At 34.3% G+C, this 144,179-nt stretch overlaps 2 protein-coding genes across 2 annotated transcripts; both read left to right on the top strand.

Annotated features, from left to right (window-relative positions):
* The first annotated feature begins 29,500 nt into the window (after positions 1-29,500).
* Positions 29,501-118,644, top strand: LOC106141651 (protein qui-1). The gene is made up of 31 exons (XM_060945169.1): positions 29,501-29,692; positions 69,957-70,116; positions 71,167-71,246; positions 77,932-78,054; positions 79,796-79,965; positions 81,662-81,816; positions 82,815-82,980; positions 83,427-83,586; positions 83,994-84,738; positions 85,012-85,155; positions 87,006-87,206; positions 87,766-87,944; positions 91,859-92,005; positions 93,507-93,625; positions 98,114-98,292; positions 100,043-100,166; positions 101,051-101,162; positions 101,605-101,883; positions 104,617-104,788; positions 105,638-105,756; positions 106,054-106,314; positions 106,680-106,850; positions 107,255-107,449; positions 107,823-108,021; positions 110,294-110,431; positions 111,098-111,184; positions 113,039-113,183; positions 113,410-113,482; positions 113,865-113,969; positions 114,255-114,333; positions 115,430-118,644. The coding sequence occupies exons 2-31, from the start codon at positions 70,005-70,007 to the stop codon at positions 115,444-115,446; spliced, it is 4,956 nt and encodes a 1,651-aa protein (XP_060801152.1). The 5' UTR covers positions 29,501-29,692; positions 69,957-70,004; the 3' UTR covers positions 115,447-118,644.
* Positions 118,645-119,638: 994 nt separating this feature from the next.
* Positions 119,639-120,930, top strand: LOC132901939 (uncharacterized). Its single transcript, XM_060945257.1, has one exon. The coding sequence runs from the start codon at positions 119,833-119,835 to the stop codon at positions 120,727-120,729; it is 897 nt and encodes a 298-aa protein (XP_060801240.1). The 5' UTR covers positions 119,639-119,832; the 3' UTR covers positions 120,730-120,930.
* Positions 120,931-144,179: the final 23,249 nt, after the last annotated feature.

Below are 144,179 nucleotides of genomic sequence, written 5' to 3'. Positions count from 1 at the left end.
CTGTGTGACGATGAGAAATGATGTGGCGTGAACGGATCCAGCTGTCCTCCATTACCCCCATTTCTTAATGGTTACAGTATTTATTAAGACCTGAGAGAATTGGTGGTCAGGCGATTTATAAAGCTTTAAAAAGGACGTGTGCCGTGTGGTTTCCGGCACCATTAGAAAAGAAAGAATAGGACCACTGCATCTCTTTCCCATAGATATCGTAAAAGGCGATAAGGGATAGGCTTATAAACTTGGGATTCTTCTTTTAGGCGACAGACTAGCAACCTGTCACTATTTGAATCTCAATTCTATTATTAAGCCAAACAGCTCATCGTGGCCTATTAGTCTTTTTAAGACTGTTGGCCCTGTTTACCCAAGGGATATGGACGTGATTATACATATGTATGTATGTTAAAAAGACGTATTCGTTTCTATTTAACAGCAAGTCATACATACATAAAATCACATCTATATCCCTGGTGGGATAGACAGAGCTAACAGTTTTGTAAAGACTTATAGGCCACGTTTAGCTGATTGCCTTAATGATAGAATTGAGATTGAAACAGCAAGTCAACCTAACTAAATTCTCTGCAAAGCCTCTATTATCGCGTCATAGAAATTCACGCATGGTGACTTGATAGGCTGTTGACTGTACCAATGAGTATTTTTTTAGTGATGTATTATATAGTTAATAGCTGGTGAATTAACTGTTATTATTAAGGATAAAATTGAGGAAACCTGCACATTGAGGAACTGGACGCGTAGTGTAAGTAACCGTGATATTGGTAGTGAGTTGTTTCCTTTTTTAAAATCTTCTTTTAAAATATGTCTTTTATTTTAAGAACTAAAATTAAATACGTGTACATTCAACTTAACTTAAATACATTCACTTTAAACCTGCTAAATAGTCGTTTTTTTCTTTTTTAATTTTGTTTTTTAATTAATTTTTCAAACTCCGCCAATCACATTAAGTGTAGAGGCGCCATTTGCTATATTTATTATAGAAATTCACCTTGAATGACGCACCTGCTAAATGATTGATGGCCAATCAAAACGATTTGAACCGTTTGTTTTCGGGAGGGAGGTGAAACTCGATCAATGATTTTTTGTCGTGATTCCTATTTGTTATATTTCACTGCGTTTTTTTTTTATTTTTCTCAGGCTTTTATGTCGTTGTGTCTGAGTTCGATCCCTGGCTACGGACAGTTTTATTTTAGCATTTAATAATATTCTTTGTGGAATTCATTATGGTTCTTGTGAAGTCCACCGTGCACAGCTCTGACAATCAGGTACTTTTTATAATACTGTCTACCACTCCGGGGAAAAAACGTGATTTTATGTTTGTATGAATAAATGCGATAGTTTGTAATATCTGGTTGTTCCTTTGTTACTACTTTAGGTAAAATCTCTCAAAGAAAAGTTGCTAGGTAGAATATAATCTGGAATGACATAATAATCCTTTTTATTCTGAAATTCCCACGGAAGTGAAGTCCCGGGGGCAACTAGTACTAAAATATACAAGCATTTTCACGTCTCTTTTACCGGAGAGGCAAATATTACATCTTTCGCTTTGCAATAATCACTGCATACTTACTACTTTTTCTTCATTCATATTCATCAATTTCAGACATTTAGCCAGTATTTAAATGTATAACTTTCATACAAATGTAAGTACCAGTATCTGTGGGATAATAATTAAAATCTTTACTCACCAAATCAATTTTAACTGCACAATCAATTTAAACATCAATCGTACTCAGCATTACTGAGTCTTCTAAAAAGTTTTCAATAAGTACCTACTCTCACTTAATGCAGATTATATAATCTAATCAGAATATATAAAAAACACGTGTTAAAGCTAATTTCTCTTTGAACAAGGGCTAAAGGGCCCATAAAATATACAGTCGTTTCGAGGCGCGCATTATTTTTGTACAATGTTGACTGAGCCAACACTGGCATCATCTTGGAAAACGCCGAAATGTTATTTTATGGGTTCCAAGGATAAGTACGCTGGTTTATGCTTTCATACGGAATATAAGGATTATGTAAAAGGTCATCTTTTAGAGGTAACTTACATACATACATATAATCACGTGTTATCCCTTGCGGAGTAGAGGTAAGTTAATGTAAAAATGTTACATAACTTATCACTATATGACATATCGCCTGTAAGGCTGAGATTCAACCACTTTTTTCATATTCAGAAATTTTGACCCGTTTATCTTGTACATCATTCGTATTAAAATTCTTGGAAATATATTATTGTGTTGTATTTTTTTGTTGGTATTTCGTTCGCGGACATAAGGTATAGGGTCTAAATAAGATTACCTGTCTAAAATCTTAAAGAAAAGAGTAGTCTTGGTGAGTGCTGTAGTAGTCCAAAGGCGAAGGACCGGGGTGCGCGTGCGCACTTATCCTCCGGGCTCCGGGCTGTGAAGAGAGACGCAGGGAAGATCGCAGCGGCACGACGTCACAACTGAGTAACTGAAGATTATTTATAAACAATAAATAGATTAATCTAGCCAAGCCAATAAAAACCACAATTTTATACCCTGACCTGATCGGGCATCGGACTCAGGACCTTAGGTCATGTAAAAAACATATTTGTCCTACGGGGTATTAACCTTAAAACGGTGTCTGATATCGAAGTCCATTTGTTTGTCTGGCTGGACATATCTTTTATACAATCTGGGAATAGGGGCACGTGTTACTGAAAATAAAGCAGAAATTATTTTTAATTTTAAAAAGAAATATAAAAAACAATACCATTTATAAAATATATTTAGTTAGTAGCTAAATTTATAGTCATAGGTAAACAAAACTCGTTCAACAATATGTTTTCTGCGAAATAAATATTTAAATAATATTTTATTAAGTTGTTATATAAACAACGTTGTTTAAATTAAATAAATGTTAAATAATGTTGATAATATCAATAGAACACCAGTCTTTTTATATACTAATCAGCGCATTGCTTGGTTTTATGAGTATCATATTCTTTTCAGCGGCGGCAATCAGCCGCATATTTTCGTCAGCTTATAAATGAAATCAATCTGATCTTTCGTCTTGGCCTATTCAAATTAAGTTTAACAATCTCAGCTTCAATGAAACGAAATTTGCCAATAATTAGTCTATAGGTCTCACTTATGGTTTCAAACTTTCGTTTAAAAGCATTCTATGATGAAAATCAAATATAATTTCAATCAAAGCTCATCCAATCACAACGTCGGAAGAGATAATCTGAATTTCACAGGAAGTAATTAATGTTTATTGAATAAACAATCTGTACATGCGGATTTTGGGTATAAAGCAGTTATATGATAATAGGTTACAAGCAATATTCTTATTACCTATTATCATATTACTACTACACCACAGGCTTAACTCGTGATAGGTAAAATTTGTGTACATAAAGCCTTTTGTACTTTACAAATTGTTTATGTTACAATAAAGAATAAGTAAATAATTATTGCACTATTATATGAATAAACTGTTATAATATTTAATTTTCTGCAGATGGTAAATAACGGGATAAAAATATTTTACCCGGTGCCTTTCATTTCAAACTAAAGGCTACTCGTAGTAGAGTCACGAACTAGAACGCTTAATAAATGAAAAAAATATTAAAATAATTTTAACAGAAAAACTAAAAGAGCTCGTTTTGTTTAACTCAGTTGACAAAATATAATAGAAATTCTTTACCTACAGATTATAAAACTGAAAACGCGGGTGAATCAGTCTCCAGCTCTATTCAGTTCCAATTTGTGTTCAACAAATAATGAGGTAGAATGTAGATACGTACCCCGGTAATGAGGGCATCGGGAACCACCCTCGCCCTACTTTCCTTGCATTTATGACTTCATTCTGGGTTCCTGTGGGAGGGGAAAATAATCGTTTGAGGTTAATCCGCCGTAGGCTGTTTTTAAAAAAAAAACGCCTTTTCGTAAAGATCTATTTTATGAAATGGCAAATTATAGCAAAAATAAGTTCATTAAGGATTTATTTATGCTATTGTAAAAGTTTAAAGTAAATACTTGCTACCTTACTTCTAGGGCCGAGCTTGAAATTCATTTGTAATTAGGTGACGGGATCAGATTGAGACATACAGCTAAACGTGGCCTTTCAATCTTTTTGAGACTGCTAGCTCTGTCTAGCTCGTAAGAAATAAAGACGTTATAATAATTATGTGTGTATGAACGGAACAAGACAAATTCCTTGGTTTGAAACCAGTTATTTAGTTTAGTTTAGTTGGCAACCACAGATGAACTATGAAGTATATTGGGTTTTTGTAAAAACCTTAGAAATATATAATAAATAAGGTGTAAGTCTTTTTATGTAGCGGTCTTTAACGTTTTTAACTGTTTGTGAACGTAGTTCGGGCTAATGAACAGAACAATACTGTAATCCCCTGTGTTCGCTATAGTTCGGCTAATGTCTAACCTTTTTGTGTCAACTTTTAAGTACTTTATTGTTACATAACCCGGCCACGACTCGTGTAATGTGGAAAGTTTCTACAGTTAAATGGAGAATCCATGTCGTTGTTCTGGGTAGCTCATATTACAGTGTTGTTTTAGGGTTCTGAACCTGTAACAGGTAGAAGAAACATTACTTTGAAAATTAACACGAATTTCGATTGATTTTACGGAGCCAAAATGCCAGAATTAGGTCAATGTAATGTACATATAATTTTTAGTTTTAAATATGCACTATAAATGCTGAAAGCATAGTCTATGGGTCAAACGAAGTAGCATTATCTACAATTTGATAAAGTTTCAGTAATACTTAACACAACTTGCAGAACCTGAAGAAAGATACAATAAAATTTCTGGTAGACCTAAGGGCGACCTGATATGTAGTTATATTACTTTTAGAATTTTCTGCTATTTCACAATTCTTTTAGCATTAATTAAATCTGTGCCATAAACCTGTTTTTAAAACATAATGTTTAAATTCAATGTGGTTCCCGGCACCAATAGAACAAAGAATAGGACCATTTTGATATCTCTCCCATAGATGTCGTAAAAGGCGACTAAGGGTTAGACTTGTAAACTTGGGATTCTTTTTTGGTGATGAGCTAGCAACCTGTCACTATTTAAATCTCAATTATATCATTAAAGCAAACAACAGCTCAACGTGGCCTATCAACTTTAAGACTATGGGCTCAATCAACCCCGCAAGGGATAAAAACGTGATTATAGATATAATACATTTAATGCAAAAATATTTGAGCGCAGTTTAATAATAATTGTAGCTAATGAAACGAATACCATTAATATTAGGGACATGCTTTTTCATAAGAGAATTCCCTACACTTTCCCCACACCAAATCCTTTCAACCTGCCATCATCTATTCTGATCCTCGAAGCTTTTTATAGATAGCTATACTCTACTGCGATTAAGGTGAATTACTTGCCATTGATGTAAATTAAATTGCTGGCTATAAAAATACACGGGCCTTAAGTGGTTGTACAAAATAAAGAAAGTACAGTGTGTTTTAATAAAATACTATACGCAGGTACATGATTATTTAAAATGAATAAATGAGGAGACTAGCATTAAGTAATTGCTAAACCTATTATTATATGGCTCTTGGTTATTGATTATCAAGGTTTCCGTGAAATTGAGACAATTATAAAAAACATTGTTAGTATCAGCTTAAAAGTTATTAACATACATACATACATATAATCACGTCACGTCAATCACTGATGGGCCACGTTCAGCTATTTGGCTTTAAGATAGAATTGAGATTCAAATAGTGACAGGTTGCTAGCCCATCACCTAAAAGTTAAGCCTAAGTTTATAAGCCCACCCCTAAAATTATTAACTTTTACAAGAAATCATGAGTCAAAATGTACACAGATTTTAACACGTATTTCGGGCTTCCTACGCTAGCTACGCCAGCTATGAAGCCGCATTTTCATTATTTTTCACGTTCACGTCATTAAACCTTGACTTGATGAATATTTAAAACCTCCGAAGTTATGCTGTACAACAAGAAAATAATCATAAACATCAATTCATAATGATTTTTATTCTTTAGACCCACGCTTTCCACAGAAAGTTTGTAAGAAAAAGCGCTATACCTGCACTCTATCAACACCGACTTTTGGCTCTAAACATAATAGAAGCCTTTAAAAGCCATCCACGTGTTAGCGACCGCGATAATGGCAGCGCGGACTGCCTTTGTGACGCTATACGGAAAGTTTTTGCTAACTATAGCAGATACTTTTGGGTATGATAATGGAGAATGTTATATTTACATTTGTAATATATAGGAGCTATCCCTCTTTCATCTGTCAGTGATGACCTACGGTGCTGGGACGTGGTCTCTAACTGTAAAATAAACAGGGGCTCTTAAATAGGCTTAGGGCCAATCGATGAGCTATGAATAGAGCTATACGTAGTTAATAGGAATGAGGAAATTCGTAGACGAACGAAAGTAATCGACTTAGCAGCTCAGGTCAGCGAAATGAACTGGCAATGGGCAGGCCACATTTGTCGAAGGGCTGGTTACCGTAAAATCATCGGTTAGCAATTAAACTAATATAGGTTAGTAGCTCAGAAAAGATACTGCCGGATTTCAATCTGCGCATCATTTATTTATGCGACTACCTTAATCGTTTGAGCATCAACCCTGATTTACAGTAAAAAAAAATGTAACCGGAAATACAATAGAAAAGGTTTGTATACGGCTATCATTATTCCTTCTATCAAAATACCAAAAGATTGCTTCACATCCCATTACCCTGACCTTTGGTCACGTGTCCTTATTACTATGCCATGCCTGTTCGAGATGACCCTAAGCGTTATCCTTCAGTAGATGGGGTCATTTAGGACGCGATGTAATGGGGTTTCACATATGATGATAAGATATAGCATTTACAAGGTGATCTTAATAGACAAACATTTTTCTCGTATTAGTTTGTTTTGCTCTGTCTACCCTGCAAGGGATATAGACGTGATTATATGGCTGGCAATTTATTTTTTGTGACACACAAATTGTACCAGTAGACTCAAACCAGTGCAAACCTCTGTCCTAGTTATATATATGGGGTGAGTTGAAAAGTATTATTTACAGAGCAAGTCCACTGAATTCTGCTTGAAACTATCTGGCCCAGATTCATCATAGACTTTCAGTGAATAGAGCAGGCATTAAAAATAGTTTAGTGCCTACAAGAATATATATAAATATTATCTCAGTCTCAGTCGAATTCTCGCCATTTCGAAACCTGGGGTGCGCCTATCCAGTACGTGTTATGGATAAGTTTCTTATGAATATTTTTCTACATCCTTATAATATCGATAGTACTTAACTGATGTACATAACTCAATACTGTATTTGAACAAGCAGATCACGCCTTTTTTATTGGCCTTAATGGGTCACCAACGTTTCCAATCTTGTGGCATTGAGATATATAGATAAGTGTTTGTGTAGTGTGTTTCGATAATAGACAAATATCATACATACATACATACATACATATAATCACGTCTATATCCCTTGCGGGGTAGACAGAGCCAACAGTCCTGAGCGGACTGATAGGCCACGTTCTGCTATTTGGCTTTAAGATAGAATTGAGATTCGAATAGTGACAAGTTGCTAGCCTATCGCCTAAAAAAAGAATCTCAAGTTTGTAAGCCTATCCCTTAGTCGCCTTTTACGACATCCATGGGAAAGAGATGGAGTGGTCCTATTCTTTTTTGTATTGGTGCCGGGAACCACACGGCACCTATACAAAAAAATATCACAAATATCATGTCTATTTCATATCTATATCTGTGAGATGCACAAATTAGCTTGCATCTATTTTGCTTTGAAGCAAGCAAATTTAGGTTAGTCAGTCGACATCGCTAATTGATATTCAGGTTGTCTGTGTTTTGGTTATTTTCAAAGATTCAAAATGTTTCTCACAATATCTCACTCACTACTCTCTGAATCTCACTTCCATCATTTAACCCATTCAGTTGAACCTGATCTTCGAAACTTATAACCACTATCTTTATCCCTTATGCCCCGCTACGTATTAGGGATAAAGATGTAACATGAGTATATTTTCTCGAATACTTGAAAATTACTCCGTTTCTTTTTAGACGTCAAAAGTGCCGGGGATAACAACAAAGATCAGAAGGGAGTGATTTATATTGTCATCCTTGGCACTTTGAAATATGACCACTTCTTCTAAATATAAAGTAGAGGTGACTACAAAAATAAAGATAATGAAAATTTGCGTAAAGCCGAAGCTACAGGACACAAGAAGTTGAACCTTGGCATGTGTGCTCCTTGGGATGTGTACAAGGGCACTAAGAAAGGAAGTCCTGTTATTCCCACGGTAACAGGATGTAACGAGATTTTTGTTTATTTGGAACCACAGGCATATCCTACACATATACAATGTATCAAGTCAATATATGACTAGGTAGACAGTGGAAATGAGTGACAACTTTAGAAATGAATACCCAGTTTATAACACTTATTAGGCGTATTCTAGTATTTATAAAACGGAGTGTACTCGTTTAATTTGGTTTTCCAAACAAGCTGACAGGCGCGGCCAGCGCTAACAGGATTTCCGCCGGCTGGCTACGGACGCAAAACGTTATTTATAAAAGTTAAATTTCCCAGTTAGCCCTGCTATAGCGTGTAGCCCGCTTTATCTGTCGTCGCTCGTGCGTGATCTGCCTAAAGGCTTTTTGAATTTCATTTTTTGTAAAATCTTTCTTCCGGCCTTCGCTTCCCTTTAGTATCATATTTTACTGCCTATTAATTAAACTGTTGAATAAATACTTGTAAGTTTGTGAGTACGAAGTAATTATTACTTCATGGTACATATGAAGGTAAGTAAATTGTAAATGTATGCTGCACTCATCCGTTCAGCAGATTTACCATGAAAAAGTAACAAGCAGTAAATGAGCATTTTTTTTATAAACATAAAAAAGATATAGTTTCAATGATAGTAATGAGTAAAAATCAAGTTACCGTGATTTTAAAGGCCCGAATTGGACCCGTATATATCCGGTTTTAATTTGAAAATGGCGGCCGACTGACGACTGTCCTTAAACTCAAGTAGAGCATTAACTAAGCCAATCATTTAATAACTGTCTTATCTTATTCTCAAAATATACTTATTTTTCGAATTTAATCCGATTTCCGGTATCTTTTTATGTAGCTGCTGTCTTGACGATGGGGTCAGGGAGGCAGTGCGAAAAGATTTAATTAAACAGTATGTGTTCTGTTACTAGAATTTACTGCGAGCGCGTTAAATACATTATTCAGCAAAAGTTAGGACTTTCTGAATACAGAGTGCAGTTCACCTTTGTGACAGAAAATTTCCATTTAAATGACATGATACAACTACGATTAACTTGAAAACATTTTATTCCCAAACACTCACAATAAAGGTTAGGCTTACAAACTTGGGTTCCATTTTTGGCGATGGGCTAGCAACCTGTCACTATTTGAATCTCAATTCTATCATTAAACCAAATAGCTGAACGTGGCCATTCAGTCTTTTCAAGACTATTGGCTCTGTCTACCCCGTAAAGGATATAGACGTGACCATATGTATGTATTCCCAATAAAAAACGTTGTAGGTAAAGTTAAAAGTGATTAAATAATTACGCTACAGCTTAATTTACTATAAAGTATATAAGTCTTGAACTTGCTTCGTAACTCATTCTGTGTAATCTGTCCCACGTATATTTATTTATATATAACTTTTTTTTTATTTAGATCTTTATCTTATAGTCCTTGTTGCGGTTCTGAAGATGATCACGCTTCTATAGACTGGGCAAATTAGGTTTTCACATGAAACGATGACAGTTTGACCTCTGCAACCTTGCAGGGAACCGTTTACTCATCACCATGATTTGAACCTTTGTGTGCGTTGGGGCTTTTTTAGTCGGGCTCACGTCTTCTCTTTACAATACGATTTACTATTCTAAACGGTACCTACTTTTCCAATAAGTGGCATCAACTACCTAATTTGTAGCAAATAATATTTTTAATTTCAGATTGAAAAGTTGATCAGATTCATGAACTAAGTGAAATTTTTTTTTCGGTGAAAGCCCGACCTCAATAAACATCTACGACCCACACTAGAAGAGACCTTTGTCCGTTAAAAAAGTTCAGTATCTAACAATAGAGACTTATTATATTTCTTATTCAACCTGGCTCTTTGATTCTTAATTCCATTGAGCATGGCCTTCTAGTCTTTTTGAGATTGTTGGAGCTATAGAGATAGATGTGTTTTACAAATAAATCGTACAAGCGAGATTCCCCTTTAGTCTACGAGGTACGTCGTCATTATAAGATTAGCTGAATTTGACGTCGGAGCAAAGGAAAACCTCGCGACTTGCAAAACAATGTTGAAACTTTTGTAATTAACAACTCTGCACTGCATGTAGTTTAAATTCAATCCTTACTGTATTTTCAGTAGACATGTGCCAATCATGTTCAGGATCGGATTGAACCTGGAACGGTTCATCGGAACTGTGGAACTAGTTCCGTTATCATGTTCGCGGAACTATCTAGTTCCGCTAAAATTTTCAATGCAGGGCGCGTTACTTACCCACGAACTGGATATGGAACTACGACGAAGACGACGACAGTCGTCGTCGTATTTCCATATGTTTTGAATAGATAACACACATGACTTGACACGACATAATATTACCATAGCCATAGCACCTATGTAATGTACTTCACATCAATTGATTTACCTTCATACTTGGCAGGCTTAGGACTGACAACCAAAAGTAAATTATTTTACAATCTACAAATGAGTGTTTGGAGTCAATTGTTACTTTAAATAACATTGAATAGTTACATAAGTATCTAAGAATATTACGAAATTAATGAAGTGTGTGATTACTATTTTTATTTTTTTCGTTCGTGGAGTTTCGCGAGTCACGTCACACACACACAGCGGCTACGGCGCGGCAGCGCGGTGGCGGCACGGCGGCGCCCTCATATTTGGTCGCGGATATGTTAGGAACTGTGGACCGACTAAGCCAATCAGTTTGGATTGGACCGATATCGTTCCACCTCCGGACATAGTTCCGAGAACTATTACGGTCCGGAACGACACATGTCTAATTTTCAGTACAAGTACAATTTCATGTTAATAAAAGCTTATAGTAAAAACACTGTACTTTGTTTGAAACTATTTGACTATATACTTACCAAGTTGTATTTTCTTAACTGTATTGTTTTATATTGACTGACTGACATTTCAATGCACAAGTCAAACCGCTGTGTCTGGAGATTTCATATGTATATCTTAAATTTACATGTTTTGTGATTCATTAAAAGTTTTAAATAAATAAACATATAAATGAAGGTAGGTTCTAAAATAGTATAGGGCTGCACTAACAGAGGATTTTCTTATGTTCTCGGCAAAACGGACGGGCCCCGGCATAAACTTATATTCGATAATAATTAAATACTTATAGTTTTTAAAAAGAAGAGCGTGAAAATATTTCATTACGGTTAGCATTGCTGGCGGCCATACGCTTTGGTAGACCGTCAACCAAAATATTAGTGTTATTTGAGAAAACGCTTTTATGACAGAAACAAAAAAGGCTATTGACATTCACATTAAATTAAAGGTACTGTAAGTAGGTGACATAAATTCATGCACATTTGAAAACACGCCTGTAAGTATTTGAATTATTCATTATTACTAGGCAGCGAACGGCATTTCCATCTCTTTACGGAAGCGAAGTGACAATTTTATCTCCATATTTTCCCACCTCGTATATAGAATGGAGTTTTTAACCTTTTATGGCGTGTAAATGACAAAAATTACCGTGTAATTGTATCTGGGTGTCGACGTCGAAATGACATTTTCTATTTTACGGGTGCCTATTTAATTTCCGTCGACGCCATTTTTTGATTGAAAATTTCCCGTGAGCCGGTCGCGCAAAATGTTATGTAATATGTTGCATTATGTTATCTACCTATTCATAATTTATTACTTGTTTCATGAGAATTATTGGTACATGGTCTATCTATCTCTCTCTAATAGCATTTATAATAAGATTCCTTATTACCTATGAAAACCACGTTCAAATCTATTAAGTAGTTTCGAAGTTGTCCAACAGGCAAAAAGTTCAAAAACTGTTTTTTTTTTGGTTTCTGTTATGTACTCTTACTCACCACTCTTTCTTACTGTCTTTTTATTTGTATTCGACATAATATATCACAATAAAAGTGAATCCAACATGTGAAAAGAGTTATCATGTGCCTCCAGGGGCGGAAGGCGAACTAGTGCGCTTCCAATCTCATCGGCAGCTTAGACCTTCCAATAAATTTCTAATCTTCTTTAGCCCTTTTTCAATAACCGCTCAATGACGCGGAAAGGCCGGACGTGAGATTTCCTGCAAAGATGGGTGCACGTATTCGTATTCGAGAGAAAACTTTTCAAGGTGGAAACTCATACAACTTTATGATAATTAATTATTTATTGTAATCAATACGTCGTGAAAATAAAGTTGCGTTTAGTCATTTTTGCTGTTCAGTAAAATTTGATTAAGGTTTTAAAACATTGAGAACGCAATTCCGGGCATGAAAGTGTGATTAAAATTTAGATATAATAATCCCCTTACATTTCTCCTTGATTTGGGAAAATATGAAGTAAATGTTTAAATAATATGTACCATAATAGTCTTTTTTTTTTTGTGTTTTTTTTTTATACGGGACAAATGACACATATTGAGTTAGCCTCGAAGTAAGTTCGAGACTTGTGTTACGAGATACTAACTCAACGATACTATATTTTATAATAAATACTTAGATAGATAAACATCCAAGACCCAGACCAATCAGAGACCTATAATTTCTATAGAACCATATAAATATTTTTATGGATAGTTCATTGCACTTTTAATGCAATGATTTCATTTATAACTTTCCTGCAAGGTTTTTCGTATTTTCGTGATATGTTATGATCATTTGGGCGTTAGTCCCGGTTGCATCCTCAATTCTTGAAAAGGTGCCCGGGATCCCCCTGGAACCGATCCGTTCTAAAAGTGGGTAGGTTAAGTGTAAGTGTATGTAACCGATTTCTGTTCGTCCTCAGGTCAGCCGAATCTAATTTAGTCCGTACAGTGACTATTTTATATTATTTCAGACTTTAATAAAATACCTACTCGTAATTTCCTTTTTTATGCCTAAAAATCTGCAGAAAAATCTTCTTATCATCTCGACTACCATCGGAGTTCAGGGTTCGCCCATTTTGTAGAACAATGTAAGTAAAATAACTTTACCTTTATTTTCAATAACTAAATTGTCGACAGTAACGGCACTGTGCCCGAAGACAAAGGGGACATTGGCTGTTATTTCATACTCAAATCCCACAGATTGCGGTCGGCTGTTACGTCGTAATAGTGATCTCGGCCGAAGCCCGCAAATGCATTTTCGATGTCCACGTTATAGAAGTTTCCTCTATTGCAAACAAAACTTGATGCTAAAAAGTTGAGGTGAAGACTTGAAATGTGAAAATATTAATGGCTATCGAAAGTTATTTTTGTAATTAGATACGTGACAGTTTTTATATATAAATATACATATACAACCTATAACTATAACCTAGAACCGTAAAGTTAATTATTTTTGTACCGAATTATTAAGTAATGAGATTAATTTCTAGATATTAAAAATATCGTTTTTTAAGGTAAATTACTTGTATGTATGTATGAAATACATTTATTGTATTTGTATTTTTTATACTATTTCGTAATATTGTGGATAAACGCCCTGTAATTATAGTAAAACATAATCGCAATCTTTCGTCAATTTAAACGTTTCAGTACCCAAACAAACAGAAAATAGGGTAAGTGTAGGCGCGGTCCTTTGCCGTAGTAAACGATGGATGGACGGACAAACAAATGATGATGGAACGCCTTAGGAAACCGCCCACGCAGCCGATATATCAAAGTGAGGCGTAAAATATTGTGACATGTCTGTTTGATAATAATTCCATGAAGTCTGTATACAATTTAAATCGTATCTGAGAAGGTACGTACAATTACTAAGCGCAAACGTTGAACATGCATACAACGTTTAGGCCAATAAACTTAAGATTCCTCTTCGAGGCGACCTGCTAACAACCTGTCTTAATTCTTATCTAAACGTCTCAAGAATCTCCGAGAATGTAGACTATGTCTACTCCGTAAGGAATAAAGACGTGATTATATGTATTTAAATAATCAAATGCGTATTTTTTATTCATTTTGTTTTACATAGGGTCTGTGCTGACGAGGGATTTTCCTAACTTTGTAAACATGTGCGCACTCCCTAGTGATAAGGGTCAGTTGGCAGATTCTAATCTCTCAAATATTTTGGTCCTGTCAGTATGCAATGTGCCCAATCAATGTTATAGGTATGAATATTTAATTCGCAAGAATTTTAAAATAAACATCCCGGTTTTATGTATAAAATGTTTGAAGTAATGGTTAAAGTATTCATAAACATACGCAATCAAAAGGGTTCCAATGTTTCAAAATTATAGAGTAGACAAATTTTATTTGTAGATGGCAGTACCATTGTTCTCTCTCTTATCCAAATTATTACAAACATTATTGAGAATGGTAACCGAACAACTTAGGTGAGAAAGTACCTGCACTTTTCTGGCAACTAAATGTTCAGTCATAATCTAAAGTGGGTAATGTTAGCAACATTACGGAGGTCAGACGGGGAAAAACGAGTAAAAATTAAAATTTTCTCGATTCTATTAGTATACGTATACCGTTTGCGGGATTAAAAACTTCGTCCAGATCAAGTAAGCAACGGAATTCCAAAGAGATAAGTTCAACGATAGGAATTTTTAATTTTGTACCATTCGACCCAATGGAACAATTAGGAAATAACTTATATCCACTCTCATTAATATTCGCCATGCAAATCAACTTCGCGCGGAATTCGAATGGTATCTCGATCAATTATGGAATTTAAAATTCTAACGAGTTTCTAAAGAAGAAAATAATATAAGTAGGCGTTTTTTATTGGGTCAGCATTTGACCCACTCGTGGAGAGAGTCCTGTATACTAAGATACAAGGTGTGGTTAGGCCCTCACAATCATAACAGTAATATTTATAAAAAGTAATATTTATGGTTAAAATGGTAAAATAGTTTGTATTTCAGGAAATAAATATCAAAATGCCAAATGATCAGAATATAAAACACGTTTAAGTTAACTTTTATTGTGTAAATATTAAGATTAACTAGTACAAAATTATCAAAATTCAGGATCCGTTTTTCACAAACGGAATAAAAACTCACTTTCACCGGTACCCACTGTGGGTCTGGATCGCCTGATAAAATACTCATTGCAATGGCTGTTTGTGTATAAATCCTTAATGGAGTTCAGGCTCCAAAGAAAATTAAGTAAATCAAACACCTGGATGATGTTCATCAGCTATTCTGTTGTGTATTTCTGTTCTGATTACCTTTACGTCATCTTCCAATTCATATCATTCATTATGCCAAGAGGCTTCTAGGACAAACAGCGCTTGTTTTAGATCACCGAATTTCCCTGAGGCACCATAATTTCTCTTGGACACGGTACTGCTTCTCTGTCATAATGTAGATATCAATGCAGAGACTAAACTTTTAGTAGCACTCGGCCATATTTTGAGCTACACAAGGAACAAGTGATGCAGAAGAAAAGGACTCTAAATAAAAATATACACATTAGATATTGTAAACAAAATAGTTTTCAATAGTTGTTTTTTTTTCTTTTGAGTGAATTATCTTAGAGGTTTTGTTAATTCATACACCATTACTTGTGATTTGAATTCCATTATACATGTTGAATGGCTGCTGCGATTTTAGTAACGTAATGTTTGTTTAATTTACAGTTGATTCTTTCGAATCTATTTAAATAAAAAAATCTGTACAAAATTTCGTACACTTGTTCACGATACTTTACCTCTTTTCTATTTATACTCTTTACTCGAGTCTACTATGTCAGGTAATTCTGAGCCAAACTGTCTCTACCAGGTAATTGCTTCTTCGGAATGTATATAGTGCGCCGAAACTCCAAAGTTTACCCCAATTCAAATTAATTTTAAGATGACAGTTTTAGTAGATCAAAAGAAGATAATATTTTTAAAGTTTCTTTTTATAAGTACAAAAAAATAATTACAATTTATAATACCGAAGCCAATACGATCTCTTCGTATTCTAGGCATTCGTTCATTAGGCTTTTATTCTAAAGTGAGATGGAAGCACCCATTGTGATTTGTCCCTTGATGCACCAATGAAAAGTCCTCCACAGCTGTCAAAATATTGCCAGGAAATGATTACTAAAGTAATTGCAATAAAATTTATTAAAAGTTTTTATAAGTCGAGATTATTCTTCTTCTTCTTTCGTGCGCTTGTCCCGATAACATATTCACCTCTCTGGAGAGGAGCCCTGGGTATGCTTATGGCCATGGATCTTAAATTGGGAAAATCAAATTTTACAAGAAGTGACTTCTGTTTGACCTCCACAACCTGTGCAGATCAATGTGCCTATTTGTTTATCGCCTTTTGTGACATCTATTTGAAAGATACAAATTTAAGTGCTAAGAACCGCACGATATAAACTGAGATATTATTATTCTACTATTCTACTGATAAAAACCGTCACTTTTGAATAGAACCGTCACAAAGATCCTTAAGTCCTTACAAACATCGCATTTATAATATTCGTAGGAAGAAGGGCGACATGTGCGCCCCAGAGAGACAAAGCGAAAATGTTTGCACACTCAATTTCGTTCTGCACCTGTCTTCACTTAACTTTGTTTGATACTAGACGCTTCGTTGTTTGTGAAAGATGTTTATTTTCGTTTTCATTTCAACTTCGAATTTACTTAGACTTGTTTCGGGAACGTTTGAAAGAATTTTTAAAAAGTTATAAAAATTATTTAAAATTAACGTATTTATTTAATATTAATTACAAAAGTTATATTGTAATATTTAAATGGGACGTCTTTCGGAGGTCCACGACAAGAACAATCTTAATGAAATGCAACAATGCATTCAGGCTCTATGGAAGTCGCCAAAAGTGCTGACATGCACTAAATTAGTTATAGATACTTTGTATTTAGGGATTTACATAAGCGACTCTAGTAAGTTTTAAGTAAGTTTTAAGTCTCTGCCTCTCTGCTAAATTAAGATATTGTCGTGCAATCTCCCTCGATTGCACGACAATATCTTAATTTTCTTTGTGCTGTCATTAAATATTCAACCATAGTTACATACGTACTTAAAATACATACATAAAATCATGCCTCTTTCCCGGAGGGGCAGGCAGAGACTTACTTAAAACCATGTCTTTATTCCTTACTAGGTAGACAGACCCAAAAGTCTGCAAAAGACTGAAAAACCACGATTTTTTCTAAGGCTTTTCTCTTCTTTTAATGATAACATTGAGATTAAAATAATGACAGCTTCCTAGCCCATCGCCTTAAACAAAAATCCTTTTATACTTAGTTGAATTGACTTTTACAATCTGCACTGGAAGAGACTATATTTTCTCGCATGGAAGCTTAAAAGTAGCTTATTTCATCGTCCATTGTTCTCAAACAAAATTTACAACTACAAAAACTTTCGCGTCTAAATATTTAGTACGGATGTACATTCACAAGTCCACTACACAGATTTCAAAGCGCTCCAACAACATGACGATGCTAAGAGGATTATCAGAGAAAATTGAATCACAATATTGTGAGATAATACAATTTGGTTAACGCCGTTCTAGGCTTTTATGTTCCCATCTCTTGATCATCGACAAGCACAATATATTCCATGCGAGATTATGCTGATGAAAGATTTCATACATACATATGATCACGTCCCCATCCCCTACGGGGTAGACAGAGCAAACAGTCCTGAAAAGACTGACAAGCCACGTTCAGCTGTTCGGCTTAATGATAGAATTGAGGTTCAAATAGTGACGGGTTGCTAGCCCATCGCCTAAAAGAAGGATCCCAAGTTTATAAGCCTATCCCTTAGTCGCCTTTTACGACATCCATGGGAACGAGATGAAGTGGTCCTATTTTTTTTTATTGGTGCCGGGAACCATACGACACATTCACGGCACAAGATTTCATTACATTTTTTTTTGATAATAATTGTCCTTACGATAGATACATACATATAATCACGTCTATATCGCTTGCGGGGTAGACAGAGAAATGATGGAATTGTGTTTCAAACAGTGACAAGTTGCAAGCCCATCGCCTACAAGAGGAATCCCAAGTTTTACGAATCCATGGAAAAGATATGGAGTGATTCTATTTTAGAGTACCTGAACCACACGGCACATATCTGGTAACCTTGGTTTAAAAAAAAAGCGAGCGGCGTAGCCATTTCAGAATCGGCCACAGAGAATTAGAACATTTCACGATTTGACCACGTTATTTCAACCCACTGGAAATATAAGGTAAGCGGTTTTTTGTGTAGTTTCCGGTTTTTATTGAGATTGACTCGGGTAAGGCAGTTAACTTGTTCAGCATTATTTTTATTTCCATTTGTATTACATTTTTTGCAAAGTTCAAGGAGAGTGGTATATATAAAAAGTTTTATGTATTATATAACTACATGTACACTAGAGTTTTTCTATAAACTCTATGTCCACGTAAAATACCACGTCCAAATACCCGTCCGCGCGGAAATTTTAGAAATCCACATTTAGTGCACCCATATGTGGAATGGAATCTACATGCCAAATTTCAAGGCCCGTTTTAGATTGTGCGTTGATATGATGGTCGGAGTCTTGTTGGATATGAAAAATTGTTAATATACAGGGTGACTTTTAATTCAACTGCATAAATTTAACTGTTAAGTGTACTCATCTAAAGGATATTTAAAAACGTTAATAGAAAAATATCAGTTCATATTAAAAAATAAAAGTATCAAAATCCACAATCCTAAATACGTCATATCACCCCGGCCGGCGGAAAAGCGTCGCGTATGATTCAGAGGTCAACGACACAATTCATTCAGCTGAGCGATCTCGACAACTCTGTACTCTACTTGATCTTGATACTAGAAAAATAATTTATTTTTCAGACATTTATTTACATGTTTAGTTTTAATTTCTTTTTGTAGAATTGGTCTTTAATAAAGCATGTTAAGTAGTTTTTGAGGGTTTTTAAATGTGAAAATGATGACGTTTAATTTAAATAAAAATAGGCTCAAACGGCTCAGAAGCATGAGTATAGTCTATGTTTAAAAGGATGCAGTTGTTTTAATTGTCACCCTGTATACCTGCGGTATGCCTTTGACCATGGATCCTGGATTGGGTGAGTCACGTTTTTACACGAAGCGACTTCCATCTGACCTCGGCAACCTTTGCAGGGCAACCTAACCCGTATTGGACCGATCATGGTTACACAGATTTATAAATTGTAATTGTAAGATTAGTTAAAGCACCTATCATAAACATTTCACAACGTCCAATGTTTATATCTGTGATCGCATGTATTTATAATAAATAATAAATATCGGGACAAATTACACAGATTGAGTTAGCCTCGAAGTAAGTTCGAGACTTGTGTTACGAGATACCAACTCAACGATACTATATTTTATAATAAATACTTATATAGATAAACATCCAAAACCCAGGCCAATCAGTAAAAGCTCGTTTCTCATCATGCCCTGGCCGGGATTCGAACCCGGGATCTCCGGTGTTACAGACAAGCGTACTACCGCTGCGCCACAGGGGCCGTCAATGTGTTGGTAAATGGCAAGCATGTAATGAATGTATTGAAACCTAATGGATCTACCGACCTGAGCTAGAATTACAATCAGTGAGTACAGTAGGATAGTAGTTAGCCTAATGTACTGGATATAATGTTTCAGGGGCATTTAGTTCAAGTGATTCTAAGTTGTAGTGGTCGGCGCTGAGGGTTATTGTATATTTAGGTATAAAAATATTTTGCCATTTGCAATGGTCATTAAAGTTTTTTTTTTATATAATTTCCATTTTTCTTCGCATGTTTATAAAAACGTTATAAGTTTTATATAAACTTGCAAAAATAATTTTTTTAATTGATTTCTAAAATGTATTTTCCTATAATTTTTTTCACATTTCCATTTCAATACATATTATTCTAAAACTGACAATAAACATTAATATACATACATGACAAAAATACTGAAAAATGTACACTTTTTGTTAAAACTTTCCACAAGATAGGTTAGGATTAGGACATGTTTGAACAACTTAGACCTACACACTCCAACATTGTATCGTGCAGTCTGGGGTTTCTTCTTGAGGATACAATTGCAACTAGTACTAGATAATAAGTAAATAAAAATACCCATACAAAAGCGAACAAAAGTGAGGTGTGATTGTTAAATATAGAGGGTAGTTGCGAAGCCCGCTGGAGACAAAGGCTCCATAGGCTGGGTCGTATTGATCTCGGAACGGCTTAGCTCACAATAGCCTCCAGCATAATGGAGGTGTGGTTTAGTCATGATTTTAGCTTTTGTACCTTCGATCGATGTGGAAAATGAAAAATATGAATCGCAACAATGCTACACGTGCCGGTTTTTGCATGTCATTTTCGTGTAATCGTTTATTTCTCACTAATGTTTTAAGCGAAAGTATGGTAATGTAATTTCTTTTCATGCGATAACAGCTGAACCGATTTATATTAGATTGTGGCAAATGAGATACTGTTTAACATGGGAATTTCAAAAAATGTTTAATACCATTTATTATATTTACCCATTACTATACCAGAATTATGTTCTATGACTTGTTCTAGATAGAGGCTAATTGTTTTCTTGAAGACTTTCCTTTTATTGAAGTTTCTACCATTAAATTCTAGTTTTGGCTTTACTACTCTACTCCGGTTTTATTTGCTTCTGCAGACTGGCATTTATTAGATAGATTCATAACTACAAAAATAGTTTAATTTATTTAACTACTGCTCTCAAGAGACTAAATTAAAACTGGACTCTGTAATTGAACTGAAAACAGAAAAAGTGAATGATGAATGTTCTGTACATCAAAAATCTTACCTTGAAATATGATATTTAAAGCTTTATTAAACATCTTGGATTTACTATTCATGTAACTCAATAACTAATAGAAAATCTAATACGTTTTGGAAAGAAGACCCAAATCTCTGTTCTAAGTGCCGTGATAGATCGTTATTGAATTTGATTCTGACCTTTTCAAACCGTAACACACGATCCAAATGGAATAAACTGCCATACGAAATGAGACCCAAGCCGCAGTGAGCGGGCTGAGTTGAAAGAGGCTGCTCCATATACATTCAGTCAGAAAAGTATCGGGAATGGATTATTTATTTATGGTTCCAAATTCAAATTTTTGTTTTTTTTGTTGTTGTTAGATTGGCACAACTGTTTGTCCATTTTGGCGCGGAGTTTGAGTTGCATCTGTTGTTTACATTAAATACAGTGCTATTTTTAGTTATATCATATCTAGTGTGTATTGCTAATTTCATAATGGATAAAAACATCGAACAAAGAGTTTGTCTTAAATTTTGCATTGCCAATGGAATATCGTGTTCGGAGTCACTGAAAATGTTACAGAAGGCTTACGGTGAATCGACTTTATCAAAAACTCGTGCTTATGAGTGGTACAAAGCGTTCAAAAGCGGTCGAGATGTGATGGAAGATTTGCCTCGCTCTGGTAGGCCATCAACGTCTGCAACTGAAGTTAACATCGCAAAAGTGAAGGAAATAGTGACTGAAAATCCTCATTCAACTTTGAGAGAGATAGCCACCGAACTTTCTGTATCTCACGAGTCGATCCGTACCATTTTAACTAATAATTTGGGTATGAAACATGTTGCCGCTCGGCTAGTCCCAAAAGACCTGAATTTTTTTCAAAAACTCAATCGCATGAGAGTCGCTGAGGACATGCTAGAACGATTCAATTCCGACCCAACATTCATGAAACGCATTGTTACTGGTGACGAGACGTGGGTTTACGAGTTTGACATGCAAACTAGTCAACAAGCTTCGGAGTGGCGCCTTCCAACTGAACCGAAACCGAAAAAACCACGCCAAAGTCGTTCAAAAGTCAAAGTCATGTTGACTGTTTTCTTTGACTATCGCGGTGTTGTGCACTCGGAATTAAATTAAATTAAATTAATTAAATAAGGAATATTATTTGAGTGTTATGCGGCGTTTAAGAGAGCAAATCCGACGAAAAAGGCCAGATTTGTGGAAAGAAAATTCTTGGATTTTGCACCATGATAATGCACCTTCGCACAAGGCCATCATTGTGAACGAATTTTTAACCAAACACTTAACAAATACCATCGAGCAACCACCATATTCACCAGATATGGCTCCAGCCGACTTTTTTCTTTTTCCTAAACTCAAATTACCACTTCGTGGCACCCGTTTTCAATCGGTAGAAGACATAAAAGAGAATTCGCGGCGAGAACTGACCTCAATTCCGGAAACAGCGTTTAAAAAATGTTTTGATGATTGGATTATTCGTTGGCGTAAGTGTATCGTTTCTAAAGGAGCATATTTTGAAGGTGATAAAATAAATTTGGATGAATAACAAACAGTTTGTGTATTATTGATCTTTTCCTGCTACTTTCTTGACAGAGTAGTATGTTATATATATTTCAAACGCATAGTCCCTGTCATAGTACAGTGAGATTAGAAAGTCTGCGATATTCTAGGTTCTTGTCAACATCTTATGAAATATGGGCAATATCTTCGTAAGTAGCAGGTCAGTTTACAACGAACTGAATGATGCTTTTCTATATAGTCATCAAACCCACCTACTTTTATTATTTGCCAATATCCAATATTTAAATAGTAAAAATCTTTAACTATCATCGCTTAGCGTACACGAATAAATACATGCATACATTTTAGTTTTGGTCCAAAGTTTTGACAGTTATATTGGAATAAAACTACTTTTGTACTCTAAAGCTTACATAGTTTAAAAAAACGAAATAAAAACCAAATTAACTAGCCGAATTAAGACGAATAAAATTGCTTTCCATCAAAGTATTTCCGAATATATATCGTGTTTTTTTAACTACAATCAAAACATAAATTTGTCAGCTAAGAAGAAAAAATAAAATTACCCAATAGAATGAAAAAATAAAACGTATTTCTGTAAATGTTAGTTGGGTACCTACTATTTTATTCGGTCAGGTTGCGTGGGGTCGAGTAGGAAACGCTCCCCACAAAGGTTTTCAGGGCGTTTCAGTAACAAAAGAAACCGCGGTCGGTTAAATGTTTGTGCAGTCACCATGCCTTTTACATGATACGGATTTTTCTGTAGATAGGAACAAAATGTCTGGACCTTTCTCATGTAACACAAAAGATAAAAGAAATAAAAATACTGAAAGGTTTATTAAGTTTTTTTTGAATTGAAACTTCTTTTGAACTCATTTAAGTATTAAAATTATCAAAATAAGAAAATGGCCGCTATGATGACAGCGATAGATTTGGATGTAATAAATAAAGTTTATTCAAAGCTAGACTTTGGCTAAACCCAACGAAGTTATATACTAAAGAAATTGCCAAGAACACAAATTTAATAGGTACCATACAGTGGTAAAAAACATCTATGGTAAAAAAACAATAAAAATAAATAAATAATTCAAACTTCCAAAATCAAACTATGAATCATAAATTAGACCACACATACCAACTTCATAACTATACGTAAAAATATTATATGTATATATCGTAGCTCCACATATAGTATATTATCGTAGCCCCGGGCTCCACTTCAGAGAGGAAAGGTAAATAAAACTACATAAAGTAAATGAATGTTGTTATACAAAATCTTATACTAGCCATTACCCACGACTTCGACAAATCTCCATAATTTTTAACTCCATGTTATTCCAATGTCAAATGTGTTCATTAGTTTTCGTGTGAAACGGTAACAAACTCACAACAGTAAGCATTACATGCATATTCAGTTTTTTAATAAATAAACGCAAACTGCCGCCCTCAAATGCATAAAACTGGGAGCCCTAGTACTGCAGGGTAAATGGGTTTAGATTTTGTGTTAGAAAAAAACTTGTGAAAGTAGTGAGTGCCTGCGGTTTTTATGTAACGCGTTGGAAATCGTTAGGGCAGTTGCAGACGATATTTGAATTTATTTATCTAACATTGCACACAATATGAACCACTATAGGTTTAAATTAAGAGTGGAGTATATCATGAATTTGTGCATACATACATAATGGTCACGTCTATATCCGCGGGGTAGGCAGAGCCAACAGCTTTAAAAAAAAGACTGAATGGCCACATTCAGCTATTTGGCGTAATGATAGAATTGAGATTCAAATAGTGACAGGTTGCTAGCCCATCGCCTAAAAAGAATCCAAGTTTGTAAGCCTATCCCTTAGTCACCTTTTACGACATCCATGGGAAAGAGATGGAGTGGTCCTATTCTTTTTTGTATTCGTGCCGGGAACCAATTTGTGAATGAATTTGTGACTTAATGTTTTTCTTCTCATTAGGTGGATACGGTCAAAGGTGCTCAAATCAAAAATATATTTCTTTATCATTTCATAAAGCATGTATAGTAAAGTTTAATTAGTTTTTTTAAAACCTAAAATAATTATGTTTTATAGTGACTATTAAACTTCTACAAATCATAATATTACTCTAAATAGGTACTTATATTTATAAAAAAGTACCTAAAACTTCATGCAACAACCTAAACCATGGTATCTTCTAAACACCTGTAAATAAAGTAAATTATTTATTACAAAAATCATTAAACTACTAACTAAAGTAATAAAAAATATATAATGAAGGATTCGTTTAAAGCAACCGAACATTAGGCTAGGTCTACACATACACTGTGGTCCAAACAAGCCGTATATTTGCGCGGGGTTCCAGCTAACCGAACGTAAATTATGGTGAATTAAGACGTACCGATTGCGTTAATGGCATGGAAAATAAAGGTATTTATTTGGAATAAAACGAGATATATTTGCTAACGAGTTGGTGTTGGAAAAATGGTGATTTCTTCTTTTATTTTAATCTTGGTTTTTGTCTTAGCATAAGTTAATTTCTACGTTCTGATTCATCATATTTAAGAACATTTTGTCACCAAATTAACAAAGTAACAAAAAAAATTGCAAATATTTATGGTCCGCAGCCTGCCCGAAATTATAAATTATTTCAATTTTACTCTTTTCGTCCCAAAATGTCATATATTTTCAAAATCGCAGTTCGTGGCCTACATTTAAAGTATGCAAACTTAATAAGGTCATGTATTAATTATATACCTACTCACATACACCACAGTATTTAATACGTATGTTTATGCATGTGTAAGGTATGGCACGCCATACATAATTGAGACGGTACTTATGCAAAAATAATAGCTATTTACTATTGCAACTTCAAGTACAATGTTGTATAAAAAATATTCATTAGGTTAATGGAAATAAGATACTGTGACAGTATTAAATCTCTGTAATGACTTTGGTTGATTAAGTAGTTCATTTCAACGTCTATCGATCGTAGTATTTAACAATTTAAATCAGTCCAAATTTGTGAGAAAGGCCTGCTGAGAATAACAATTGGAGGAAACAAACGAAGGAATAAACTTTTGATTGTTTCTGAACAGGTGCTATATATCTATGAGAATAGTATTGGTCGAGCGGTTTTAGACTTTCTTACCTAATTAAGGCAACTGGATGTGGGACCATAGGCTAATTTTGAATCTCGTACAAGGTGGCGGACGACAAGCAAGAGTCGTTTCGTATAAAGTGTCACCAAACACTTCGAAAGGAAATCCTTGAATAAACGATAAATAAATGAGATTTTTTTTTAAGTGCAGTAGTACATGTTACTTGCAGCTTAATCCATTTCTTTCTCTCAAGTACTTAGCAGCACTTTCCGTCACTACTTCAAGGCTCCGCTTTCCAAATTTTCTCTTTTCACTTTCTGGTCTACTTCATCTTCAGTTATAAGCTCATAGTTGCAAATAAATCTGGATACGAAGTATAAGTAGTTTCTGCTTACCCCTCCGGGAAAGAGGCGTGATGTCTGGTTATGATTTTTAATTATATATATATTTGGAACTATTTTATCATTACAACTGTTTTGTTAGGTATAATTCATCTTGACGTACTCTTGTGTTCTAACTTCTATTTACCCGTCACCCCTCTTTTTTATTTATCATCACTCTCAATATCAGAAGTACGTAAACACAATCAAACTATACCTATATAAATCCAGTTTCGGATTGTGGTGTTGAAACTTTATTCATCTAAAATTCAAATATAATATAATCCGTCAAAAAGCTGTATTATGCGTACATTCTTCCTCCCAAACTTTAGGGTTTTTCTGAATAAATAATTCAAGGGGCGTTGAAGGGAAAGTCCAACTTTTTATCCTGAATAGCTTTTATTATGGTAATAGAATGGCCGATTAGCAATCAGAATAAACAAACCTTCCGACTGTGTTATACCTATATATTTTTATAAATAATATTTGTAAGAAGACATCATTCAATGTAAAATATAGAAATTATCCATATCTACAGTCCAGACCAAAGCGTGGCAAAGAGAGCGAAAGAGGCGTGATTAATGTATGTATGTTCTAATAAATCAGTCATGGATGTAAATATTTCAATTAGGTAGGAGAAGTCAATAATTAGAGAGTTTTCATACGCCACTGGCTTTCAAATTCACTTAAAATATTTCTAAAGATGCCTGTACATTTGGTATGATCTTCTCATTCTCCATATAGAAGACAGGTTCTAATTAACACATTGCTTGATATCAGCCCTTTAGCAGTTGTCAAAAATGCTGCTAGGTATTTCTAATTTCAAAAACCATGCGGCACTCGAGGTAGCCATCACTTATCAAAGTTTCGCCGTATATGTAGATGCACCATTACGCCGTCACAAACAGTCCTCTAAGATAAGAGATAAATCTGTATGAAAGTTTCAAGTATCTCACAATGTTGTTTATTTTGCAGTTTCGAGTTCCGCTCTTGGCATTGTTTTATATTTTTCTTTCACGAGGATAAATGGGGAAACAAACGAAATTATTTAACAAAGTAAAGATCAAAGTCTGCGTTGTGCTGTTGTACAGAGCCTTTTCAAAAATTGTTGATTATATTTTATCCGAAGGCATGAAATTAATTTCATCTTTTACTAGATTTAAATCTACATATTACTTTTTAGGAATTCGAATGATTATAAATTCATACAAAAATGGGGTTTAAAACAACAAAGTAGGAAGATATCAAGTAATTCATTACTAGTAATGTAGTTTTACTATTAAGGTGCTTTATTAAATAGAGGACGTTTTGACGACAGGTCAGGTCAAGATTACCCTAGACCGACGAGCTTGCATGAAGAGATTTATGAATGTCAATGAAGCAAAAGAAGTATTTGGGAATCGTGGCAAGTGGAAAAATATAGTCTCTGCCTAACCCTCAAGTAAGAAGCGTGAATAATCACGCTACACATACATATAAATGTTATACATATTGGTAGCCTCCACTATACCCGTAAAATCCCGTTAATTCTCGCTTTTTTGGGGGAATTCCGGAAATCTTGCTCTAATCTAGTCTCCATTCAGCAGTTTGTAAGTCCATCAGTCAGTCTACCTTCTTCCTCCTAGCTTTAGTTCCAGTTGCATGCCTTTTACGAGGGATCCTGGATTGGGTGAGTAAGGTTTAAAGTGGCACGAAGCGTCTCCCGTCTGACCTCCGCAACCTTTGCACAGTAACCCAATCCGTATTAGATCGATCATGGTTACACATCTAGTTGCCTGAATGTGCAGGTTTCCTCACGATGTTTCCCTCACCATAAGAGCATTAGTTAGTATTCAAACTAAGTAACATAGCTTCGAAAAATAGTCATTGGTTCAAGGCCGGAGCTGGATTCGAACCTGTGCCTTTTTGCGTTACATGAATTTTTACCGATTCGACCACCAACGCTCCACCAGTCAGTCTATATCTTCTTTAATATATTTATTTTGATGTATTCCAACGAATATTATAAATGGGAAAGTTAGTTTATTTGCACCTTTAGTAAATATTCATGTGTAAAAGTTAGTACACATATAAAACTAAACCGTATTATCTACGTCATTAAGTTTTTCGTAGTCGCGCGTTTGCGTATCAACTTCCCTTAACAAATATCAAATCATGTGTTTGACGGAGGTTTGACGTCATAGTAATCATAATAGAACAATTATCTTTTTAATTATTCAAGTATAACACTTACCGTATGGTTTTATGAGTTTAAAAGGAGAGAAGAGAGACAGAGAAGACATTTTTTATTTCAGTAGATTAACAGAAAATTCTTTACTTGGAATTCTCTTTTTCAGCGATGTTCTGACCTATCATTATTTGAATCTGGTCTTGACAAATAGAATTGAGGTTCAAATAATAAAGGACTGCTAGCCCTCCGCCACAAGAACTAAATGAATAAGCCTTTCCTTTAATCGCATATTACGAAATCCACGGAAAAAATATGGAGTGGTCATATTCTTAAGTGCCGGGGACCACACGGCAAATTAGCTTTAAGACTTAATTAAGTTTTAAATAAATAAAACAGACTATTTTCATACAAAGACAACAAAATTGAATTATTGTGTACCTACTTTTGAACAAAAAGTTTAATGGAAACACAAAGACCGTTTACGAAATGAAGTCCTTAATAGGGAAAGTTATTTTGTGATGTATTCGGGTAATTTGTATTGTTTTCCAGAATTTAGTACATTACAATTATATTTTAAGTCTTCTGAAATCCTAATTAACGATCAAAGATGAAACCATGGTTATTGGCAGATTGTAATGGAACGTTGGATAAAATCGGTGACGTTTTGTTGAAAGTTCAGTTCAAAAGTACCTGAATAACTACACGGATTATAAGATATACATACAAAATATCAGCCTACTAGGGTGAGCTGATATTATAGGGAAGTGGTAGAGATAAACTATACGTATTTATTTACGAACAAGTTTCAAATATTGCATTATGAAAACAAATACAAGTTCTTCAACCTGTCAATATTTGGACCTCAATTTCATCAAAGACATCCACTTAAACATAGGCCTTTGCGAGATTGTCGGTCCTAAGGGAATAAACACATTGTAGCTATATATGTCAGGATATACAAAGTTTTGTAATTGTTACAGATCTGCATAAAAACCGTCCAGGTATCGCTAACATACTCATTTAACTGGCAATAAAATTCAGTTTAATTCACTTTCCTTAAGAGAAAGTTTGCCTATGACCACGATCTTGGATTAAAGTTACCTATACTATACCCAAAATGTAGGCCTGATGCGTTTCTTAATAAACATTAGCACTCTTCGCGCTGAAATTGAACCTAAAAATCTGTGAAAGGTGGACATAATGCACCACCAGTGATACGTATTTTGCGCTTTAGAAAATGCAGCCGCCCTTATCCCGAGCGGCAGGAAATCATAGCGTTAGATACCGTAGCGGTCTGGGCGGCAAGCCGGGCTCCGCACCTTGCCGCCCTCCGGCCCCCTCCACCGCAGTCTACCTACAGCTGCCGACGTGAACGCACGTCAGTTACCGATCCTGCCCGGTATCCGCGCGGGAAACATCATGAATTAAACAGTCACGAAAAAAATTAAAATACTGCATAACAGGGGTTCTGACTCTTTAATAGTGTGTCAGTGAAATTATTTTGGATTTTCTGGACAAAAACAGGAGTTTCGCTTCTAATTTTCTGTTGTCTGAGGTGAGTGTTTTTAATATTTTCAGGTCCGTGTTAAATCCGGCTTCGTAACAGATATGATGAGAGGTAACAACAATAAACATTAGCATATGAAACGTCATAAGTAAACATAGCTATAGTATGTTTACGTTAGTAATACTTTGAAGGTATCGTGCTAAATGAGTGTTTGTAAGTCGTTTTATAGTAAGTAATATGGAGAGATAACGTGCAGTTATAGTAAACTATTCATTACTGTAAATGTGCCTATTCATTAACACACCATGCACGTGTCAGCGTTGTAATGTAAGAAAATTGAAGCGGAATATAATACAGCCATAGTTATAAAGATGTCAAGAATTGTTTAATGATTCACAATTTGCTGTTATTTAATAAGGCAATAAAGAGTTATTTTATTGAAAATATCCACGTTCGCTTAACATATTAACGTTAACAGAAAGGTAGACTACAGAACCTACGGGTTCCCTAACATTCTTCCACAACTGGCCATGAGATTTTAGTCAACGTCTACGATACTCAGACAAAGAATAGATCGTCCCATTACTTTGCCAAAAACCGCACGGCTTGGCTTATCAATGATTTTTCTTCTATGATTTGTATTATCTACATGTAAGAGTACCCACGCTGAACTAATGAGCTTAATTGATAATATTGTTTTTATATGAACCAGAATCTAAATTAAGGAACAAAAGTACTCGTAAATGTACAAGTGGAAAGAAAGAGTATTACCTTAACCCTTACAGGAAACATGCGTCTTAATGTATCGTAACCATTTTTTTTGTGGACGGTGGTGGTATCCGGCAGTGCTGGGTGCTTCCCAGCACTAAACGAAAAAAGAATAGGACCACTCCATCTCTTCCATGTCGTAAAAGGCGACGAAAGGATAGGCAATTCTATCATTAGGCCAAACAGGTGAGCATGGCCTTTCAGTCTTTTCAAGACTATTGGCTTTGTCTACCCCGCAAGGGATATAGACGTTATTAAATGTATGTATGTATCATATTATGGTAAAGTTAAAATCACTAAAACTTAGTAACCTACAAATGGCAAATACGCAGAAGTAAAAGAGATATACGTATGTACCTAGTCCATTAAAATACTAGTCATTATAACCTAGTATGCTGTACCTTTGTTATCGTAACACAAACGAAGGTAAACAAGATAAATTGTAAACTATGCGGGCCAGACGCCGATCTTAGCATCGTAATGTAAAAGCATCTGTTTCTTAGAAATAACGCGTTTACTATGAAAAAGATAACGTATTTTATTTGTATGCAGCCATTCGAGAACTCTCTAAACTAACCTGACCCTCTTTCTATCCTATTGTGGTATAATTTTTTCTTGTCCATAGAATTTTTATTTGTAGTTTCAGTAGTTGACATGGGTCTAAAAATGTCATAAATCAAAGATTAACGGAATTTCTTAGGAAACTAAATTATCAAAACGAAATGTAGCAAGAAACTGAGTATTCTTGGCGCAAACAAGATCTGCTAGAAAATCTTCCACAACAAAGAAAAACTAAACTAATGATGTTCCAGCTTTCGCTAGCGCATGCTTCAATCAACACAGGACTTTTAATACAAAAGGTTGCGGTATTTTCTTAAGAAAAATAACAATATAAAACGGACACTCAAAATCAATTTCAACTAGAGATACTTACTTAATCAAAAAAATCTGTATTTTATTAGGGAATAGAACGAAAACTCCCAATCATCTCTTTTATACTATATATCTTAAATAAAGCTACAAAGAAGCTATATCTAAGGGCCGTGATAAATGTGCTTATATTGACATCATGTCACTTCTTCAATTACGAAGTACGAACAACAACGCGACAGTGAAGCACTCAGAGGATTTTATGAAATTTTCCCGAAAATAGGAAAAACTGGTCGTAAGCTTGTCTAAACGAATTTTTGAAAAGCCAGTCCTTAGATAAAACTGTAATTTGTCTATTCTGTTGAAAGAATGAAACATTTTCTAGTTTGGTCAAACCAAATGTTTGTGTTTGTAAGAACAAGGCGCAATAACGGCTATTTCGACTTTGCATTTATATGAGCAACAAGCAAAATCTACCAAAAGCTGTGTTGCTGGAGGTCTTACATGAAAAATTATGTTTGTGTGTTATTTATCTTCTTAAATCAGAATAAACAGAAGAGTAGAAAAACACGAAAAGACAGAGTATGCTAGGTGCTTCTCTTCTCGTGCATTTTGTAAAAGAAAAAGAAAGAACCACACATATTTCTCTTTTCGATTCATAAATTGTCAAATTATGCCACTCCGAACGCCCTATGCAAGATGTTAGCTAGTACAAAAAGAGTGCGGAATCGTCTTGAAAGCACGAGACATACATGTTGTTGCTAGATAAGCCTTACGTCACTTTATCCTACTGTCATCTCCAGCATCAGCACCCTCGAATGTTCTGCCATAGGTTATAGATTAACAATACAAGATTTCGACCTAAAATGCTGATGAATGATGATGAATTAATAATTAACTGAGGGTGTAAATGGGGACACACAAAGGAGAGAGTATCAACAAAGTGCTCTTGTGTAAAGGAAAATTTATTAAATTTCGTAACGTATAAAATATAATTTCAGTTATTAATTAAATCTGCCAGTAATGTAATCGCGATGAAAAAGAAACAAAAGCCAATATTGAAACAAAATATAGACGGAATTAAACAATTGTTTAACATCCGTTTATTTTTGAAATATTTTTGTACAATATTTTTTTAAGCGTTCGAGAATCTGATATTTAATCCAATTTGGTTTTTCAGGCCGATAAATAAAAAGGTTTGGTGTAAAATTTTTGTGTTTAGCATTTGTGTCTTTTTGGTTCGCATTTGTGCATGCGAATGAATGTCTGCTAAATCAAAAAGCTAAAGAAGCTGAGAAGTAGTTATACTTTTTAGATTTAATTCAGACATCAGTAATTCGAGTCTAGTCTCTTTTCCGTGCAGGAGTGACAAATCGCACCTTGAAATAGGACCACTCTTTTTATATATGCTGCTTTAAAAATGTAATATTCATAATATGAAGCTTTTTAATCAATCATTCATTAGGTACATAATTTACTAGCGACCCGCCCCGGCTTCGCACGGGTGCAAAATTATAAATGTTATTATACATAAAAACCTTCCTCTTGAATGACTCTACCTGTTACAAAAAACCGCATCAAAATCCGTTGCGTAGTTTTAAAGATTTAAGCATACAGACAAACAGACTAAAATAGCGACTTTGTTTTATACTATGTAGTGATTAAAATAAAACTACGGACAGATTATCTACTTATATTTCGTAACAGACAAAACCAAAATATAATTACTGGTTTAAATAAATTTTTAAATTGCAATCTACAAAATGTTATTTATTTTGTGTAATGAAACTTCCAGCACAGTGCACTGCAATATACGTGTTTCAAATAACAGTTTTCATATCCGGCCGAAACGCATTCGCACTATAAACAGCTTTGAAGTAAATGATTCACCATGTCAGAATTTACACAGATCACTCAACCATATTTTGTTGCACTATATCTGTAAAGGCTTGTGCAGATGAGAAGTATTTACAAAGTCACAAAGCTATAGAAACGTCACGTGAATCTCATAAAAACTAATAGAATAATATATACAGCATACATTTTAGTTTATTTTTTTCAGTCTATAAAAAAACTGCTTTCTAATCTCAATTTCAAAAACTAATTTTCAAAAAAATTACTTATATTCACGATAAAGGTTCGTGCACACGAAACTAGTTATCGATCAAGCAATTTGCTAAAAAGCTATGACTACAAAACTTATGACAAAAAAGGCAAAATTTCATTACTGCTGATGAACGGTAGCCCTCATTTAAGTCTTCTGTCACCTGATTGAAATCTAAGGATACAATGTTACGAAAGTTCTTTAAATTTATTGCCTCACAGTAACGTGCCCAAGAGACTGCTAGCATTGCCACGAAAATGGCAATATAAAGAATTAAGAGTCATATTTTAGAACTGAATCCGAAAAGATTACACATTTCTGCCATCTGAACTATCGCCGTTATCTCGATTCGTAAATATTTTAAATCAGGAAAACAGAATAAAAAAACAAGACAGTATTTTCATAACGCCGCTTCAAATGCGAAGACATAATCTATGCTTGTATTCTGATTCGGGGGCACGAACGTTTTATGGGAACATTATTAGGCAATAAACAATCACAAGAGCGTAAAAACAATTCTTTGTTCCCCGCTATATGGCAACACACAAATTGTTTACTCGTCTCTACAGTTTCATGAACAGATGAAATAAAAGTTTATTAGCAAATAATCTAAAGATATAACAAAAGTATGACATTTTTGAAATCTGTACAAAAGTATGAAATCGTTTGCACTAATTTATTGCAACTCAGATATTTTCTCAAGTTACAAGTAATCGCAATACAATTCAGGATCCATGGTCAAGGATTTATCCCGGGCTTCTCTTCAGAGTGGTGAGGATATAATTGGAATTATATCCGAAAAACTATCGTTGTTTCGCGTTTTTTTTACGACGTGAAACGGAAACAGCCATTGTTTTTCGCGCGATGAAAACGGAGTCTCGCGTGTTATACTACGGGGGCAGCAATTGGCTTTACAGTTGTCAAGACAACATGGGATTTGGGAACTTTTTAAGGTCAGAGTTCTGCCTATCACCAACCTGCCTTGGATTTCACTTTAACTGTTTAGTTAAAAAAGGCTAACTTGAATATTCAAAATAAAGGGTTTGCAGCAACCTCTCTCTCATTTTATACCCTCCTCGATCCTCGGATTCCACTTTCAAATTGTAAATTTTTGACCTCCTCCTCCAGTCGTTAAGTCCATTGGCTCTCTTTGGGATATTATCTAAAAGTACATAATATATTTCTTTTAATTAAAAGCGTAGTAAAAAAAGCAGTAACTTTTCTTTCAAAGGAACTAACAATTTAAAAAATGTTAGTTGCAAAAGCGTCACAGAAATTTTTTTCCACTTCACGCCTTTAAAAGATTCAAAAATGTCATTGCATTAACTGTAGTTGTATTGTCTCGTTTTTCTATTGTTTGACAAAAGTATATTATTTTTATTCATATTTCTGCGCCAGTTTCCAAATTTAATAAAATCTATCAAAAAACTTTCTACTTTCTTTGTTGTTGTGTGTAACCAAGTGTCTAAATAATAATGGTTTCAGTGGAATTATATCAGCATTATATAGTACTACATTTCGCCCGCGACTCTACACGCGCGATGTGTTCACTCCGTTCTGCACAATATAGTAATGCAAAATTTAATGAACATTTGTTCAGTGTATAAAAGGTGGACTAAGAATAAATATACTTTTAAATTAATAATATTAGTAAGGTTATGCTAATACTTTGCAATATTAGATGGTTAAAAGCAAAAAAAAGGTGAAACGTCTAATAATATATCCCAGTGGTCTTTGTTAGGGATTAAAAGCCTAACGCAATCGCTAGGATTAGCGCATTTTTATCACTGTTCGCGCTTGACATTAACCCACTTTTTTGGTCGAATATCAAAATCTGTATGAGCTTCGTCTAAAGAATAAAGTAAAGAGGAATCAGAAGGGTAATTTATAGTTAATCATGTTTTTGGACAATGTCTATTTTAACTTATATATACATAATATCTTCTTCCTCCTGGCTCTAGTCCCGCTTGCATCCTCACCACTCTCGAGAGGAGCCCGGGGTATGCCTTTGACTATGATTCTGGATTGGTTGTGTCAGGTTTTTACACAAAGTGACTCCCATCTGACCTCCGCAACCTTAGCAGGGGAAGGAACTGACCCGTATTGGATCGATCACGGTTACAAATTAAGTTGCCTGAATGTGCAGGTTTCCTCACAATGTTTCCCATCACCTTAAGAACATCGGTTAGTATTAAAACTTGGAGTGGACATAGCGAAAACAAATTCATATATATATATATATATATACAATAATGAGTTCAATTCATTAATTTTCACTTGAAGTCTTTTCTGCATTTTTTTTAATTTGTGCCTTCAATTTGTTTTGACTCGCGGAATGTTCCTCCGACGCCACTCGTGTCGTCACATCGGCGGAAGTACGTATCATTGTCATCACGAGATGAAAACTAGGGCAATATAATATCGGTGAAAGATACGACTATCTGTCGCATTTAAATATGTGACGATCTCGTGAAAAACATATCAAGTTTTCATCGCCGCATATTAATATTTGGTGGTAAACTATATTTTCAATTTATTTATACACGAAAAATTCCTAGTGTTTTATAAAAATATATGTAGTAAGAAACTAAAGTTCAGCTATAAAACAAAAGAATAAAGATAGCAAAGAAAAGACATAAAGTCTGCTAGCTACTTCTCTTCTGCTTCTGTTATCCCATATGTTTTAGGCTTGAGATTCTTTTGCAGCCGATGGACTAGCATAGAAACCTATCACTATTAGAACAAAATAGAATAGATTTATTTTCAATATTCTATACAAGGTATCACTTATTGACGTCACATCACTTAAATCTAATTATAACTACTACCGCTTCCAAAGCGCTTGTGTAGAAGAGGCGGCGGCACAAACTACACTGCAACACACTTATTTGAATCTCAGTTCTATTATTAAGCCCTTAAACTGAATGTGGCCTTCCAGTCTTTTCTAGACTATTGGATCTGTCTACCTCGTAAGAAATTTATATGTGATCATTTGCATTTTACTTCAGTTTATAGTCACAAAATTCGTATTCTCAAGAATAAAAATAGTATTTTTAACATATATCAGTCATATAGGTTAACTAGACAATGTAATTTTTGCAATGCAAATGCAGCGCATAGACGAGTCATTACATAATTTTACGTGCCTAAGTATTTTTGGATGTATTTTATTCGATTGTTTGTAATATTTTTATTGCACAGAAATTTACACAGTTACAAGAAATAGTACAAAGTTATAAAAGAAATAAATGACATGAAATAGCGGACTTATCCCATGAAGCGATCTCCTCCAATCAACCGGCAAACAATAAAGAAACAATAAGCAATTCCTTTGGTCATAACACATTTCAAAAAGAAGCAGAGATTGTGTACTTACCACATTATTATTTTTTTTAAATATATACGGGATAAATTAGACTGATTGAGTTAGCCTAGAAGTAAGTTCGAGACTTGTGTTACGAGATATTAACTCAACGGTACTATATTTTATAATAAATACTTATATAGATAAACATCCAAGACCCAGGCCAATTAGAAAAGGTTTTTTTCTCATCATGCCTTGGCCGGGATTCGAACCCAGGACCTCCGATATCACAGCCAAGCGTACTACCGCTGCGCCACAGAGGCCGACATTTTTTAAATTACATAAAAGTAGCTTATGCTTGTGCCTTAGGTACACTTAGTCATAGGAATAGCGCTCAGATATAATACGGTTTCCTTTCGTCCTTCTTATTCTATGTGTGTGCAAAATAATATCGTAATTGGTCAATCATGTATATTTTATAGTTATTTTTAATATCAATAAATTTTAGATAACCAAGTTATTAAAGCTACGAGTAAGAAAGGTAACAAATATTACCCTTTGCCATAACGTTAAGTATAGATATTTAATATAAAAATTCCATAATTATATAACAATGAACTGTGTGTTAGTCTTCGCAGTAATAAACATCTATGCTTGCACGTTTTTAACCCGTATCATTAGGAAATATGTACATCATCACGACCTAATTCACTTCGTTGATATTAGCGCGTAGGTTTACGCGTAGGGGTAATGCGAGTACTTATCACATAGCAATGATAAACTTGGTTATATCACGATATACGTAATGTAATATTTGCTTGATTTCAAGGCTGTCGGTATCTTAAACACAGAATCTGTCTTTATTTACTCGTCTCTCAAAGCGATTACCGTATGACGTATTGCAAAGAATTTGAGGTCTTTTCTGTTGCTGACGTCATTCGCACGAGGTTTGTAATTCATAACGAATCCTCTTTTATCCTACCTGTTTTTAGTTGACGTGAAAATTAAGGATTTTTGTGTGAATACTCCTGATGGGTAAACGAAGCCAAAAGTCTTCAAATATTGAATTTTAGTAATAATGATAAAATGTATACTCTTCTATAATATTATGATTTTTGGGGTCCGATTAATATGTCTACCCTGTTATAGATATACACGTGCATAAAATTTATAACATATTTAAGTAGTATTAAAACATAACGCGTGCGATTTAGGTCAGAAATTTCCTTTCTAATACGTTTCGGAGAACCCCTAAACATTATTTTCCTGCGATATTCCTCGTCTCAATAACTCTTCAGTTCGGCTCTTGGCACCGTGCAAATTCAACAATCGACTTTGCAGAAGTCCCTTTATGTAAAATGACCCCTTGGAACTTTTTGTTCTGTAGACGTGACCTTTGACAAAAGTGTATTCAAATTTTTGGGTGTAAATAAGTTTTTTACAAAAGGAAAACGAACAAAGAAACAGCTTCGTCTTTGTGATAGATACCTATACAATAATTTTCTGTGAAGCTTGATTTTTACAATGAAGTATTAAAAGTGAAATGAAAGAAACACCTTTTTTGCTAGTAACTCGATGAAGAAGACTATTTTATTAAACGTACACTACGTACATAAAGACAATGTAGATGATGCAAAAGAAGTATGCAGGGATCGTGGCAAGTGAAAAGATGAAGTTTGCCTAAGCCTCCTAGTATTTCTTGCCAAAACTACTCAAGACAATACTAATGAAATTTTCTTCAAAACATAAATAATGTATGTTATGCACGAAACCAATGTAAGTAATAGACGTGCTTTCCTTTCCGTTCTACCTGCAATTGGCTGCTTTCCAAAACGAATACGGCATTGCTGCACTAATGCGTTAGAAATGTACGTGTAATTTTTTTCTCTACCTAAGGTAAACATCTTGATACGTCTTTTAATAAAAAAAATGCATTTATTCATCAATTTATATCCAAAAAAGACAAAAGTAAATGGAAAAAGCGATGGACATTTGGTGTTACATACATACATACATACATACAATCACGTCTATATCCCTTGCGGGGTAGACAGAGCCTACAGTCTTGAAAAGACTGATAGGCCACGTTCAGCTATTTGGCTTTAAGATAGGATTGAGATTCAAATAGTGACAGGTTGCTAGCCCATCGCCTAAAAGGATAATCCCAAGTGTGTGTGTATCCCATTTGGTGTTACCTAATTTGAAAAACATTAGTCCGTCTTTTTTGTTCAAAATACAAATATTTTTATATAATGTGTGAAAATATTGATAAATAGTAGGTAAAATGTTTCATTAGCAAAGTAAAATAAAACTAAATTAACTTTATATCGAAAATTGAAATTTCTTATCTACAAACCTATTTTGGTTTGGATTAATATGAGTACCTACACAATATCGATACCAGTCTAATTGATTACCATGATAAATTCGTCATGGCAACACTATGTCCCAAACGAAAAAACGTTTGGTAGTTAGTAGGTTCATTTCATTGAATTCTTCAACACATATACATATATATATATATCTTTATGGACAGTATACTTCCAGCAGGAATACAATATATACATATATTCTTGCTGTGTGTGCATATATATATTTATATATGCATATATATGCATATATGCATATATATATATATATGCACACACAGCAAGAATATACTGTCCATAAAGATCATTGCGAAATTTTATTTTCATCCATTTTCACATAACGGCATCCCCTATGGAGTAAATAAAGACAATTATTGTTTCAAAGAGACTGAAACGCTACGACAGGAGACAATTAAATTTATGTTCAAATAAGTAATTAAACTATACAGCAAAAGCTAATATATATTTATGTTCAAATTACTTAATCAAATTTGTGTTTCTCAAAGGCATTCACAGCTCCTAGAATCTTGGTTGATCGCGAGTTAATAATAAATGTGCTATCTTGATCCCTAGGCTATATTGGGATGCAAATCCGTTCTCAGATGTAATCCGATTCTATTCAGAGTATCTGAACTTCGGCCTGCTGATAAGATTTACGAACCTACTTGTTACAGATTGCTAGTAATATTGTGACTTGTGAGAATCCGCTTGTAGGAATAGAATTTCAGAATTGAAATTTATATGATGATATGATGGTTATATTAACGCTTACAGAAAAATATTTGAATTATTTTTATTTACGCCAATAAGCAATAACTTACATACATACAACCGCGTCTTTATCCCTTACGGGGAGACAAAGCCGGGCCAAGAGTCTCAGAAAGACTGAAAGGTTGCGTTCAGCTGTATGGCTTTCGTATAAAAATAATCAATGCAGTCGTAGTTAAAAAAAATATGTTACATAGTTACTTTAACCTATTTACAGTATCAAAGCAAAGAGAGTGATACACATAAACGATTATATTAATAAGGGAAAAATAAAATCCTGGTCCATGAAAAAACCATTACAATTTGTAGAACAAATCGAGTTTATCTCACGAAATTCGAAGATTTAGTATTTTCTATTTCCAAAGAAAAACATTAGAATGTCAAGCAAGCGGTGTTCAGAGCCTCTATTTGTTTAGGATCCAATCTCGACACGCCTTATTGAAAAAAGTTTTCTTCAAAGGCAATCCTAAATTAAACTCTAAACTTACTCTTGCCTCATTACCATAGACTTAAATGGACGTTTCAAGGAATTAGCTTTCTTTAAAAAATATCACTTAATATTATCATGTAGCCGATGTAGTAGTCCGACTAGTTGCGGCTTTTTGACCGTGCGAGTTATGCCAATTGGGCCGAAAATCATTTTTTGTATGTTTATAACGCGATAACTCTAGAACTGTTGATATTGATCAAATTTCAAATGTATATGGGATCTATCAATTTATTTTTTTAATTCTTAAGGCATCAAAGTCGGTCAAGTAGTTTTTGAGATATACACAATTTCGTAAATAATAAAAGTGTTCGCGAGGTTTAAGTTCATGGCGAACGCCTAGTGAAACTAAGAGTCTCCCTATAAAAAATATAGTCGTAAATACTCATATTACTAAAAAAAAACTACCCAAATCAGTGGACCTTTGCTTACACAGGTTCTTTCGGATAACGAAAATAAGGTTCCTTCGATTAATTTCATTGGAGATAAAACTGCAGGACATAAAGCTTTATACACATGAATATACCTATTTGTGTTCAAGCATAAATCCTGACACAAAATTATAGAAGTGGAGGAAAAAACTCAACCCCAATTAGTACCCCATAACGGCAAGGCATTTCCTTTTTTAAATGTCTCCGTTATCGACTTTTTCTAATTATAATATATAAATTGGTACAATCAGAAGATGAAAATAGCAAGCGTAATCACAAAATAACGTTATCTCTTTACAAGCTCGGAAATCTTCGTAATTTAATATTACCCTGTTCTCAGTCCAAGATATAATTTATTTGGTCCAATGAAAGGTTATTTGACATTTTTCCTACTCGGATTGGTCAATTTAGGGTCGCCTGTTTCTTTGACAACCATTACAGTAATTTCATTTGGTGTTAGAAAATTGTATCATTCGCGTTTCATTAAACTAGATGGTCGATAAAGTAAGCTTTGCTATGAAACGTGGTCGATGGATGTGAAACTGCCATGCCCTTATTTGAAACGTCAAATTCCTTTTTAGTAGTACTAGTGTTTGTCTACTGAACTACTCTGAGAACTGAAAATAATATATCACTACACTGGGCTTAAATCAATAATCCTATGAAATTATTTAGAGTAATAGTTAAAAGTTCCTTCTCAAGACACGATCTGGAATATTTTCTGACAAGCTACGCCTCGAGGTTTTGTTCCTGTAGGAATTTCGGGATAAACATCGTTATTCAAGGCTACATTCTAACCGTGTCTCAAATTTTATCAATATCCGTGCAGTAGATTTTGCATGTCAGAATAACAAACATACATCCACACATTCGTACAAACGTTTACATTATAATATTATTATGATGATGATCAGACTTTGAAAACATAATATCTATGAAAGATTTTTACAAAGGTCTTGGATAAGCGACAATCACAAGAGCGCGTTAAAAGCTAATAGGGGTAGCTAACAGAACCATTCAGCTATTCATTGGCGGAGTTCACAAAAGCAATGATATATGAATTATTATTAACTACCATATTGAATTGGGTACAACTATAATAATAAGGTAAAGGAATTAATAAATAAATATCATTCATTCTATCATGTCTATATTTCAGAGGTGTAAGCAGAGACAACATATTTCCGTTTTTTAATAAGAATATCAGTGAACTTTTTTGGCGAACAAATTCGCGGGCAAAAGCTACTGAACTATGTAATAATTAAGGAAATTCCCAAAAAGGAGACCAAGACCCCAGACTAGTTCAATGTGTTACGATCTAAAATAGTTGCCGTCTATCCCGGCATCCGATGCGCCCTGCATTATTGATGCGACTGCCGGCTCTCACTTATTTATACACGACCCTATTCCCTCTTTCCGAAACTCCACCCGACACCCAATTTCCTAATACACGATATTACCAATTCAATGTGCTGCAATGAATTAAGTTATTTTCGATTGTAAATTTTCTTACTTCAAATAGTTTGTGTCTAGTTTTTTAATGAATTTAGAGGTATTTCGTTCCTCTGCATTGACCAAAATTTTAAATATGGACGAAGCGTAATAATTTGGATGGTACTTGAAAAGAAGAGAGATGAAAAGCCTCTGCCGACATCTCGAGAATGAGAAGTAGTTACTCTTTCTATTTTCTACCACGGCATCCAAAATAGTCAAAACCAAAGGATGAAATAATCGGCTGTCCCGATGTCACAATAGCTATAAAATTGCAATACTTCAGTAAATATAGAATTCAAAACACCACAAGAATATTCTAAAACCCAAGCAGATTTTTATCGCAATTTTATACTCGGGCATCATTTATTACTCCCTTATCGATTTCAAACAACAATAAAAGAGGGGCCGAATGGAAAAAGGCTGGTAATACAATGGAGTCTGACCTCACGGATTTAACGAAATCTTTCGGCTGGAAAACCAACAATGCCGCGCTAAGACAAACGGCTTTTGAGATTTGAATTCGTAATCTCCATTTGGCTATGTCATACTTCCAAAATGATTCTTATTTATATTTCATTGTAAAAATTACAATTTAAAGTAAAGTACAATAAGCAGACTTAAGGCTAATAGCATTATCTAAGTCTACCATCGGGTAAAGCAGAAAACTCTTGTGTGGGTGATAATAAATAATGTTTACTTACTATATGTACTATAAACCTATACTAAACATACTTATAAACTATACTATCTTTATATTTTTTCAGCAGATTACATACAGATATCATTTACTGTCTCATTTCTGAGTGAGAAACAAGTAGACCACATGTAACTTAAAACCGGCGCTGCTCGGAGAAGCTTGAACGGAATCGGGAAGAAGAAGCTGTTGCAGCAAAGGGATTTAAATAGAAACATGTACGTTGAAAAGGTATTGCAAGGGTAAATCTGTTAGAGGAACGTGTCTTCTTTTTAGTCCTTGTCATAAAGTTATACCACCATTAGTAAAAACTACTAGCGTCTCTATATTAAACAATCTACACGATATATGAAATGAAGAATTATTTCTGTGTGAAAATGTAAAAGTAGAATGACAGAAAACAAACTTATAGTTAATTAAATTAATTACGAGGAAATACTGAAGAGAAAACAACGTTTAAACAACTTGACATATTTCTACTGGACAAAGGAAACTTGTAGTAAATAGAATTAAACTTGAACATTCTTAAATTAATTATTCAGTTGACTTGAAGTAACAGAAGGTTTTTAAAGCCGACTTGAAACAGTTTTTACCTTAATAGAAGTGCTTTTGTATTTCCAGAAAAAAAATTAAATTCATGTAAAACAGAAATGTTGTTGCAAATTGTAATAACGCTTTTTCTACCCCGAGAGAGAGACTGTCGGCTCTGTCTACCCCGCAAGGGATATAGACGTGACAATATGTATGAATGTATGTATGTAGTATTCATTCTTTTCCTCTTCCACTTTTACTCTTTGTTTAAACTAAGAACATATATAAAATGAAACTAAATCGAAACGTTAAAAATACAATAACAGTTAAATTATAAAATTAATAAAAATTACTCGTTTGAATCATAAAAATGACAAGAACTGACCACAAAGTAAAACATCTAAAAGCTTGCATTGATCGACATTCTCGCAACAACTTTAAAACTGTTTTACTTAAAAACAAAAGAAAAATAGCCTAGTTGAAGCCAAAATAAATTGGTTAGCCCTCGTCAATCACGACTAAAGTTCGTTACTATTAATTCTTAAGTGGTTTTGTTTGAGAAAAGTTCAGAACAATTTCTTTGCGCCGTCCTTTTCCAACCGATCGAACATGAAGGGTCCTTCTCCCTTATCGTAACATTACATCATTAAATAATCTGGGAAAGGCTTTCTCGACTTTGATGTTCAGTTTTGAGAACCTCGCAATTTGGTTTATTGGACTAATATCGTTCGATTGGGCTATAGAAGGTCTACGCTCGGGTAATATATGTTCGGTTTTCATTTGGGTAGGTTTAATTAAGTATTTGAGTTACTGAAGTTATGAGTATAGAGTAACATTTTGGAATTATTTTTATTCCAAATTGATAAGGCATGTAATTTCCATCACATCTGATGGTAACTGACAACAAAGACAAAGTTGTAACGTGCCTATCCAAGAGATTCTAATTTATACTACTTTTTAATTTACGCGGACAGTATTTGTCTAGGAATATAGATGCAGGCAGTTCAGCACCTTAGCTACTCAGACCAAAAAGAAACTACAGAAGCGTTTAATTTGACTCTTATTGATATTTCAGTGACAATAGAGTGAAATCCTTGCGCGATGGAGGATTGGTGAAGGTTCTCAGTTCAAAGAGTGCCTTTACACCCTCTCCAAAATAGATCAATACAACATTAACCGTCATCTAAACCGCTAATATTGCGACTATAAATTGAGCCGCCATAATCTTCTAATTACGTTCAGACGAGTAACTGACAATAACGCGCAGACACTTATCTCCGTTAACGATCTTCTAGAAACGGGACGGATGCAGTGCCATTATGGAAGAAGTTATTACCGGCACGAGTGCGTATGAATACATACATACAAGCATGTCTAGATCCCTTGTGGGGTAGACAGAGCCAATAGTCTAAAAAAGACTGATAGGCCATGTTTAGCTGTTTGGAGATTCAAATAGTGACAGGTTGCTAGTCTGTCGCCTATAAGAAGAATCCCAAGTTTATAAGACTATCCCTTACCCGCCTTTTACGACATCCATGTGAAAGAGATGGGGTGGTATTATTCTTTATTTTGTAATGGTGTCGAAAACCACACGGGCGGCGCAAGAATCTCGGACTTAAAGTATTAAAATAATACCTACATAATAATCTCAAAAAACCGTTGCTTCTTTATTTCTTACGAAGCAGGTATAATTTAGAAAAATAATCTCATGGGTTGTATATTATCAACCTACAGAACTATGTAAGACGTAATTTGAACGCTATTTGTGATAGCATTTATTATGTCTTGCCTTTAACATCTCACTGATAATAAAATTCAAGGGTTTCATTACCTTGAATGATAACATCATGAATTCAAGGGTTTTTCTATGTACTTTTAATATTTGCATAGTCAAACAAAATCTTGAACCTAAGTTTTACGTTACGTTGTCATATCCTACTAATATTATAAATACGAAAGTTTGTGAGTATGTCAGGATGTCAGTATGGATCTTTGTTATTCTTTCACGCAAAAACTACTGAACCGATTACGACGAAATTTGGTATGTAGTTGAAGACCCAGAATAACATATAGGCTACTTTTAATCCCGGAGTTCCCGCGGGATTGATAGGGTTTCCATGCGAACGAAGTCGCGGGCGGCCTCTAGTAAGGTATATATTTAGCTAAGTATAATAATCGGTATACATTTTGGTTACCTATATTTATTAAATATTAGAATTAAACAACTATCGATAAAAATTCAACAGCATTGTGATTTCGGTTTCAAGTAATCCAAGATGAGTTTTCTAGTAGACTTTATGTCAATGTTTATTCATGCAATTCATGTAAGTCTGTTGACTTACTTAAGAAGTATGTAACTTAACCCAAGCGTAACCGAGTGGTAACCTTCTTTTATGATATATTTTACATGGTATGCAAATACTGATAATTATATATTTCTTATTGTTAAACATTCGTACATTTTTATAACAGTAATAGGGAATTATAACGGTCTAATCTTCTAAACGGATCCACTCTTCATTATTATTAGTTTTGTCCTATCTGATCCATTCTGAAATATTTTCTGTTATACCCGAAGGGGTATGAAGAGTGGGGACGGGGGATCAGAATGGAATAGTAAATTATTAAAATATAATAGATCCAATAGGGTATAAGATTTTGGGGATCATAATTAACTCGTAATAGGTAATCTAATTTAGTATCATAGGCACAGGTTTTAAGCATTGTTTTAAGCCAATATAATTTATTTACATTTTTATTTAGAAAATAAAAAGATACATTAAATTAATACGTCTTTAATCAAACATCCTGCTCATTTTGATCGCTTGATTTCTTTTCAAATATTAAGGTAAATTATTTGTAGCTCATCTCATACATTTGTATTTATCGCCACACTTAGCTTTTAGTTTATCAGAGTGTAAATAGAAAGTGCCTTGAAGAATATCTGTTATTTCTAGTTTGCGTGTTTCACTAAATATTGACATAACATACTTACATACAACTGGTGTTGTCTATATCTCAATTTTTATCATGAAGCCATTCAGCTGAAGGTCTTTCGAGTATTTTCGGGACTGTAGGTTCTATCAGTTGTTACAATAATAAAAAAAATCAAATTTTCAATCCACCTTAGAAATGAGGTAGCGATATACCTATGCATTCTAAAAAAGATTTTGTTTAAAATATAATGGAGAGTCTCCATTAGGTTCTAAATAAAATCTTCCTTGATACTCGTAGACAATGACATGATAAAATACGTTGTTAAAAGGCTTAAATAAATAAATACCAACAGTTGAATTCGGATTCACAAATTGCTAGCCTATTGCCTTACAGAATATGTAAGTTAATTTGCAGTAATCTTTTGCGATCTGCGCAAGAGTTGAAGTTTATATGTATTAAAAAAATGCCCTGTGATTCCCGACATTTTAGAGTAGGACCACTCAATCTCTTTCCCAGGAATGTCGTATAAGGCGACTAAGGGATAGGCTTATAGATGGAAGGGATGGGCTAGCAACCTGTCACGATATGAATCTCAATTCTATCATTAAGCCATACAGCTGAACGTGGCCTTTCAGTCTTTTCAAGACTTTTGGCTCTTGTCTACTCCGCAAGAGATATACACGTGATTATTTGTATGTACTTCACTACCAGACATAACAAGAATTCTAAATAAGATACTAAAGAACATTAATCGAATGAACAAATATCACACAGAACATCAACTCACCAATGTGTACACGATGTGGTCACATTAATGAATCACTGATGCTTATCCGAGTCAAATGAAAAATAAAGGTTTGATTTAGATCACAAGCTAGCCGTTAATATATCAAAGATAAAAAAAATAGAAGAGAGCATTGCGAATAAACATCCTACCGATGTGAAAACCATGTAAGCCTTTTCGGTCAATTTAATCAAATTACTGAGTCTTTTTACGAGATGAAAATTAACTTATGCATTATTTCTATCATGGGCTAATGACATGTTCATCAAAATGATGAAAATCAGAGAAAAAATTGTTAATAAAACATCGCGCCAATGTGAAAACCATGTAAGCCTTTTCGGTCACCTTAATCGAATTACTGATGCTTATCTAAGCGAGATACGAAGCATCGTCGGCTGAGCTGCCCATTGGGCTGTGAACGTAGGAGCTCATACAATAGAGCGACCAACTTAATTGTCAAGGCAATTAGACCCTTCCTTTAATCGGCGATACCGCGTTACGATAGCAAACTAGTTAGTGAATAACGTTATGGTAATCTATGACATGAATATGCAGGGCAAATAATGTTTTATGCGGTCTAGATGTTCAGTAACATTTTAAATTTCAAAGAATGTCTTAGGTAGAAACTAAACCTGCATATGTAATCAGTTTTATAATATTTCTGAAACAAGGTAAATATGAGAGAGAAGTCGATTGATTATAAGTTATGTAAAATTTGTCACTCATAGTTAATTCTTTATGTGAATAATACTTGTATAATGTAAACCTTTCTGCTTCGATGATCCATGTGATTTGTGTCCTCTAGGGTTACAAGCACTGACCTGAAGTAATATAAATTAAGCAGTACCGGTATTATCAAATATTAATTATAATTTTGCGCAGCTAGAAGTTGTTTTTCTTTCTCTCATCAAAGTGCATTACTACAATCAAACTGAAATCAAAAACAAACTGAAATCTTTGGCGAAAGGTCAGGTAAATGATTTTTCGATGCAGTGTTAGTGAAAAGATGCAAAACCCAAAAATGGTACAAAGTTACGCTAAAAAGATCTACGTGGACAAATAAAGGATGAATAACGATATTGAAACGTTATTTTACCGTACACAAAATACTCTATTGGAAAAATGTGGTTCAATTTTGATCACGTATCGACCGTTATAATTGCGAGAACAATAACGTTCGTTTATAACAGAGTTCCCAATCTATTTCGGTTTTTATAGAACCGTGGTTTTGCTATGATTCACGATGCGAACGTTCATATGATGAGAAACTATTTTCGGATGCGGTGTGTACTGTGGATTTAATTTGTTTTTATTATCAAAGTAGGAACAAATTGTGTGTCAACAATGCAATGTGTTGAATTGGTAGGTAGATGTACGAAATGTTGCGTATGATTTTATTTATCTTTTTTATTATTTTTTTAATTTATGATTGTCTTTCACCTATGAACCTCTGGCAAAACAAAAAATTATAAATTATAAGAAATCTGTGAATGGAATAGAAGAGTGACAGAATTCTGAACTCCCTGTAATCTGTGAGAGGAGTAGAATACAAACTATTTATACTCTTCCATTTCAATATCGTTGCAAAATAATGAAAGGACAAGTACTTCGGTATAATTTATGCATCGGATATTTCCAAGGTGGGGATGTCCTTGTAATGCGAAACTGGATAAGTCCAAACCTTGTTTAATTTGTCGCTGTGATGATAATTTACACATTTGTGTTTTTCTTTGTTATATCTTTATTGCACAGAAATTTACACAGTTACAACAAATAATACATAGTGAAAGTGATGAAGAAGAAGATTGAAGAAGTGATGAAATAAATCACATAATAAATTTCACGTGGTTATATTATTATTATATTATTATTATTATAATTCTAGTGTTGCAGACGCAGACGCAGACGCAGACTGCGTTAGCAAAATTAATACACATAGAAACAGTAGAAAACTATCCTTGGAACAAATTACAAGACATTTTGGAACTAGTGCCGTGTGGTTCCCGGCACTATTACAAAAAAGAATAGGACCACTCCATCTCTTTCCCATGGATGTCGTAAAAGGCGACTAAGGGATAGGCTTATAAACTTAGGATTCCTCTTTTAGGCGATGGGCTAGCAACCTGTCACTATTTGAATCTCGGTTCTATCATTAAGCCAAATAGCTGAACGTGGCCATTCAGTCTTTTCAAGACTGTTGGCTCTGTCTACCCCGCAAGGGATATAGACGTGATCATATGTATGTATGTATGTATGTATTTTGGAACTAGAGATGTTCATAACAGACAACCGTCTACGGTAGGAACTCCATGCCTTATCGATATATTCGCATATCGATGCCTTTGTTTTCGGCATGATTCGATTTCCAATGTAGATAAATATGTCAGCTTTGGGCCAGGACTTGGAATTCGGTGTACACATTGTCGAAGAGTGTTCAAATTTATTGTCTCTTGTTGGTTTTTATGATGAAACATATAGGGAATTAGTGATATTTGGTGGAGTGCCGTGTGGTTCCCGGCACCAATACCAAAAAAGAATAGGACCACTCCATATCTTTCCCATGGATGTCGTAAAAGGCGACTAAGGGATAGGCTTACAAACTTGGGATTCTTATTTTTAGGCGACAGGCCAGCAACCTGTCACTATTTGAATCTCAATTCTATCATTAAGCCAAATAGCTGAACGTGGCCATTCAGTCTTTTCAAGACTGTTGGCTCTGTCTACCTCGTAAGGGATATGGACGTGACCATATGTATGTATGTATGTATGATATTTGGTGGATAATTTATTTTATTTTCTATTTTGTGATAAGCTTCCAAATTAGGCTTTCTCTTGACTTTAGCCTCGGTTGCATCCTCACCTCTCTGCAGAGGAGTCCGAGGTATGCCTCTGACCATGGATCCTGGATTGCGTGTGTCAGGTTTTTAGACGAAGCGACTGAAGAACATCGTAAAGAAACTGGACGTGTGGTTTCTTCACGATGTTTTTTCCTCAACGTAAGCATCAGTTAGTATTAAAACTAATGTACATAACTTTAAACATAGCCATTGGTACATGGCCAAGGCGTGACCAAATTAACATAGGCTTGCAAATTAGTCCATAATAAAATCAAATCAATCTTCGGAAAAAATATGTTTATATAAAGTGGTTCAGCACTTACACAATCATCCTCTTTTTCCGGGTCTAGGGTATGTACTATCACAAGAGCGAATTATTAAGTCGAGCGAATTATCATCTGAAATATCAAAAAACAATGTTTATTTTAGTAGGTCAATAATAAAAAGCTATTTATAGTTCATTCATCGCTTACAGAGAGCCAAGATCTTTATTTATATTTATTTCTAAAGTCTCACATGATAAATTCATTCACAAACGGGAGTTCACACATTCAGGAATGCAATTCCCTCTTATCTATTGAGAAATAGTTTCGTTGAACATATATTTTGTAGAACAAGCACGTCTGAAGCTATTCCGTGAAGCAGATTCAGCGTCGGAGAAATCCGTCCATTATTTCTGCTAAGATAGTCCTTCTGCGCGATTTGTAACACTTACGAAAACGATTCTTGAACAATGTCTGTGAAAATAAGGATTTCTTTAGAGAAATCGTTTTTGATAACATGATTTAATATACGGAAGAGGATTCGGATTGAATGGCTATAGTTGACGAGTATCACAAAATTATTTACAACTTTCTTAGTAGTAGAGATCGTGGCAAGTGGAAAGATGTAGTCTCTGCCTACCCCTCCGGGAAAATGCGTGATTTTATGTACCATACCATGTTTTCAGATTTCCTGTTTTCCGGTTACCATGGGAATTTTGAAAATAAACGTTTATTTAGGATAGATAACTATGTTCATACAATATTTCATCAAAATAGCTCCAGCGACTTAACGGTGAAAGCATCGCTGATATATATACCTACATACAATTGGAAAGACTCGCTTTTATTAATGTTATTAGGTTTCATTAAAACAGTTGATTATTTGGCTAAGTTCAGGTTTATTAATATTTTTCAAAAAAAAGGCTTAAAATGGATTATTTTATCTAATCCGGCTAAGCCTAAAGTCAGACGTAGTCCTTGTGTACATAATTAGAAGCAAATAAAAAGAACGGGTACTTTTCAATCTCAATATTTAAGATACATATGTAATCAAATACATTTATTCACGTCTATGAAATATAATTTAACATGTAATTATATAAAGTTTTTCCAAAGTTTTTTACAATTTAAGAGCTTGTTTTCATAAGTGAAATGTATTTTTACTAAGTTTTGTATAGCACCTTCTATTTATTTGATATTTAAATTAAAAATGACATACACATACACAAGTGCCGTATGGTTCCTGGCATGAAAATAAAAAAGAATAGGACCACTCCTACCCCGCAAGGGATATATAGACATGATTATTTGTATGTACGTACACAAATTCCGTCTTTGCCTCGTACAGAACTGACAGAACCAATAGCCCAAGGAACTTACAAGACTCGAGACATAAGGTCACGTTTAATTGGATGACATTATGATGGAATGCAGTAATAAAGGAGAAATAAACTCAAGTCAAAGAAATAAAAAATATAGGTCAATAAAAACCAAATTAGTTGCATTGGTTATTGTGTCGTGTAGTTCCCGGCATTTAAGAATAGAAACATGTCAATGATTTCATAAAAGGCGACTAAGGGAATAAGCACATTCTTTAGATCAGCTTTTACCATGACGGAGGTCAGACGGGAGTCGGTTAGTGTAAATCTGACGTATCCTAAACATTATCATGGTCAAAGATGCACCTCTTACTCCTTGTTAGGACGCAACCGGGATTTATGGCCTGAAGAAGAAGAAGGTAGTAATGAAGCTGAAGTATAGTATACTAATTTCATTGACCGAAGGGTCATAATGATATTAAATAAAATGAAACATTATGATCAAACTACCTTTTACCCGTGGGGTTCCCGGCACCAATAAAAAAAGAATAGGACCACTCCATTTCTTTTCAATGGATGTCGTAAAAGGCGACTAAAGGCTAGGCTTATAAACCTGTCACTATTTGAATCTCAATTCTATCATTAAGCAAAACAGCCTGAACGTGGCCGATCACTCTTTTCAAGACTGTTGGCTCTGTCTACCCCGCAAGGGACGTGATTATATGTATGTACCTTTTACCCGCAGCTTCGCCCGCGCGAATTAAGCGGCACCTACAAAATAATACAGGTTTTTCGGTAATTCCGCGGGACTATAGTTTTTTACCGGGATAAGAGGTAGCATATATCCTTCTCCGTAGTCCACACTATATGTATGTATACTAAATTTCATGCAGATCGGTTCAGGGGCTTAACTGTGAAAAGGTAACAAACAAACAAACTCCCGTTCACATTTATAATATATGTAAAGACTTGGTTAATCAAAATGAATTTATGTATTATAGAGGTTGAGAGGAAAGAGCATAATTTTAATTGCGAAACGAAACCTCACAAAATGGAAAAACAAAGTAAGGAAAAAGCCGCAAAAAATGCTTTTTTTTCGTAATTACTTTGTAAGGAAGGCAATTTAAATAAACTAAAGATTAGATTTAAAATAAGATTATTTTATTTCATCACTTTGTAACCCATAAGTATTATTTCTTTACTGTCATCTAAGAACTAGATTTAGAATTTAAGAACCTTTGAATCGATTCAAAGACTTTCTTCGGGTTTTATGTAGACACAAACCGGCACAAAGAAGTAAAATAATTAAATTAATTACTTAACTTGTTTACCCTTATAATGCTTTAACGCTTTAAATTGAACAAAGTCACATTCAAAATACCTACTAATAAACATATAAACTCTCTTTTTTGCAAACATGTAAAAATCAAACAGGAAAATAGAATAATGCACGAGTTCTCAAAAACATTTTTTGCATGTCCGTTCCTTTGTATAACGTACACTGCCAGTATGCGTACCTACACAGAAAATAAAAACAACGTTTTTGTCATAGTGTTATTTATGGGATTCAATATCATTAAGCCAAATAGCTGGTGGCAATTCAGTTTTTCCAAGACTGTTGGCTTTGTCTACCCCGCAAGGGATATAGATGTGACCGTATGTATATATGTGTATGTATTTATAGGATATCAATTTTGTTTGAATTTCTTGTAGAGTTTACTCTGAAAGGTTTAACTATCTTAACGTCAAATATCACCAAAACAAGTAAATTTTTTTAAAGTAACAAATTTTGTTTTAAATCAAGAATGGATAATATTTAAAGCAGGTGAAAGTATAGCTGGTACACAATTTTTATAGAAAATAAAAACCACAGATAGCGCTTCGGAGAAGAATATGGTAACGTTATCCTTGTATCGCAAAGGCAAATCTCCTAAATACAAATTGATTTTTCAATCATACGTAACCACCACAAAGATTCAAATTCAATTCAATGATATACATACATACATCCGTACAAGTCATACGTATTACCATATCAAGGCATAATAAGAATCATGTCTGTATCCCTTGTGGGGTGGACAGAGCCAACAAACTATCTTGAAATGACTGAAAAGATTCGTTCAGATTTATGATTAAATTGAGATTAAAATAATAACATATTGCTAGCCCATCTTCTATAAGATGAATCCCATGTTTATTAGCCTTTCCCTAAGTCGCCTTTTACGACATCCATGGGAAAGGTATAGAGTTCAATTCTTTAATGCCGGAACCACACGATATAGCGATGTAATAAGTCCCTTTAACTAATAAAAGGGAAACATTTACCAACAGACCCTCAATTCCAGTTAGACACAAGCAGAGCTTGAGCATAGAAAATAATTAAAGATAGTTTTTTAAAAATAAAAAAGCTTTAAGTTGCAACCCTGCCTTAATTCATCGATACGAGCTTTGCAACAGGTAAGCTTTACGTTACAGAGGATTGTACAAATAGCTAGCGCTTTTTACCAACATTGTTTTGAATAAAAATGCTTTATCAAATACCTATATGAAACTGCAAAGTATTATTATTTAAAATTATTATTTTATTGCAGCTATGCGATACTAATCAGTATGTAATTAAAAAAATAAGTATTTCTTTTTTTATAAATATGCATACATACATAAAATCACACTTGTCTTCCGGAGAGGCAAAGACTATGTACTTAGGTATTTTATAGATATTGTTTTAATATTTAATTACAAGTAAAACACAAAGTTTATTTAGTTCACGAGCTGTCTGTCTAGAATCCGAAAAGTAGAAAGGAGAGCCGCTTAATCTGAATCATTATCTCTTTTATGCCATCTTAAGTTACGAACCAAATGCCTACCTGTGGTACAGTGTACATTAACCAATGCTCAATCTGTCAGTTCGAAATGTCCCCAACTGTACAATTACGTATTAACTGTGCAATTGGTCACTTTTATTTGTTCCCGACAGTACAAATATTAGACGTACAACCGGTCAACTTTATCTGTCACCGACGGTACAATATTACGCGTCCAACTGTTCAGGATTATTCGTTGTCGACTGTACAATTATTAGGCGTACAATACGTACATACCCCACTTAGGAGTGGGATCGATATCCTGCGAACCGCAACAGGTGCCATTGGGAACGTCTACGCTCGCTACGAGCTACGACGCAGTGCTACGAGTGCTACGAAATGGCTTAGTCTTTGCATCATCTTTCTTTTTAAAAGTAAAAAAAAAACCTTTAAGTTATTACGTATTATTGTTTACTATAATTTACCAAGATAGGATGAAAACAAACTAGGCAAATTATTTAATTTGTATTTGTCTGTTTTGCACGCAAAATAATAAGTAATAGGAAGAAATTTGCGTTAAATTATCAAAATTCTTTTAGAAGATTTGTAAATCCAATAGGTGTATGTAGGCTTCTTTTTTAAGGCGATGTGCTAGCAACCTGTTATTATTTAAATCTCAATACCATAATAACTGTGCTTTACAGCTGAACGTGGCTTTTCAGTTTCATTAAGCGAAAAACACGAGATTATATATATGTATAGGTAAGTAAGAGCAAATGTAGTTAAGCTTTCATTATAGACATCGTTGTTTTCTAATGAGAGATTTTTGGGAAACTCCCACGAGAACACCAAGCGAAAACTTATAGCTTTGACGATTAGAAATTTGCCATGAAACTGAAAGCGTGCCCGAGTCCAAAATACAAATTTCACACTTGCTTGAATATCCAATGACCTGATTCGCATAACATTTGCGGTGACTGGCATTTCGCTGTGAATAATATATACAGTACACACAAATTAACATTGCGGTTATATTATATGTGATGGAGAGCGATGTTGGTTTGCTGGGATTGCCAGAGCAAAATTTCAGTGAGCATAAATGTTTTTGATACTTCATATATATTATCATGTCTATAATATCCCTTGCGATCGTAGCAAGTGGAATTCCATAGTCTATGCCTACCCCAATGGGTAACAGGCGAGATGATATGTATGTATACCCCTTGCGAGGTCAGACCAAGAAAAGCCTTAAAATGACTGAAAGGCCACGTTCAGCTGTATGGCCCTAATAGGCCCTAATTGGTAATTAAGATTCAAATTGTAACAGGTTGCTATGTAGTTCATCGCCTACAAGATGAATCCAAAGTTTATAAGCCCTTCCCTTATAAAAAAAGAAAACATAATGGTGCTCCTATTATAAAATGCCAGGAACTACACAGTAATGTTTTAATGTTCTCATTTTCTTAAATATTAATTTTGCTATGGTCTACGGAATTGCTCGCGTGTAAATTAAAGCCTATGTGTTCTTCTGATATTAAAGTATAGTTCACAATAGTACAAAATATATCAAAATATATTTTGTATTTTTTTGTAAAGAACACAAAAAAAGTTTAAGTTATATTTCAAATTTTTTTTTTACATAATTATGCAATTAAATGTTTAACTTTTCTCTGGTATAAATTAAATAACTTATATTGGAATATTATTCCCCAACCTACACTTTATCATTACAATATAATTTAATTAAAACATTAAAACATAATTAGTGGATATTGCCTGTGGGTTGAATGATACATTATTTTATTTCAATGTTTTTCCCCTTCATGTAGAACAATTTCATCCACACGGTGTAACTGTGTTATATACTTTCATTATTCAATTAAAAGAAAATAAACTCTAATCTTTATTTGATAGTACACTATGATGAAGTTGGTAGTTTAAATTACAACCTCAAGTTCAGCAATGCTTCAATTTATTATCAGTTGAAGTTAACTTTCGTTCAATAAATTACTTCAAAGCTCACTTACTCTGATGGGTTATGTGTCAGCGTCTTTGAATTCGTTGGAAACTTCAACAAATATAATTTCGTAGTTTAAAGATCTTTACTGAGCTAAGTTTAGTGTTTAATAAAAAGTTAATAAGTAAGTTAGTGTTTTGTGTGTGTGTTTGTGTGTGTGTGTGTGTTGTTTCTAATTTCAAATGCATATTTGTGCTTTTTATTTATAACACCATTAAGACTGGGCGTGGGGCAAATCAAATATTTTTAAGATTTAAACTTACGGAATAGTTATGTGTATATACTTAATAGATATTAAGAATCTGACATATACTTTTTTCTTCGCTACTATATTTTGTTGAAGAGGAGTAGGTACTGATAAGAATAAACATTAATCTACCCAACCAAGTTAATTGGAACCGCACGGCATCAATTTAATCGCCATACGTTTTTCCTGACCTTAATAATAGATTCAACCCCACTGCTCCACTGTTAAACTCGACAAACAGACAAACAGACCCGCCCTTTTGAGTCATCAAATTGGAATTACGGCTTATCGCGCCTGTGTTTAGAATTTCGATTAACTCGACATGAAAAATATTTGCCCGTCCCTATTCCATTGAGGTACTTTCTATATGCCCTGCAGGTGTAGGAGTACAATATTATTACTGTATAGAAGAAGTGCGGAATTCAAATATCAAAGTGTAGAATGGATTAAAAGAATTCTCGTTTCTTATAACACCCAAGCCAATTTATAACAATAAATTAGCAATAACAAATTTCTAATTAATAAATTAATTAATGTGGTTTGCATCAGGCAAGTAGTCCACCGTAAAACATGTCATTAACCGCATATATACTCGCATACCAAAAACATAATACATCTATGTCAATTTAGAAAGCATTTTCGCGAAACCATTTTGCGTTTACCTTTCGCAAAAGTAACATAAAAACACTTTTTTCTTACACAATATAGTCATATCGCGTGCCGCAATACGTTAGGCAAGCATGAAACCTGAATTTGTGCTATATTTCCATTAGTAGTTGCCATGCTATAAACGAAATTTCATTATGAAGAACCTTTTTTATTTAACGTAGTTGTGCAAAAATATACAATAGAATTAGTCTTATTCTGGTCTTATTGCACCACAATAAATTACTCATAATGTACTACTCTGTCAAGAAAGTAGCGGGAAAAGATCAATAATACACAAACTGTTTGTTATTCATCCAAATTTATTTTATCACCTTCAAAATATGCTCCTTTAGAAACGATACACTTACGCCAACGAATAATCCAATCATCAAAACATTTTTTAAACGCTGTTTCCGGAATTGAGGTCAGTTCTCGCCGCGAATTCTCTTTTATGTCTTCTACCGATTGAAAACGGGTGCCACGAAGTGGTAATTTGAGTTTAGGAAAAAGAAAAAAGTCGGCTGGAGCCATATCTGGTGAATATGGTGGTTGCTCGATGGTATTTGTTGAGTGTTTGGTTAAAAATTCGTTCACAATGATGGCCTTGTGCGAAGGTGCATTATCATGGTGCAAAATCCAAGAATTTTCTTTCCACAAATCTGGCCTTTTTCGTCGGATTTGCTCTCTTAAACGCCGCATAACACTCAAATAATATTCCTTATTTACCGTTTGACCTTCCGGCAAGAATTCCGAGTGCACAACACCGCGATAGTCAAAGAAAACAGTCAACATGACTTTGACTTTTGAACGACTTTGGCGTGGTTTTTTCGGTTTCGGTTCAGTTGGAAGGCGCCACTCCGAAGCTTGTTGACTAGTTTGCATGTCAAACTCGTAAACCCACGTCTCGTCACCAGTAACAATGCGTTTCATGAATGTTGGGTCGGAATTGACTCGTTCTAGCATGTCCTCAGCGACTCTCATGCGATTGAGTTTTTGAAAAAAATTCAGGTCTTTTGGGACTAGCCGAGCGGCAACATGTTTCATACCCAAATTATTAGTTAAAATGGTATGGATCGACTCGTGAGATACAGAAAGTTCGGTGGCTATCTCTCTCAAAGTTGAATGAGGATTTTCAGTCACTATTTCCTTCACTTTTGCGATGTTAACTTCAGTTGCAGACGTTGATGGCCTACCAGAGCGAGGCAAATCTTCCATCACATCTCGACCGCTTTTGAACGCTTTGTACCACTCATAAGCACGAGTTTTTGATAAAGTCGATTCACCGTAAGCCTTCTGTAACATTTTCAGTGACTCCGAACACGATATTCCATTGGCAATGCAAAATTTAAGACAAACTCTTTGTTCGATGTTTTTATCCATTATGAAATTAGCAATACACACTAGATATGATATAACTAAAAATAGCACTGTATTTAATGTAAACAACAGATGCAACTCAAACTCCGCGCCAAAATGGAAAACAGTTGTGCCAATCTAACAACAACAAAAAAAACAAAAATTTGAATTTGGAACCATAAATAAATAATCCATTCCCGATACTTTTCTGACTGAATGTATTAAAACATAGCAGCAAAAGGCGACCTTATCATTAAAAGCGATCTCTTCCAGGTAACCTTTAAATTGTGTATGAAACTACACCCAGCGAAAAGATTAGCAGATGGGGCTGAGTTAACTTATAGCATATTCTATAAATCTTAATAAAAATCTAATATGAAAAGAAGATTTGATGATTTATCTCGCTACAAAATAGTTACCTTGAGGAAAGCAGATAAAATGAAATAGTGAATATAATTTATGATTATTATTCTAGATTCCGCAAGTAGCTTCACTCTTGTAAAACAGTCTTTTGGACAACCCACTACCTGGAAATTTTAAAATTTAACATTGACTTAAATTTAAAATTGAACATTCACTTGAGTAAGCACTTGAAACTTTGTCCTCAGACGAAAACATTAAGCCTTTAAACCTTAAAATCAGTTAATCTCCAAGCGGAACTCTGAATTACTTTCATTCTTATTCCTATAAGATGTATATCAATTTGGATAAAAAGAAAACAAAGAAAGATCCATAATGTGGTGAGCTGAATGATTTTTGAATGACTTATCCTACCTGTGATTTTAAAAACAAAGTTTTTTGATACTTCGGAAACGGCAGTAAACTTAGTTTTAAATAATTTATATGACGTTAACCATTATTGTGAAACTAAAATATATGTTAATTGTTAAGTGATTGTTGGAATGTCCCAAAAAAATGAATAAAATTTTAGAATTTGACTGAATTTAAATTACTTTATTGGATTTATCAGTAAGATTTCAGAATTTATTCAATATAAAACCTTCTTAGGTACCTTTAAAAATATCTAAGAAACGCAATCAAGACTAACGCCAAGAAAATGATGACAATTCTAAATTTCAAATATCATTTCAAAAAAAGAATTTTAGATAAAGTTAATAATAACTTTATAATAACATTTAAAATAGTTTTTACTTCTTTTTTATATTTCTTCCGCGATACATATAAGAAGGCAAGAGTGAAAAGGCATTATTGGAACTTGCGTGCACCACCTTAGGCCTAATCTTGCTTACCACTAGGCACCACTACTTACTACCACTCAAATCTATTATTTAAAAAATTTGCCTTCAAGTATAATCTATTCTTGAATACAACATTGTTATAGATGAAGGTTTGATTTCTATAAATAAATGTAAATTGTGTTCCAACGTTTGATATCAAACTGTTTATTCTGTAGATGGTGAGAACAGACTTCTTAGTAAATCTGTTGCTGTAGAGCTGTTGTTACAATAAATTTGTTGTATAATTTCATTCGATATTTGTTTCATCTCGATTTTCTGTTGTAATTTTCAAGTGTCATTTGTTTTGATAGAATTAAATGGGAAATGTATAAAAAATGGTTGAAATAATAATTATTTTTAAGCATTCTTCCTTCTTATCTATGCGTTATTTAAATGTATAAGTTAGTAACCTCATAATTATAAAAAATTATCGAAACTGTTAAATGGATGTTCAGTTTTTAATTTTCGTAAAAGAATTACAAAATTTTTATATTATTTTGAACTATGATGATGATGTGCTAACAACTTGTGAAAATGCCTTCGTTCCAGCAATTCTCTACAGCCGTAAACATGGCCGATAAAATTGAGATGTTATCGCTAAGAAAGGAAATTAGAAATTATTTACAACTCCTGATTCGACTACATCGCGTGACTACAACGTGCCCGTTACCCGTGAAATATGGTGGTTAATGAAACAGGGCGACCAGTTGATTACACTGATGTAATAATAAAAGTATGCTGGACAAAATGTATATATATTTGAAAGAGGACAATGACTGATTACTGACATATCAATGCACATCCTGAACCGTAAGCTAGCCGCGGGCAAACTCTTAATATAAGCTACGGTAAGCCGAATAGAAAATCCCCGCCAATTTTCGTTCCCATGGGAATTTGGGAATAGTTCTCTTAGTGCACCCCATTTAGAGAACCTATACCTCAAATTTAAAAACTCTAGACTGAGCGGTTTGAGTTATGCGTTGAAAAGACAGTCAATCTGTCAGTCCATCTTCTCTTTTATATTTTTTGATTTACATTAGCAATGCATAGAAAATAAATTTCCAAAAATATATGTAAATCTTTTTCAAATAACTAGGTATAGTATTTCAACGCAATGTCACAAACAGTCACTCGTTACGTTAATCGATTGCAGACGCCACAGGTGCGCCATTATACCGGAGAGAGTTTTCATATTTTCCAAATACCAGTACTAGTTTTCCAAATACTTCTTAGACACGGGATTCTATGTATTAACAATTCGTAGAATCCCGTGTCTATAATGGTGAATAAGGGATCGATTGGAATAATTATATACAACTGAGATCACGCGATTTTTTGAATAATTACTTACACCGAAAATATAGTTAATTCTCATATACATAGTTGCGATACTGAACCGCGTTAGTCCAGGTTGCGTGCGTGTGAGATGAGGACCTCCGATCCATATTGGTTAAGGCAGGTCTTTGGTTAAACGACTCCCGTCTGACCACCCCAACCACTGAAGAGGTATCTTACCCATTATCGTTATACACACACATGGTCACGTCTATATCCCTTGCGGGGTAGACAGATCCACCAGTCTTAAAAATACTGAATGGCTATGTTCAGCTATTTGGCTTAATGATAGAATTGAGATTCAAATAGAGACAGGTTGCTAGCCCATCGCCTAAAAAAGAATCCCAAGTTTGTAAGCCTATCCCTTAGTCGCCTTTAACGACATCCATGGGAAAGAGATGGAGTGGTCCTATTCTTTTTTGTATTGGTGCCGGGAACCACACGGCTGATAACGTTATCGTTATCTCGATTTTTATTCAGGCGCTTGAAATGTTCCACCACCAATAAATATATACGGGACAAATATATACGGGACAAATTACACTGATTGAGTTAGCCTCGAAGTAAGTTCGACACTTGTGTTACGAGATACTAACTCAACGATACTATATTTTATAATAAATACTTATATAGATAAACATCCAAGACCCAGGACAATCAGAAAAAGTTCTTTTCTCATCATGCCCTGGCCGGGATTCGAACCCGGGACCTCCGGTGTCACAGACAAGCGTACTACCGCTGAGCCACAGAGGCCGTTAAAATGCTTCATTTAAGATGAAAATTTAATATTCACACTATAATCATGCCTATTTAACCATCCGCTACCCCTAAATAATAATAGTCTATTCACATTTACTAGGCAGTTTCCTGTATTCAAAAGGTACTTTCCTCCAAATATACTCGGAATTGCCCCCAAATATATTCAGAATCCCGGTAGTGTATTGAATTTTTGTGAGCATTTCGTGATATAAATGGAGAATTCAGTTTGATTTACTCCGTAACAGACGTCTTCCAAGGCTTGTCTGGCTATGAATGAATATCTATTCATTGTACTGAATAATTCGCACCCAATAATACTGATATTATAATATCTTTCGCCTCCGATAACTTGAATCACGTGATACCCTTTGTACAATACAAAATTTGTATTTTGAATTTGTTTGAAAAATAAATTGTTCGGTACTTTGAGGAAATTCGGTTTTTATTAAAAATTTACAAAAGCTTTCCATTATATTTTTCCAACAATATAAAAACGTCGAACTTAATCAGGTCTAAATAAAATTGACCTGAATTCTATTTTAATTTAATCATCTGAAATTACAGTAAGTACTCATTCAAACTTTTCCGTTTAATATTTTTGCTGAAAACTTAATTGAGTAACACTTTCAGAATTTAAACATTAACATTTAATTTGCTGAGTGCTTTTAAGCTTAATGAAACAGTGATTGCACTGAGGCAATATTGAAATTATTTTCAAAGGTGAGCGGAGCAATTCTGCCTAAGATAGGTAAAAGTTTTAATGACCTATAAGGTATTTATTCTGCTATTTTGCCATGAAATGTAAAACTTTTTTTATTAAAAGAGCATTTTTTATCTTAAAAAGTATTAAAATATTATACCTATATTCTAATCATACTAATGTATGCGAAACGTTTATTTTAAACTCGCCTCAAAACTGAATAAATAAATCCTACGATCTTATGTTGACGAAAATTTCAATCATAATATTAATAACAAGTCATCAAAGTAAGCGATATTTGATAGAAATAAGCGATTTTTGATAGAAAAATGGATCCAAAAGACGCTATTGTACGTACAGAAGTTTGGTAAACGGGTGAGAAACTTTTTCTTAGCAGTAGAACGAACATAGATAAAATAATTGTGGCATACGTATTTATTAAAATGCTTAGAAAGCATCTTGTCACGCATCCGAGGCGCAAGTCTTTCTATGTCAAAATGTAGGCTAGGTAAACCAGTTTTGCTGATGTTATTAAATATCAAACTCATCATTAGGTAGATATTAATCCTCTTGAAAATTTGAGTAGATAGATATACATACATACATATAATCACGTCTATATCCCTTGCGGGTAGACAGCAACAGTCCTGTAGACTGATAGACCACGTTCAGCTGTTTGGCATCATTGAGATTTATATAGTGACAGGTTGACAGTCCGTCGCCTAAAAGAAGAATCCCAAGTTTTTTATAAGTCTATCCTTTAATCGCCTTTTACGACATCCATATGAAAGAGATGGAGTGGTCCTATTCTTTTTTTCAATTGGTGCCGAAAACCGTTCGGTACTATTAGATAGATATTATAAGGTTATTTATAAAGTACATGGAGACTCTTGTCTGATATCTGTAACTCTCTCAACAGAAAAAAATTACACATTTGAATCACGGTTTGTAATACGAGAAAGTGCTTAATTACTCTCTAAGTCATCTTATATAGGTTTATATGGCAAACATATTCTTATTTTAAAACTAGCTGTTGCCCGTGACTTCGTCCGCGTAAATTTCGAGTTGAATCTACGACCACCTGAGCCACGCAATATTTGCTTAAAAAGTATCCTAAAAAGAAATTCAATTTGTTTACATACATTCCAAATTCGTGTACATAGTGTGCTTACATTTAATTATCCAATTTAATCAATCATTTTATCGTTCAATCACCGATACTTTGGTTTCGTCAATTCAATTAATGGGCTTTGCAACGACGAACAATGCCAATTTATCTGATTGAATTAAAATTTTATTCATTAACGACTTCAATCAGTTTTGAATGTCCAATTCATTACTTGTTTCGCAGGTTTTATTATCGTCATATTGAAGAAAGTATTACCCAGAAGACTGATAGAAGTAATTTTTATTGCATAAGCTAAATATTTGATACTCACTAAATATTTGACTAGCTTTTACCGCAGCTTGTATGTATTCAAAAAGCTATTCATAGTTGAAGTTATAAACAGTTCATTCTGATAAAAGCCTCAAAAAAATAGAACATACATACTAAGATCAAGTCTTAATCCCTTACGGAGTAGACAGAGCCAACAGTATCGCTTAGACTAAACGGTTACGTACAGCTGTATGGCTCAGTGATGGAAAGTGACAGATTGCTAGCCCACCGCTTAAAAGAAGCATTTTAAATTTATTAGTATATCCTTTGGTCACCTTTTGCGACATCCATGGAAAGGAGTAGTCACACGGCGAACAAAAAAATGGTATTAGTTTAAAAAAAAAAATACAAAGTGTCTATAATAGATCGTGATTTACACTAAATAATGTAGTTTCCATAATCCAGTTCTAACTTCAAACTGCCAAGGAAGTTTCCTCACTGACCCAAGATAAGTCGAGAACTGTACTAGTCCGTGACCACAAGGGCTTCTATGCAAAGTTTCAGCGATCTGACCGGGTTAGTTGCGAACAAATAGACTCACGCATTAATAACTTCCGAAGATAAGCCTTGATAGTTTAGTTTATTTTAGTTTTGAGAGGTTAAGCTTCCTATCTGTAATCCTTTGTGTTCACTTTTGAATGTTTGTTACTTAATCTTGAGATAATGTAACATGAGTCTCTTCGATTTCAGAATAAGGTTTTACTGGTTGAATCCTACTCATGCCGTACATGTGCCGTGTGGTTCCTGGCACCAATACAAAAAAGAATAGACCACTCCTTCTCTTTCCCATGGATGTCGTAAAAGGCGAGTAAGGGATAGGCTTACAAATTTGGGATTCTTTTTTAGGCGACGGGCCAGCAACCTGTCACTATTTGAATCTCAATTCTATCATTAAGCCAAATAGCTGAACGTGGCCATTCAGTCTTTTCAAGACTATTGGCTCTGTCTACCCCGCGAGGGATAAAGACGTGAACATATGTATGTGTGAATGTATTCTACTCATGGTCTGTTTGGTGTGTGTATTGGTAGTGTTTCTACCTCTGAACTACACAGGTCCAGGATTTTAACCCCGGTCGGTGTTTAATGATGAGAATCTATATTTTCTGATTGGCCTGGATCTTGGATGTTTATCATTAAGTAAGAATTTACATACATACATACATATGGTCACGCCTATATCCCTTGTGGGGTAGACAGAGCCAACAGTCTTGAAAAGACTGATAGGCCACGCTCTGCTAGGCTTAATGATAGAACTGAGATTCAAATAGTGACAGGTTGCTAGCCCATCGCCTATAAAAAGAATCCCAAGTTTCTAAGCTTATCCCTTAGTCGCCTTATACGATTTCCATGGGAAAGAGATGGAGTAGTCCTATTCTTTTTTGTACTAGTGCCGGGAATCACACGGTTTGTCAATTTATGTAGATATAATAATGTTAAGTGTCCTATAACACAAGTTTAGGACTAACTCTGGCTACGTTAATGATACATATACTGCCTTGTCCTTTTCGCAACACTCTATGATGAATGAAATAATGAAATTAATATTTAACAAGTAGCTTATACCCGCAGCTTCACTCGCGTGAATTAGCGCTTTTTGCAATAAGCCATGAATAATAAGCCACCTACAAAAACGACGAATTTAACGCCATCTACAAGCGACGAAATTATCACCTTCTTTAAAATAACTATACCGGTATGAATTTACGGGATCTTTAGTTTTAACCGGTACGAAAGGTAACCTACGAGTATGTCGTTCTCCAGACTCTTAATTATATATACGCAAAATTCGAAGAAGATTGGTTTAGAAAGTAACCCGTGAAGAGATTTCAAACAAACATACAAATCAACTAACTTTAGCATTTATAACATCACTTAATTGGGTTTATAAAAGTCCACATATAAAAGAAGAGAATTTATTTTAAGATTTAAAATAAATGATCTTCTTTTATATGATTTCTTAAGAAAGACAGATAAAACCTCGTTGAGTGTTAAAAGGGTGCTATATAAAAAGTATTATGGACACCCTATTCACTTTTGATTAGTCTTCCTTTTGTGTCGTCGCCGGCGAAAATAATTTCGCTCTATAGAACCGAAGGAAACCTCTCTTTTACAAGTTGTGATGAAGTTGCAGTAATAGCAACCATTGTAAATGGATTTTGGTCTTGTTTTGAATCTTTAATAACCGACTTATTTTTGTGCCTAAATATATTTTTATTCCCTTCCATATTGTATAAAGTCAATAAACAGAAAGGCTCGGGATTCGTATTTTGGAATCTCAATTTCGTCACTAGGCTTATATGTGATCGTGGCCGTCAAGTTTATTCGAGACTGTAATTATTCATGTCAGTCATAGTCTGTAAAAAAAAACGCCATGGGTCAAAGACGCCATATTTATATTTTCATACATAAATATATTGAAATACCTTCACAAGCCGTGCAAAATGAAAAGCTACGCTTTTCCGAGAATCGACGTTAAGGCGTGGTATGCACTAAAGAATTACGGTCCGACTTTATTCCCACATTGATAAGATATTATTAACTCTTTATTGCACATTAAACAGGCACACAAAACATTACCTTCCGAGGTAATATTAAATTATTAAATATACAGTGGGGGTTCGTATCAATCAATCATCATTATAAATGTCCCTAAGTATTTTAGTTTAGCAGAAGGAAGACATCTTGAAATTCCTTCGGGACTCAAAAATAAACAAGCCGACAAAAACTGCTGTGTATATTATAATCTTTACAAAAATCAGTTTTTTTTTTCATATCCCATATGAGCAATATATTAAAACGTTCCCTGAAAGGTATTCCTAGCAGTAATATGCCGATAGTTGGGTCGAGTCGAGCCTTCCTTCGTATCCGCCTCTTTGTGCAACTTCCGGAGTTCGGGTCAAAGGCATCTGTCAAGAGGGGGAGGGAAAAAATGGGAAATCGTATATAACGAGTTGGCAGGTCGAGGTTGTTTGTACAGATTTATGTTTTTTTAATTAGCATTTATAGGCGGCCACTTTCTATGAACATTTTATTTTCGCGAATAGCGATAGAATAGAAATGTTGGCTGAGGGTGAATTAATATAATCCTTAAATATTGGTTTCCAGGCTGTAATGTACCTACCGAACTTCTTTACTAGATGTAGTGAAGAAAAAAGCAAAAACAGTGCCAGCAGCTTCTCTTTTTCGCTTTCCATTTTGTAATTAATAAAGCCTTCCTGCTTTTAAACTATGGATTCTTCTTAAGGTAAAAGTCACTCTCAGAATCTCAAGGCATCATCAAACCGTCAAGTTAAACGCGATCCTTAATCCTAGCGCCGCTCTGTCTTGTCCGTAAGAAATGAAGAATGAATATTGTGTGATAGAGAATTCAGCTGCCAACACAATATTAAACAGGGATATTAATTCGTTTTATAATGAGTAATGGAAAGCAAACATTAATTCTTGAAGTACGCTCGAATAACTATTAACTCCAAAGATTTTAATCATTTATGTTACTCGTAGCGAAAACCGCCAATAAAATGGCGTTATTAAACATTATCAGCTGAAAGGCGTTTAGTTTTTAAATGGATATTGGTCCAGTGTTTAAGTATGGGCCCATCCACCCTGCCAGCAATAACAGTGAGAAGGCTGTTGGAGCTAGCGTCCACCCTCCGCATCAGGGAGGCTACCCTCTTCCGCACTATGGCCTGGAAGGTGTCCACGCGCGCCTCCGCGAACATGCCTGACGCGGAACAGTGTTTCGGTAGCCCCAACAGCGCCCTCAAGCCGTTATTATATTGGACACGCAAGGCGCTGTGTGCTTTCTGTGTATAATCGACCCATAGACTGCATGTGTAAAACACTTGGCAGTATGCCTTAAACAATGTAAGTTTTACACTTTTAGTGCATTTATATAATGCAACGCCATAGTCTAAATGAAAATATGATTGATATTTATAATTTACATCTTGTGTTGTGCATCAGTAGAGACCAGATATTGCCATTATTTCGTAATGATGACACCTTTTGTCTTCTGTAAAGTGCAATAAAGTTTATATAAAAAAACACATTATATTATCTGAATAATGTGAAGATTTGAGTACATGTTACCGACAAGGGATATAGACGTGATTAAATATATATTTATTCAGTTTGCCTATTTATTTTGTTTTTCTACGTATAAGTCTATAATATTTCGACCAGGCATACTAGTTTATCTTGAAAGGGTGTAGGTATTATTCTATTAGGATGAACTACTTTGGCCTAGACAACACAATTTGATCCTGAAATCGGTTATTGCCGGTAACATATACACTTACGGAAACCTAAAAATCCCGACACTTTCCCCTACTCCTAGGACTCTAAGCAACCCCCTCTTAGTGCATCCCTAAACCACATAATGAACCTACATGCCAAAATTTCGAATATCTAGACTAAGCGGTGTAGGCAATGCGTTTATGAATATGTTAGTTAATCAGACAGTTTCTTTGTCTATACTTATAAGCCATTATATCTTAAAGAAATACAGAATAAAAAGTAAAACTTCCATATAAATGTTTAATAGTTTTCTCTTAGCGGCAATAATCGGTGATTTGCTATTTGAGTAAATGCCCACTCATAACGGCTATTTAAGTAAATGTCACAAACATTTGACTCAAAATACTGGTGAAACAGAAGTTATACTCATTCCTTATTGAAGAAACCATAAACTTTTCCAATAGGATCTTAAAGTCGTGAAAGTTCTTTTAGTGGGAATCTTGAAGTTTTAGTCTTATGGGATCAATGATTTAAGTACATTGCTTTAATAAAATATGAAGATTATCTTAATTTTGTTTTTATTCATAAAACTTAAAGCCATTTATAATGTTTTACTTCTAAATAACTTCACTTCTTTTTCGGAAATATTAATTTTTCTCTTACCTTGACGATAAGGTGTACAAATACATTAGTCTTGAACATACTCGTAAATAATAATGTTAGCTACTAACTAATGAAACTTGTAATAATTTTTATTATAAACTAAACATTTTTGTCTTTGGCTTTGTGTTTGGCTACACAAGAAGGTAATAATAGCTAACATACTTTGTGTATCTGTGCGGATAAATGTATTGTACAGTATGTTTCTATTCTGTTGTCTCGTTACTATAAGGTCGTCCAAATAACCCCCTAAATGAGCTTAATTTGTCCAGAATCGCTTGTACTTAGCCGTTATTGTTGTTTGGCTGGCTCAACTTCAGATTAATATTATAATATTAGGCTCGTAAGCATGTTATATTCCATTTTAAATTGTATAAAGTTCATTCGTTCTTTTATACTTACAAGAGATTTCATTTATTATTTACAAAAAAATAATTCTTAAAATAAAAATGGCTTAATGAAAAGCAATGTTGTTTTTTTAACTGAGCTACAAAATTGATTATAATAAATTTCATCCAGGTAAAAGGTAAAATAATTTGAATTTGAAATGTGAATTTGAATCTGCCAACTGATTATCTTCTTAAGAATGATAAGTCAATTTTAAGTTATAGAAGTCCTATTTCTTCTTTATTTCCATGTCGCAGATAATACATACATATATACATAAAATCACGCCTCTTTCCCGAAGGGGTAGGCAGAGACTACCTCTTTCCACTTGCCACGATCTCTGCATATTTCCTTCGCTTCATCCACATTCATAACTCTCTTCATGCAAGCTCGGCGGTTTCGGGTACTTTTGACCTGACCCTTTACCAGGACGTCCTTAATTTGATCAACATACAGATAATAATTATTATTTAATTTATTACATTACGACTTACACTTCATTACAGTTTCGAATTATTTGTCAACAGAATGCTCCTGTGCCGAGTGACCAGTGCGGGGTGAGGTGAGGGGGAGAGATGACCGCCCCCGAGCCTTCAGTGCTCCAAGCGCTGCAGGGGTACACACAGCTTAGCGACAAGTGGCCTGGACCTCGTGCAGTCAAGATATTTGTCGCCTCCGTCTACAATGGTGATATTTCTTGATATTCATTTGTTTTTCAAAGAATAGAGCCATCTTTCTCCTGTGCGGAGTGATCAAAGCAGGGTGAATAGAGGTAAGAGGTAGATAGAGGAAAAGTGGCCGGACTCTCGTGCGGTCAAGATCTATACCGCAAAGTGAGGAGGGAGGAAACATAAACAATAAAAAGCTCTTAGCACTTCATGCGCTACAAAGCTACACTCAACTCAGCGACAAGTGGTCCGAATTCCGGACAAAATCTATGTCGCCTCCGTTTACAATGACAATATATTCTTGATATTATTATTTTTATGAATATAGGATCACTCTCTGTGAAGATAGGATCACTCAGGGGAGACTCAGCTTCACTGTAATAAGCAAGAAGCTTCGCTTCGCTTGTTTATATATGTACAAAGTTAGTGATTAACATAAGCGTACATCATTTCGTGAGCATGCCCTGAGCCCTGTGACTGTTCTTGAAACAGCGCGGCAGGTAATATAATATGTCGTAAAATGTATGACAAATTAAACTAACAATCTATGAATACAAAACACATCAAAATACAATACCAGAAAAAATTGTTAAAGTTCTGTGGCAGATAACAGATATGAAAGATAAATTAAATATCGATAGCAAAAAGGTAATCTTTATTTGGACTAGTTGCAAGAGGGCGAGGGTTATGCTAAAGACACAAGATCCAGCAAGAAGCTGCCACAGGACAGCGAGTTACTTAACTTGGTGAATGCTGTAGTTGTCCAAAGACACAGGGAGCGCGTGCACGCTTTTATAGGGCTCCCACGCTGTGAAAAGGAGCGCCGGGGAGATCGAAACGGGAAGACGTCACAGTTCTTTCATTTTAACTTAAAAATTCTCAAATCCTACCGAAACATAACAAAGACTCGACGAGTCAAAAATAAAATGCAAAAAAGATTCATCGCGCACTTATCTCGTTCCGTACGTTCTCTCGTTCGTTACGTATCTCGTTCGCTCCAAACCTCCATTGTGTTCTGAGCACGTGTTCTTTCGCCTGGACATCTTTACATGTTCCCTTTATATTCCAGACTTCCGCGAGGAGAGACGGCAGATACTTGAAATGGTGGGGCCGGAGCTGCAATCCACTTATGACGATCGATATATCGAGGTATGTTCATGAGTTCGGGTATTTTTTACGTTTGTATTCCATAAATTTGGCTGAGTGAGACATTATACTTTTGCCATGCCCAAAGTAGTGGATTATATTACCATTACGTAATTACATACAATAACAACATACAATTTTGAACCCTTACCTAAACTCCAACTTCAAAGTTAGTACTACACAATAATAAAAGCGAGAGAAAATAACAGAGTTAATTAAATTTATATGATAATTTGACGTGCTGTAAGTGATTTTAAGTAAAAAGTCAAAGCTACATTAAAACACAAAAAAAACTATCTAACAGGCCTTGCTTAATTAAAAGATAGGTATAACATGTGAACATCGACCTTGCCTAAAGCTCCGACACTCTTTTTGTTTAACTAAAGCTATTTGAAGCACGCTGTATAATATGATTAATTCAGTGCCCGAGCCAGAAAAAAATGGTGAAAAAAGTTACCGCAGGATTATGTTCTTTTTTTGGGAGATGCCTCAAATTCACAGCTGGCTATATTTTCAGCGTGGGTCAGACTGGAGAACATTTTTAGTTTTTATTAAAAAATTGACTAGATGTTTTACGGGTTAGTGACGTATGAAACTGCCGCTCTGATAAATAGTTTCTATCTTTTGTAGATGAGTGTAATTATTTTTTTGTTTTTATTAGTTTCTTTCTGAGACAAAGATATTTTTTAAACTATTATTTAATACGATCTGACCTGCTTCAATGGAGGTTGCTTGATCTTCCTGATTCGAGGCGTGGTCAAAGATCTTTGTAAGAGGCACCAAAGATCACCAATATTATAATGATAAACCTTAAACAAACAACCATGAAATTGACATCTCATAATTTTCATCAATTACAAAACTTTAAAATGAGACGTAATTTAGCTTATCAAATAGATAGACCCTTAGGGGTAGGCACAGACTACTTACCACGGTTCTTGTTTAATCATTTGTTTGCTTTATCCTCATTCACCAATCATTTTTTAATGCAAGCGCAACAGCTTAGTACTCTTGACCTAACATCCCAATCACCAACACATTCCGCATTAATATGTATCTACGTTTGTCTAGGCCTTCTCCATCTAACGTTCCCGCTTAATGGCGCCATCTTTATCTGCTTAGTTACCCTTAGTATTAAGCTAAATTCTCTGTGTAGCCTATACTTAAACGGCGTTCCATTATTGGCTTCAAGGGTATTTGTTCACACAGTTTACTTCACACAATCCATTATTTTGTCAATGTGTCGAATGGCTCAAATGAATTCAGGAAAGTAATTCAAGAATCCTTTCCTGGGTGTTTTAAGTTCAGGCTTGTTTTGTTTTGTTTTGTTTTGTTTGAAAAGTTTTTACACTTGATGTTAATGACTAGATATACCTTTTCAATATAATACAATGTCGTCACTATTACTTGAGACAATGTAGCTTTCTACTGGAACGGTAAATAATACTCGTATTAGTCATTAAGTATGACGTCAAATTGCCTTGGCCATTTAATACAAGTTTCGGTCATAATATACGAGTAACTGAATTGCTTTTTACATTACAAAGAAAATGATTCATTTATATACCAAAAGAGTTTTTTGAGTAGACATATCTAATGAAATATTTTTTAATCTAAAAAGGAATAATAACGTCTCGATGCTCCAATTCAGCTGGATGGGTCAATGATGAAATTTACGAATCAGAAATAGAAACAGCTTGCTAGACCATCGCCTAAAAAAATACCAAGTTTATCCTAAAATAAATACTCTTTTATTCAAGTAGGCCAAATAAAAATAGCTCCCTAGGAAGTTCTCGGCATAGTAAGTTCAAACACGTCTTCAAGCTCAGTATCACGTTTCAAGGAAAGTTTTCCTAATACACGTCCCGACTCCACATGTCTCTGAATTTCTGAAGTTCGTATCGCATAACTTACTTTGCGGTCTTCACACTTCCGCCGGTAATCAGTCAAGTTTTAATTTATTGCTATTTATTTTTATTTAAATGCCATGGGTTTTAAGTCTGTCTACTCCGAAAGAGACAAAAATGTTTGTGTGCATGATAACTGTTTAAAAAATAAAACATTTTGTTTTATAAATTTTAGATTATACGTTAAAATCTAAGTCAGCTTCCATGATGGATTGGTAGCGAAGAAACAACTTTAGTTTACGCCAGCGGATTTTTTTCTTGCGGATTGTAAAAGACAATCAAGAGAAAAAGGCTAAAAATGTTTGAATTCTTTAGGCGATGTGCTAGCCCTGGTACTATTTGAATCTAGTCTCCATCATTAAGTTATCCAGCTGAACGTAGCATTTCAGTCTTGTCGAGGTTTTTATTATTTCCAAAATAATAAAAACCTCGACACTTACTATATCTATTAAATTCCAGAAATTAGTTCACATTTAGTGTTCGAAGGAACGCGGAATACCTCGAAGTTGTTCAGTTCGTGAGTACTCAACAACTTTGTACGGGTGGGTGGCCATCTTAATTTTATGTTGCTATTGTGTGATGCATACACTATGTTTGTCTAAACTCAGTTATAGTACATTTACATACCTACATACATATAGTCACGTCTATGTCCTTTGCGGGGTAGACACAGCCAACTGTCTCACAAAGACTGAAAGACCACGTATGTATAAAGAATTGTATAATGTACAAAAAGTGTTACATATTTTTTTTATTTTACATTATATTTTATTAATTTCGTATCCTTTTCCGTTAGTTTGGTAATTTGGAACTTTCAATGCCAACATGGAAATTCCGAGAAAACGTTAGAACAGATTAAAAAAAAATATTTAAATCAATTAGTTTTTCAGCTGTAAAAACAGCTGAAAGTGTTTGTCTTATGTTAGGTATTATAATAATTATACGCTTACAAAACAGAAACTTTTAAGATTTTTCTAGTTATATAGATAAACTTTTTTAATAGCAAATGTAAGTAACCAAACAAAGCTCATTCATAAAAAAAAACACTAAATGTCATCGCTTACCGATTGCATAACATCTGGTTGTAGTTAATTGGTAAGAGATTAGGTCAGTTAAGTCTTAACACTATCCAGATGTCGTACTGAAACTTATTAATATGAAACAGATGCACTCATTGCGCCATATTAGGGAAATTAATCCCAACTTAAAAAGGCTAAAGTAAGTTTATTTGTTTCTTACAGTTAAACCACTGAAACATGAACGTGAATGTCAAACGTGTGTTGTACGAAAAAGTACACAAAATACATTTAACGCGGGTATAGGCGCATAAGAACTAGCAACTATGAACAATTTTCTCGCCGAACTATTTTATGGAAAAGTCTTTCCTACTAATTGTATACGATAGGGTTGAAAATTTATTAACACAAACTACGGTACTAGTGCATATTTTGCAATATAAAACGTGTAAATCTAATTCTTGCTAGTGCATATTTTGCAATATAAAACGTGTAAATCTAATTCTTGTCAATAAAATTCCGGTGTGAATTCAAGCCTTAATAATCTGTCACACTACGACGATACGTTTATTGAAACGTATCATAACCTATTTATTATGTTATTGAATATTTCATATGTTTTCCAGACAGTTTGAAAATCAATAGAATAACGAAGTGACTAACTTTTTCATTATTTGTTTAATAAATCTTTCACCGGCTATTTCACCTATGAACAGTGTAAAATAATGATAATTTGAACTCTTTTTTGATCGGCATGTGGTTTTTTTTTTTAATTGAACCTCTTCTTTTGGTTCTGGTTTATCTTTTGAGTTGAACAAACGGTCGAACATAACACGAGATTAATATCCTTTGGAGTTATAGAAGTCACGAGACGATGTCTACGTTTTATCTCATCCGTTTAAAGAAGATATGAAGACCTTGATTGACTTTTATAATCTGCCCAGTAAAAAGCTTTGTATAAAACCAATCAAATCAACTCGTTGGACTCAGGGTCCTGTAGCGTAAATTCTAAAGATGCAACCGGGAATACATTCAAATGAGGTGACTATAAAAATCATTCGAAGTTCAATTTCATTTTGAATTATATTTTGAATAAAAGTAGTCTAGGGAAAACTTTCAACCGCTTACTTTTGAATAATTTTCTAGTCTGTGACGAACACGGTCGAGTTTAAAACGTCCCCTCGGGTCCGGGATAAATGGTGTACTTTCAAAGTTGTTGAGAGAACTACATTGAGTAGATGGTTACCTTCTTTTCAAACAAGATTGAGGGATTTATATAAATTTCTAGTATTTGCCTAGGGATTTGCTCATTACCTAGGTACCTATATCTTCGAGATCGGATGAATAAATTAATTAATAATAGATAGTGGTATAAACTTTTAAAACAGATATATGATAACTTTGCGATGTACAGCTCTACACCCAAAAAGTTAAGTTTTGTTGAGTAGGTACTGTACATTCTGTACATGAATAAAGGAAAAGGTATATTATAAAAACCAAAGATTTGAAACACCGGATGGGGAGTCATAAGTGCTCACCTAAAGCGAAGTCGCGGGCCTTAGCTAGTTTTTTATTACGCACATATTGTCACGTCTATATCCCTAGCGGGGTATACAGAGCCAACAGTCTTGAAAATACTGATAGGCCACATTTAGCTGTTCGGTTCAATGATAGACTTGAGATTCAAATAGTGCTAGCCCATCACCTAAAAAAGAATCCTAAGCCTTTTATGACATCCATGGCAAAGAGGTGAAGTGGTCCTTTATTTTTGTATTTTTGCCTGGGACCACACGGCACTAGATTTTTATTCCAATACCATTTCTATTTAATCTTGCGCTCATTCTACTCGTATAAAGACGTTGAAAATCGGTCATACAGAAAATATGATACTTTCCTTACAATTTCCCCAAAAAGACCCGTAACCACAAAATATTAACAATGATCACCTATATTCAAATTACGGGTACTACCTAAATATAATTCGACCCAAATACGTCAGTTATGAATACAGAATCCCATACTATTTTACGGTTTGCAATGCGCAACATACATGATTGATGTACAAATCCCGGGGGACCTCCTTTTCTCCTGATTGGGTGTGATTCGGAGGTAATCTTCATACCAAAACGGTTGTTCCACGCAATTTATCATATTGTGTTATGTTTCTGGTAATTTGTATGGTTGTATGGAGTTATCAATGACTGGCAGATTTGAGTTTTGCCGAAACTGTGTCCAAAGAAAACTGTTATATCACTTAGCACTTTCTCGTGGCTTTATCTCTTAGAATCATATATGAAATGTATTGTATATGTAAGTATATATTTAACAAGCATTGTACAAATTTTATAGAAATTGTAGTAAGATTTTAATCTCAATTCCATCATTTAGCCTTACCTTACTTAACGTGGCCTTCAGTCTTTTCAAAACTGTTGGCCCTGTCTACCCCGCAAGTGGTAAAGGCGTGATAACATGTATGTATGTATTTATAAAATTAAACATATAACAACGACTTAACCAACATTTCCTGAACTCCTCCATTTTACCTGAATATATACGACCAATACTGAATAAACACTTTCATACAGGAGGTGCTTCAGAAAGAAATATTTCGCGTGTCACATGATACCTACCTTTACGAAGACTAAAATGTTACAATTATTACCATGCCGTGTGGTTCCCCGCACCAATACAAGTAAGAATAGCACCACTCCATCTCTTTCCCATGGATGTCGTAAAAGGCGATTAAGGGATAGGCTTACAAACTTAGTATTCTTTTTTAGGCGATGGGCTAGCAACCTGTCACTATTTGAATCTCAATTATATCATTAAGCCAAATAGCTGAACGTGGCCATTCAGTCTTTTCAAGACTATTGGCTCTGTCTACCCCGCAAGGGATATAGACGTGGCCATATGAATGTATGTAATTATTAAATTACATACATACATATGGCCACGTCTATAAACTTTCAATTCAATTAAATAAACTCGCTTTGTTAAATTGGGTAAACATCAGTTAATTATTGTAGTAACGTTTCGGTAATTTTAATTACATTGTCCAAATTCTGTATCGGAATTATATGATAAGGGGTTTTAAATCGTTAGAATTTTTTTAAATGCTGCTTTAGGGTATTATTCCTGTGGAAATTAATTTGAGCTCTTTGCTTCCCTGAAGATCAAACATACAAATCAACACCTGTTTATCTGACTCACGCGGAATCGACGATATCTTTTTATAATCACAATAACTATAACAATACTTCTCACATAATAACATGTACTTACCTCGTATTGTTTATCCCATAAGGGGTAGATAGAGCCAGTATAATCTCGAAAAAACTACCGTCACGATCAGCTGAATCTCTTAATGATGACAAAGAGTGCCGTGTGGTTCCTGGCACTAATAAAAAAAAAGAATAGGACCACTCCATCTCGTTCCCATAGATGTCGTAAAATGCGACTTAGAGGTAGGCTTATAAACTTGGGATTCTTCTTTTAGGCGATGGGCTAGCAACCTGTCGCTATTTGAATCTCAATTTCATCATAAAGCCAAACAGCTGAACGTGGCCTATCAGTCTGTTCAAGACTGTTGACTCTGTCTACCCCGCATGGGACATAGACGTGATTATATGTTTGTATGAGTTTCTGATAATGACTTCTTGATCTTTTTGGCTTTCACTCTCCGCGCGGGAAAAGAAACGGCTAGCACACCATAGACTTTAATTTCTATACATTAATATGGGAATTTATCATTTATTTTCTGTCCAGGTCGATTTTGTGGACATGCACTACGGCACCGATGGAGGGGATGAGGCAAACCCGGCGTTGCTTCGATACTACCTTCAGGAGATCAAATGCTGCAGCCACACTTCCAAAGCTGGATACTTTCTCGTTAGTATTTTCTTTTTTCATAATTTTCCAAAACACTCTCATAAGGAAGTATGCAGAGATCGTGGCAAGTGGAAAGAGGTAGTCTCTGCCTACTCCTCCGGGAAGGAGGATATGTATGTATGTACTACATACATACATACATACATATGGTCACGTCTATATCCCTTGCGGGGTAGACAGAGCCAACAGTCTTGAAAAGACTGAATGGCCACGTTCAGCTATTTGGCCTAATGATAGAACTGAGATTCAAATAGTGACAGGTTGCTAGCCCATCGCCTAAAAGAGGAATCCTAAGTTTATAAACCTATCCCTTAGTCGCCTTTTACGACATCCATGGGAAAGAGATGGAGTGGTCCTATTCTTTTTTGTAATGGTGCCGGGAACCACACGGCACTGTATGTTCTCTCTTAATTAAGGACATTTTTTTGAAAACACTTTTGTGTAAGGAGAGTTATTCACCTTACGCGCCACCAGAGGGCTCCACACCAAGGGCCACATGTGTTTTTTTTTTAATATCTAAATTTCTGTTGATTTTAGCCGAATAGTTAGCTAAATAATAATAATTTTAAAGACTGTAGGCATACACATATACATCTTTCCCGGAGGGGTAGGCAGAGACTACCTCTTTCCACTTGCCACGATCTCTGCATACTTCCTTCGCTTCATCCACATTCATAACTCTCTTCATGCAAGCTCGGCAGTTTCGGGTACTTTTGACCTGACCCATAAAGACCCTTTATTTAAAAGTAGTATTTTCTTTAAATAGAAATATTCAATTCAAATTGAACTATACTTCAAACCTATGATATTTATTAATGTTTCTTCTAAAATTTCGTGTTGTGGAAGTAAGAAAGTCTTACAAATAACTTAAGGTACTTTTCAGCCAATTTTATTTTAATTTAGACTAAGGAGAAACTTTTTATACTTTATTATTTCTGACGAAATTTCAACACAATTTGTTAGTTAACTGCGTTATATAATAAAATGATTAAATCCCTAATTTTATTACTCAACGGCAAATACCTTCTCCCAATTTTAGGAAGCGAATATAAAATTCATCTTACGTGGAAATTGATTCTTGTTCAACTTTCGAAAAGTCATAAAAGTTGTTTACTTTTGCGGGTTTGATATTTTTCCGATGCCTTTTGTTATAAATTTGGTAAAGTTTCAAACTTATTTTTTCGCATTTTCGATGTTGATTTTTATTTTCCGTTCATTTCTTGTTTATTTGAAGGTTTTTATTTGTTATATTACAATGACATGCTTTTTGTAAAAAAGAAACATTCCCATAGGTACCGCAATCTATCCAAAAACTTAATATTTCTTTTTGTTTGTTTTGTATCTGCAGAAAAAACAAAACAAACAAGAAAAGTTTAATTTGTTTTTCATTTCATGTTTATACTATTTAGGCCTTCTTTTCTTTATTTTAGACGCCTATCTAAACTTGGCCATACTGACACTCGTTAAGGTTCTTTTAAGTAAATACTTTTTTAAATAAGTAAAAGTTTAGTTAGGATTCAAAGGGAATTCGCCATGTTGTTCGTCGAGGCTTAAACTAACATAACCGTATAAGCCTCATCTATAAAGCAAAAAGATATTTCTATTCCTTTTAATTTTGTATTTGATTCGCTGCTTTTCCCCCGAAAATATTATACGTTAATCGAGAGTGTATAGATATTATAAACTTGGAATATCGAGTTAGGTATAGATAACTATAATAAACTTAGATTTTTTTTAATAGTGTCTCCTCGGCGGCGACCCGTCATCGTACCAGCCAGTGTTGCCATTCACAATCAAGCCAGACCTATTCACGGAGCTTGTCAAGTCGGACACTGCGCAAGCGGCTCTTATACGATCATGCTATAGACTGAAAGATGACGGGTCTTATCATTTAGAAGGGGACGACAAATGGTAAGTTGAATTTTTTATTAGTAATCGCTTGTATTTTCATTTGATAATCTTAATAATCTATTTGCGGCATATTCGAAATATGGAGTGCTGATAAGTACTTTTTTATTAAGTAGATAAAAACAACTCTATTTTTCTTAAAACTTTCGTACTTTTCATATTTTATCACACATCAGTTGGTAGAATTGTGTAGTTAGTAATATTTATTCATTTCTTTTAATAGAAATACTTACCTACTACTTTTTTACTCTTTTCAGTTTCCGCATTGTTCTTTTTGCGTCTACATTTTACGGTCCGTTTTATCCCTCAGAGAAATGCGATCATTTCTTATTGTTACGAATATTCTGATCCAAGGATCCGCGAACGATTTCATTACTTCCCCAAACAAATTTTCTTTTTATACCTCTACTTGGTTCACTTGCCCGAGTAGATATCGATTTGGTAATAATCTAAAGTCTTAATATATATATATAATATATACGGGACATATATGTCTTAGTCTTTGATCATTTTTCTTCGCAACTCATCTAATAGATGGGTCGCGATGGAATTGCCCTTTAGAATTTATTCGCCTCATTTTCTGACCACGTGTCCAAATTGTTTTATCGATTCAAAAGTACTGGCAACAAAGACAATCTTTATTGCTATGCTTAATATCTGTTTTGTCTGGATATTCGATTTTAATCTTTATATCTAAGTAATTAAATAATTGGATTTTTATCCCATATAAAGTCTGTAACTTTGATGTATGATACCTAACTAACAAACTATATTTTACCAAACCAGCATCTGCTTATTCACTTAGCCGTATTTTACATCGTGAGTGGTCCTAAAGACCCTTACCGGTAGGTACTTTTTTATGTCATTTTATATTTAGATAAATTTAAAGTTTCAAAAACCATACTTTACGCAAGTCTTTTAATTAAATAACATTATTTCACCACTCAAATCATCGATCTGAGCTATAATAATTTACTGTTGCCCTTACAAGGGCCGATTACTCAGTAAGCTCGTAAAATAAATAAATTTATCGAACCGGTCCCCACATAAATATCCCTTCACCTGAGGGTTCTTTCCTGTTATCTTTTATTGTAGGGACAGCGGACATTACGTGTCCCGGGGAAAGTTTCGCAACAAATATATTTTAATACCTTAAGCTTGGTCCAGACGTGCGTAGCGTTATGTTGCTTGTTTTAGCTTTTATATTATACTAGTGATCCGTCCAGAATTTTCAGAGATAAGTGCATACATACAGACAGAGAAAATTGATAGAAAATAGAGGTACTTTATAATATGTAGTGATGAAAGTCAACAGCTAGCACAGTAACCTCAGCGAATTCATTGCAAATTCGCCTTTATTATTACGTCATAGAGTTCCATGGAGGGTAACTTGATATACGGTTGAGTGTGCATGGTTGTTTTGTTAGTCTAGATGTTGTCCCGAGCTTACTGCGGTGAAAATTACCTAAAATCGTCAGTTGCATACCAAAATATGTTATTTGAGTTTTTGACATAGTGCCTTATCTATCCTGAATTAGGAACACACAAAGGCGCTTCAGAGAAGTGAGGATACTCTTTAATATTTCATTTGAACTGAATAAACTGTATACCGTGAAGACGTAAAAACTACTTATAATTGAAATTTTCCTTATATCCACGTTTGTAGTTGATCTCTGATAACCAGATATTTCATGATCAGGTTCAGCAATTTACAAGAAAGAGAAGAACAAAGAAGTCGGCTATCAGATATTCAAAAAGCTTTCAACACGTTAGTGTTGGATGCTATAGAAAGAGGCGTGGAAGCTTCAGATCTCCTTAGAAGTCCCGTCGAAATTCAGTGTGAATTAGCTTTAGGTAAGTAGCACTTTATATTAAAAGATTTATATTCTCTATAGATATTAAATTAACAGAGATGGGTTATAAAATGTTTGGTTTTTCATCTTAATACGCCGTTTAAATATGCCACGAAAATAGAATGAAATCAATCATGGATTCTTCTTTTAGGCGATGGGCCTGTCACTATTTGAATCTCAATGCCAACATTGTGCCATACTGAACATACGTTCAGTCTTTACGCGACGTAAGACGTGCTTATATGTATGTAGTTTAGGGATTGAAACTTAAATGCAACGTCGTCGAAAGCATCTGTTCCCCAATAAGGTTAGGTTTATAGAATATTATTCTCATAAAGACATATTTTACATCACTTACATAAAATACAAATAAAACTAAGTTCGTTGTCACACTAATAAACGAAATATAACAGCAAATGTTCAGTAAATTGAGATTATGTGCTCGGCTTATTGTCTTTTGAATTCATCGAACGACAACGACATCCGTGGCAAAAGATTTTTTTGGTGGCGGTTGTGCGTCCCACGACAACAATACAGTTGTGAAATATATTTCATTATAAACATTAAAAACTTCATGTAGGTAGTTCTAATCTTCAATAAAGTCTGTTAAATTAAGTTACTACAATTTCTGCATAATCATCTTAAACCACCCCAAGGCACCTTCCACAAGTAGCTTCAGTAGTTCCTTGAAACAATAAAATTTAATTTATGCTAATCTAGACAAACTTGGCCATTTATTTTGGAAGCGAGACCCATTTATACTTGTTAATAGTAAGTTCCTAATAATTTGCATAGCATAACAGTTAAGTAGGAAATGTAACGGAATTATTGTAAGGGATATTCGAGAAAGATTAAATAGAAATAAAATATTTAATATTTATTTCTATATTCCATGATTTACGCCAATGGCTTCGCCAGCGTACAGCGAAAAAAAAAATCGTATGGAATTTAAACATATAAAAATTAAGCTTTTTGGATAACATTTCTTTTGATTTTCAGATCTTTTGGCAAATAGTCCCCATCCTAAAGGTGTGATAGCCGTATTTAGAGATGTTCAGACAGAGGGTGACGATTCCAAACTGGAGGTTCTGGCTAGCACAAGATTAAAATCCTTGAAAAAGAAGTTCGAAGATGCTTTGCCGGAAAGCCATATCATCAAATTAGAGTGAGTAGATTTTTTAAATAAATTTTCGCCGACCAGTAAAAATTTATAACAATAGATTATTATTTTACAAATTTCACTTTGATTACCTTTTTTATCCATAGAAATCAGAATAATACAAGTCCTATATATGGCTTTATCTCATAACTAATTTGTCCCTATTATGGTAGAAAATATTTTTCTTTTAGCGTGCTATTTGTACAATTTATACAAATTAAACATAATTTGTATAAATTGTACAAATAGCACGCTAAAAGAAAAATATTATATAAATGTTACGTTATATATATGAAAATACTTACAGTGAGAAACATCTCACTGTAAGTATTTTCATATATATAACGTGGACTATGTCAGGTCGTACAACCCTTAGGATGTAATTTCTCTACAAATCTACAACATAATAAGTCATAACGAGTCTAATCATGTTTACGTCAACTTACATTTAGATCACTGTCAGCGGAATCGTCGCGGACCGACGCAGGGTCTGACAGTGAGGAGAAGTTGGCTCCGTTCAGGGAGCAAGTTTTGGCTGCGGTGTCTTCGCTGGTCGACGACAGTCTTAGCACTGAGCCTGATCAGGGGAAAGGAAGGAAAAAGACTGTACAGGTAGAAAATTATCAAGTGATTTTTTTGTATAATCAAAAGGGAAAAACGGGCTGGTTGCTGCGCGTAATAATATAATTTCGTAGTTTTATCATTGAAAGTCTAAGGGCAAATCTGGCGTATGTGTGTGTGGTTTATTGGACTAGTTTTGAAGTTTGAATTAAGAATGACATAAATGTAATCTTAAAGGTGAGGCAAATGAAGTGAGCAGGAAAAAAAATTGTGGTAATTAGTGGATAAATTGAAATTGTAACTTTACTGTGTAGTAGTCTTACTCAAGACTCATAAAACCTTCAAACACTTCATTCAGCCATTTGCAGTCTTTAGATTACATGTCAAATAAAAGCTTATCTAAGTTTTAATGCAAGCTTGCCGGGAGAAGCCGTTAATCAAAAGTTTTCACCTTTCAGGAAGTGTTTCTGGAGCACATCACTCATCTTAGGATATGTATAGAACATAATCGTATGTATAAAGTAACAGTTAAGCAAATTGAAGACACAGCTAAAAGTATACTAAATAATGCTAAGGAAAATTATGATAATCGTGCGCGGCATCCTCCCGTTTTAATACACGGGCCTGATGCTTCAGGAAAAAGTACTTTATTGACACATTTGTATTACAAATGCGAGGAAATTTTCGATAAACCTGTCTTGAGAGTGATAAGATTTTCGGCTTCCACCCCGAGATCGGCCTACAATTTAGAACTTCTTAGAGTTATGTGCCAACAAATATCGATTATCCTGAACATTCCAGAGGGATACTTGCCAAAAGACGCGAGTTTTGATCCTTTGTACATAAACAATTGGTTCCAAAGTCTTTTGAGGAGGTGCGAAGAAATGGAAAATGAGATTTTGTTGATATTCATCGACAACGTTCATAGAGTGAATCCTTTAGAATGTGATATTGTTACGGGTTTATCATGGCTGCCGATGTCATTGCCACGAAATGTGTTTCTTGTATGCACAAGTGCGGTGTCTTTGGACCAACTACAGTTGACCCCGGCTCAGAAAGAGAAATTCAAGGTGCAGAATTGTTATTACATGTTAGATGCTATTGAAGAGACCCCGGAAAATCTAAGCTATGGAGACTATATCGATGGTGCCTTTGATAATTTAGAAGTCGTCTTCGGGTCGAAAGCTTTTAGTAAATTAGCAAGTAAGTCATATTGCAATTAACAAAATCTTATGTTTAAAAACGATACCATCAGTGAACGCATCAGCGCCACAGCATGTTCGTCCTGTAATCTCTGTTTAGTTTCGCTCTTATTTTCCACATACACCATTCAGAATCCACTGCTTAAAATCTCATAACATTTAAAATCCAAAGCTCATTACTACATGTCTTGATAATTTTAACATCAATTTTTTTTTCAATCCTGATTTTTATCAGAAACCTTTTCCAAAAAATGACGATTGTATATAATTTTAGGCTACATTACTTGTTCGGAGTTTGGCCTCACGGAACTAGAACTTTTGGAACTCCTGATGCCAACTACCAACAGCGAGGCGGTTATAACGCTGAAAGACGCCAACTTCAACTTTTCTACTTTATGTGTCGCCAAATATATGATGAGTAAGTGATATATATTGTTCTTTTTCTTTTGCTCTGATTTAAGGATAGTTTTATGTAGTTTCCTAACACTTGTGTTGTTTTTCTAACACGTTCTCTAACGAGTATAGAAAAGTTTGACTTTGTGAGTGAAGAATTATGTATTTTGTGAAGTTTAGCGTGTTCCAAATTCAATGTATATATTAGTTATTATTAATTAGTCATTAAATATTGATTAATAAACTAAACATCAGCGGAGGAGTTACAGGAGATGGTAAACTGTATGCATGAAGCTTTAAAAGAGAAAGGAATGAAAGTGAACGTAAGTAAAACTAAAACACTGGTTTTTGAAATGGAGAAAGAAATGACAGCATGTAATATTTTGATTGGAGGAGAAAAAGTGGAGCAAGTGAAAGAGTTTGTATATCTAGGATCAAAGTTTACATCAGATGGCAAGTATGATAGTGATATTGAAAGGAGAGTGAACGCGGGGAACATGGTGAATGGAGCTTTGCATGCCTTTATGAGCAGTCAGAAACTATCCAAAAAGGCTCGACTGGCTGTGCACAGGGGCGTGTTGGTCCCGACATTAATGTATGGGAGTGAAAGTTGGGTATGGCAAAAGAAGCATGAAAGCAGAATAAATGCAGTGGAAATGAGAGCGTTAAGGAGTATGATGGGTGTGAAATTGAGTGACAGGATAAGGAACAGCGTGATAAGGGAATGTTGTGATGTGAAAGAAGATGTAGTTACAGGAATAGAAAAGGGTATGTTAAGATGGTTCGGTCATGTGGAGAGGATGAATGAAAGCAGGTTGACTAAGCAGATATACAAGGAGAGTGTGGAGGGAAAGGTCGGAGTGGGAAGACCTAGACGAACGTATCTTGATCAAATTAAGGACGTCCTGGTAAAGGGTCAGGTCAAAAGTACCCGAAACCGCCGAGCTTGTATGAAGAGAGTTATGAATGTGGACGAAGCGAAAGAAGTATGCAGAGATCGTGGCAAGTGGAAAGAGGTAGTCTCTGCCTACCCCTCCGGGAAAGAGGCGTGATTTTATGTATGTATGTATGTATGTATGTATAAACTTTTGATAAACTTATTAAAAAGACGATCAATCTATACCTACAATTTTCGTAAACCAGGTATTTACATGCAGTAGGCTGTACTACATTATAAGTATCTCAAATTTAGCTTAATAGCTATTCAATTGTACCTGTGGTTTGTACATACATGATGTATCACTCACCAAATCACACAGAATATATATATACATATATATAGGTATAGTTCCAAATGTGGAATTTGCCATTACAAATACCGCAAACACCGCATACCCAGGTGACAGATGTTGGGTTTGCTTTGATATGTCAACATACTAAAATAATAAACTATAGCGCATATTACTTGTACACAAGTATTGTAGTGTTGGTTTCTCAAAAGCACGGTAATTTTTAAGGGTGGATGTTTGTAGCTCAATTATTAACAATTTGTCAATGAGGTTTAGGTTAAGGCAGAATGAATAACTCATAATAGGTACATATGTCACGTCTATATCAATTGTGAAGTAGACAAAGCCAACAGTCTGACACGTTGCTAGGCCATCGCCTAAAAGAGGTTTCCTAAGTTTAAATATCTATCCCTTAGTCGCCTTTTACGACATCAATGAGAAAGAAAATTGGAGTGGTTCTATTCTTAAATGCCGGAACTCATATTTTGAAAGTAACAAGTCTCAGTGTGCTAGCCATCCTAGAAAACCTTACACATTGCCACACATTGCCTGAAACAGCGATAAGGGCCCCAAACATTTCCCTTCTAAAAACAAACTTAACTTTTATCTTTAAGATTTATCTCTCACCATAGTAAATTTTGAACAGAAAGTCTAATCAGCGAGAACGTGGTATCGGGTCGCTGCACATGGCGCTGGCGGGCAGCGGCGGCCGGCGCACGCGCACGTAGGCGATACGTCAGAGTGCAAGCCGCGCTAAGAGACGCGCATTCTGATCTAGCCGCCTTACACTTTGCTCACTTCTTGAATGATACGGATGAAAATGATATGAGTGATGCTCAAGAACCAGGTAAATAAGTTAAAGTAAATAAGTAAATTCTTAATCATATTTTTAAGTTGACATGACTGTGAGTATGAGTATCGTAATCTTCTTGATTTTAATAATATTAGTCCTACACAAGGCGGCAAACAAGATCTGCCGAATTTTAATACTAAAATAAAAAATAATACTAAAATAAAGAACAAAATAAATTATATATCTACACTAAAGGTAAGCCGTTGAGTACTAATAGGGATACGAAAACTTCTCTACTTGAACCTATTTAATGACAACCAAATAAGTTTAGAAACGTGGGTTTCAAACGGTTATGATGCTTGGTAAAAATAACATTAAGAGATGGAAAAAAAGATGTTGAATTAGAACAGAACGATGAAAGTCTCAAAAGATGTGAACAATCTTCTTCTTTAAATCAGCATTATATGAAGATGCAATATTATAGAATGAAGTAGTCGGGTGTGTCCTCTTGTCAATTTCTATAAAAATATGTAAGAAATATATCGTACTATACTTTATGTCTTTACATTATAGCTGCCGTGTGTGAAACACTTAATTTTCCTCTTGTGTTTAGGTTGCGTTGACGACGATGATGCTCTCCTGGACTCGACGCCCTTCCACTCCGCCAGCAGAACAGCGGCCGCGTTCACTCAGCGCCATGTTGAGGAATCTTGGTTACATTTGCTATTGGCCGGCGACTTCTCAAAACTGAAAGACCTTACAGTTTGCAACTTCGATTTCTTGCTGGCTGCGGTGAGTAGATTCAATTATGTATGTGTTATACGAAAAAAAGACTCAAAATTTTCAACTAATCTGTAAGGTACCCGATTTTATTATGTTCGATTTACCTACTCTATTATTATCTCAATTTCTCAATAATGCAAGTCCTTCTAGTCGTAACGTATAGCTAGGTATTATGCCAGGGAAACCGCGGCTTCGACGATGTTTCAGAAGATGTATGTATTTGTGCTCCAATCAATTAAATTTAAGATGTCGCCATAGACTCTTCGCTACAATTGGTTGAGCCCGTCGTATTCTTACTATGATTGGCTGATGGCGTGTGACGTTAGTGAAGTCGCAACATATATATTTTAAGATTTTCGTAGCAGCAATCTTCTTTGATGCATTGTCTTAAAATTTTTGTATTTCCATTTGCATAGAATTTACAGGAAGAGATGGAGTGATTCAATTCAATTCCGTCAGAGAACACAGATTAATCACAACTGATACCAATTTTCAGTTCGATCCATTCAGGTTCGAGCTTTGCAATGAAAGTCACGCTTTGTAACGCATTGCCATAGCCTAACAACATTTCAGAAAGTATTGGGGATGTTCCCAAAATTATATTTTACAGAGAATTAGAGTCAAATATTGGGATTTTGGGAGATAATTTTATCTAACAATATTTGCTTGATTTTGTTTTGAGATAAGTTATTACATTCATAAGGTTTTTCCAGACCTGGAAAAATCTTGTCCTATTCTTTGTATTATTTAAAGTAATGAATGTCATAATTTTTTTTTATCTCCATTCAGAATAATTAACTATTTGTAAAATCACCTACATGAAACACCTAAAATATACAACTGTTATCAAAAACTACATCCTATGCTCAATATTTTCAGATTAAAATTTGAATATCAAATGAGAATTCAGCCAAGCCGATGATGCTCGACAGCTAAGTCGATATTAAGCTTTTAGTACGCGGAACCCTCTATTTGTTACTGAATAATTAAAATCATAATTAAGTATATGTTGTACCTTACTCATTAAAACATACAAATAAAAAATAAGCCTTTATATATGGACACTATATTTTTCCGCTGGCTACGATCCGTCCATGCTTCTTTCGTTTTATCCATTTTCAGAACTCTATTCTAGCAAACTAGTTCGTTAAGGGTACTCTTCACCTTAAATTATTGATTCAATAATTCCTCCATGTAAAATACCCAAAATTATGAGCCGTTTAACTTGTACTTGTGTCATCGTAAGATATTAATTGCAAAACTTTAAGAACTGCGAGCATGCCTTCGAACAACTTTCCAATTTATTATTCTCATTTTTAAATTTTCTTACGTGTAATATTTCATTTTTTAATAACGGGCCAAAGGCATACTTTGCCCTTTACTTGCATAGTTAAGGGTACCTTTAAATATTTGTAAATAATTTATACGAAGTTTAATTAAATACTAAACAATATCTTTCGTACTATAATTATGTAGTATAGGATAGTATAGAATCAAAGATTCATTGTAGCATTCACAGGATTACACAGAAGCGATAGAATCATAAAAATCGGAGTTAAAAAAATCCAAGTTAACAAAAATCCAAGACTAAGACAAATGCCATCTTGATTTTACTTTCAATCATCAAACTTCAACTATACACTATAGATGCCGACAACTAACGTCGATCAACCAATAGGACAAAAAAATATTCAAATTCAAGTTAGATACCAAAATAATTTCACAAAGCAAATACCCTGTCCCAATTCGAAAAATAACAGATGAACGATGATCATTTACGTTTGGCTCCCTTGACATTTTGTGAGCAAACGTTACGAGTCAATACACACCACGGTCCGCTGACTGGTTCGGGTTTATTCCCAATGCACTTTTGTTTTTGGAACGGCAGAATTAAATAATTGCTTTTTGTGACCGGCCAGTATTTCAGGGATTTATTTGAAATAGTGAAACTTTATGATTGACTGACAGACATAGTCCAAACGGCTGGATGTCGAGATTTGAAATTTGACACGTAAGTTCGTCTTATAGTCTAGAAATGCAATACGAAAGGATTCCTCACGGATACTAATGAGAGAGCAAGCTCGAGAGCAGCGCACTATTTCCATAGTTCGGCAGTTTAAATGGACGAAGCCACGTGCTTTAGTACTTAATAAAAAGTTAACAGGAAATAATAAACATACATATCATCACGGCTATATCCCTTGCAGGGTCTGAGCAAACAGTATTGAAAAGCCTGAAAGGCCACGTTCAGCTGTTCGGCTCAATGATAGAATTGAGATTCAAATAGTGACAGGTTGCTAGCCCATCGCCTAAAAAAAGAATTCCAAGTTTATAAGCCGATTCCATAGTCATCTCTTACGACATCCATGGAAAAGAGAAGGAGTAGTACTATTCTTTCTTCTATTAGTGCCGGGAATCACACAGCAAATAATTAACGACACTCATTTAAAGCAAAACTGAAAATTTAAGCTAACGAAGAAAATTAAGCAACAAGTAGAGTACTAAACATGAAAATAAATACCATATTTTCCGACAGAATTCTCAACCAGTCGATTCCAATTAATGCCAATTCCCTAAAAAAGAAACGTTACCGCATAACGAACGGTAACGCGATACGTGACCACGAAACGTAATCCCTTCGTTCCTTTCAGAAACAACTTGTTGTTTGGCGTCGGGCCTAATTGATGTAACTTAGTTCCGAGATCGTGGGGATTATCGACTGTTATTGTTATTACGTTGTTGAGTTGTGTAGCGTGCGACCGTTACTTATTTACACAGAAATTTTTACTTTAGCCGTGCAGTGTGGTTTCCGGCACCAATACCAAAAAGAATAGGACCACTCCATCCCTATCCCATGGATGTCATAAAAGGCGACTAAGGGATAGGCTTATATACTTGGGATTCTTTTTTAGGCGATGGGCTAGCAACCTGTCACTATTTGCATCTCAATTCTATCTTAAAGCCAAATAGCTGAACGTGGCCTATCAGTCTTTACAAGACTGTTGGTTCTGTCTACCCCGCAAGGGATATAGACGTGATTATATGTATGTTTGGATGTATTTTTACTTTAGTCATAGTAACAGTGTTTTTTGGAAAAAAATGTAACAGTTGTCCCTGCTGTCAACATGTTATAATCTTTAAAAACTCAATTCCATCATAGATATTTAGTTCATGTTAAATTAGATATCTATGACGGAATTGAGTTTCGCCTCCGAGTAGAGCCTTCAAGTCTTATTACTACTGGCTCGTTCTATTCGTAAGATTTATAGCGGATAATGAAAAAGAGCCTCGGGTATTTACAGATACTATTGGTATAGTAGACGTTCTTTTGTCTTATTAATTGCCACTCTAACGCAACAAGGCTAGCAACCTGTCACTATTTGCATCTCAATTCTATCTTAAAGCCAAATAGCTGAACGTGGCCATTCAGTATTTTCAAGACTGTTGGCTCTGTCTACCCCGCAGGGGATATAGACGTGACCATATGTATGTATGTATGTATGCTAACGCAACAAATAGGTAAGGTACCGCGAATGCGATTGCTCATCACGCGATCTTTCCGCAAAACGCGCGAGCATTTTAATCTTCAATGAATAAAAAAAATCTACCAATGAGCCTAACAGTCTGTTAGTCTTTCAAGACTGCTGGCTCTGTCTACCCCGCAAGGCATATAGACGTGATTATATAAATGAATGAATGAATTTTAATCTTAGTGACATGGAGCTCCTGCTTGTGCCACTCTAGCAATACATACATACATGCATATGATCACGTCTATATCCCTTGCGGGGTAGATAGAGCCAACAGTCTTGTAAAGACTGATAGGCCACGTTCAGCTATTTTGCTTTAAGATAGATGGTCCTAGCTTTGGCCACATTTAACTCCAATGATAACTAACTTATTATTATTTTTGTTTGCGACAGGTGCAAACAGTGACTATATCGTATCTCCGCTGCATCCTGGAGCACGTGAGATGTTACATCCTGGACCGGGACGTGGAGCTGGTGTACGGAGCTGTGAGGAAGGCCAGCGACATCCTCACTAGGGACCCCATGCAGCTTGGAGCCCAGGTATGTTGTTTAACAATACAAATATAATTTAATATTAAATATAAGTAGTTATATAAAATATTCTTTTTATAAGTAGTTTTATCATTAGGTATATTAAATATTATATTTAACTAGAGACCCGCCCCGGCTTCGCACGGGTGCAAAATTCAGAAAAAAATATACACAAAAACCTTCCTCTTGAATCACTCTACCTGTAACAAAAAACCGCATCAAAATCCGTTGCGTAATTTTAAAGATTTAAGCATACAGACAAACAGACTAAAATAGCGACTTTGTTTCATACTATGTAGTGATTACTTATATAATATTTAACGGCACAACCTATAGGTATAACAAAAAATATACTGTTTATTGCTTGCTTATGTTACATATAAAGCACTTTCTCGTAAAACCAACAGCAAATATCTATGTCAGAATCTGACTTATTTATATTTTTTATCAACTCATTACTGTCTAGATTTTTAAATTGTTGTACAAGCTTTTTAGTAACTTTATTTCAACAAAAGTATCTTTAGTTGAAAAATCCAAATTTACATGAGCGGAGCTAAGGGCGAACCCTATATAGTCATTATCTAACTGACAGTTAATTAAGATCTCCCAGCCTCGTCGAGTGATCCGATTGAAAATTAATTAAAATTATAATCAGTGTTTGAGACATCAAACTAATTTGGCTGTGTCTTCCAGAAAATTCATTGTAAAATGTCTACCTACTTAAATCACAATATTAGTCAATAAACAACCCGTGATGGTCGTAAAGCCTATAAGTACAGGCAAAGCCTTTGTTGAAAACTTCTGTAAATAGGGTTAACAACCGTACCTACTTCGATAAATGGAATGGTAAAGTTTATTAATTATAACTCATTCATAAAATTTGTTGAATTATTAATTTTGAACTAAGTTCTACTAAAATATGCATTTGGGAATACTAAATATTTTAAAGTTTGAAGTTCTGAACAAATAATAACGATTTCGCGAAAAAAGAAAATATTTGCAGGTTAAAGATTTCTATCTAATGTTGAATAAATCCCGGAAAAAAGCGCCTTTTGTCACATCCATTACGTATAGCAATATAGAAATATATACAACCAAAAGTCTGATAAAACAATATGCAAGAGATCAAAAGTTACGTTATAAAGATACTGGGCACTAATAAAAAATGAAATTGTTTTTAAATTATAGAACGTTGTTTCAATTTTTGCTGCATTAAAAAAAGTGAGCCCTGTGCTTTTGTGGTTATTTAAAATTAAATTTTTTATAATGACTGATTTTTTTTATTTTGATCTCAAATGTATGATAACGTCAATAAATTTGCCCTTTTTCCCTGGATAGACAGAAGGCACGTTGAGGTAATAAGCAAATAATTATGAACTGCATTTATCTGCACGCCATCGAAAATATATATTTTTTACAAATGACATAGTCAACCATTGAATAGGTAAATATATATTCCCTACATAGATGCAGTCAACTTATAAAGATTCATCAAATTTCGTCTCTCTAGATCATCGCCTGGCTGCGACCAGCGGTAGCTCGTCGTGGCGTGCTGGCAACCCTGGTGACTGCAGCTATGGCCTGGTGCGACGGATACGACAAACCACTCCTTGTACCACTCAATGGCTGGTAAGATTTATAGAACTAACTTTTTTTTTTAGTAAGAAATACACATTTATTCGGTATTCTTCTATTTTTTAGAATAGCCATTTTAGGTTGCAAAATATACAAATATTTGTGTTTTCTAATCTCTAGTTTTGAGTAAGATTTCTTCGCGAAAGATTATATACCTTTTACCCTTTTTCTTTTTCAGTACTACACACTTTCTACTTTATATTTTATTTAATTTCTTCATGAAATCCCTACCCGTGAAATTTTCACTTAAAAATCCTCCTTAATTCCCGGTTAGTTCGTATCCCAATTAGCGAAGCACTCTGAGCCGTTTACAGGTGCGGTCGGGACCACCCCAAGTGCCCTCGAACGGTCGGCAAATTGAATAAAACCGAACGGAATTAGGTATATTGATCTCTATGTGTTTGATTGTTTGGTGCCCAACACGTGATTAGAAAGTAAAGGGTGTTAACTAACGTTTGCAAGGAGTTGTGCGCATGGGACAATTTCTGGTTATCTGTCAAAGGCAACAGAAACTGAAAATTCATTAAGTGTTTTGATCAGTCAAATTTGCATTTAATTAATTAAAAACTAGAAGGCGTTTAGGTATACTTTGTGATTTTAACTTCCTTTTAAATACAAAATAATATTTTCAGTCTAGTGGTAAGTCATTTTTTAAATATTTTCATTTCGATACAATTAATCTTCTTTAGTATTATAGCAATAACCGAGGTTAAAAATAATATCAGAGCACTTATCGGGTTTCATTAGCGAACAAGAAAATAATAGGCGACTTCCAAGTACACATATTGAAAAAGACTAATTAAATTTTATTTTAAGGTCGAACTGTAAAGACGCGATGCGGCCAATACTTCTTAAGTAAATTGAGTGCAACATTGAGCAAAGATCTGTATAATACTATTTGCTTACATCACAACACAACTTAAATACAACCCTTTTTTTTCTGGAAGGGTTATATGAAATACATTATAGTAAAATACAGATTTAGTTACGAAGTCTTCACAACCCACCATCAAGCCAGTAACAAAAATGCCAAACCAAAGAATTCAAATGTTAAGAAAACACAATGACATTTAGATAATTTAAAAGACTGTAGCGGGAGCGATGATTCGGCTCGACCGCCACCAAAGGGAAGATCTTCCGCCAGGCTAGGTGTGATGCCCGGGGAACCGCGGCTCCGACGATGTTGTGTCGGAGGTTGTATATATAGCTCCAATCCGTGGAATTTTTGCTTACGCGATTTAGGTTTTTCACTGTTTTTGATTGATAGCGTCGCATAATTTTCTTTTTTATTCTTGTGACTTGTGGCGTATATATTTCGCCACAAGGCTAATTTAAAATATAATGCCTTGGGCGTTTATAAATGTTTCTCCTCTATCAAGTTCAGTAATTAGTAAAGTGTGCCCGTGTCAGCCGCAGGTGTGTCGATGTTCCCAAGGGCTCTCCAATGCCAATCGTTGTCCAATTGAATAAAACCCGACATCGAATTAGGTCTATTCATTTACACGTATTTGGTAATACTCGTAATGGGTCACTTTACAAAGAATGATACGTTAATGTATATAAAATACCTATATTTTCTACTGACCTATATTAATAATATATATTAGTTCCTACGATACTACCACAAGTCAACGATGTCATTTGTTAAATGTTTTAAATGAATCATTTCTTCTTAGTATTTCTTTTAGTAAATCAATTATCTAGAAGTTTCATGTTCGGGTTATCATTATTGGTTATTTTGATTCGGATCAAGTATGTAAGTATTCGAGCCAGGTGTAAAAGAAAAAACAATTGAAATCTGAGTAAAAAGCGTGGGGTGCCTGATGTAGTAAATATTAAAATCATTCTATTAGCATATATTTATGACAAGAGAGTTATGAAAATGAAGTAAAATGCACCCCACGCTTTTTACTCTGATTTAAATTGTTTTGTTTATAAATTTAATTTTGTTATAATTTTAATCGGAGGTAATTGACTATAACCGATTGTTCGACTTGCTACTACTGTTTTATAATTCCTTTGTCTTTAAATTTTATTTTCTATTTTTTAGTTTGATTAGCAATAAAGCGTAGTTTTTTAGTTTTTTTTAAACTATTATTTATTTTCTATTTTTTAGTTTGATTAGCAATAAAACGCCTAGTTTTTTAGTTTTTTTATACAATTATTTTTTGGTAGAAGTGTTAACTTCCTACTACTTCTACTACGCTGTATAACTATCTTACTAGAAATGACTTTCGCAACCATGCGCCCATCGCCGGAGGTTTTCACAACTAACTTTCTTAAAGTTATATGTGGCCTGATTGGATTAAATCTCATAATATTCTCATCATCATGATTCTTTTTTAGGCGATGGGCTAGCAACCTGTCACTATTTGAATCTCAATTCTATCTTAAAGCCCAATAGCTGAAGGTGGCCTATCAGTCTTTACAAGACTGTTGGCTCTGTCTACCCCGCAAGGGATATAGACGTGATTATATGTATGCATGTATGTATGATGATTGTTAAACCCAGTTGAAAAGAATTTTATAGTGATAAATCACTGTTAATAATATTTTTGACTATCCAGCAAACATAACAATTTTCGATTGTGGCCTTGCCAGGAATCAAACCACAAGATTAAGAGGCAGATTGATACAGGAACAAAAATATTTCAAACATACCTCCACTGCCTTTACAACCAGGAACGCAACAATGTTTATCTGAAGACATCGTGGCACTTTTGTAGTAAAATCTGTCTTTCACAAAAACAAACACAAACTTGGGACTCCTATCTCAAATAATCAGGTACTTTTTACAGGAGTCCTATCTCAAAATATCTGCACAACACAGTGAACACAGTCAGAGTCCAATCTCAGATGATAAAATCACACGAATATCCGGAAGAACAAAGCTCGACTCAACGGAAGATTCCAAACTCCAAATAACGACAAGTTATCAGCACAAAACAAAGTGCAAATAGGTAAATACACAGGCACCGGTAAAAAAACAGAAAGAAAGTTTACAGGTGTTAGAATCGAATTCAAAACTTACTGCAAAACTTATTTTACATAAATAAACAAACTGTCACTCATTTTCCAAGCGAGTATTACAGTGTTGCTATTATAAATATGCAAAAGTTACATAATGTTAATTCAAGAATCGCATTAATATGTTAAATACGTATTAAATATCGCAAAGTTCTGTAGGTAGTAACTTTATTCTTGTATTGTTGTAAATTTAGTTGTTCAATTTTCATTTATTACTTTTGTTTTATTACTTATATATTTTTTATTGTTTTAAAATATTCTACTAATTCTACTATTGTTTCTAATGGTAATTCTAAATGGAGCGATGCGATGAAATAAAAAAGCCTCAGGTTAATAGTAACATTATATGGAAATATATTACATCTCTTTTTGGACTCCTTATACGTCAGAACTTCTTGGTTTCTTGTATGGAGATTACTGGCACTGGTGCTATCTCTGTCTCTCTTACTCTCATACGAAGGATCTAAAAATGAATTTATTAATCCTGGCAGTTTTAATAAGGATAATGAGAAACTCTTATCAAAATATTGCATTGTCATCGGTCCTTGATACGTGTGCAAAGTTTCAAGTTGATCAGACGTTTAGAAATCAGTGAAAATTAAGCTCAAAGATTCCGTTACATACATACATACATACATACATACATACAACCCAAGCTAATAAAAGCGTAGTAAAAACAAAACAAATTATTGTGTATTCAAAGACAAGAACCTTCAGTCTGCCAAGCTACAACTAATCATGTCTACATTGCAAGAAATACACTTTATCTAATACCTATCACAAACATGGTCACGCATTTCCCAAATCAACAAAGTAATCACCGGATCACTGGTAATCGGTAATCGGGATCCTGGTAATCTGCTGGGTAATCAACCGGGTAATTATCTCGTTTATATCCCATTAACTTCCCGAGGTACGCGATGTATGAACACCGCCGTAAAATCGATGTCGTTTGGACGAAAATAACTAGAAGGTAAACAAATAATAAATTAATATAAGGACGAATCACACAGTTTGCTACAAAGTTTGTTAGTGTAATAGGAAAGTGATATACTAACTGGACTATGACGTTTACTTTTATGACATTAATTATTGATGTACTTCCTTTACCAAGCCCAAAAAAGTCAGCATGATCTTTTCCAACCTTTTCCATTATACTATTTTTGTCGATATAACAAGCATACACGATTTATATTCCCTTTGCTTTGCGACGTCGAATCGACTGTGTTCGGTCAACTGGATTAATGAGATTACACGTCAGGTTTTTTTATAAGATCACGACAAATCGGGCAAGAGGTATGCGCCGGATTTTATATAGATAAATAGAAAAAACGTTTTATAAGTTACGCTCGTACGCATCGTTGTTTACCGCAAAACCTTCGAGAACAGTCCTTTTTTCCAGGATGAAAGGTACCCTATGTCGTCCTCAGTACTTTTAGCATTTTTTGTCCTCAGGTTACAACCACCCATCGCATCTACAGTGAGGGTCGTCTCCGTGGGTTCTTCCACTCCAGGCGCCGGTGCCAGGCTGTTGCAACTGGCGCCATCTGGACAACACCTAGTCTTAGCTCCTTCATCAGGGGACCCTCAACTGTGGCACGTCATGTCTAACTCAAGAGTACATACGTTTAAAGGTGAGTTCGTCTTACACACACATATATCAAATTTTAATAATAAATGATATATTGACATTATATCTATCTTCCTCTTCAATGACATACAGTTTTGCTTCACAGTTTTACGTATATAAAATGTTTTAAAATTAGGATGCAATAATGGAAACGGTAGGAAATCATTGTACTTACCACTTCTAATTATAGTCTTATATTATTCCAATGACATTTAGTTAAATACACGCCTTTACATTTTCATCATACCACACTAACTGAAGATTTTAATTTAATATCCTTTCTTTGATTCAAAATTATTATGTTTATACTTTTTCAATTTGTGATACTAGAAATTGATGATAGCTGGAATACCTAACACAGAATATTTTTTATGACAAAACGGAAACGCTACGCATATTTCACAAAAGGAAACATCGCTATTTTTTGTTCGTTCGTCACTTCAATCAACCTAAAAGCAAATAGCTGAGAATGCAGGATTTATCTACGCTTTGATGTTCAGAGACCAAATATGTACACACATATACTATAAAAATTAGTGGTCTTATTATTCAGAGTTCCGTGAGGTATACATTAAATAATTAGGTTACGTGTCGCGGAGAGGATTAACCCTTGTTTCACTAACGTTTGCTTACTCGCCTAACTAGCAGCGTGGAGGGCTTTTGTGAAAATAAACTAAAACTTTCAGGTAAACTAGGAAGCATTAAAAGGGACTCGTATTCATTACATTGCAGTGCTGAATCGAAATTCTGGAAATGAATCGGCGAGTTTTGTGTTAGTTGGTTTGCCGGAGTCTTACTTAAATGAGAACATTTATTTATTACATTCAGTCTACTCTAATTATGACCACGCTTTTGTCTTTTTGCGATTGTCATTTGTCAAAATAATTACACGAGATACTTTAATAAATAATATTGTAAAATAATCTTAATTGAACCAATTTAAAAAATATATAAAACTGAATGACTGAAGTTAGGAAATAACCTTGGATTTATGGAGACATTATGACTACCAACCAATCATTCCAGTTTGACCATTAAACATTAAGCTAAGAGATTGAAGAAATGAAATATGTCTGTGATTCCGAAATTATAGACTTTTTATGGTACTCGTAAATCATTCTAGCGTAACTTTATTGACAAGTGAATACTTAACCTACTTAAGAAGGGATGGAAACATCGATAAAATTATATTAATATTGTGTTAATTTTCGTTATTTTCTAAATTGGCTGTTGACTAATATTTCGCTTTCAAAGTAGCTTAATGATCATTGATTAAAATTTTTACCTAATAAGTAATTATATAAAACGGGAGCAATTTGTGATTTGCAATATTTACCTACCTGTTTGCCAATATAAATAAGGACTAAACTAAAGAAAGTGAGCGTGAAACTAAAAATTCCGCTTATTCTCGTTCCCAAAGGAATTTCGCGGTAAATTCTTTCTTAGTTGAATCCGACATCGCACCTACTAGGTATAGCATAATGCGGAAGTCTGTCTGATATAAAGAATTTCCATAGTTTCACAACTAAACCGCAGAACAGATTTTTATGAAATAGATTTAATGACCAGTAAGACATAGGTACCTATAGCCACTATATTTCTAGCAGACGAACTCTACATAACTGGTAGCATTCTATACCAACATCTATAATACCTACAATGATTCTATAGCTTATACACTTCCGAGTCCCAATTGCCAGTTTAACCCATCCAATTTCCCGGAACAGGGGTTGTGTAACGTATGATCTTTACAGGCCATTCCGGGAGGATCCTTTGCATGTGCGTGACCAGGGAATCTCAGTACCTGCTTACTGGATCGGAGGACACCACCGTTATCGTCTGGGACCTTCACACTTTGGCAGTCAAGACTAAGATATTGTAAGTGACTTTAAAAACAATTGTCAAAGTTTTGATACGAACGAATTTCGAAGAGTAGTTCACTTTGAAACCTTTTCATCAAAATCTTAAATTATCAAAATTTTAACGTAAACGTATTTTTACTTCTATATATTAAAATGAATAGTAATGATATAAATCCGAAACTGATATTTTTATGATAAATTTAGTGACCGACTTTGTTTTCTTAAATTCAATTATCCTAGATAATAATAATTTCGCGTACGTTAATAAAGTACCTATTTAAAAACAAAATAATATCGATTAGGTATATGTTAAAAAACAATACAGGTCGAAATTCACTTCTTTTACAAACTCGAGGAGAAGTATGTTTAAATTAAACTTGAACAAAACTAAAATATATCAGCTAATAATAAAAGAAAAAATATTAATTTATTCGTATAATATTTAGATCACTATATCCTATCAATCACACTAATGAAAAAAGATTGAAGGGCGAAGTCAATCAGTTAATCATAATGTCGGCTTCTCGGGGAAGTTTACTAATTAATTACATATTATACAAAGATTGTATAAATTACAGTGTACAATATTTTGATTCATTACGGAGCTAGGGTCTAAAGAAAGGGTTAAATCGTATTGTATTTGTCAGAAAAAGCATTTTATTTGAAATTCCACTAGACTTAATGTCCAGTTCTTCAGTTCGTCATGAATGCATACTAATAAAATATAAGTGAAAGTCTGTCTGTCCGTAAGGCTTTCAGGGTTAAACCACAAAACCCATTTTTATGAAACTTATCCGATTAAATACAAAGTAAGCATAGGTTACTTATTCTCACAAAATTCTCACGGATGTGAAGGCCTGTTTAGATGCAGGCATGTTACAATTTTATATTTATTTACAGGGAGCATATAGCACCGGTCTTATGTGTGGCGGCCATAGTCAACAGATCTCTTGTTATCAGCGGAGGAGAAGATTCCGCAGTCATCGTCACTTCTTTGGTAGATGGAGCTTTGGTATGTAAAATGGAATCTCTTTTAAAATTATATTTAAGAATACATAATACAAGCGCATTTTGAAGATCTGAAAGGTGGTTTGGTTTATTTCCAATTTATTTCCAAAAATTGGTTTATTTAGACGCGACCTGCATAAAAATACATACATACAATATAATCAAGACTATATCTCGTACGGGGTTAACAGAACCGACAATCTTGAAAAGACTGAAAGGCCAATAGCCTGGTATAGTGATAAAATTAAAATGCAAATAGTGACGGGTTGCTAGCCCATCGCCTACAAGAAGAATCCCAAGTTTTTAAGCCAATCTCTTAGTTACCTTTTACGACATCCACCCGTAAGAGATGCAAAAAACATGTTTCTGAAAAAAGAGAATATAATGTATATAAGTAACCCTGAATCATCAAACTTATTATTCAATTAATTTATTTGTACACACAGGTTACAAAACTTGACCACCATCGTGGTCCAGTGACAGCCGTAAAAGTGATCCAAGATGGCGAGATCCTAGTCACGGGCTCCCAAGACGGCACCGTCTGTACTTGGAACGTGGATAACTTCACTCTCCTTAGCACCGTGACGGCTGGCGTTCCGATACAAGCAATGGAGATCACTGACGACAACGTGTTCCTTGTCACGCTGCAAGGGGAAACGGAACTACATTTGAGAACTTTTATTACTGGAACGTATTTGCATTCGTTGAAGAGACATAAAACTAAGGTAAGCAAAGTTATCCAAAGGTATCACAACTACAATTATGTGCCTTGTGGTTCCTGACACTTTAAAATAAGATCTACCATTTCTTACTCTTGACAGTCGACAAAGGTGACTAAGGAAATAAGGTGATGAATCTAATGCAGCTTTTACCATGATAAAATATGATTTAAGCTTCCTTGCAAAGTTTCCGGAGTTCAGACGGGAGTCAATTTGTGTTAACATCTAACTTACCTAATCCGGGATTAAAAGTCAGTTGTAGATCATTTTGCAAGAACAAAGTTAATAACTCAATGGGTCTGTCTTAGGGTTTGTGTTAGCATACAAATCAGTATTAATATAGAACTATATGTTCCCAATTTGTATGTTACATCAAGTCCACCCATTGTATCAACATTGTACAATAAAGTTTAAATTAATAAACCTGGACAAGTGATGGATCAAAAATACAGGAAAAAATAATAATACTGAAGAGCATTGTGTTCACTTGCACTTATATTTGTCTCAAACAAAACAAGACAAATTTGTATTAAGCCAGCTAAAATGTTACAATACTTTACGGTTGCACATACGGCGGAAACGCCATGTGCACAAAACGTGCGCAATGATAGCGAATGTGCCAATTTACGCTTGGGACGTGGTGAACGTGTTTACGTGTTTCGTTAAACTGGTATTATTGTAAATCTGCTATTTGGACTTCAAACTGGAAATACCAACCTATAGAAATTTGATTTTTTAGATTTATATGATTTATTTTACTTTATATATATTATATTTTTATATATAAAACCATATCTCAGTACCTAAGTAATGCCGCGTGATATCAGCTTATCTAGAATAACTATATCCGAAGCTTAGTTGCCCCTTTTTATTTTGAGGTCTCTTCCTGAAATTTTCCACAGATTTTTTTTCTGTTAGTAAACAGCCCTGCAAACTTAAAAATTCTCACATCCGAGGATAGATCCTACAAACATTTTAAATTTCATCCACATCAAACTAGCGGTTCGAAAGTTTTCCAGTTATGAACATACATACCTACATACAAATAATTAATTTTCGCCCCAAGTTGATTGGTAGACCTTACTCCCTTCGCTCGCAATATATTGAAAATCAATGATGCACGTCTCACCGTTAATTATTAAATTCAATTAAAAGCATCTCTACAACCGCTGAAGAATCTTTGACTCGATTAATAAAATATTTGAGAATAAACTTTTAGAAAGACGAAAATAACAGTGGAACAATTTTACCATCAAAGTTAAACGTAAGACGATACAAACAGAACGAAATTATTCCACTTTGCCAGTACTTCTAAACAATTTCAATGCAATTCAATTCGTGGAAATATTGAAATAATTTTAAGTACACAAAAGTTAATAGAAAAGTTTTCAACAACCTTAAATAGTTTTGGGATTAGATTGAATTTTTGAACATGAAACCTTATCTAAATTGCATAGTAAACAGTTTAAGGTAGCAGGCAGGCTAACGATCTTTAGTAATAATTAAGTATAAAAAAGCTAATAAATTAAATAGTTATATAGTCGAGAAAATATTTTTCTCTGTTACGTATATTAAGGGTAATACAAAGCGCTAAGATTATTTTTATTTAATTCAGTTTTAGCAAACCAATATAAATACTGAGTACTCACATTACCTGAATAGAAAGTGGATATAAATGGCGACCGATTTTCAGTAAGTGCTTTTTGACCCCGTCCTTTCCTATTCCATTTCACAGACCCGATCCAAACATTTATAAATCAAAGTACATACGTGGTACTTTCAAAGCCTCCGCAGTCTACGGTTAATTAGCAAAAAGAATTTAGAAATTTTACAATAAAGGTTTTTTTTTAATATTTAGAGAAGTATTATTAAAATTTTAATCAAAACCGTTTGGTTCCCGGCATAAATAGAAAAAAAGAATAGGACCACTCCATCTCTTTCCCAAGGATGTCATAAAAGGCTACTAAGTGATAGGCTTTTAAACTTGGTATTCTTCTTAGGCGATGGGCTAGCAACCTGTCGCTTTTTGAATCTCAATTCTATTTATATTATAATCTGTGTAATTTTATTGGAGCAGAAAAAACATAGAGATGTTACAAAATAAGTCAGAATCAATATGTATATGTGACCACGATACACAAATCACAATAAATAATATCACCCTCAATAATGCTTTTAAAATCTTAAAACCATAACACCACCTTTTTGAAAAACAATCCCGAATATGATACGAACTTTACCAGTGACTTCCGAAATACACGAAACAATGTAAACAATATATATTAACGTTAGTTTTACACCACTTGTTACGGTTGTTTTGGTTTTATGTACGTGTTTAATACACCTACTTGCTTTTATGTACGTACCTTTGGCTACTAGAATATTTTCATGTACATTTTTATTCTCTGCTCATTTTCTAGAGAGCTTTCCTCTGTATCGTGAATATTTTATTAATCATTTTCTTCGTGCGATTCATTTATTTTTTATTATACTACTTTTTCCACACGAATAGTTCTGACTTTTTATTTTTATTGACTGATTTTCTTAAATCTATGTGTTTTATCAAATATATTACCTTTTTTTTTAAATTTGCACAGAAAATTTTGATATTACAATAGGATTTAAACAAATTCGTTCTTATTGGATGTGTGCATTTTTATTTTCTTGATTTCGCTTCTATTTTTGATTTCTATTCTTGAGTTTATAGTAGTCTGACTATTGAATAATTCGTTTAAACAGGTGAAATGCTTCTGCGTGGCCCACGACTCGTCTCGGGTGGCCGTGGGCTGCGCAGACCAGCGTATCTACGTGTACAGCATGCACAGCGCTCAGCTCCTGCGCACGTTAGCCGCTGCGCACGATTTGGCGGCGTTGGCGGTTGCAGACAGAGACCATTTCTTGTTGGCCGCTGGTAACTCTTTATTTTCATGATCAGATTCAATTGCCTTAACCTTCACTTCTCCCTTCTGGCTTTAGTCTTTGTTATCTACATACTCGCAAATCTGAAGAGGAGTACGGAGACCCTTTTTAGCACATGATTCTGAATTAGGCAGATCAAGTTCTTAAAGAAAGCGATTCCCGTCTGACCTCCGTAACCTCCAGAACCTAACCCGTATTGGGTCATGGTAACACATCCAGTTGCATGTATGAGCAGATTTCCTTAACCTTCACTATAAACAAGGAAAATAATCTTTCGGAATTTTGTAAATTGGCCAACCGAAGGCGTGAGGTATTCCCTCAGGATTTTCCTTAAATGTCAAGTTTTTTGTCACTCGTTGATTTTGTTTTTTTACTTCTACTTAAAATTTATGAAATTGCCTTTTTACATAAGGAGTATTCGTAGCTGCTCTTTCTAAATAAGTGTTTTGTCTTGTTTATTTAATTTTATTGAATACTAACTTTTGCTCAGGGCTTCGCTCCAAAATAATCCTGAAGGTCTATTCTATGTGTGTACCAAATTTCATCGAAATTGGTTCAGTGCTTTTTGAGTGCATTCTTTACAAAGATATAAAAACTTTTGTTTGAAGAAAACTCCAATCGATATAATCCTTAAGGTTTAAGAAATTCACTTAAACCTTTTTCTAAGTGTAACAAACATTTTTCCGAAAACCGCATCCAAATCGGTTCTGCGAAACGCGAGACAATCGCTGACAGACATACTACCTTTTTGTAGGCAATTAAAATACAAATCTTTTCTCTTTTTTAGTTATTAATGTGAATTAGAATAATAGCTTTTACAAATATTGTTTTATTGTTCTAGGCGGCAATAGGGTCACAATTTATTCCTTCCACACGGAGGACAACCTCACTAACTTTAGGCCGACGAAGCAGATTAAGAGACGGCAAACGAAATCTACAACGAATATAACACTATTACAGGTAAACAAATATTTTATTAATTAAATAACAGAAGTAACACTCTAGTTGCTACGTAGCAGAAATTTACCCCTTTCAAATCATGGGTCAAATACATTGTTTCGAGTTTTATGCACCATCAGTCGCAAGTTAAATTTGTTTTGTATATAAATCATTTAATCTCTATTAGTTTTTCTCTTCCAGTGATTTTACGACTACCAAACTAAGTGGGAATCACACAGATTCACATTCCCTTTGTTGTTATTTGACAATTTATTTAGATTACATTTCGTCAAATAGTACCTTCTTCTTGTTGCACAGGCGGAACAAAGCGAACTCATACCTATTAGCTGTCTGGAAGTATCTCGAGATGGCCAGTTAGCCGCCAGCGGTTGTGCCCGCGGCCTGGTCAGAGTCTGGCAGCTCTCCACCCACAGATTGCAAACCACGCTCAACGGCCATCTTGGACATATAACCTGTGTGACGTTCTCACCAAACAATCTGCTGGTACTGAGCGGCTCCGAGGATAGGAAGGTCGTGGTTTGGCAGCTGGCTGATAACTCGCCCTCGTTGACTTACAAGGTAAAGTTATGACAGACAGATGTTTTTCCTAATTTTAGTCATACTCGTTTACGTAATGATAACTAGCCTAGTCACTAACCTGTCTCTGATTGATGATAACTCTGTTGAGGGTCAAATAAGGTTCTATGAAGATTATCAGAACCACATCAATTTACACCAAACTTATGCAAATTACATTCAATTTCTTCACCAAAAACGCCATGTAGAGAGTCCAAGTAGAGAGAGCCAACAGTCTTGAACAGACTGATAGGTCATATGCAGCTGTTTCGCTTAATGATTTACGGGATAAATTATCGTCAAAAATATCGTACATCCATATAAATCTGGCCTTATCATTCAGATACCTAATCACTACGATCATGCAGGGTCACCCGGCAGCTCTCCAGTCCTTGCTGATGATGTCAGACGGGCGACGGGCGATGTCCGGAGACCGCGCCCGGAACGTTCACGTGTGGTTAGTGGACTCCGGGATCGTGTTGCATTCCACCACCGGACCCACGGCCACTTTGAATGTCACGCTCAATATGAAATACTCTGTAAGTATCTGAGTTGCCTTAATCATTGCTTTATTAAAACTTTGTTGTACAAAATTCACATGTGTAGCATAGCGGTAGCGGTTTTAATAAAATTTCATTATAATTCAATTATCTTTTAAGCTGGGAGATAGTACACTATAAAATTAGTTTTAAGACATAAAGATCCGGAAAAAAATGATTGATAGTTAGAAGTTTTAAAGGAAAAAAGAAGGAAGGTAGTTGAAGAAATTGAAAGGAAGTTGAAAGGAAAAAATTCTATCGATTTTAAATAAAACGATTCTGATACGTATGATTCTACACGGACCCCGGTTCCGAAAGTCTTAGATGAACACGCGAAAATGAGATAAATAGAGTATGTCAAAATATAAATGTTGGACCAAAATATGACAAAATATATCCACCAGGTGCTCTCAGACGGTGACAATTCAGTCCGCATCTGGAATTTGACCGGCGGTGAGGGCGGAGAAGAGAAGCGGTCAGTCTCCCACGCGGAGAGAATTACGTGCTTCGCGCTCACGGCTGATTCACAACACGTGGTCACGGGGTCAATGGATATGTCCTTGAAAGTGTGGAAATTGGACGGCGGGAAACTGTCCCAGGTATGTATGAGTTTTCCATTTTTTAACAGAAATCTATGTGACTTACGCAAGTTTCCAGCGCAGAGAGGATCACATGCTTCATACTCATGGTTGATTTGTGGTCACGGGGTATTGACCGTGATAAGGACATATTTTTAAAGTCTGAGTCTTAAAGTGACCTTTTATCAAGTTAAGTATCTGCATGAGGCAGATTTTCATATGACGAGAAGATGGTTCATATAACGACTTAAAGACCCATAGTAAAGATATTTTCTGACCTAAACTAGTATTATTTCTATGTACTCGTATATTTGTAGCTGGAACAGGACTTTTGTTCAGCACTGGGTTATAAATGCTTTGTGGGAAAAACTTTTAACACTCATTATTTTAATAGGTGTTAGTCGGTCACACAGACATCGTCACCTGCGTCGCCATTTCCATCACCAACAAGACCCAAGTGGTGTCTGGGTCGTGGGACTGCAACCTCATTGTGTGGGACATCAACACCGGGTCAGACCTCCACCTGCTCTCCGGCCATCTTGGCAAAGTCACCTGTGTCAAGGTTACTGGTGACGGAACTATAGCTGTTTCTGGTAAGTCATTTCTTTATTCAATTTTTTCGGGGATACTTTTCACTTCTTTTTGCTTATATGCAATAACCCATTCGTGTTTGGATGGTCAGACTTTATTCAGAAACCCAAAGCAAGAAGTAAGATTGCAATCTTATAGTGTAAAAAAATGTATGTCAAGGGGAGCTTAGGAAGACCACAGACCAGGGAATCTAAACATCTTAAGATTGATTACCACCAAGATTCAATTGGTTTCTGGGTCATAGGACTGATTCTGGTAAATCCTTCTTGAAGTCTTCATGTAACCTATTTATAAGTGACTATCGATGATACGATCGGTTCTTGAAATATCTGGGATCTTACATTTTGCGTGTATCAGATACACAAAGGCAGCAAAGGAAAACGGTAGTCCGACTTAATAAGATTGCACGAAGAAATTGGATACAGGATGAGGAAATGTTTCTCAGATTATATAAAAAATATGAACCACGTTTCACACATTAATCAGACCGACCACATTTAAATTACATCTTTTTGCTATCTTCTAGACATACAGTCTTGTTACAAATCTAATTTATCATTCGTTGGTCGACATTACACGCTAAAGGGCGCCAGCTAACGACAGATATGAATAGGGTAATTTAGTTTGATAGAGTACTATTCTAAGCTCACTTGTTGAAGGATAAAAATACTGTACATTTCTCAGATGATATCCCGAATGGTGTTTTCATTCTAATTCGAGTTTTAAACAGAGTTTCAGTAGCTACTAAAAGATAATGTCTCTGAGAAGACGTAATAAGTACCTATTTAATTAAACGAGTCTTTTGCATAGCGATTCTGTGTTATTTATTTTTTTAATTAACAGCAGATAAGATACTCGGAAAATACTTGTATTAGAATAGTTAAGAAAATGTGGAAAACATGTTTATGTAATCGAAAAGTAAAAATCATTAGCAAAGTAATCATCGGAATGATATAAACATGTCTCTATGTGCTAATATACTTATCATTCGAAATTAAAACATTGGCTAAATTACATACTTACTCATAAAAATAGTAGATGTATATTTCATTAGCATCAATTGTCTTGAAGTCACGATGTGGCTTAAGAAACGTCTGTTTTACTTTAAATTGTAATCCCTTCTAAGATAACAGGATAAGCCATTATCTTGGAAAACAAAGCGGAGGTTGCATGTTCCGCTGCCGGCATTTTCAGCGTGGTTTTATTTACTTTTCTTCCGCTTAGAGCATTTATAATATCACTAGATTTATCTCTGTGTCTGAGCTAGCAATCTATAGTCTGTAAGCCAGATATGTAAAAGTAATTTAAGTATAGTGATTTTTTTACGCAATAGCGTAGCCGTAAGATATTTTCTACTTGCATTCTTCTTTCCAAACCCTATATAACAACACTTATAATATTTTCTTTAAACAGTTATAAGAATATCATTTATACCAAATGTGAAACCATTGCATGAATAAAGCGTTTTAGGAATACTTACGTAGTAATAAACAAATCTGAATAATGCATGAGTAGCTAAATATTAAAATATAAAGGCATTGTGGAAGTGAAGACACGTCTTAAGATGTCAGCATGAATTAGGACTGTAATCCTTTATCTCGTGAGCGCAGAATAAAATTGGATGAGGGTATGATAAAGGACTGGTTTCTTAAAACTTGGGAGGAAGGCGACACAAGACAAGTGTGTTCGACTTTCGTACAATTTAAGCGTGTGACACTTGTTTTATTTTTATTTCTTTAATCCGGGTGGCTTCTTACTATATCTACATAAAGGATATATATAACATATTACATGTACTAAGGCGGTTGATATTATTAATAAGGCACTTAATTTAATAAGGAGATTGACCTAGTGTGTTGCAATCAAGAGTTAATTCACACGTATATCAACAATGGTTGTTCTCTAATTTAATCTGCTTAATCTAGATATACCTATTGAGAATCTGTGGTCGAACAATTAAGGTTTTCCAGTAAATATATATACGTAATGCATAGTTTCAAATCGATTACTCACCTAACCTCACAAAAAAAAACATCGCGAGGAAAAGTCATCGTAAGAAGCCTTATCAAGTATTCCCCTACAATGGTCATGATAGGGCGGAGGTCAGCTTTGTGGCCCCGACTCAGTCAGAGAGGAGACGTCTCAACCGGCATCTACGATAACAGCATTATGATGAAGCCATACCTACTGACGTTTAAAACCCACCTGTAATTTTAGAGTCAGAAAAACTTCTCACAAAAAAGTAAATAAATTACTATTATTATATCCCAAAAGGTGCTGAAGATAAGACCCTCATTATCTGGGAAACGAAGCGTGGGCTCGCTCTGACGTCACTGGCGTTGCATGTCCCACTGCTGGGCTTCCAGATCACTAGCGACTGCGCGAGGATTGTTGTACATCTTCTGGATAGAGGTACGTTTATTTTTTTCGTGAAAACATCCTCCTTTGCCTAATCGTATATATATTTTTTTATTATTAGCAAATAAGATGTTTGAGCCTGAGTAAGATTATTTTTTGATTCATGTGATTTTGTTAAAAGCGCACGTGAATCTAATATCAACAAATCAATTTTATATTTTTTTTATAATATACCAAACCGATTTGAGGAAGATTTGGACAACCGATTTGAGAAACAATTTTTATGAATGTGTTCATTAATAAATATACAGAAATAAAAGCGCACAAAAGATCAAATAAAATGCAGAATAAGGTTTATACAAAGAGATCAGAGTTTACTTTGATCTCTTGATGAAAAATGCTCCATTTGAAAATGATAAATGCTTGCAAAAACATCTTTTTCACATTTAGCTGATTTACTGAACAGTTGAAATACAGAAACAAGGATCGTGGCTTGGAAAGATGCATTCTCTGCCTATCCCTTCGGAAAAGAGGCGTATACATAACATATGTTATGCCTAAATCCCAAAGTGCGGCTACATTTAGGTTTAGCCAGTCTTAATTAGTTAACACCTAAGAATAATTTCTTCTAAAATGTATGTTCGGCTAAACCTAGGTATGACCGACATTACAGCGGCTATATGTAGGTATGTTTATAACAGTTGACATAATATATTATAGGGTGCTTGCCAATCATCTGCCTGCACAATACGACGGCAACCTACGTCAAGATACCAACATATACTGCTCCTACTAAAGACGTTGATGGTAAGTAAAGACTGATAATATTGTATTCAGATGTTGACAAATAGGTTCTATTCTCAGGTTTATTTGGGTACAGCCCAAGGATAAATCATTGCATAGCATTCACGTCATACATGTCATATGTGGTGGAAGGTTTTCATGAGACACTATCGTGAAACCCCTTTTTTAGTTAGCCATCCCTTATTTTTGTCCTAAACAGTTAAGTGATTTTGTGCAAGTCTCCAGCTAGACCAACGAAATATGACTTGTTCATAGATTTGTATGACCCTGACCGAATATTTTTATCATTCTATAAAAAAAAAATTTCATCCAACTGATGAGAAAATACCCGTTGTTCAACTGTAACAAGTGTAATGTGACCATCAATCAACTGGACAAAATGGTCCCGCGCTGAGTGACTGAATGACTCTTCAGTTTTCCGACCTTGGACCATGACACAGCCGAAATTGACCATATCTACCACCACTCAATAACCACGCTACATAAATAGGATAGAGGTTATTTACAAAATCGTAATAAAGCTCTTTTCTTTAAAAAAAACTATTGAAAACAGGCTAAATGGCTGGCAAATTTCTTTTTAATTTACGTTATGAAAATCTTAACTTTTAATAAAATTTAAGCTCTATCTTGAAGTTAACTAATTTTGTCGAAAGAAACCTATAATTACGGAGAATTTGAAATACTTATTTACTGAGACGTCATTTAATTTCAGAATGTTTTTCGTTTTATACAAATAATACCGAACCATCACATATTAATATACTTTTATGAATACTTTAGTTCGAAGAGTTCTGTTTTCAACATACCTACCTACCTATAGCATTATTTCGCTATCACACACCTTACCCTGCGTGGCTTGTATTGTTTTTTCATAAATATTTGATGAGAAAATCCCTTACGCAAATCGTAGCTCGCTTCACTTTACGTGACTATTTTTAGAAGTAAACATAAGTTTGTTTTTTTACGGCGAACTGCCTTGCACGACATGGCCACATTACGTCCGTAGAAAATGGAAAAAGAAATGGCGTAACGTCACATTATTTCCATCAGGAGAGCCGTTTTATAAGGCCAACACAGTATGATACAAGCCTACGTAAAAGGATTCTCTCATTTTAGAAGATTGAAACATTCTTTGCCGTATTATTCAGCTATAAATTTCGTTCTGAATATTTATAAATGTCTTTAATACCGGATGTCTGCATCAAGCCTTGTTAGTCATATTTTATTCGGCAGTGCATTAAGAGATGACATTTATGCATATTAGTATTTTCTTTTAATCGACACTTATTTATTTTCGCGAACTTTGTATCTAGAGCAATTGATTATGTCATAATGACTCTGGTCTACGTGCAGAAATATTTATATGAAACATTTACCAGATTTTAAGTAAGATCTCCAAATTTAAAACCAACAGAAGGCTATATATATCTAAGTTGTTAATAGTTATTATCAAAAGATACAGATATCGTCTGCATTGTTATTGTCTCCTTATTTCTGTGTTACTGTTGCCTACCTTACTACATTGCATTATTATATACACTACACACCACATATAGTGCCGTGGCGTTTCCGCCACTTTAGAGTAGAACCACTCTTTCCCATAAATGTCGTAAAAGACTACTAAGAAATCGGCTTATAAACTTGAGATTCCTATTGTGGGCGATGGGCTAGGAACCTGTCACTATTTGAATTTCGATTCCATGCATGCCATACAGCTGAACGTGGCCTTTTAGTCTTTGCAAGACTGTTGGCTTTGTCTACCCAGCAAGGGATAGCCGTTGTTAATGTGTACGTATGTATAATGATCTGACTGTGCTTTATTTTGTGTAACTACATTTACTTTGTATTCGTACTTAGAACTCCGACCGTTAGCTCCGAAGCGACCAATGAGGCGGCTGCTCAAGAAAGAAGTATCCCTCGACACTTACACTTGGCAAAAGAAATATGGACACCTTACATCGGCGGCAATGATGGCGCAAGTTGACGAGAGACTCAAAAGAAGGTAAGTTTTGCATCTTCATCATTGCCCATCATCATTCTTTTTTTCTTTATATGGTATCCTTTCCAATCCTAGGCAATATTTATTTAAATTACTTCCAATAATAATCTTATCATCAACTTACCTCTCTCTCTTATTCTCTATTAAATTCCCGGTTGCATTTAATTGAAATTTATGGTAATTAAATAAATAAAAAACACTTTCTCTCATTTACTTTTCTTTGTCCTAGATTTTCTGTATCAGCTTCGATGGAAGAAATCTCAAAAATACAAGAAGCGAAGAATAAGGACCTAGGTTCACAGGTAAGACAAAAAACTTAATTTACACAAAATAGACTTAAGTTTTAATTATCACGACTCGCGTCTTCACTAGCGTGTTAAGTTAGTTTTTCTGTACATTTTCTATAGGTATATCGCTTTCCGTTATTCTTGATTTAACGATAACGATTCCACGATTCAACTCGAATGCCTTAATGTTTCCTTAGGTTTTTGTTATAAATACTAACTTAACAAAATTTTGCAGTATGTAATAGTTAGCTCAGTAAAAATATGTAATGTTTTTTGAAAGCCAATCATTCTCTATTTTCTTATTTATTTCTGTCAGTCTTTAACTATTTCAGACCAGTTTGCTTTAAATAAATTTTTGTTAGATAATGCAAACAGTGATTTCTTTATTTTATAACAGGTGAGCTTAGGTCCGAAGGAAGCAGCTATTGCTCAATCACAACATTTTGATCAGCTGGAAGCCTTGTGGAACAAAATTTCACCACCGAGACGACGTTCTAATAAGGTAGGTAATTTAATTTCGTGTAAAAAACGCCCTGTTTTTACAGTGGGCCAATTTATTTATGACTAAACAAACTTGGGGAAAGTGGACCCCGGGCTCCGAAAAATGCAAATATGAGATAAAAGCATAAAATTTTTTAATCGTGCTAAGAAATTTAACGGGGAATTAACAAACTGAAAAATCACTGTTTAGTCTTATTTTACTGGTACATTGATTATGGTAGAAGTTACTGTCATTACGAATTTTGGGAGGGACCATTGTACAGCTCATATCTTCTTTTTCTTGCAGTCACTAACCAAACAAAGTTCATTAATCGAAAGTAGATTCGATTCATCTGATGAAGAGCATACTCCCGTCGAAGAACAAGGTAAGTAGATAAGCTATAAATATTTCCAAAGGTATGCTAATTCCTTTAAGACTTTGTATTTTTGAAACGACAACAAAAAGTGAACATAATAAGAAAGTTGTTGTAATCAATTATTTAAGAATTGAAGTAAAAGAAAACAATCCTGATACGTCTTTAAATTTAAAAATACATTTACAAATTCATTTATAGCCGAGAAAATACAAAACAAAACTACAGATACCATTTAAAATGAAATGCATTTGTTTTTAACCACAGTTAATTTAAAAAATGTATTTTTTAATTGAATTTTTATTTAAGATTGTTTACCTTTGCTCTCACCTAAAAAAACTTCGGGGAATGTTCTGACAAAAGTTATTATGAATACCATTACGGGCTAACATTACAAATAATAGCCAATGCTTTTATCCCAGCCTTTACAGCTCCAGGAGATTTATTTAGGTCGTAAAATAGCACTTTCAAGTATACACCTTTCCGCACTTCTCGGTTTCAGCTAGCTACATACTATAAATAATAATTTAAACTGGTTAAAATAAAGACATAAATCTATACTAGGTATCAAATTTTTTGGTAGATTTCACAGATATATGTAGCTCAATACAACACGAAACCCCTCTACGGATGTTGAATGAAACAGTTTCGAAAAGTTATTTATTTGTCACTATTTTGCTGGGTTTAGCTTTTTCTATAAGTTTAACCCACAATAAATTATTAAGAAATTTTCAACGCCTGATTGTAAGCAGAGTAGGTATGACTAAAGTTCTGCAATAACTTTCAAATATCGAACTTCTTAAATAAAGCAAAAGTTACGAGCGATACAATTGTCTACTGGCTTCCTTTTGTTTCGTTGACTATTGCTCTGTTTATTCCCGCGCTAATACCATAAAAAAAATCTAAAGTGTAAAAGTACGAATAGACTAGGACCTATCTTGACAAAGATATCTCTCATTATACATTATAATTATGTTAGTATTTGACAATTCTTCACTCCATTAAAACTTTATGTAATAGATACTATAGAAGAGATTATAACGATTTCGTAAGTTAATACGTGTATAGAGTTATTGGATATTATATGAAAATATTTGTATTTTTACAGAACATATGGTCGAGTAAGAGAAGACTTAAAAGAAGGTAATTCTTGTATTTAGACAACCTCAGTAGATTATTATTTATTTTTCATGAGCTGGTCTCAATTTTATTTTGTATTAATAAAAAGCGTTGATTAATTATTTTTAAATTCCCATTTGAAGCATATCTTGTACTGAGATAAGAATATTTTTTTTGGATTTGCTGTCGAAAATCATAATGAAATAAACATCTATTATTTGTTCGGGATACGCAATATTTAAAAATAAGTTTTTATAAGTAACGTCAAATTTTTTTTTATTATTTTACAGAAATTAATTAATGTAACAACTTATAACTTTTTTTATAATATCTTGTTTATTTATTTTGAATAGTGATGCCCAAAATTTATAGAAGTTAATATTGCACTGACGCATAAGGCTATATTATGTTAACTGTCCCATGACAGTATTACCATTAATATAACATAAATAACAAAGTAGGGAAATCAGAAGTATTTCTCGCTGCGACACGCGCGGATGTTTATGTTTCTTTAAGAGTGTAAATAGAATTTGTAGTATTAAATCTCCTGCCTGTATGCCATGTGATCTTCTAGGTGTAGCTTCTATTTCTAAGGCCGGCTTCGAATCTGAAAACTTTTATAGAAAATAATTGGAATATTTCAATACATTTGTTTCAAAAGGAAACCAGTTTTACGTGCACTTTCTATAGAACAAAAAAAATGTAATGTCGTAGACTGGCCAACTATTTTATATAGGTAATTACGTATATACCTACCTACTTCTTATATAATAAAAATATATATCTACGTGTACAACATTAACTTTCAAATTGAGTGTACAAGTACGTACTACAAGTAGGAATTTTCAGGAATTATACCTATGAGGAGGTATTTATAATATATAAAAGTTGACAACTTTTTTAATGCTCACTCATTGATTTTTTACTACTCGTATTTTGTTATACCAAAATACATGCAATTTATTGGAATATTGAGAAAATATCTCTTCAATTATAAATCACTAGAGGCCGCCCGCGACTTCGCCCGCGTGGAATGCCTATCGGTCAGTCAACAATCGGTCCCGCAGAAACTCCGGGATAAAAAGTAGCCTTTGTGTTATTCTAGGTCTTCAGCCACCTACATACCAAATTTCATCGTAATCGGTTCAGTAGTATTTGCGTGAAAGAGTCACATACTCACAAACTTTCCCATATTATAACATTAGTAGAATACATTTTCTTTACAATACACTTTTTTAATTCATAATTTTTTTCATAATCTGAATATTTATCATCATAATTGTCACCGTGCCGTGTGGTTCCCGGCACCAATACAAAAAAGAATAGGACCACTCCATCTTTCCCATGGATGTCGTAAAAGGCGACTAAGGGATAGGCTTATAAACTTGGGATTCTTTTTTGGCGATGGGCTAGCAACCTGTCACTATTTGAATCTCAATTCTATCATTAAGCCAAATAGCTGAACGTGGCCATTCAGTCTATTTGAGATTGTTGGCTCTGTCTACCCCGCAAGGGATATAGACGTGACCATATGTATGTATGTATATGTATGTATAATTGTCACTTACCAGAATTAACTTTGTTTTGGTCACAAAACTATTAAGTCAGGTATTTCGGTACAAACAAACTTATATACTTATATCCCCATGTGACTATGCTTCAATCACAACGTGATCTAGCTTATAATTAAATAATTGTAATTTCTTAGCGTAGATTATAATATCCCCGCTAATTTTAAAAACTAGAGTTTCCGAACTGTGATCCCTTGTAAAGACTTCTATATAAGTACACATGATATTCAAATCCTTATGATAATGTTAGTATAATGTCTCATAGATTATTATATTTGTGTATTTCACTCGGAGATGGTCCTTTTACATGGATTCCATTGACAATATAAGGCATAAGTTTTAATAAATTTAATATTAACAGGATAACATTGTTTTTTGTGTGTTCACCGCTTTTGCTGTTAAGCTTTGACATTTAATATACAAAAAGTATTTTATTTACACATTATACAAAATTAACTGAAAATGTTGTATAGTTTTTATTTTGGTAATGTTAAGTTCACAGCTGTAAATCAAAAGTACTTAATAGTGTTATATTATTTTTATTATTTCTTATTGACGCTTTTGTTTGATTTGCAATGAAAAAATTAATACCTATCTAATTCAAATGTTTTATCAATAAAAGGAAAACAATACTGTATGTAGTATACTCTGCAAGTAGAATATTTTTAATGTTTAGAATTTTAATTAATGTTGTTAGTCGTTATAATAGCAAATGCAATAATATTTCGTAAGTAGTTGCACTTACTCGTAGATAATTTATCGTAGTCTAAGTAAAACTGAAATTGCAGCACACTTTTGGTATCAATTACACGAGTCTTCTTTAGCTGAAAATATTGTATAGTTTTTATTTTGGCAATATAAACAAAATTAAGTGCATATTGGTGTTTAAAGTGAATTAAATTTGTTTTTTACATAAATAAAATTTGCGAATCTTTTACTCCTTGTATGTCTTTTCAATACGAAGAATCGAATCGAATTTCTACATTTGCCACTCTGTTTCTCCCATAATTGATATCAGACTATATACTGGGATGGATATGACTATATGGTATTTGTAGGCTGTAATTCCTACAAGACACTTTTCACCCTATGATTTTCCATATCATATAAAGTTGTGTTGAAACATGTAAAACAATATAAAAATGAACAAGTTTTGAAAACAAAATAATATTTCTAATCTCTAATGTATACCTTCCTTACAACATTGCAATATCATCAATCGTGCACATCTTTGGAAATTTTAGCTCAATGTAGGTCAAATTTGACTTGCAAGATTTGATTACAGACAGACAACGCGGCATTTGCAGTACAGTTGATATTAAAGAACTATCAATATTTTCTTTTACATTATTTAAACATTTTCGTATCAGAGTTTTAAACGCAACTTTATATGAAATTTCAAATTATTTCCTTTACATACTTTTCATTCAAATATAACTTTGTACTTAATTGTATATGTAATAATTTTGCCCTGAAGTGCGCTACGCAATCTTCATTGTCATCGTTACACTGTCACCTTGTTAACTATTGTATAGAGTTTTATATTATCATTTCTTAATTCTCACGTGGGTGAGTTTTATTTTTGACCTGTCGTGATATATCTGGAAAATATATATTCTCTGTGTTTCTTAAATTGTGTTTTATTTGAGCCTTGAGAACCGACCTGCAACCTACGCAAGTATAGTTACTTCCAATTCAATACTAACAAATTTTTTGATCTCTTTGGTGGTAATGAACTCGCTTCTGAGTCGCATGGTCCTGGGGTTCGATCCTTGGTTCAATTATAATGAAAATATCTAAGATTATCCTGAGTCTACGATGTAAGTCTTTATATGTTTTTAAACCAATTCGGATATTGCCAACTGAAGTAAATTACAATAAAGCTTGTGTTTCCCACATTATCACTACATAGTATAAAACAAAGTCGCTATTTTAGTCTGTTTGTCTGTATGCTTAAATCTTTAAAATTACGCAACGATTTTGATGCGGTTATTTGTAACAGGTAGAGTGATTCAAGAGGAAGGTTTTTATGTATAATAACATCTATTAAATAATGGAGAAATACTGTTATTTTCAGGGTTTCTAATGTGGTGTCGTAAATTCTTACATTTCTTGCCGCTTACATTGCGTACGCAGGCTTAACCTTACAGGATTTATAAAAATAATGTACTAAGTATTGTACACCTTAAAAAGGTCTACAGAAAAGTCCGCGATGGTATATGTCTATCTCTTATCGATATCCCACAAAACCATTTTTTGTCATTTACTTTTACGGCAAATTATAGCTAATTTTCTTACATTAACATGCCAAATATCTATATATGAAAAGAAGGCATACATATACATATAGGTATGAGGCAGGTAAAGACTATGTAAATATTGACAATCAAAAAGTGATGTGGTGCATCCTATTTTGATAAATAAACATATTGATTTTTTCCGAATTTTGCACCCGTGCGAAGTCGAGGCGGGTCGCTAGTCATCATATAACATACAGTACTAGTGTAAATATTATGATCTACGCGAGGGGCATTGCAGCAGATAAGGGCAAATTAATATCTTACACGAATATTATTAAAATAGCCAATCTAATCGATTCCTGATAACAACTATCAACAACATTTAGTTTCACATTATATGCTATATCGGTCATAAGAAAGTATTGTACTTTTTCAAACAGACGTGGGGGCGAAATGTAAAAAAAAAGATTGTAAATCGTGACTTAAAAAAAAATATAAGTGGAAAAAACAGGAATGGATTTACAAGTATCAATCACAATAATAATTTACAAGTCTGATATGTTAAATAAGAAAGCGGCAAAATGAGTTTAATGGAAAACTCGACGAAGCTCGATCATGGGACAATATTTTATCCAGAAAACGCACCACGGAATCTGGTCGTCGTATTCTTCGTGACATCATCTATTGGGATAGCCCTGTCTGCGTGTGCATTCATTCTGTTGGTCCTGACTGCAGTCCGCTTTCCAGAATGGAGGCAAAGTTACAAAAACCAATTGCTCATTCAGTTCATGTTTGCGAGAATCCTGTATACATTTGTAAGATACGTTTACGACATAAGGAATTTCTTCGAGTTGTGCAACAGGGATTGCGTTATTATCCTGGACAAATTCCTGATGACTTACACAGAAGTGGTGTTAATTGCTTGGATGTACATGTTCACGAAACACATGCATGACAGTTTAGTGAAAGTGTTTAACGTTGAAGAGAGAACAATATGGAAGTTGTCATTGTGGACTTGGTTCATACCAGGACTATTGTCTCTTATTCTGTCTCTCTCATATTACTTTCAAAAGGATAAGGACATCATTTTCTACTTAATATATTTGTTATTAGTAAAATGGCCGTTTTTAAGTTTCATTGCTGTTTTGCTTATATCCATATTAAGGTCGGTCTTAAACAGCAATCAATCTACAGAAAATAACTTGAAAATTACTATTGTCATGGTGGTTTTAGTGATTGTGTTTAGTATACATCAGTTTATTATAGACATTACAAAGCTGATTTACATAGTACTTCTGAACAATTACGTTCATTATATATTTGGTATTGGAAGTATAGTACTTTTGTATCACTGCGCGTTCTCAATAATATTTTGGGTGTTTGGCAATGCGAACACCAGGAAACTATGGAGTAATAACAAAGAACGGCCTCTAAGTCAAATAATTTTACATAGAAACTCATCGCTACAATCTTATTAATAAATTAAAACAGATCTGAAAAACAAAAGTTTTTATCTTTGGATTATAAGACTAAGTAATGTAGTTATTTAGATAAATTTTATAAATTACGATTAGGTAATCTTATTAATTGAGATAAGTATTTTACAAATGAAAAGATAAGTAAATGGTGTACATATGTATATGTATAGAAACTTTTAATATAATAACTTCAAAAACAAAGTTTTTTTTTATTTATACCGGTTTTTACAATCTATTCAAAACATATCTACTATTAGCTAAAAATAGCGAACATCTACCCATCCTAATATAATTGCTGAAGTTTATTACAATATTCAAATCCTAATTTAATGACTACACTTCATATAACAGGGCTAGCTTTAATATGAATCAGTTAATAATTTGCCTATAATTTGTAACTAAATTTGGAAAGTCAAAATATACTGGAGTACATTATAAGATATCACGTAATAAGAATCGACGGTTAAATTACATTAATCCCAATCACTTTTTGCGAATGACGTTCAATGTTTAAAACGATAAGATAAATTCTTTGGCGCCTTCCAGAAAGTGGTGACAGTTTTCCATCATGATCATACGTGGACAAAAAGGATTACTGATTAGCCAAAAAAAATAGCTTGGCATCTGATAAATAAATTCAAAGAACAAAGTGATAAGCAGCAATATGATTAAAGTATTTGTATTGTATTATGCTATGTAGATTACAGCAGAGCGCCATTTTATCATTAAATATAGGCACAGTCGCAAGGAAAATATAAACCCAAGTCCTTATACAAACCAAAACGAAAGCAAAGTCTGGTTTCTGTCATTAACTGTACAGAATTTCTGTGGCCAGTAAACAGCTTGTAAACTATACACCTCTATATTCTGTAGTAATAGGCGTTCACGCGCAAAAAATTCTTACAACTTTTTCATCACACATTTCTACGCAGTTATACTTTACCTTCCCATTTAAGTTCTATATTGTTTTTTTTAAGTGAATTTTAAGGTCCTTTAGCACATTAAGCAAACAATAAATTTGAATTATACCCGAACATTACACAATTTGGAAAATAAACCATGATATTGAAATCGAAAATCGATGGGATTTAACGATCGCTTTTTATAATTTCGCAATCCCAAACTTCCCACCTTAAAATTAATTAAAATCATACATGAAGGTAGGGTAAAACACCCGGTAATTGGACTGTAACGTACTTAACGCGGTCGTAATTGGTTTGTAATTAGTACTTAATTACTACGAAGTTGAAAATTTGAGAGTAACTGTTTTTTTTCTGTTATAGGTAGATATGGGTCAACATTTTACTTGTTATAAGCGTGATAATCACTAAAAATCCATACTAACTTCAATTTCTAACTATCGACGTACTATCAGAGTCGCAATCCCGCTGAATGGTTCCGTAACAACAAACTCGTCCGTTCGGTCGAAAATGAATCATACATGTAAATGACGTATGGAAGCGAGGTAACAACTAAGGCTAGGTACACTTTTTCGGAAATCCTATCAGCAATAGGTTTTTAAATGATTTGAAAATGGAACTCTCAAAATGGAAAACTGAAACATCCAATCACTGGGAGCAGAACATTCTAGTACCGTGCACGTATCGGAGTACTCTCAGCGAGATCCAATCAGTGACAAGTGGAAACCGACCGCTTATTTGGGGCAAACGTATACGGGTATAGGCAGTTTTATATACATTTTTCTTTTATTCATCAATTGGCTTGGTGTAGTTTTCCAAATCAACGAACGAATCATCCAGCTTGAAAACCCCATAAAGAATAATTTCACGTTAATAAGCCTCTCCCTTGATTGATTTTATAATCTGGACCGTTTATAAGCCTTTCCTTAAAAAATAGTTTACATTTTGTTTTTCTGATACCAGACTAGAAAGGAAGCTTTTTTTAATACAATTCTAAAGAGAGAAAAAGAAATAAACACAATGATTCGCTATCGCCACAATAGGCGGTCAGATTTCAATGCCCCCACTGTACTTGAATTGAAGATTTTCCCAATAACTGACGTATCTGCGACTGACCGGAATCCAATCACTGTGATGTGAAGGGGTCACGTGGGTCAGTCTATCAGATCTGAAGAATACCAAGATGTAAAGACCGCTGGATGATTTGTTTATTTGCCAATTGATGTGCATAGAAAACATATAACAATAATAAACCCTTGACGTCTTGTGACCTCGTGCCGCTGAAGTCTCCCTTGCACCCTCTTCACCGCCCTTTATAACCGCGTGGGTTCCGGACCGTCTCCTTTGGTCTACTTCAGCGCTCTCCAAGTTATACTCGCTATCATCAGGTGGCGACGTACTGGATCTCGTGTCTTAAGCTAAACCCACGCTCTCTTAAAAATTGTAAAACTACTCTAATAAAGATTGACGTTATTCTATGATTTTTTTAATTATCTCTCAAATGACCTGAACGTTTTACTTTTTCACATCTTTCAGACCTGAGACAGGACACATGATAGAAAGTGTGACAGGTTTTGTGATATATGATTTGAAGAAAATTAACAGTTATCACGAATTTAGTAAGCCCCAAAGTAAGTTTGGGACTTACTTTGGGGCTTGGGAATACTAACTATCAAATATTTTTTAACTTAGTATCTAGTTAGGTGCACTACACTAACTAAACACAGTACATACCAACATATAATACCTTACATTATTGATATAAACATCCGCCTGTCTGTCTGTATTAATTAATTATTTTGCAATTACCCTTCTGTTAATTTACTAACCGTATCTTATCAAGTTAAGTAGAAAATACACAACCATTCCATTATTTATGTATCTGTGATCATTTCAAATAATACTCATTCGATTAGCTTTGGCTTTAGAGGTCCGTATTTCAAAACATAAATACGGACCCTGGATCACGTATGGCAGCTAATTAACAATCGATAGTATATCTGTGTCTATCTGACATAGCCAAGCTCTATCAAATCAATTTAGTAAAATCGACATCATAGGCTCAATACTAAAATATAGGCAAAGGCACTATAACAAAGCACACTTGAAAAGTTTTTATTTAAACGCCAGGTCAGTCTGAAATCTCATTAAGTCAGTCAGGTCAGTCAGAAATCACAGTTCGTCATGAAATAAACGGAATTCCACATAACACCAGATTTGTAGAATTGCAGAAGGCTTCGTTTGCATCTTTTTGCTGACTGGTTAAAACCATACAATACATTTAGAAAGCTTGAGACTTTATAAAGATACTACTAGTACCTAACATGTAAAAGATTATTACTGAAGTAATAATGTCAGAACTGTCAGCAAGATAATGAATTTAACAAAAGACTCACACGGCACGAGAAAATTCTGAAACATTTTCTACAGCTGAAGTTGAGTAAAAGAGACGCGCAAATAGCAAAATAAAGTAATCACAGAAAAAAATATAAGCTTGCCTCGCCATTTAATTCAAAATTATGGTGAGATGTTCATTTCTGTATGTGACTTTTTCGTCGATTCTGCAATTTTTGACGTTTTGAGGTCGGAGTTATTTGTTAAATTACGGCAACTTACACTGTAATAAGCATTCCATCTTATTTTTTAGATAATTATTTTCCTCCCAAGCAAGGAATATTTTAACGCGTGCATTAATTGAACAAACGGTTTCACATGAGAATGAGAGTTTTAGTAGGTATATAACACTATACTCTAGCTTCGTTTTTTTTTGACTGAACATTATTAATTAATTTCTGTAGTCTCATTGTTCTGTGGTGAAAGCATGTCGACCTGAGCCTGAGCCAGATTAATTAATGTAATAATATTACAGACAGGACAGAAGAAATACTCTTACAATTTTAATTCTCTCTTTGATATTAATGCTCGCTAAAAGCTTTGTGTTAATAAATCAGCAGGATTACTCGGATAACTAATTACAATTTCAAACCCTAATAGTATTAAGACTTACTACGTGTGGTTTCTTAGAGAAAATTACTTTTTGCTGACAAATCTCTTAGATGTTGAGTACCTAACTCACTTTATTCATGAATCAAAGAAAAAATATATAGATAAGAGACATCTTAAGAGAAAAAAAAACCACCCTTATTCCCAGAAGTACCTACGTGTTTGTATGTTTATTTGTAGGTTAAAAATACTAAATAATTAATCATGTAAATATACCATGGTACTAGTATCAACGAACGAATATTTTAAAGTGCATCTATGTTTTAATAGCACCAGTTAAATATTCTTAGAGATACTCCGTTATAAACCAAATTATTTATACTAAACGCGAAACTACTAAGTTGGGACAGACAAGCAACTTAGTTTAAATTACGAGAGTTAAGAGGGTATACCTACCGTCGATTGATTTTGGATAAAGTACAATAAGACACTCTATCTCTTTCTATAGATGTCAAAGGAGATTTTAAAAGTAAAAAGCAGTTATAAATAAGTACATCAGGAATTTACAAACTTTTAAATAAGATCGTTAAATTAAAAGAAAAAAGCTGCACTGATCCAATTCTGCTGAAAATTATATAGTTTTATGACTAGATAATAAAAGGCAACTATGATGGGTCATGTAGTTTTATCAAATTTTATTTTTTTAACAAACAAAACTGTTTGTATTTTTTAATGCCTTTGTACATAGATTATTTCCTCTTAACGTTGTTTTACCGACATAAGTTTTAAACGCTTGCCTTGCTAAACTTAGCTTGAATTAATCTAATGTTTTGTTAAATGATCGTAACTTATCGAACATATGAAATCCATTACAATGTCACCCATATTTTCCCATTAATACCTATTATATTTGCGGAAGTTTGTAAAGATGTGTGGATGTGCGTTTGTTACCCTTTCACGCCAAAAATATTGAACGGATTTTCATAGAACTTTGTAGTAAGATTCATAGAAAGCTGATTGCTTTCCCTTGAATGACTTTTACAGTCGACACGGGAAGAGAAATATCTTACATACACTATATTACATGTTTTCTTCATCGCCACCAAACAAGCATTACTAAATAATAAAAATGCATGAAATTAATCACAAAACAACAACAATCTTTATCTCATTTACACTAATCCGTCCATCCCTCATAAAAATAATCGCACTTAGCCAGAAACCCCGCAATCAATATTAAAACTAGTCAGGATTATCATTTGTCGGATACATTGTACAATTCAATACATCATCTATTTACGAGTACATCATTAGAATAGACATTGCACCGTAAATTTACAATAAGTCCTCATTGTCACGTTTTGGAGGATCCATAGCTAATAACCCCAAAAAAAAAAATGCGTTAGTGATTCGTAACGAAATATTCTTTATAAACACTCTTCATAATAATCAAAGTTATAGCCAAAATAAGAAAAAAAAAACAGGCTGATACGATTATTAAATTATTATTAAAAAACAATACCTGAATTACGAACGAACATTTTTATGAACATCTTCAAAAAAAAAAAGATTATTTTCTATCTGAGTGCGAACTCAGCTTAAAGTTAAACATAACAACGCAAATCCAAAAGGGACAGACCACGAATGATATACGGGCGGTGTTTTGACGCACGTATTATATTAGCTATATTTTCGTGTATGTTGTTCCGTTGCCCGTTTATTTGGAATAAGGAGTAGTGCAGAAGGACAACTGGATGCCGTGTGATTAACCGCTCTTGAGAATTGGACCAATCCACCTTTTTTCCTCGGGTGTCGTTAGGGACTTCAAAAGAATCATCCTAATGCAATAACCGAGATTGCGTTGTCAGCAGGAGATTATATGTACGGTAATCGCTTTGAAAACCAAAACTCTGAGTCATTTTGGCGGGTTCCTAGTTACACGGTTCATAACTGTGCTTCAACTCGAGGCTTGGATACGCTTTCGATATTTCTCTTTCCACTTTGACTGGTACATAGCATATACAGTTCAATATTTTGTTTAATATTTTAATTTTAACAACCTGTTCTGACCATTCCTAGATCCTAGTCATAGGCGAATCTCGTGCTTATATCCAAGATCCAATTGGGACAATTAATTGAATGACGTGTGGTTTCCGGCACTTTGGAATAAAACCACTCCCATATCTTTCCCATGGATGTCGTAAAAGGCAACTAAGGGATATACTTATAAACTTCGGATTCCTCTTGTAGACGATGAGCCAGCAACCTGTCACTAGTTGAATCCCATTTCCATCATAAAGCCATACAGTTGAACGTGGCCTTTCAGTCTTTTGAAGCTCTGTCTACCCCGGAAGGATATAGATATTGTATTATTTTTTATGGTAGGTATTTATAACTTTAGTAAAAAAAATATAGCACCTGCCATCAAGTTAAAAGTGTTTGATCGGCACATAACTTCAAGTTTGTGTATTTTATATTTGACGGAAGGTATTTGTACCTACCCTCGCTTTACATAATTTATGCAGGCTGGGACAAGCAGGTGCGGCCATTTCATTATCTGAAGATTATGTCCTGTATATTTTATACTATTTAACGTGGATTACTTTACAGTAACTTGATTCTGGATAACTTTTGAAGTTTGTTCAAGGATTATACATAGACCTATTTTGAAATTAAACCATGAGTAACAAACTGTACTCATATAATATACTGATAAACTATAAAATTTCATTGATTTCATTTATTCAGTCATCTATAAGTAGGTCCTATTATATGCGACAAATAAACCACTGAAATATTCCATTTTTTCTACAATAAGCGTAAAGAACACCCATGAATATTATAAACAGAAACTTAAATATCTTATGTTCAGTACATTCAGTAACAATTTCATCAAAGATAGAATGGTATATGAACAAAGACACTTATCGTCAAGGGAAGGGACTGCTTTCGGAGTTAATTCAATTTGTACACGTACAGCTACGCCAAAACGAACGTGAGACAGAATACAGTACCTACGTAATAAAAGGGAATTCAATTCACCAAGCCGTGGATTCAAATTAATGGCGTCACGTGGCATTTGGTTATTTTTAGAAAGTAAGTATTTTTATAAGTAAAGCCTATAATTTGAAACTTCCCGGATGCGCAGTAGCTAAATTAAAATCTTCTGCGCAGCGTCCAAAGAATTTTTTTTTTCATTACCTGTCTGTTAAATATTTCCCGTCAAGACGAATTTTATGTTATTAAAAAAAATTTGGCTAATCTTTTAAAATATTGGATTTTATAAAAAATATTTTTTGGAATAAAAAATATTTATGATACAAAACGGCAGAAAATTCAGTACTAAATTCAACTTAAAGAAGACAAAAAATAAGAAAAGGAAAATGCAATTATAATTCCATAATAATGTTATTTGTCTCTATTTTTATCTACGCTGTATCTGCATCTACAAAACTATTCTTCTTTAAATGGCGCTCACACAATAAAGAATCCTAAGTAGAATATGTCAAAACTATATACTTATTAAACCCAAAAAAGAAATTTTCCAGGTATAAACAGTCATGTATGCAATCGAAATAAGGTAGCTAGTAGACTAATAAATACACGGTTCCTACAAAAACGTATGCAAATAGCGCACTGAAGCTAAAACACAGTCCCGGGAGCTAACTTTGAACGACATAGAGCCATTTTATTGGAAGGTTTACGGGCGTCGGGCTCTATAACTCAATACAATTGTCGTCCACCTGACGTAAACCTAGTTTATTGCATATGGATGCCGTATGTCAATCTTCGTTCAGAATGCCTGATAGGAATATACCTTTTTAGTGCTGGAGAAAAGAATTTAATCGATATGTTTTATTTCACTCTGTATTTTGCAGGTGACCGTATGTGACCTTGCCTGAATCGCGAAGGCCTTATTGGCATCAAATCAGAGCAGGAGTGTAAATAATTAATAGGTATGTGGAATACAAATGTTTTTCATTTTAAATTATGCATTCCTTTTTAGTTTATTCGGCGAAATATGAACTGACGAAGAGCATGTTAATGGTTTTCGAGAGTTATGGCGAAGCTGAAGAATTTGAAGTGTATTTTTATCGTACCAGTACTTTGACCATTAAGTTTAAACAGAAATATGATATTCTTCAGTCATCCTGAAAGTTCTTCAGTTGCGGAGATATTTAAAATCTTTATACGGTTTTCTCATAAAAATCGTATATCTCGTACTGATTTATTTTACAAATCACAAGTCAAACCTCTAAGTTTATGCATCTCCATTCAAGAGGAACAGAATTCATGCGTCCTTTGAAAGGGACTTTGTATGCAGTTGCAAAGGAAACTCCACTTTATAGTGAAAAATGTGCAGTATATTGATTCTCAGAACATCGTCAGCGATATCGTATTTCTGTACTATCTTTGCTATTTAACTATGAATAGTGCTTTGATTTTATTATTATAACACGGATTTTGAATCTTTATATCAAAACCGTTCTAAGCAACATTAAAACTACTTCACCTTTCTCTTTTATGGATGTAAGTATGTAATACAGAAGTTATGAAAAATTCAATATATCTGCTACTCAAATAAGATACGGCGACTTTTGTGTGCTCGAATCTATCAAACAATTACTCCCCGGAGGCAGAAGGAAGCGTATCAGCGCAGCAGGAAAATGAGAAAAGTTTGCACGTCGTGGTGCTGGGGCGAGGTTCGTTTAATAGCGGATTTTTATACGCCTTCTGAAGTTAAAGTCACGGATGCTGGTGACATTGGTGCACGACACTTTTAAACTATTTAAAAGGAACTTTGATGTCATTAAAGGTGATTAACGAAACATTTAGCTGTCAAAGAGTCTAGACGGGCAGTAATTTCATGTAATAATATAACTTCTGACAATTCTGGATTGTGGTAGTTAATCCCAGAATCCTCCCAAGAAGAAGGCAAGTAGGAGAGAACTGAGGATGTCGTGGTCTGAGTGAAGTGGAGAGAAAAGTTTTGGGCCTCAGCTTTCATGACTTGGGGGGTGAAGTTCTTGAAACTAGAAACAAATATGAATGAGTCTCTAGCTAAAAGTACCTTAATTTTTAATAATATTGTTATAAGATCTGGTCTATACTTGTGTCCTAATATATTTTTTTTAATTATCAGTCAAAACCTCTCTTCAGGAACATCCTATAAAAGCGAAAATCCTTCAAAAGCTAGGTCCAACTTCATGAATATTCTACCATGCGTATTAACTCGCTATCATCGCGACCGTAACCCATAACTGCGACGTCCATATAAAAGTTTTAATTGATTGGTCGTGCAATTAGAATGATGGCTCACTGCTCTCCTAAGCCCCGTGGCCTACCCTTCCCTACAGGGTAATTTGTACCGCTTTTACCAGTAAGCTTATTGATTTCTCGCAACTTCGGTGATTAAAACAATGGAATAGATATGTGTAAAATATTCGCCGGCTAACTGTGTGTGAACCGCAAAAATGAGGGAACATAAGTCAATTGCTATTTTCCAATTGCTGATACATACATACGTCACGTGAGGGGTAGACAGAGCCAACAGTTTTGAAAAGACTGAATGGCCACGTTCAGCTATTTGGGTTAAAGAAACGATTCAAATAGTGACAGGTTGCTAGCCCATCGCCTAAAAAAGAATCCCAAATTTGAAAGCCTATCTCTAAGTCGCCTTTTACGACATCAATGGGAAAGAGATGGAGTGGTCCTATTCTTTTTTGTATTGGTGCCGGGAACCACACGGCCAATCCAATTACTGATCTAGAACAAAAGAATCGAAAGGAATCAAGAGACCCTGCGATTGTGGTCACTTTGGCACTAATTAAGTACAAAAAGCCAAGAGAATACCTACCCAATCCAAAAGATTGTATCGAAATAATGGCATCATCCGACAGGACTTCACCATACATTAATTTTACTATTTTTTGTAAACACAGTCAGTGTGGTTTTTTAATGTTATTTTTTTATTTATAAGTGTATTGATAATTTGATGAGTTTTCCTCTCTTTCTCTCTCATATTGGCGTTCCTTTAAAGTTTTGCGCTTCGAGCCTGTTCGTAATAAATGTAAAGTGCTTCTTAAAGATTAATCGCGGGCTATTTTGAGAAGGGTTACAAGTTGCGGGGTCGTCGCTTTTACGAATCACCTCATCCGTAAAGTAGGTAATGCAGCCAAGCAGAACTTACGTAACGTGCTATGTTACAACTATATAAGTAAAACTTCCAGAGGTTTTACCATTGGACGGTATAATTTTTTTACATACATACATATTTGCATATTATCAAGTCTATATCCCTTGCGAGGTAGACAGAGCCAACAGTCTTGAAAAGACTGATAGGCCGTTCAGCTGTTTTGCCAGCTCATCGCCTAAAAGAAGAATCCCAAGTTTATAAGCCTATTCCTTAGTCACCTTTTACGCCATCCATGGGAACGAGATGGAGTGGTCAGTGGTTCTATTCTTTTTTATTGGTGCCGGGAACCACACGGCACAATTTTGAAACTAGTAAGTATCTATAACTGAGTGGAAGCTAAGCTATCGAAAATAAGGTATTGAAGTAGAATGGCTAAAAGCTACCCTGTTTTTACTTTTTCCGGTCTTTTGTATCTTCAATTGAAAACAACATTTATCAAATGCATGTCAAAGCAAGATTTCTTCGGCCTGGGTCCCTTTGAGGCGGCATTGCAGACATTTGTTCCTCAGATATACATACATACATACATATGGTCACGTCTATATCCTTTGTGGGGTGGGATACACAGAGCCAACAGTCTTGAAAAGCCTCTGATATGCAGGTTTATCATACCATACGGGTACCAAGGCAAGCTGTTCTCTTGCATTTTGTCTGGTATGTCACGAACATGAACAAACTCTTACTTACCAAAACTAATTCAACTATATCAGGTACCTAGTTGCCAACTGCAATTATTTGGTAATCGGATCCGTTTCTCAGTTTAAGCAGTCTAAAGCTGGAATTAACATGCTGAATTGGTGTTCGAACTTCGGATTCTCATTAGTTTGCTCGCGAAGAACTATAAGTATAGGTTGTCGCCGTAACAACTAGGTACTATAATATATATGCTAACACTTCATACTCGTATTATTGATAACTTTTACATTATTATCATTGTTTGCATGATGATCTTTTTAAAACAAAAATATATTTCTTTATTGAAATCAAAAACGTGAATGTCTACACATTCAAACAATTGGATACATAACCTGTATGGATTGTAGGTCAAGTTTGCGACTCGTGTAAAATGTACATTCTAGGATAGAGGTCATTTATAGGCGACTCCAGGCTCCACAAAAAGAGTGAAGACTGTAATCAGAACTTACTCCAAGCGGTCAGGTCATCAAGTCATATTTTTAGAAATAAAAATTAGCCTATGGTAATACTGAAGACTTTTAGTTAATTCAATCGACTTTTAGTCAAACAAAACAATAAACACTATTAAAATATATCTTTTTTATCCCAAGACTAGGTATGTATAAGGTTATTTCCCCCAAGAAAACGTAGCCACAAGCTGTAGGAATTTAAACTTCTTCGAAGCCAAAGGAAAACTGAGGTATTACATTACCCGCAAAGCAATTTAAGATGATCGTTTGTATGAGAATTAAATTCAAACATGGCCAACAAAGTATTGCGAGCGCCAACTGAATATCGAATTTCGCCAATGTTTCAGAGGCAGAAAGCCACAAAAAAACTTAATAAGAAATATTCTTCATACTTACATATTTACAATCAGGTCTATATCCCTTGCAGGGATAGACAGAGCCAACACTCTTGAAAAGACTGATAGACCACGTTCAGCTTCAAATAGTGACAGGTTGCTAGCCCATCGCCCAAAAGAAAAAACTAAGATTATAGCCTATCCGCCTATTTGCCCTGCCCGCATAAAAAGTATTTAAGTACCAGTTCCCGTGAAGATTTCCAAACACCTCGGATCATAATGACGATACTTCTTACATTAAATTAATTATATATGAAAAGTTAACAAACAGATAAATAAATAAGCATACCCCTCGCATTTATAACATTAGTTGGATTTTTGTTGGTAAATTTTTGGGAAAACTCTTTGTAACAATATCTTAGTGTTGTAACTAAAATATACGTTTTGACTTAAATTGTGAAAATTACTCGACCTTTGGGTATGTAATTAGAAATTAAAAGCATTCAGCTAAATTACGGCGTTCCTGCAATTTACAATGGCCACGTATTTAATTGGGGTTTCGAGCGTAATGGCATTTTCAGATCTTTACATACAATATTATCCCTTGTTATACGTTTTTATCCCTCACAGGGCAGACAGAGTCAACAATATTTAAAAGACTGTAAGGCCATTTGGGTATAGTATAGTATAGGTATAGTATTTACTACTCAGGATTGAAAAGTTCAGTCTGATTTTGAATTCGCACTCACCCCTACTCATAATCAAGGCTAAATCATTTCTAAGTACTCCAAATTATAAATCAACAACCAAATTCAACAAATTCAGAAAAAAATTCAAAACTTTGTAACATCAATAACAATTAATACAAACTTTAAGCTATTTTAAATTCACCACATGATTCGAAACTTAAGCGATCCGATAAATTCTGTTAATTTGTAATCACCGCGCCTCTTAGAATCCTGCTCCTGCTGATTTAATGTGTCCAATTAGATAACAGGACAGCAGTGAATTTTTCTTATTATGGTTTAACTTGAAAAGCTTTTGATATGAAAACTCATTGCTCTACTCATAGAGCTCCTTAGTTACCAACCATGTTTTTAACGTCATTTATTTCAATACGTGCTGTTTTAAGCTGAATAAAACCAACGTTCCTTATGGTTTTGTCTTTATTCTCACACACACAATCAAGTCTATATCCCTTGCGGGGTAGACAGAGCCAACAGTCTTGTAAAGACTGATGGGCCACGTTCAACTATTTGGCTTTAAGATAGAATTGAGATTCAAATAGTGACAGGTTGCTAGCCCGTCGCCTAAAATAGGAATCCCAAGTTTATAAGCATATCCCTTAGTCGCCTTTTACGACATCAGTAGGAAAGAGATGGAGTGGTCCTATTCTTTTTTGTAATGGTGCCGGGAACCACACGGCATTTTATTCTTGTATCAATTTATTAGACTTAGAGTTATAATTTGTTGTAATATATAAAATAATATATAAATCAACTACAATAATAGCTTTTTAAACATTTAAACAGTTACCCAAAGTAAAAAAAATCGCCAAAATATTTTTCAGTGGTAGGTATATGAACTCTCGCAAATCGTTCTAGGCCCAATTGAATCGCTGAACATACCAAAGAGAATATAAACACTATGTGAACCGTACAAACTTGTTACATACACACATACCATCACGCTTGTTTTCTATTAGAGTAGGCAGAGACTATCGCTGGCCGCTCCGTGTAAAGCAGCCGAGCCTAGGCCGCCGTGGAATCGGCCGCCGCATCAGGAATATGAGCGAGGGCAGTATATGCTCCTGGTTCCCGCTTCCCGTAGCCGGCCGGCTAGATGCGGGCGGGTAGATGAAGGTCTTTCTACACGTAAAAAAAGGCAAAGACTATGGATGAGATGAGATGGCAGAGATATGGATTTCTACTTGCTACGATTCTTACAGACCTCTCCCGCTTCCTCCAATCTCATAACTCTTTATTCATATTCTACGATTACGAGTACTCCTAACATCTACCTTTTTTAAGACATTCGAACTTTGGTCCTTCAAACTTATTGTTTGTTTTTTTTTTATTTGTAAATACTTTGTTGTACATAACTACTCGTATTTTTAATAGTAGGCTACATAATAAGACATAAAAATAAAATCGTCTTTATTTAGTCAGCTGTATGGAAATAAGTATGTTTTTCTAAGTTCTGCATACTAATGAAGTAGATATAGCTATATTTCTAATCTTCTTTAGTTATTTATATTTCTATAAAAAATGGAACCCCAAAAATATAACATTATTTGTTTCGAACCCAGCTCAACCCTCATCAAAATATTTAGATGAATAATATATCACAAAATAACTTTCAGTACAGTCTTTCCGACTAGCAGCTGACCGAGCCAAGCATAAAATAAAGTTTTAATGACTTTAATTGGACGTATTGGGATGTCCCAGGCCGCTGGCTGGTAAAAAAATAACTGGAATTTACTGTCTTTTATGAAAATTTAATTTTATAAATTTAAACAATGAAATGTTTCGATCTAAACTCCATTTTATGGTTAGAAAAAGGAAAAATCATTAGAAAAAAGGGCAAGCAATATTTGTAATGTAGGTACCTTGATCGAAAGTAGGTACTGATTGAAACAAATATACCGTATGTAATAGAAATATAATTATTTCCAAAATAGAATGCATGGTATCATCATAGATTTTTCTTATCAATTGTAACTGTATGTAGAAAAGACAAATTCAAGATTCTGAACACAATACTAGATCACAATTACTGATAATTTTCTCAGTAACTCCACCGACAAGAGTATATATAAAAAATTATCTTCTTTTTAAATTAAAGTAGCTCTTTAAAAAGAAGATAATTTTTTATAACACAAATTACACACTTACTTTCGACTTGAGCTGTGCTATTTGTCTACACGTATTGAAGTATTTATTTAACATAACTTTGCCTACAGTATTTGCTCGCAATTTCCTCGAACTGTTGACAAGGTGGTTCTTCATGCGAATGTGGGTAACGAACCAGCTTCCTTCACGTTGAACGTCGAGAGAGAACTCACTGAGATGTGACTACAAACATCATGAAAATATTAAACGGTGTCCTACTAAAGAGCTACAATATACACATCTACATTATGCTCGATGTTTAAAGAAATGTGATACAACAGTACATACATACATAAAGTCACGTCTATATCCCTTGCGGGGTAGAAAGGGTCAATCAGAGTCAACAATAGAGAGAGTAGCCCAGGGTCCGAACAATCCTGCAGTCTCCTACTCAATCCTCAAGCTGGGTTTGAGGTTCTTACCTCTAACCCAGCTTGGATAACGTAAACATATACAAACTCTAATATTTATTTTGTTTATACAGCTTTGTTTCAAAGAATTAATTACAAATTGACTGATATTAATATTCATGAATTTATCTCGTTTGTAATTCTCCATCGCCAAAACTCCAAGTCTCGAAATCAACTAGAGTTGGAATTGCGACTTAAATTAATTAAAAGTTTACTGCAACATTTCTAATGGAAAGATATTCAATCTTTCCATTTTCTTTTCTTTTCTGCATACTTATAAAAGTTTTGGAATCTCTTTTCGATATCACTGAACACATTCTAACTTTATTTTTAAAGGTAAGTATTTACAAATTATCCAGTAGGAACACATCTTTACGCCACAATAGCGATGTTAATTATTAGATAGATACATAAAAAATCAATATTAATTATTTTAATACATTTATATTGTAAGTATGTTATCCTACAGATCTTTTCACACAAATAAAAGACGCTTTCGACACATTTTCATACAAAGTGGATAAGGATATCACCTCGTGATTTTTCGCGCGTAATTACTTCTTGTGAATTGAATCTGTCTGTGTAAGTGCCGTAACACAAATTTAAAAGTCAAGTACTATATAAAGAAATAAAATATTTTGTGTCTCATCTATTTAAGAATAAATACTCATTTATTTTCCCGGTTTCGGTCGGTTAGTTCAATTGGGATTACAAATATATTACTACTAGAAAAGAGACATCCTTGGAAAAGAGATGGATTGATTTTATTTGAGTACGCCGAAACCATACAACTACTTACTTATCTACATGTATACGAAAATCAATCTCTATAAAAGACATCATCTGTAGCTTATTTAATTTGCGAAGCAATAAATTTAAGGCCGCGTGGCTAACAAAATTACCTATGTAATGGCTTGGCAGACGTAATTACAGGCACACTTCAGCCATCTGCATCCACGCTTGAACATGTAATGTATTTGGCGAGCACCACTTAAAATAATTTAGTTTGCCCCACTAAGAGATCTGAGAGTGGCGCCGACCACTTTTGTGGCTCGATCAATTTTCTAGTTTAATTTATTTAAGTGCTCCATAAGACGTGCAAAGGAAATTTTGGGTGACATCTTCACTCATGCTTTACTGACTAACATACTATCATTTCATTCGTTTTTGAGTGTGGCGTAATATGTGGTTATGGCCTCTTAAGCATAGGACCACTACATCTCGGGCCCGCGGATATCCATAAGTGAACTAATGGAATTAACATTTTTAACACAAATTTTCAATATGGTCATGTAAAACAGTTAGGAGACTCAAAGTTACCTGACTAACCCAACCCATTCCTAGTCTGTAAGCCAAAAAATGTGATGATGACAATCAAAAAGAGATTATATTTGACGTAGGTATTTTATATACCGCAGCTTTAAAAACCACTACATCATACACACCACTGTCAAATCCAACAAAATTAAGCAAGGATCCCGGGGGCTTATAATTAAATTAATTAACAAACGGAGCAGTCAAGTGGGACCTGGTTTACAGAGATAACATCCAAGTCTCGACTCACCTAAGATGGGCAATTTGCTTAACCACTGAAATATTTGACCGCACGACCTTTGATGTTGACCCTTATAGATCAACAGGTAGATCGTTTTATAATCGAATAGCTTTTAGCTTTGAACCCGTGGGATTTAGAAAAGAAAATTCTTTGACAGCCGCCTGCACCTTATTCGCTTTTTAACTAGGGTCAATTCGTATTTTTTTTTTACCCGTGCACAAGGCGAAGTCTAGGTCCCTTAAGTAGTACATCTATTTTCTGTATTAATACTTGATTTTTGCAAGGATAGTAATAGTTAGTTAATCTTCATCTTGATCCAGATAATGTTAGAGTAAGGCTGTGACTGCTTAACTTAGCCCTTCTACGGGTCTTTTAAGGACAGTATCAAGTTTAGTAATACTCTCCAACTCTGATGCTTGTCTACAAACACTTAATGACCAATCGTATGCTTTATAGGTGTAGTAGTATTTTGGATAAAATGCATTTTAGTAATATATAAGGTATACTTCCAGCTGTTGCAGACCAGAGCATGTAAATGGTCTATTCAACACAAAAAGAATTTTTCAATCGAACCAGAAGTTTCTGAGATTAGCGCGTTCAAACAAACAAACTCTTCAGCTTTATAATATTATAGTATAGATTAGAAGATTGCAATGAAACGATTTGTTTGTTCCACCAAGATTTCTGCAATGCTGGAATTATGAACCAGCATTTTAAAGCTTGTTATTTTAAAGTAAAATCTTCATATTTTCAATCCATTCAAGATAAGAACAAATCTTTCCGGGAAAATACCGGGAAATGAGAAAATGTTCTTCCATGGAGGTGTTTGTTATCGATCCTTGCTTGTAAAATATAGACGGTTGCAAAAATGACATAATAAAATATTCAATCATAATTGACTTCTTCTTAAATAAAGAAAAACCAGTAAAAAAATGTATGCTTCTCAAAATTAAAAAATAAATAAAAGGTATGTTTACTTTCTCGAAGCTGGCACGTTGTGTGTGTACTTAGTGTTTTAGTGCATGATAATGACTTTCGAACATTGTACGCGTATCTATTTTACTTGTTTTATGTTTTTCTCATGTAAATGAAATAATACTATATGGGAATAAAAAAATTGTTGGTAGTGTTGGAGATGGTAAAAAGGACACGCACTATTAACAACGTTGCACATTTCTGTAATCTAAACATTTTGTAGTTAAGCCTGAATATTTTACTCCCAAAAGGCACCTTGAAAGACTTATTTTAAAGCTGACATGCCACTTGAATTTATCTGAGGCACGTTCGTTTATAGGTGGCATCTAAAGTAGTAAAAAACTCCCCCTCTAACTTTTAAACTATGCAGTAAAAAATATGAAAAATTAGTTTGAACAAAATCGATCAAGTAGTCATGAGATTTATTAGGACGAGTGAAGATAAGCATTTACAATACAAAGTTTAATACAAAGTAACAATAAAGGAATACAACAATATAAATAACCCTCAATTTATAATTGCCATTATTACAAATATTCTGGTGCAAAAACGTTTTTGTGCGAGTCAAACTCGTACTCGGCCATTTTTTACCGCCTTCAAGAGAAGGTGGTTCTCAATTTGACCTATATGTATATTTCTCGGCGATTATCTCGCGATTTTGATGCGGTTTTCAGAAAAGTGTTTGTTTAACTAAGGAAAGGTTTTGGAATTTAACCGACTACAATCGATATTCGATTGGAGGCCGTTCTTTTTCTTTTAAAAGTTATCTTTTCTAAAATCATTAAGACATAAATAAGTACGATATCTATCTATATAGATACTCTGCGGTCTAAAAACACTTCAGCGGACAACAAAACGTCTGCAGGAATAATGCGGCCAAATTAGAGAACAATTCAGACAGTTTGACTTTGAAGGAAACCCCACCGCATCGCAAACCGCACGGATTGTGGTACATACGCTGTTAAGACAAAGCGACCGTGTTGAGATGAAATATACCGATACTGCAAATCTTGGTTGTTTTGTTGGGGAATTATATTGTTGAGTTGGTTGTTTTTGACAGGAATCCGCGTAGAATTATCGTGGTAAAAATATAATAATAATTACTTACTTAAAAATGTAAAATCTTACACGATCAATAAAATAAAAGAAAAGAATACAAGTACAATATTGTACCATTAACTGCAGAGATTTGTACAAAGTGGGGAAATCTAATTTTTCATATAAGCATTAATAAGCATTAAGCATGTTGGCTGAAAACTGACATAATACTTGTGTTTCTAGTTGAACCGCTACATAGCTTATATGAAAAGTTACTTGTTGAGGACTTACGCTTGTAAACTTTATTTCAACTTTGGTTAAACACCATTTGCGTGGAAGAGGTTTAAAGTCATTGTTTTCTAAATATTATTATTCATGTTAAGTCCTTGTGACTAAACTTCGTTGCCAAAATGTACTTTATGATATGTAGCTAATTTGTAGTATAGGTATATGTTTCATGGACTAAATAGATATTGCTGAAGTTTTAGTCTAAAGTCCTTCCTTAACAAATGAAGCAATGCAATTTCTACAATGCTTCTAGGCATTCCAGAAAAAAACTTCCAGATTTAAAAAAAAAACATGAATTAGTGTTAAATACCTACTACATACATACATACATACATACATAAAATCACGCCTCTTTCCCGGAGGGGTAGGCAGAGACTACCTCTTTCCACTTGCCACGATCTCTGCATACTTCTTTCGCTTCGTCCACATTCATAACTCTCTTCATACAAGCTCGGCGGATAATGTAATACCTACTACCTTTGTAAAATAAAATACTATGCGGACTGATTATATTAAAAGTTCATTTCAAACTCTTGTTAAAAGTTAGGCTTGTTTGATTTTTTGAAGTTTTTATGTTCGTCTAAGCTGGCTCATCAGGGATACTTAATAACTTATTTTACTGAAATCCTTTACGACGCCGATAGGCTTAAAAGTATTAACTTCGAAACTTTTTATTTTCAAGAAATTTCTTAGTTTATATCTACTAACTAGGTACTTAGTAAGAAAGTTGTTTAAAATATTTATGTACTGATTGTAAGATCAAGTCACGATTTTCAATAAGTTTGAATACATGTGACTTGACTGTAAATAGCCTACCTGTTTTCTCGTGTGGCTATCAGATGTAATATTCAGGTTTACCTAATGGGTGACTAATGTTTTTGCAGTGAATTCAGTACTTATTGTTGTACTTATGCAATAAATCTAAAGAAAAAATAATATTTTTTTAGATTTATTGCATATATCGGTATTAGTAGACCTCTCAAAGCTCAGTCTTAATATGATGCTAGAAGTATATAATTTGTGCGAAATGATGTCCTCAAATCAAGTTGATGTCACAAATATAGAAGTATTAATTTCAAGGAAGCCTTTTAAACTAATTTAAAACTTTCACATAGCATTATACTATTTATGAATTACAGGTATTGCACGCACATAGGTAACGTAATTAGCGAGTACTGAGCGAGAGTCGCTCGCTGTCCACTGATCTTTGATTGTAACACGATTCGAAACGTCCAAGATAAAATAAAGATACGTTTCGTGCACGTTTAATAGCTTTATTATTTTTATTTATAACATGGCTTAATAACATTTTCTTAATCTTCATTTCAAGCATGAAATCGCAGGCATGATATTTTAGCAGATACAGATTTTTCATTCGAGAAGGATCTCTACATGACAACCGCTATAAATGGTGATAAAAAGATGGTGAAACCATGGTGAACAGAGGTGAACATCAGCCCATGAAGCCATTACATTTTATCGTAACTTTTACTTCAACCGAAGACAAAGCTAAGCCTTACAAAGCTCCGTGGATTGTTCACTTAATTTTTTGCGAAGATATTTCGATAATACATCGCAACTCGCAACCCGTGGAGCTCGGAGGAATTGCTTTGAAATCCGATTAATGCCGACTACCGTCTATTGTGCAAAGTTGTCTAACGAGACATACCTACTCTATAAGGATTCAGGGTGGTTATATAAAGTTTTAGTTAGTATACATGTGGTACAATATCTACTAAAATACATACATACATATACATAAAATTACGTCTTTATCCCTTTAGAGGCAGATAGAGCCAACAAACTATGCTAAAGTCGTAGTCGTACTCTCATCCTTTTTTAAAGTGACAGAGCACTAATAAATTCCCTAGTAGCTGAAATAAATAACATGCAATTGTAAATCCAACCTCACAGAGCTGAAAAAACAGCTATAGCGACATCAAATTTACAATTCTGTCACGTACGCGGATTAAGTTAGTTTCCGATTCAGCGTTCAACCAATCCGGAATGGTTAGTTCAGCGAAGTTTTGATGGAAAAATCACTAAAGCCGGCAGAATGTCACTACATTTCTATAAAAAAGTGTACCTAATGTGCGTTTTGTTTATTTGTAAACAGTTTACAGCACATAAAAAAATATACATACATACATACATATAGTCACGTCTATATTCCTTGCGGGGAGACAGAACCAACAGTCTTCCAACAGCTGACCGTGGCCGATCAGTCTTTTCAAGACTGTTGGCTCTGTCTACCCCACAAGGGATATAGACTTGACCAAATGTATGTATGTATGTTCAAATAGTGACAGGTTGCTAGCCCATCGCCTAAAAGAAGAATCCCAAGTTTATAAGTCTATCCCTTAATCTTAATCGCCTTTTACGTAATCCATGGTTTCCCATGGATTACGTAAAAGGCGATTAAGATTAATTAAGAGAAGGAGTGGTCCTATTCTTTTTTTTTATTGGTGAGAACCACACGGCAAATAAAAATACATATTATAACAAATTACAAAATAGTCATAGGATTTATAGCTATTATGTAGTAGCACATTACATGGTACTAGAAATACATTTTTCTGCCGCCTCTAGTTTCATTACAGCAATTTTTATTGTGTAAATCTGTAGAACTTTTACAAATGTTGCACACAAATATTTGTATTTTTATTTGCACTAACTTTAAACTACTTAATCAATTACTAGCTAGACAAAGTTAGACAATCCTTTCAGAGAACTATTCACAGCATCCGTATTTTTTTTTTATTACTACGGGAGCGAAGTCCTGTGCATGATCTAGTTTGATTATTAAATGGATTTTTGAATTATATAAGCCAGTTTTAAAAACTACAAATCACCTATCTACATTTGTTTTTTTCTCAACCCTTATAATAGTTAACTATTTTCCACATTTAGATTAAAGATATTTCTGTTTACCAAGTGGTGATAATGTACCTACTCGTACATGATTAACCATTTTGCTAAATCGGGAGCACTTTCTACGAGTATCTCTGTTAATTGTGATATTAACAAGGATGTGTTTTTAAAATATCTCATAGCATCTAGCAATTACAACGAAGTACCTAATAGGTACTTTAATAACCAATATAAAATCGATTTGGATTCTTCTCAACGGGAAACTAATCTCGTGAAAATACATCGTGCACGTATCAGGTATGAATTACAAATACCAAGCACGTAATTTCTGTGAGATTGCACACAGACGTACCTATAACTAACTACACGTACCTAATTCGTTAAAGCGCCCATGCTTTCGCAAAATATGAGAACAAAATTATTTATGTGTATGTATGTAATTATTAAATTAAAAATTAAATGACATAAATTAAAATTTGTATACAAATCTGAAATTGAAAATAAAAATGTTTTCCACGTTGAACTTTTCTGTTAGAGACATTTAAAAGCATTACATAATGTTCCTAAGTTTATAATTTGTTTAAGAAGATTAGGCGGGAATTACCAAAAATAAAGAAGAATATAAGCCAATCGCTGTATCAAATTAAGTTTAGGAGTTTATTATAAGGTTTTTGAGTTTATTCGTTACGAACAAAAATTTAAATAGAGATAGATAGATATAGTCACGATAACTTATGAGGAAAAAAGTGCTAGCATACCAGATAGCACATGTAATTTAAGTTTCAAGAACAATCAAATAAAAATCCCTAAACTCGGGTAGGCGGGATTCTCGGAAACTTATTTACAATATTCATCCGAAGTTGTCTTTGACACTGATTTGTTTCCTTTCTTTTTGTACTTCGAGATACGGGAACAATTTCGAAAGTATTCATTCGGGAAAAGTCGCCTACAAATTTTATAGAAAACTGAATTTTATTGTTTTTAATTACTCATATCAGATACCTACATAAACATGCGCTTTTCCCGGAGGAGTAGGCAGAAACTGTATAATTTCGCTTGCCAAATCTCTGCATAGATAGGTATTTATATATGTCGCTTCATCCACACTCATAACAGGCATATCGAATAATTTTTGTTTTGTTTTTAAAAATTAAGTTTCACAACAACTCAAACATTGGTGAAATAATCGCATCAATAATCAAAAAATTGCTTGTTATATATTGTTATATGTATATATATGTATCAAATTATTTGGGCGAGTCCAAAACGCTTTTTAAAAAATTATATCAAAAGGTGACGTCACAGCTGAGTATTTTGTTCACATCATGAATTCATTGTTTAGCATCTAACTCAATTGTTGAGTGTAGGTATAGATAAATAATTATGATGTCTAATAAAAGTTGTTCCATATTCACTGAAAGAGGCGCGATTATTAAGGTATAAAATCGTTAGAAAATCTCAATACCTTCTTAAAATAATTTAGAGTTTATGATTACAAACTAGGTATTCACAAACTTAATTTAACTACTCGTATATATTTATGATTATTATTTGATTTTTAAGATATTTTTTTTTCTGTTTTAATTGTAACGTAATGTAATAAAATCCAAAATCACCAATGGTACCTCATACAATCGGAGATATATTATATGAATATGTCTGCAAACTTAATTTTGTGACACATCCGTCGTATATTTTACCCGGAAAAAGGAAGCGTCGTCTTATTAGAGTTAGCGATGAAAATAAAAAAATAGATTCGCACGTCGATTCAGTTTTTTATATTTCATTTATTTTAAATACTTCATTTAGTCCCATTTGGACACTTATACAAGAACACTTATCTAAAAAATACTTAATAATAGAAATGCCATATTGTATTTGAA

This window comes from Amyelois transitella, chromosome 7 (assembly GCF_032362555.1).
Source record: "Amyelois transitella isolate CPQ chromosome 7, ilAmyTran1.1, whole genome shotgun sequence".
Classification (NCBI taxonomy): domain Eukaryota; kingdom Metazoa; phylum Arthropoda; class Insecta; order Lepidoptera; family Pyralidae; genus Amyelois; species Amyelois transitella.
Note: the sequence above shows the minus strand (reverse complement) of the source record. Positions and strands in the feature narration are given on the sequence as shown.

Excerpts from the sequence above, each read along its gene's own strand:
- LOC106141651 (XM_060945169.1), top strand. The coding sequence starts at position 70,005 with ATGACCGCCCCCGAGCCTTCAGTGCTCCAAGCGCTGCAGGGGTACACA. Across the intron at positions 87,945-91,858 it reads TCGATTTCTTGCTGGCTGCG|GTGCAAACAGTGACTATATC; the intron begins GTGAGTAGATTC and ends TGTTTGCGACAG. Across the intron at positions 113,483-113,864 it reads ATAAGGACCTAGGTTCACAG|GTGAGCTTAGGTCCGAAGGA; the intron begins GTAAGACAAAAA and ends ATTTTATAACAG.
- LOC132901939 (XM_060945257.1), top strand. The coding sequence starts at position 119,833 with ATGAGTTTAATGGAAAACTCGACGAAGCTCGATCATGGGACAATATTT.